General features: G+C 43.6%; 1 protein-coding gene across 1 annotated transcript; it reads right to left on the bottom strand.

Moving 5' to 3' along the window:
- Positions 1-17,075: 17,075 nt before the first annotated feature.
- On the bottom strand, positions 17,076-73,934 carry LOC147425261 (putative RNA helicase SDE3). The gene is made up of 5 exons (XM_086499474.1): positions 73,695-73,934; positions 27,434-28,782; positions 26,961-27,119; positions 25,371-26,849; positions 17,076-17,662 (listed from the first exon to the last, which is right to left on the bottom strand). The coding sequence occupies exons 2-5, from the start codon at positions 28,763-28,765 to the stop codon at positions 17,453-17,455; spliced, it is 3,180 nt and encodes a 1,059-aa protein (XP_086355600.1). The 5' UTR covers positions 28,766-28,782; positions 73,695-73,934; the 3' UTR covers positions 17,076-17,452.
- Between the last annotated feature and the right edge of the window lie 45,302 nt (positions 73,935-119,236).

Genomic DNA, 119,236 nt, shown 5'->3' with positions numbered 1-119,236 from the left:
TTGGCTATGGAATGCAAAATCCAACCAAGAGCCATGCTTCAATGCTTAAGCTTTCCATCTTCTTCATCTTCATTACTATGCTATTATGCTATGTTAAGAAAGAAGAGTGATGATAAGTGAGGAAATATTTCTTTCTCCTCTGGAATGTTTCTTTATCCTCTTCCCTACCCTCATTCCCTGCTAGCTCTCTCCACCTTCGAAGGTGTTTGAGACCTTGGGACTGAGGCTTGGGGAAGTTAATGCTTTTTGAAAAGTTTATGTTAAGCTCGTGATGCATGAAGCTTTCCATCTTCATAGCATCACCAAGGTCACAAGGAACACAAAGATTATATGGTAACAAAGTCTCTCTTGATAGGAGAATCTATAATACAAACGCCTTTTGGAGGGAGGACCGGCTCCAAGTAAATCTTGTCCTCATCTATTGTCATGTTCTCTAATACTCTCTCTCTTGCAAAAGTATTGTTCATGCCAAGTTAATTACGTACTATGTTTATGTGCTACCATCAATTAAGTTCACCCTCCATATTCTCAAAGTAATCTCACAAAAATGCTCACTCTAATTCTCTTAATTCCGCTATTCTCAAAGTTCATAGGCCATTTCCATTACATTGGTATCAGAGAATTTGGTTTCTCTTTTCTTGCTTAAGAAGAGAGGTCCTTAAGTAGCCTATTAATGGTTGATTTTGTTAATTATATTAGGGTAAGTGGGAGTAGGATCTATTATCGGTTTTTTTGAGCCCACTATGTGGGATATGGTGCACACCTCGGGAGTTTTGGTATTAATAACAGAGTCTTCTTAGACTTGCCTACAGCTTTACCATTATTGATCCATAAGAAGTCCGAAAGAAGCTATCCCTCGGCAACTTCGCTATGTTAGACCCACTCCACTACTCTCTATAATTAACCAATTCGAGCCGTGGGTGTAGATACTTAAGTGCCTATTTTCAAAGGCCAAGAGGAGTAACAACTAAGGTTTTAAATTGCCAAAGTATACACTAAGTAAACACATAAGTTTAATTAACATAGCTGATAATAACCAAGAGAGTAGAATGAACATTGACAGCTTTGTTTTTGCACATAAAGGTGCTAATTATGATGCCCTCATGTTTGTTAATTATCTTGTTACCAGGTTGCAACAAGCTATGGGCAACCCCACTTTGCAAGCCAAAGTTACTCAACAACTTCATGCTTATGGGATTTCCTTTCCTCTCTAAGAGGAGAAATAGCTTAGGAGGCCTCTTGATGAGACTCCCAAAAGAAGACTCTCTCCCATACAAGAGGAGGAATCCAAAGATCAAGAAAGTAATGAATCCCTAAGTTCCTCCAAAGATGTGGCTCCACGAAGAAGGCGGACTAAACGATCGCCAACTCCTCCCAAGAGGAAATGGTTAACCCATAGTCCTTCTCCTCATCACTCCAAAAGGGAAGAGAGTAAACAAAAGAAGAAAAAGGCAAGAAAGAGGTCACCCTTTTCTCCTTCTTCTTCACCTTCCTCCTCTACCGATGAAAGCTATGGCTATTCTCCTAGAGAATACAAGAGGGGAGGACATCGCAAATCTTACCCTGCATGGCAAAGGTCACAAAGCTAAGAAGTTCAAAGAGGGAGAAAAAAGTATCTCTTTTCTCACCTATGATGGCACCTTTGGTGCTACCGACAAAGTATTGGCCTTCATCCAACAATTTGATGCGGCCTTTGGAGACGAGGGCTTTACGGATTCCTCCAAGCTATGCCATGTAGCTATGCACTTCCAAAAATCGGCTCGTCAATGGTGGGGCTAGCCTTTGTGGCAACGGCGAAGCTCCAAAGTCATGGAAAACTCTCCAAGTTTCCATCATGAAGCCATTCCTTGCAAGCGATGCAAAGGACAAAGTGCTCACCGAATGGCGGAGTTTGAGGCTTCTCTCTCATGAGTCTCTTCACAAATATGTGGACAAGTTTTGGGATTTACATATCAAGGCTACTGTCTTTCAAAAAATAGACTTTGCCGAGCAAAAGTAATAATTTTGTGTGGGATTACCTAAAGAGATGGCCGAGTATGTCAACTCTCAACGGCCTAGTTCTATCAACGAAGTAATCCACCATACCATGGTTGCTTCATGCATCAATTTCCAACAGGGGGCTAGACAGAATGTCAAGCCCATGGAAAATAAAGAAAAAAGTGATGCAAAGGGAAAAATTAATGCCCAAAATTCTTCCCAAGGCCATTCCAACAACAACAACAACAATCGGTCCAAGGAGAAAGGAGTTTACAAAGGTAAAAATAAATTGTCTCCTGAAGAGCTTGAAACTTTTTGCAAGGATCACAAATGTTTTAAGTGTGGGGAGCAAGGACATGGTTATCGTTCTTGCCCCAAAAGAAATGCTCGCAATGAGACTCCTAGAGCTTCCACTATCGAAGCTCTAAAAGAGGATTCTCATTGCAAAGGATCACCTCTCTCCTATGCTTGGAGAAAGGTAAGGGAGCATGATGCCTTCATCTTGTTTGACGATGGCTCTACTCACAACTTCATATCAACGGAGTTGGCCACCAAGTTGGGCATTCAAGCTTTTGAGATGGAAGATATTGTAACGGTTGACACATCTTTTAAGGGACAACAAGCTTCCATTACTCCCTTGATTGGGAAGTTGAGGCTTCATGTCCAAAGCTATGTCGACAAAGAAGACTTTTTCATCTCCCCTCTCCAACATGAGGATGCTATCCTAGCGACGCCATGGTTTGATTGCATGGCTACCAACATGAAGTTCCGTGAAAGGAGAATCAAATTCACCTACAGGGGGAAGAACCTGTATATATATGCTAATGAGTCTGGTCGTATTATACCACTTGTAAATCCACCAGCTTTTGATAAGTGAATGAAAAGCTTGATTTTTGCGTACATGATTTTTGTCAAAGAATCCACTAATGACGCTAATGGTTTATCAAGTGAAAATGGTAGGAATCAAGAAGAGTTAGACTTGTCTAACTTTCTAAAAGGATTCCAAGATGTGTTCATCGATGATTTCCCTAATGGACTTACCTCCAAAATGAGGGGATGATTACCATCGAATTGAGTTCCTATCAGGAAGCTCACCGCCTAACAAACCTCCTTATCAAGTTACCCAAGCTCAAAAAGAGGAGAGTATGAGGCAAGTACAAGAATTGGTAGACAAAGGGATGGTGAAGCCTAGCTCCTCTCCCTTTTGTTCTCCAGTCCTTTAGTGCAAAAGAAAGATGGTACATACCGCATGTGTGTGGACTATCGCGCACTAAACCATATCACTATCAAAAACGGATTTCCCATACCTCGGATAGAAGATCTATTTGATAAGCTACAAGGCTCTACCTACTTCAGTAGGATTGACTTTAAAAGTGGCTATCATCAAATAAGGATAGTGGAGGAAGATATCCTAAAGACCGCATTTCGTACAACATTTGGTCTTTATGAATATCTAGTCATGCCTTTTGGCTTGACCAATGCACCTGCCACATTTTGGTTTGATGTAGAAAATATTTAGACCCTACTGCAAGTTCACTGGAGTGTTCTTTGATGATATCATCATCTACTCCAAGTCCTTGGAGGAACACAAGCAACATCTCCAAGTGATTTTTCAAGCATTGAGGAAGAACAAGCTTTTTCTCAACCAAAAGAAAAACAATTTTTTCCTTCAAGAGATTCAATTCTTAGGTCATATGATCTCTCAAGATGGTATTTGTATGGATCCATCGAAGTTAGGGGTAATAAAAGCATGGCCTAATCCAAGGAATCTACATGAGCTAAGAAGCTTTATTGTATGTGTGCATACTATAAAAGCTTCATAGCAAAATTTTCTCAAAACGCAGGACCGTTACATGACTTAACAAAGAAGAACGTTAAGTATTCATGGATTGCTAAGGAGAAAAAATCTTTTGACAAGCTCAAAGAGAAGCTTACCTCTCAACCAGTCCTCATGCTTCCGGATCTCTCAAAGCCATTTGAGGTCCAATGTGATGCTTGTGGTGATTGCCTTGGAGCAGTCTTGCTTCAAGAAGGGCATGCCATAGCATATGAGAGCCGAAGGCTCAATACGGATGAGCAGGTCTTAGGCATTTATGAGAAAGAGCTTTTAGTTGTTCTACATGCCCTAGACACATGGAAGCACTATTTATTGAGGACTCCATTCATTTTATGAACAGACCATTAAAGTCTCAAGTACTTCATGACGCAAACAAAGCTTTCCGACAAACAAATGAGGTGGGCAAATTTTCTTTCACAATTTAATTTCCACATTGCTCACATTGCTGGGAAGCACAATCAAGTAGCTGATGCACTTTCACGACGACCAAAAGTTAATGTTGTGTCTATAGCAACTCTCAATGATCTATCTTCTATGATAGATGAGTATGCTAATGACCCTTACTTTAAAGAAATAATGTCAGCCCTTGCTTTGGGGAAGAAAGAGGAACCATTCACCTTGCAGGATGGTTATCTTCTCCATGGCAATAGGCTATGTGTTACCCACTCCCTTCGTGAGAAAGTCATGTATGAATCCCATGCTCCTCCCTATGCGGGTCATAGAGGCATTCGACCCACTCTTCGAGGAGTAGAGACATACTTTTATTGGCCTACCATGAAAGTGGACATACAAGAGTATGTTTCAAAATGTGTGGTATGCCAAAAGACCAAGTATGATAGAGGAAAGCAACCTGGATTAGTCCAGCCATTGCCAATCCTTAATTCACCATGGGAGAGTATATCCATGGATTTTATCTTTGAATTACCCAAGTCTATCCATGGGAATACGGGAATATGGACAATAGTCGACAGGTTTAGCAAGCAAGCACACTTTATCCCTTTCAAGAAAATTATTAAGGCACACCAAATGGAAACTCTCTTCATATACCATATTTTCAAACACCGTGGATTTCCAACATCCATCGTGTTAGATAGAGATCCTAGAATGACCAGTAATTCCTAGAAAGGTCTCTTCAAAAATCTAGGTACAAGATTGAATTTCTCTTCGGCCTATCACCACCAAACAATGGCCAAAGTGAGATAGCCAATCTTATGATTCTTGATCTATTTAAGACCTATGTTACAGAAGTAGATCAACGCTCACAATGGAAAAATTACTTACCTCTTGTAGAGTATACATATAATAATACTATCCATACTTCTACGAGAAAAGCACCTTTTAAAATCATAGAGGACTCAGGAAAGACCTAAAAGTCCCTTGCTACTTAAAGTACATGGGAAGATCTTCGTTGTCGATGAGTATAGCCTTGACCTACAAGCATCTTTTCAAAAGATTAAGGAGGCTATATCCATCTCTCAACTAAGGGAAAAAGTTGCTGCTGATAAGCACAGAAGGGCCTTAACGTTCAAAGAAAATGATTGGGTCTTACTTAAATTCCTAAGGCTCGATTGAGGCAAACGACGGGCAAAAATCCTATGGGCCATCAAAAGTATTATGCTAAACCAGCAAAAAGATACTATGGTCCTTTTCAAATTTTGAAGCCAATCAATGAGGTGGCTTATCAACTCAAGGTTCCTAACCATTGGCTCATACACAATGCTTTTCATGTGAGCCTACTTAAGCCCTGCAAAGAAGAGCATCCAAATGAACCAATTAATGAAGACCCTCCCGAAATCGAAGACCAAGAAGAGGTGCTACAACCCGAAGCTATCCTTCGGCATGAAGACAAGGTACTACGACATGGTAAGATTATTCAACGATATCTTATTAAGTTCAAAAATTATCCTTTTGAAGATGCTAGATGGATGCAAGGAATCCAGCTTAAGGATAGTATGAACCTTGTCAATTCTTACAATGCTACATTAGAGTAAGCAAATGTACATGTTTCTTTTAAATGATCAATGTTTTTGTCTTATAAGACTAATTCTCTCTTTATTGTGCACAAATTTAAGTAGTATGCATACTAAGAATCATGTTTGTGATGACGACGTCTCTCAAACACTATGTAGAATTTGTCACTCTACTTGGGAGGTTGAAATGGACTAAAGAGCAGACATGCTTGCGGCAGCTATGTCCCCCAAGCACCAAATGGATTAGTCATCCATCTTGGAATGATGTCGTAGGGTAAAAGGGGATCCTCTACCCGCTAAGACAAATTGACTAATGACTATGATTTTATCTCTTTTACCTCATAGTCGAGGACGACTATGATTTCAAGAGAGAGGTAATGTCATAAAATTTAATATCTAACCAACCCAAGTGATTTTCTCATATTAAACTGATCATTTAATGTGGGATAATAAACGGGAACAAGGGTTAGAATATAGACATGTGCTTACGGATCTATCTCAACACGAGGCCAATGGTAAAGGGGTCCAAATGAGAGATAATTTGTCAAAGAGAAATGCTACCTAATGGAGCTTAAAGACCGTAGGGTTAGCTTCATTAAGGACCTCCAAAACTTAGTGTTCAAAAGTCCTTTGACCTTAGGCAAGCTAGGGCTGACCTTGAGGTGGGAATCCTACCCAAGCATGAGGTGCTTGTTGGCTTGCTATGTTTTAGTGGAAACTATACCCAAAAGCTTGAGGTGTTTCTCACATGCTTAAATGATTAAAGTTATTAAAGTATTCAATTCAAAGATAACTCTCAAGAGACATGACCGTGCCATGCTTGATTGAATAAGTCCTTGAAGTATTCCATTCAACCATATGACTTAATAAGTATAAAAGACACATGTTCAAATGATCCTCCACATGTGGCCCTCATGATGTGTTTGAATGTTATTGGATAGGTTTTAAAGGGGTCCAATAATAATTTAGATACATAAAAATAAATAATTAAGTTCTTTCTCTCAAAGAGGAAAAAGAGGACACATGTCCAAAGGAAATAATAAAATAATACGAGAGAGAGAGAGAGAGAGGTGTGGACAAGGCATGAGAGGGGGATGATACTCTCCCACACACACACACACACACACACACACACACACTTTCATTGTGTGGAGTGAAAAATGCAAGAGCTCCATCTCCTTCTCCGAGTTTGTTGAGAAGTGGAGAGCCTACACCAACACTCTTGGCTATGGAATGCAAAATCCAACCAAGAGCCATGCTTCAATGCTTAAGCTTGCCATCTTCTTCATCTTCATTACTATGTTATTATGCTATGCCAAGCAAGAAAAGTGATGATAAGTGAGGAACTATTTCTTTCTCCTATGGAATGTTTCTTTATCCTCTTCCCTACCCTCATTCCCCGCTAGCTATCTCCACCTTTGAAGGTGTTTGAGGCCTTGGGACTGAGGCTTGGGATAGTTAATGCTTTTTGCAAAGTTTATGTTAAGCTCGTGCTGCGTGATCTTTCCATCTTCATAGTATCACCAAGGTCACAAGGAACACAAAGATTGTATTGTAATAAAGTCTCTCTTGATGGGAGAATCTATAGTACAAACGCCTTTTGGAGGGGGGACCGGCTCCAAGTAAATCCGGTCCTCATCTATTGTCATGTTCTCTAATACTCTCTCTCTTGCAAAAGTATTGTTCATACCAAGTTAATTACGTACTATGTTTATGTTGCTACCATCAATTAAGTTCACCCTACATATTCTCAAAGTAACCTCACAAAAATGATCACTCTAATTATCTTAATTCCGCTATTCTCAAAGTTCATAGGCCATTTCCATTACATGTGTGTCATAGAAAACAACCAATTCGGAGTGTGAAAAATCATCTAAATGTTGTGTCAATAGTTTTCCTTTGGGATAAGACCATGAAAGATATATAATCCCCTCACGTACCAAAAGATACCTTCCAATGCATAGACCCTTGGCTATGCTTTTAAATTCTCTCACATGTAACATCCGGCCTTAAAGTGCATAATAAATCATGAAACCAATAGCATGCTCATAGAGAGTGACATCAAAGTAGTCTCCACCCAGATGAAGACTAAGCCTCAAACCTATTTCCAAAGTAGAGGTATGGAGGAAGCTTTGGAGGGAGCTTTTTATGGAAGTGGACCGGTTGGCAAATTTTTGAAAAAGCTCTCTCCATGAACTTTGTGTTGGATTTCCTATTCTTATGAAAAAAGCTCCCTCTGCCAAATGCGGATTAATGTCGGAGTCCATCACCCAAAATTGTGTTGCCATATCAACAGACACCGTTATAGCGTATGTGCACTTCTAAGAATGTCCTTGCACACAAGAAATAGTACATGTGAATACAAGTGTATAAGTTGTACACGCAAGAGCATTATATCACTCGTGATTCTAAAAAATAAGCAATAGATTTTTTGCCCTCGATTAGAACAAAATTAAAATATGAGCATCAAAGTAAATGTTATTGGATAGAACTTCTCTACTGCATCATTTGGTTCATTGTGTTTAGCCAAAGACAATGCATGTGTGCATGATTCAATTATTAAAGGATGCGATGTATGTGAACTCTTTGCCTTCATCATTAAGACCAATAGCATGTAAGTTTAACTATAGGTCAAACGCATGAAAGAGCAGCAATCCAATGGTGGGTAGCGTGCAAAGGAAGGCTTTGTAATCATGCTCAGGTAAATGAAAACCAGTACGCATCTTTTCATGGAATTTGGAAAAATGTTGTAGCACGTCACCCAAAATTCAGCCATCACATCATCAGACATTGCTATAGAGTGGTAGACAAATCACGATGTGAGAGTTGGGAACCTACAAGTGATAAGCTTGACTACCAAGGAAGGACAACCATAGTGACTGCAAGTTCATGAAAACAATTGCAAAAAAAGGGCAAATCCACTTAATCACAATATAAAAAAAATCCTATATAACGGACAAGGTTACAAGAATAGAAAAAAACCAGTTATTTACAAGATCAGACTAATTGAGAATGAGAATATCTATTTGTTCAAAAGAATGTTAAAAGCGATTGATCGTTAACAATGCTTTTCAAAAAAGTTCATTGTACACAATGTGAGGCGCTATTTAAAATATCTACTCTAAGCCATGGGCCAGTGGATCTAACTTCACAATGTTTGGATGCGGCTCCAAAAGAGATGATGCCTTTAGGGCACGCTCCACCTCATCTGCATGTCTCTTGTCTTGTTCCTGCATCTCTCTCAGCCAATGGGCTTGCATTTCCAAAACAATACGTAGTTTGGTGGAGAACTCCTCATTGCTCTCAAATATTTTCATCATACGGCCCATCTGGCTCCCCAACAAAGCCAATGCTCCACGGTCTCCTCAGTACTAAATGACAACGTCATTCTCATTTGTATGGTGAGAGACCGATTGCCAAATAAACCAATGCCCACTTTCCATACCCCTTGCACAACAAATAGATGTCAAAGCATGCAGAAAAACTTTATCTAGAGATAGTGATCGTCGAAGTGTACCTCGCATAGGTGTACCATCCTCCTCTTTTGTCCAATCATCCTCCTGTAATGAATCAAACCAGGCGTCATCCAATGGTATGTCCATGGCCTCTGATGCCTAAGTGTTCTCTTTCTTCATTGGGGACATCAACAATGCACACACAATTATATTTTCTATCTTGCTTTGATCTGCCAAAAAGAAATGGAGTTATTATCTATTTTCTCTATATCTCTTTCTCTCAATTGTTATCTCTCCCGCTAACCCCTGCTCTCTCTTCCTCCATCTTCAATCCCACTCCCTCTCTCTTTTCATTTTCCTTTATAAGTCTCTCTTCTTCTCTCTCTCAACGATTTCACTACCATCCCCTCTCTCTATATCTATCTCTCTCCCACAACTCTCTCCTCTTTCTTTCTCTCTCACCACCATCCCCTCTCTCTCTCTCTCCCCACAAAGAGTAGAGGATTGGAGAGAGCTTTTAGATTGAAGATTCAATTGGATTGTGAAATAACAATGAAAGCTCCCTCCAAAAAGCTCTCTCCTACGAGCGCATGGAAAGATTTTTCCTTGCAAATGCAACTTCAGTAAAAGGATTATAAAAGCTCCCTTGAAATCTCCCTCCAAAAGCTCTCTCCATTCCCATCCCCCTATATCAATGGATTGCAATCTTCAATTCTACATCTATGCAATAATGTCTAAATGTACTATGTGACACAGTACAATTCCTCATGCAAATCACCATAAAAGACATAGTTTGTATGTCCAAACAATGACATTCCAACCATTATGAGCTATCAATGCACAAATGCTGGAATGGCAGTGACTAGTGGGAGCAAAAGTCTCATCAAAACTCATGCCCTTCTCTTGAGCATACCCTTTTCCACAAGTCTAACCTTAGAGAAATAAACACAACCATCCATCGGCTTTTGTTTTATCTTGAAAACTCACTTAGTGCCAATGGATTTTTGCCAAGAGTCAAATCATAAAATGACCATGTGCCATTCTTCCCAAATAGCATCCTACTAAGATTGCATTATAGCCAATGAGTTTTTTGAATTTTGTGCTGCATCAAATGACAGGTTCTTCGTCATCTCACATACTAGACATATCCAAAACATAATAGTCTAACGTAGAAGAGGCATGTTGAGAACCTGAACAAGTATGACTTGACAAAGCTATGCCCAGTTTACTTTCACGCAAGGTTTGCACCATTCGTTTTGTCAGATGCCTAGCTACTCATGTTTAGCCTATCCTCATCAATCACACCTTCTAAATATGCATCCGAAATGGATGATCTACAATGTCATTTGAAACTTGCATAAGGTGCACATGTGCCTCATTAGGACTTACATTCATAATCCCACCACTAAACATAAGCAACAATTTATCATATACATTCTATGAGCTCATATATGTCTCCTTAGTACATGCTGACAAGGGTTGATGTAAAGCATCTTCCACGAAAACAACATCTTCACTAGTCAAGATACACTTTGTTTGTAGATGATACAAATTTTAATCATTGTTTTCTATACTGTAGCCAACAAAAATACATTTTAGAGCCTTATCATCCATTCCTTGCATTGTTGCTCAGGCAACAAAGCATAAGTCAGGCAAAGAAACACAAGTAAGTGACCAATAGATGGGTTCTTTCCATGTCAAACCTCATATGGAGTGATCGTTTGCAATGCCTTAGTGAGACACATGTTTAGTACATATGTAGTGCACATGATAGCCTAAAGAAAAAACCTATGTAGCATAGCTTGAGTTTTAGCCATACATCGTGCCATCTCCATAAGTGAACTATTTTTTCTCTTCACAATACCATTTTGATGCAAGGTTCACATCACTATACATTGGAGTTTTATCCCATTACTCGAAAAAACCGCAAACAATTTTTTAGACATATACTTCCCCCTTGATTAGAACAAAGGGTACCCACATTACAACGATATACATTTTTAGCCATAACCAAAAATTGCTAGAAGCACATAAACACATGAATTTTTCTGAAGCAGGAGCACCCATGCATATTGGAGTAATCATCAATAAAATTCACAAAGTACAAGTGATTCCTAAAAGATGGAGTATGCATTGGATCGCAAACGTCAATATGGACAAGCTCCAAGACAAGTAGCCCAAACAAAACCATCCTTAGGAAAATCAAAATGCTACATGTATCAATGGTGCCTTCACATACATGCTACATGTATCAATGGTGCCTCAAGAAACCATTGAAAATGCTTCCTCAAATGTAGATTTGACAATTGTTGTGTAAGATGTAAAATAGGCTCTTAGTACACAATGTTAGTATGATCCATATGTTCATGATGTATGTATTAGAGAATCAATGGATCATGTCTAGAACTTTGATAGTGGTGTTATTAGTCTCATTATGTCTCATTGTGATTTATTTGCTTGTCTTGAGATTGTCCGTGATCGGAATACTCTCATATGTGCCCATAATACCTCTTATCTAGTTAAGGCGGGTGGAAAGATTGTGCCTACTAGTGCATGTGGTAACTTTTTTTTTTTAATTTTTTGATGCTTTTTCATGTACTAAGTATCAAGAACCTTTTGTCTATATATGCACTTGCAAATCTTGGTCTTCTAATCAAATTTGTGGATGACATATGTAGTGGGCATGGTCTCAGTTTTAATGAAACTATTGTGGGATCTGGCACTTTGTTTCATGGGTTGCCTAAGCTCAATGGTGACAAGAAATGCAAAAAAGAATCAGCATGAAGTTGGGGGGCCCTGTTGCTCCTAATTGATTGGTTTCTTCAAATTCTTGGCCTTTAATTTGCTTGATGATCCGTTCTCTTTGTTGGAATTTTTTTGTGGATAAATTTATCAAACAAATTGACAAGTATAAGATAAAAAGTCTTGCCCTTGATCTTAGTCATAGGATTCTCTTTGACTTTGTTCACATGTTTTGTTCATTTTTCCTCGTATCTTCTTTGTCGCCTTGATTTGTTGTTTGAGAAGTCAAAGAATTTCTTACCTTTGAGCTACATATGGTATACAACCTCTTATTCACTTACCCTTTCATCTTTGGCATCTTCTTGAGGTTCTATGGTTTTGAGATAATCGTAGCAGCAAAGCTCCTTTTGGGGGCGATAGGTCTCAAATACAGACTTTGTTTCTAATCCATAAACCTTGTATTTGCTTCCATTTTTTCTTCTTAATGGTTTGATGATACAAAATAACATGATGTCATATCCTTTCTCACCATAGAACTTGGTCAGAGTCATCCCATTGACCCTAACATCCATCGTTGTTAAAAATCATGACCACTCCAATGGTTCAAACTGATGATCTTAGAATGGCTTTGGTAAGTAGGATTCATGTCTCTCTGTAAAGCACAATCTCCATTTTGTAGGTTTCTACACTCTAAAGCTCTTTTGACTATATTCAAGCATGTACCTCTAAATGAGCCATGGTTATTGAAGCAAAACCTTTCTCAGGTGCTAATAAAAAACCTGTATAACTAGATCATGTAGATACAATTGAGCAATTGTTTCCATATGGCATAATTAGAGGTGATAATAACCTCAATCTCGGACCATTTTAAGTCATTGCATGAATGACCATCCACCAATAATGACGTCATAATTGCTCATTTTGCCAAAGTCAACTATGGCAAAAGTGTGCTCATATCCAATGCCACGAGAGGTGACAATTACTAGCTCGAAGAATCCTATGGATCTTTCCACATAACCATCTTCTAGTTGGAGTTTCATCCAAGACCTTGTCTTGTGTAGAGCATACTTTTCCCATTTCTCACACAAGTTCCTTGGTTGCAATGGCTAATCTTGCTCTATTGTCAAATATAGCTAAGTTGTTGACTCCATGGTATTCTATAGGCAGAGTGATAAATGCATCTGCTCCTTCACAGGACTCTTGATTCCTACATCCAAGATGTTATCCATATATTTAATCCTTTCTCCCTTTGGACACTCTCTCCACTAATAATCACCTCCATGACCATAACATGGTCCTTAGGTTGTGCGGCTTGATTTTTTCTCAGTGGTGGATATTTTCTTTTTTTGTTTACAATGAACATCAAGGTGTGTTGATTCCTCCAACATTATTATCCTCGATGTTGGCTTGTGCATACTGCATCATGGTCATCCTTATGGCAATAGTTACTTGGGCCTTCCTCATAGCTCATATGGTCACTAGGTGCTCTGTAGGCATAGCTTGATTCCTCATAATAGGGACCCACCATTTCTAAGGCTTGACTCTTAGGAATCTCCACAAGTCGGATATATCTCACACAAGTACATTGTTGTCTCCTAGTAGGGGTGATTATTTTCTTTATACTCATTGAGGTTTTATGCTCTTGGCACAACTTGAAAGTGCTGCAAATTTTGTTTTGAAAGTGCTTTAAGGGGTTTCAATGTAACCATGAAAGTCTTTCACAAGTGAACCCCAAAATGCTTAAGGTACTTGTTGGTTCCTTGACATGCTTCAGGTTCCCTCTAATGTGTGTTTTAAAAGGACTGAAGAAGTGCCTTGAAGTGCATAAAAATTACCTAAAGTGCTTCAATGTTCTTTTAGGTGCTTCGAAAGTGCCTTTTAAGTACATGAGTTTCCATTAAAGTGCTTCGAAGGTGCTTTTAGATGCTTTGAAAGTACTTGAAGGGCTTTTAGTTGCTTTGTAATCTTAAATATACATAATTTGTGCTTTTGAGAGCACATTCAACAGTGTCTCACTTGCAAATGTTGCACTAGATGCCGTGCATAGAGAATTACCATGTTGACTAGTGCAAACATGGCATCTACAAAGTGCACGAGTATTCATAATGTCCACATCTTCCCTAAGCATTTTATTGATGGCTTTAAGAGTGACATATAATCCCTTCCAAGAGCAAAGCACTATTAAAATCACTAAAAACAAGCTTACCCTAGGGACAGAATTACTAATGGCAGTTTTGCACAAGTTATACATAGCAAAACGTATTGTGGTGCTTTAGCTTGCGTGCAAAATATGGCTTGAGACCTTCAAAACTTCTAAGGGATATCTTCATATCACGATGTGCGTTCAGAACCTTCTATAAACCATCTATGACCAAACAACATCTATAGGTATTCTATAACAGCAGAGCGAGTGCCCTTTACACATGTCAAAAACTGCGAGATGAAGGCTAAAGTCCAAATCGCCTTTGTGCACGATGAAGAGGGAGAGACAAAGAGAGAGAGAGAGGCCGTCGAAGGCGGCCGACCGTACTAGTAGTTACAAAGGGTCATGCCGTCACATGAGTAAAGATCTATTAGAACCCATAGGCAATACTTTCACAGTGAAAAAGTGCCTTTGAAGCTCTCAAATCACTATGAAAGCTTTGTCAAGCATAAACAACTACTCCAAAAATTGTTTAAAGAACTTTGAAGCACCTCAAACAACTTAAAACCCTTTAAAGAAATGTGGGGTATCCCAAAGCACTTTGAAGTACCTTAGAGAAATTGAAACCACTTTGATGCACCTTCAAAGATTTAAAACTACTTTGAAGCGCAATTACAAGCAATCTTCAACACTATCTATAAACTTTAAAGCACTTTAATTTTTTAATGCTATTGAAGAAACTTTGAAAGTACCTACGAGCTTTGCAAAGTACTTAAAAGTAGTTTTAAACACTATGGAGCACCTTACAGCACTTTGAAAGCAAATAGAAAGTATGTTTAAGCACTTTCAAAGTGTCTTAAAGCCTCCCAAAAAATATCCCAAGGCAGTTTTATTTTGCAACAAAATTCTAAGTAATAAAGTAGTAAAAATTATAAGCAATAAAGGAATAGAGTAGAATCGTAAAAAGGTAGAAGTAGCTAAGGGACAACTTAAAAGTACCTTATTCGGGACAACAAACCCATTTTTAAGTGCTTTAGAGTGTGAAGTGAGTGCTTGATATAGGGAGGAAAGAGATTGAGAAAAGAACAAGATTTTGATTCAAGTAAGGACTCTAAAGTAGGCCAAGAATGCATAATTGAGAACCTTAGACCTTTATCAAAAGACTAAAAGTGGAGAACCTAGAAATCCCTTAATAAAAAAGTGTGAAATAGGCAAGGTACAAATGTAATCCAAAGCCTGCATTGCATACATGAGGCAAATTGAGAAGATGCGCTCGATGCAACAAGAAAGCACTCCATCCTATCCTCTCTTGACACATCTTTTTTCGAGGGGAGACACACAACTCACTTGTCCAAAAATAAAACGCAATATCCTTTGATTTCACTCATGACGCTACTCAATTGATTTTTTTGATGATGAAAAACATTCAAGGGAAGTAGACCATTCTCAACTTCATGATGTAGCTAAGAACTAGAGCAATGACTTTCCCTCAATGCATTGGAAATATTTCCATTGCTCAAATGCTTCGTTCACCCATAGAAGTTGTGTAAAGGCATGCCATAACAATTGCCCATTTTATTTTATTGTTGAAATGTGGCATCTTCACCTCGAAAATTAAAGTGTTAGAGAAAAGTACTCTCCCCCACCTCTCTCTAATGGAGGTTGCAACACTAAGAATTTTGGATGATGAAGCAGCTGCCTTTTTGTCTCTGATTGCAAACTTAAGGAAAGCCCTATGTATCTTTGTGCAAGGAATTTGTTGTTGCTCTATATATTTTTTTAATGTTGTCATGTATCAAGGTCACCATCCCCTCTCCTTCGTGCCATCCTGTTTGCCATGGTATTTTGGAATGAGAGGATCTGAAACACAACTAAGAGAGGAGGAACGTATAGCGATGATTATACAATTGCATAATAGGAAGCAACAAGCACATGCTTGGAGCACAAAAATAAGTATGCGCGGTGGGCGAGAAGCAATAGCCATGGGAGAGAGAAAGAGAGAGAGGGGTTGTTAAGAGGGGGGGGCGGGGTTTGGGGGGGGGGGGGGGGGGGGGGGGTTGTCGCATAGGGAGCTCAAGAGTCTAAAAGAACAATAGACGTGGGAGGGTTGTTCCCACTAACTTGTTTTCAATGCATACTAAATATTATTTATTACCTTGAGACACACAAAATACCTTAGCGAGTTGTGCTCCATTGCCAAAATGAAGTCCTATTTTTGCTTTGAATCCTTTCAACCTCTACATTTTTGCATATGACGCACACAATTGCCCACACCTTTTTGCATACAATGCACACAAATACCCATACCTTGGGCCTTCCATTGATTGAGAGCTTGATTAGGCTGTTTCTAGGCATATGGCCATGTAGGGTCTTACTTTCAAAATATGGTAAGTGGGGCTTAGTCAGAACTTATTGACAATGGCAACTTGTTTATGTTAGGTTTAGACAGCCGGTTGCAAGATCTTGGACAACATTTAGCCTAAACATTCTTTGGCCCTTTGTGGACATTGAAACTAAGCTTCATAAGAGTTGAACACGCATTACATCGGACTCTTACCCAAAAAGGGGCTACCAACCAATAATAGGTACAGATGGGATTTCTCTCTCTCTCTCTCTCTCTCTCTTCGCAGCCACGCCCATGTAATCAGTGTTTCCAAAGAACATTTTTCCAAACAAATAGAAAAAATTGGGCTTTTGAGATTTACTGGTTTTTCTCTAAAATTTTGCAAGTTTTTTTGGAAATTACAACTAAACTAGGGAACACTTTACAGTCTATCTAAATTGTAAATTTTTATTTTACAGAAAGCAAAACCTAGCAGGTGCATTGTAACTGTTTACAGGTTTTCTGTGAACACTGCGGGTAATGTGTGATTATATAAATCAGTATACTGTGATGAAAGTCATCACGAGACAATTAGATGTTGAACAAAGAGACCAAAGGGACCACAGCATGCCAAGAAGCCTAGTCATCCTTAGTAATAAGGCCCGCATGCTCTATGATGCTGGAACCACAACCAAGAAGGCTGTTTTCTTGAAAAATACATTTCTAGCAAATAGAGCATGTATGGAATATTACCTTCACAGTTAAAGATGGGGGTCAAGCCCAGTTACAAGGCTCCCCACATCTGCAAGTCAGGGCCTCAAGGACCCCATTGCTATTTTCACTGATGCTTCATTTATGCTCCATACAACTTTATTATCAGTGAGACCGCAAAAAAAATGAAGGAAAGTAGCCACCACATTGTCTATGGCAATTAGCCTGATGGGCTCCTGGCTGTAATCATAACACGGACCGTATATATATACTTACAACAAAATGGGGTACCTGCTAGGAAGTGGGATCGGGCCAGGCAGTTTCAAAAGCTGAGGCATTAGGCTCTGCCCCCTCTTCATTACCTGTGTTTTGAGTGGCAACAAAAAGTAGATCCACACAATCATTCAACTCCTTGGCTTCCATCTTGTGTTCCATGGGCGGAGTACATCCTATGTATGAGTTGTTGGTGACACAGTAACTTAAGAGCTCGCCCCATTGGCGGTCCTATCAGAACAATGCCAAACAATTACTTGCCAGCAAGTGGATCACTTAGCACTCGATTCATTCAAGAGTGAATTCAATTTTCATACCATCTACTTCACGAAATCATAAAAGGTCAATTAACAAACTCTACACACTACTAGCAAAACAGGAAATGACAGGGACTTCAAGTCCTTAAGTCCAAAACTTATTTGGAAATATGGAGAAGAGGATAGTTGCCTGCATGTCACAATAGTGTATGTATTCTAACCTTAGACATTACTTAAGAACAGGTCAAAAGAGCACGAGACAAAGCCCACAACACAAAGAAAAAGAACAGCAAAACAAGAAGCCGGAAGATACAAAAACAAACCAAGAAAGGGCCTCTTTGAATTTGAACTATAAACAAAAAGCAATGAACGATAGATGCAGCCACACAGAGGTCTGCACAAACAGCAATAAGTATAAGGGACAAGGATTGGCACACCCGCACACGCAAAAATAGTGAACAGGACAGCCATTGGCAACCTTGCAGGGGGAATGGAGTATGACGAGAACATGTAGAGGGCAGTGGAATGCAAGACAATATCGTGGTGAAGCAGGACCATCACTCTCTCTCTCTAGAGTATGACGAGAACATTTAGAGAGCAGTGGAACGCAAGACAGTATCGTGGTGAAGCAGGACCATTTTCTAGAGTCATGAGATACGAGGATCAGAGATGTCTCGGATTGTTCCTGCTAGAGCTGCGCAGACTTAGGGAGAGCTTGCTGAGGACATCAGGGGAAAGACAGCCTCAAAGATGAATCACAGAGTTCTTTACACCAGCCAAGGGAGAGCCAGAGGAGCAGTCATCATAGCAGATCTCAGAGCCCACCCACACTAGAGGTACATTGCTTGACAGAGCCACTGAGCTAGGCAAATCCAGACGCCCGCGTATCACAAACTGCTGACGTGTCAAAGCCTATGAAGAATTGAACCAGCTTATAGATGCCGGCCGAGGGGCCTAAACCCTAAAAAGGACAAGTAACATAAGAAGAAGTCCTACCAACATATGGGGACCCTGTCCGATGGGGCCCCAAGTGACATAAAAGGAAAATAAAGGAGGACCCACACACACACACACACAAGAAATTGTGCAAACTGATGACGTGGCAGATTTTCGAAAATTGTGCTGGCATGATGACATGGCAAGCTGTATGGATTTCCGTGTTTTGTGCTAATTGCTGACATGGCAGCTGTATGGAATTCCGGATTTTACGCTAGCAGCTTTTTGGCTTTGCTTTTGGACCAAATGCTTTTGAGTTTGAAGGCTTTTTACTGTAAACTGCTTTTGGGGCCTAGGGCCTTTAAATATGAGGTTAGGGCTCATTCTCTAGCATGCTTCTTGGAGAAGGTGCAAAGTCTAGAGTACCAGCTTGTACTGTGTTGATGCAAGATAAAGAAATACCGAAAGGGGCGCCAAGGTTTGGGGCCAATACTCTCTGGGGTGGAATTCCGCCACTCCGTGTCGCGTGTCGTCTCTCTCTCTCTCTCTCAGTTCAGTTGTAATTGAAGCGCTAAAAGTCTTTCAGTCTGTTCTTTTCTATTGGCACGTGGTGCCTGTCTTGTGACACTGCGACCTCGGGGGGTCTCCCTACCATCCACAAAGGCTGCAGCAGAAGATACAAATCACTCTAGCTCGACATGCAAGACGCCCAACCAGAGTACTAACCATGGAGGAGGTTGATGAGATTCGACAGCGACCAATGAGAGACAAACCCCCCCCCCCCCCCCCCCCCCCATATCTCGTCTCAATTCCAAATCAGCTTCAGATTCATTTCCTTTTTCTTTAGTGTTTTAGTGTTAGTTCTTTGTAATTTCCGTACTCAGCCAAAATATCAGATTCACCAATTGTAACTTTTTGGTCTCATAGGTCATTTTGGCCTTTCGAAGACGTTAATATAACATTTCATTTCATCTCTCTCTCTCTCTCTCTCTCTCTCTCTCTCTCTCTCTCTCTCTCTCTCTCTCTCTCTACAAGGATCCGAAGTGTCTCGGATTGTTCCTGCTAGAGCTGCGCAGACTTAGGGAGAGCTTGCTGAGGACATCAGGGAAAGACAATCTCAGAGACAAATCACAGAGTTCTTTACACCAGACAGAGGAGAGCCAACGGAGCAGTCATTACAGCAGATCTCAGAGCCTACTCATACTAGAAGTACACTGCTTGACCGAGCCACTGAGCTTGGCAGATCCAGACGTCCACGACCTCGAGGGGTCTCCCACTATCGACAAAGGCTGCAATAGAAGGTACAGATCACTCTAGCTCGACATGCAAGACGCCCAACCAAAGTTCTGACCATGGAGGAAGTCGATGAGATCCGACAGCGACCGATGAGAGATTTCATATGAACCCACAAACCCCCTTCCCCCCCCCCCCCCCCCAAAAAAAAAAAGGGTTTTAGTATCTTAGTGTTAGTTCTTTGTAACTTTGTAATTTCCATACTCAGACATGGTATCAGATTCACCAATTGTAACTTTTAGTCTCATAGGTCATTTTGGCCTCTTGAAGACGTTAATATAACATTTCATTTCATTTCATCTCTCTCTCTCTCTCTCTCTCTCTCTCTCTCTCTCTCTCTCTCTCTCTCTCTCTCTCAAAATCTTATACTCAAATGTTCAACTCAACGACACGGTTTCAAGATAATGTACAAAATATGCAGAGGGGTGATCCCAAATACCATAAAATATACAATCAAATGCAAAGGCTTCTTGGTTTCGTCTTACATACATAATCAAATAGACAATTCGAAGACTAAATGAATCACACATGTTGAAGGAATTTCAACCGTAACACTATATATCATGGTAAACAATCTATATACATGTCATATAAAGTCAATCAGCAGTGTACTGTGAGCCTGCCAGCATCCAAAAAGACAAATTAGTTGACTTTATTTCCCTTCTAAGCAATCTGTGACAATGAAGTGGAGTGGCTCCGCTCATACAGCAGGCACTACACCAGATTCAAGCAGGTGATTCAACCTGCACTTTTGGAATGTTTGCAGCTACACAAAAAGCCTCAAGGTAAAGCTCTAGTATCTGAGGAGTATCTGTCAATTCCTCCTCTTCCGTCCCCTTTGCATCAAGAGCAAAATACTTGACCAAATACTTGCGGAACAACTTACCCTACACTTTCCTTGTGTACTAGAACCTGCTCAAGTATAAGAATCTCCTCGGTTTCTTATGCCTCTAGTTGTTCCTAAGACTCCCTGTCCTTTGACATGGAACCCATTGTGAATCTTTTAAGTTTCTAGCAACTTCAATCTGAAGGATATATCATTGAACTTTTTTAAAATTTGGAAGGGCCTATAGTATTGCATACTTAACTTTGGAAAAAGCCTCTCCTTGCCCGTCTCCTTTCTAAGGCGTGCCTTCTCAAACTAAGAAGCACCCAATCATCTTCCTTCAACTGCAAGTCACACCAATGCTTGTTTGCCACCTTCTTATGCCATTCTTGAGACATTTGCAAAGCCTCCTTAACCCTTGGCACAGGCAATCTCTAGATATTGTACAAAATGATCTACCTAAAATATTTTGTCCTTGATGCACAAAAAAGACAGAACCTTCTTGCCGCCCTCAACAATCTCAAGTGGTGCCTTTAGCGTTGAAGCTTAATCAGTGTTGTAAGAAAACTCCACTAATGGCAATTTTTTCTCCCACTGAGACTTATTTTCAAAGATGTAGTACTTCAATAGGTAATCTCTCATTGGCCATCGATCTGTGGATGAAACACAAAGCGAAGTACCCACGTTCTCAGACACTGATCTCCAGAACAAACGCGTGAATTTGGAATCTCTATTTAAAACAATAGATGTAGGCATCCCATGTAACCAAAAAATATGAAAGATAAACAGCTTTGACAAATGATCGGCCTTCACTCTGTTCTTTATTGGTACAAAGTGAGCTTGCTTGCTGAATTTGTCCACTATAGTCCAAATACCATCATGCCCACTAGAAGATCAAAGATGAAATCAATAGCTATACTCTCCCATGGTTGATCTGGAATAGGTAAGGCTCTAGGAGTCTTGTCACTTTGTGCCCATCATACTTTACTTTTTGACACACTATACAAGTGCGCACAAACTCATCCAGTCCTTGAGCTAAGGTCAGTAGACGCAATGCTCAACACCCGTAAGTATCGCTTCGATGCCCCGATGTCCAACTCATAAATCTGTGCAACATGCTGCATCTTTGACAACGTTTGACTCTCATAAGCTACTACATGGCCCTCTTGCATTTAGACCGCATCTAAAAGCGGTTTCACAAGCATCAAAAGTAAACCTCCAAAGATATATGCAAATCAGGTAGAATCAACACTAGCCCGTTAACTTCTCTGAAAGGGTGGTGGTAATGCGTGTGCTAGTCTCCACCCAACCGTGCTATCTTATAGCCTCCCCCTAGCGTGTACACTGTCCGGCTGTGCCGGTGGCCTTGCCCGTAGGACCCATGTCCTTACATTACCCCCCCTTGGAGAATCATTTTCGTCCTCGAAAACGAACATAGGAAAACGTTTCTTAAGTGGAGAGACATTCTCCCATGTAGAACCTTCTTCAAGTCTATCTAGCCATTTTACCAACACCTGTCGTCTGACATGATGTCTGGTGCGAAGCTCGTGAGGGCCAAAATCTTTTCGGGCTCATGAGAGATGCTTGGCGGTTCGATAAGGTCAACTAACACACCTGTGTCAATGACATTATCATTTTGTCCTAGCTGTTTTCGTAAACGGCTAACATGAAAAACAGGATGAACTCGTGAGTGCTCTGGAAGAGCTAACTTATAGACAACTTGACCTATACATTTAAGAATGGTAAACGGTCCACAATAGCGTGGTGAAAGTTTAGCAACTTTTCCCGTCTTCAGACTTTCTGAATGCTCCGGAACTTTGAGAAAAACCTTGTCTCCTTCTTCGAAGGTAGCATATCGATCTTGAGCTTGCTTAACATTTTGTCGAGCAACTCAAAGCATGTCAAAATGGTCTTGGAGAAAATCCTTCGCTTGTTGTATCTTCTACTTAGCCAACCCCACCGTAACGGGTGATCTAGGTTGAAATCCATACAAAAGCATAAATGGACTAAACCCTTTAGTCACATGCTTTGAACTATTATAAGCAAATTCCAATATAGGTAAGTAGTCTTCCCAAGTGGTTTGCTTCTTGCTAACGTACGCTCGTAGCATATCCTCTAGCACTTGATTAACTCTTTCTGTTTGACCATCCGTTTCTGAATGATCAGCAATACTTAGATTAAGTTTAGTTTCCAACTTTTGGAACACAGCTCTCCAGAAGTGATTATCAAACTTTCGATCTCTGTCACTAATGATACTAGCTGGAAGACTGTAGAGTTTATATATATGCTCTACAAATAGCTGTGCTAATTCCGATGTCTTAATCGTAGTCTTAGTGGGAATGAATCGACCCATCTTTGTGAGATGGTCTACAATTACCTAAATGGCATCATGGCCACGATTTGTAGTAGGTAGTCCTACTACAAAATCCATAGAGATACTCTCCCACTTACCTTGTGGAATGTCTAAAGGATGTAAAAGGCCACCTACCTTGAGGCGCTCTACCTTATTAACTTGGCACTGTTGGCAATTTAGTATATACTTTTGAACATCATGATGTAAGCCCGGCTAATAAAATTGTCGTCGAACTAAGGCATACGTCTTACGAATACCTGGATGACTAGCACTTCGACTATCGTGACATCAAATAAGATTTGGCGCCTAGTATCTGAGTCCTTTGGCACACATGCTCTACATTTGTGGAGTAAGTAGCCATCGTCAATGGAAAAATTCTTCCATCGCTTAAGCTCTTCCTAAGTAGGGGTGGAGCTCTGTGTGTTGGAGTTTTTATCCGCGCGTGCAGAGACATGTTGATCTGGCTGTTCAGAGACATGTGAGTGTGAGGGATCCCTTTTTAAAACTGCACGCCACACTTTAGCATATGATTGATATTGTGCACACTTGCCATGTAATGACTCTAAAAATCCACTCTTTATTTCCGTGAAAGCAAGTGAATTAATCTGAGGCATCCGACTTAGTGCATCCGCTACTACATTATATCGCCCCTTGCGATATCGTAGCTTACAATCATAATCTTGAAGGATTTCGACCCATCTAGCTTTATAGCCCTTCAAGTCCGTTTAAGTAGTAAACCATTTGATACTCTCATGGTCAAAAACTACTCCAAACTCGGCACCATATAAATTGTGCTAGTCTCCACCCAACCGTGCTATCTTATAGCCTCCCCCTAGCGTACACATTGTCCGGCCATGCCAGTGGCCTTGCCCGTAGGACCCATGTCCTTACATTCTCCTTGTGCTGCTTAAATGCCGCAATCTATGAAAGTCCCCAAGTGAATTGTACCCCATTGTGAGTCTGGGTATGCAACGGTGAAGCAATCTTTGCAAACTGTCAGGTGGTTCCTGCAAACTGTTATATGAACCACCTGTAATAAGAGCACAAACCCAAGAAAGTCCCCAAATCATGAATAGCCTCAACTTGCTATCGATCATTGCTAGCACCCTTGGATGAAACAAATGTGTCCCAAGCAATATATCTTTAATAAAAAGACCTCACTTTTCTTCCCGTTGATCATGATTCTGTGTTCTCTCAATGCTTTGAACACTTGAGTAAAATGCCCTCGATGTTCTTCTTCAGATTGGGAGAAAACTATCATATCATCAAAGATGTGCCCACATATTGTCTATGCTCTCAAAAGATCCTATCCATCATCCAATCAAACATTGCAAGAGTATTTGAGAGGCCAAACGGCATCATCAAAAACTCGTACAATCCAAGGATGTCCTGAATGCAGTCTTGTATACATCTGCATGAGAGATCCTGATCTAATGATAGCCACTATTAACATCGATCTTACTGAAACAAGTAGAACCTTGCAATCTATCAAGTATATCATCGATTTTAGGTATTAGAAACCTATTCTTGAAGGTGATCTTATTTAGAGCTCTATAATCTATACACATCCTCCATGATCCATCTTTCTTCTGCAAAAGCAGCACTAGGGAACAAAAGGGTGAAAGACTACCATAAGTTCTTTGACTTGGCTCAAGATCTCTTCATGCTGCGCTCTGCTCACTCTGTACGGTGGTCGATTTGGAGGGGTATTCCCTGGAATCAACTCTATACTGTGATCCTCTGGCCATTTAAGTGGTAAACTCTCTAAGAAACAGTCAGCAAGAGTTGGAGAAAACTCTTGACACTATGCCTCTAGGTCTAGTAAAGGTATCTCTACCATCCCGCCTTGTAGCAACACAAGACAACTCAGCCCAAATGGAACTACTCTTGGAAGGTGTCTGAGAAAGAGGCGAAAGTTGGAACCATTCTGCAATGTATCAGTTTGCACGGCCTCAAATCAGATAGCAAAGTCCAAAAGTCACGTGCTTGGCAGCACCGTTATCAATGATCCAGTCACACTCCAAGACCATAGGGATCTGAACTTGGGATATGTCCCCCGATGGGATAGCAGCACACTAAACAGAGTAAGCTGAGGTTGAAGCTGCAACAAAAATCCGCCCAAAGCTCTCTCTGTGCGTTTCAAATGGTCTCCACAACAGCTTGAAAGCTTGTAAAATGCAGCCAAATGCTCGAGCACAACAATGGTCAGCATAGAACATATCCTCAACAAGGCTTCTTTCTTTTGTGCATCAAACATTTGGGAGCACAACATACCTGAAAAAGCACATATGGATTGCCAACGACAATAAGCAGAGCTTTAGCTCGAGTGACAGCTACATTGAACCTCTTTGGATTATCCAGAAATCCAATCTGATGTAGCTGATCTGACTGAATGAATTCCTGGCTTGATCGTACAGTTGAGATAATTATTACTTTTCTCTCCTGGCCTTGAAACTGCTCGACACTGCCTGTCTTAATACCTGTTATGTTCTTCAGAGCAAGTGCAACCTTGATCTTTTTGACCTGCTGGTTGTAAGGCGAAATTATACCAATGTCATTATCACTGAGACGATTTCTCCTGCACTCTTTCAGCTTCACCACTAAATCAACCACTTTACTTGCTTCCTGTGCATTAAACCACGATGGACTTTTTCCTTCTCTTTCATCTTTCCCTTCAATTCCCACAAACAGAACAGGAAAGTTCTTGTTTGGGAGCTCTTCCCAACCGCAAAGCGAGTTGCAGATCTCTTGAGGTGCAGAGGCAATGAGTTCTCCATCATAGAAAAGCCGAGAAGGTAAATCAAGAATTGCTGGATGAGAGCGATAATTCCGTACCAGCTTGGTGACAACTGCTCTATTGAATTCACCCACATTACCTCTTTCTGAAGAGCGGCTATAGAGAGGTCGACTTGATAAACGTTCCAGCAAGGAGACGCCGAGCCCAAACTTTTTTGCAATCAGAGATCTTATGATCGGCCCCAATTGTTGATGATCCCCTGCAAGAACAACCACTGTATTCTCTGTGACAAAATTTGCCAAAGCTACCAGTGCCTCCGGCTCCAGACCTTGACCGCATTCATCAAGAAAGATGTGACTGAAGTGACCTGGTTCAAGACCTTGAGCTTCAAGCATTGCAGCACTAAAATAAGTGGACACAACCACCTTATATTTCGAAAGTTTCTCCATAGAAGGGCAACAGAAGAAAGAGCCATCACTATAACAATAAGGCCAAAGCTCAGGAGCCACATCATCCAAAGGCCGAGAATATGCATTAATGCGAAGCATATCCATAACTTGAATATGACCTCGAAGACGCTCTAGCAAAACATCCGCTGCAGCATTTGATGGAGCGCAGGCCAGAACCTTGGAATTGGTCTTGAGCTTGAGAGCTTGTAAAATACCCTCTACAATAGTCACTGTTTTCCCTGTTCCAGGGGGCCCATAAACAAGGTAAGGTGGTCCGCCTGCTTTCTTGAGAATTTCCATGACAGATTGCTTCTGTTCTTCATTCAACAGGCGATTGACAGGTACAAAGTTCTTTCCATGGCCGTTAATGGCAGGAGGGATAAAAACAGGAAACAAGAAATTTCTGTCCAGATTCTTTGACGCACAAATAGCTTGAAGACACCTCCGTATTGTTATGCGAGAATACGAGAATCTCACATCGTACTGTTGATTGGCAATAAATTTTTTGTGAAAAGATGCATGGAACTTCAGTAACACCAATTCAGCCCGAACTTCATACACATAACCCTATTCAGCACACCAAAAACACACAGGTCTGAGCCAGAACCTCAGAAAATATGATAATGCAAAATATTAAGCGCAAAAAACTGTCCTTTGCAAGCAAGAGAAGAAATTGACCTGATATTTCTTGTCCGATTCAACAGGTCTTGCAAGGATTGAATCCCTGTATATCACAGATGGTCGTCTCTCCAGTAACCCCGGCACTCTTAGTGCTAACAAACCCGGCTTATCAAGCGACATCGTCACATTTTTCAAGTCATATGCACAAATGTCTGCCTGCAAGGAACCAGTTTGATTTTGTTAAAAAACCAGAGTGCAGGAAGCCAACATGAGTGCAGGCAAGACTAGCCTCTTTCACTTTCAATTGTGGCAAAAGTGATTCCAGTGACCCTAAAATAATTTCAGTGATCCTTATCAGCCACTTGTTGCTACAAATAGGTCTTAAACTTTAGAGATGCCTGCCATCGATGTACTGGGTGATCAAACAGTATGCGCATGATTAGATGTTGCTATAAGTTGGTCTAAAAATTTAGAGATGCCTTCCATTGATCCCTTCTGTGACCATACAGCATGCATTTAATAATTCTTACCTTCCACTGAAGCTCCTCTGCACAAATCAACGCCGAAAAATACTCGCAGTATGACTCAAATGAAAGCTCCTGCAGAAAAATTGGCAGCATACGCTCTTTCATAAGAGAGCTTTCAATGTCACGAGGTATTGGATATGCACCCAATGGCTTTGCAAAATGAGGACGAGGAGGAGGTGGACCAGAGACTAGCCTCCCACGAGTTTGAAATTTTTTCCCAGTGCCCCGCGAGTAAGGTTCTGACACAGAAAGTGCCCTTGCAATATCATCCTCGGCCAGTAAATTGACATATCTCAAAACCTTATGCCTGCCAAGGTCAAACAAGAGAACTGCTTTATGGTATCCCACTACTGTTGCCGTGCAGGCAAGCTGGAAAGCAAGAGTAGAACCAGGCAATAGACTATATGGGCCGTGAAGTGACGAACTTGAAGAATTTATCAGAGGTTGCTCAGTAGGAGTTTGCACTGCATCAGAATGTAGTGTCAAATAAAAGGAATCTTTTGGCTTTGCATAAAGTAGTCTCACACTTTCTAAATTCACCAGCCTTTTGCCATTATTTGAAACAGAGATCACACCCACCTCTGTCTGGCCCAGATCTACTGTTTTCAGGTGTTCTGGGCTTAAAAAGGGCTGCGACACAGTTATCTCTCCTTCCTCTATGCCTTGGCGGGCAATCCAGAACAGGAAACTGTTCCTTTGCCTGGCACCTTGTCTCCTGACCTTAGCCTGATCACTATTTGAAGATTCATGCTGTACATTGTGTACATATGAGAAGTCAGCAACATTTGTCTTCTTAACTTCATTCAGTTTTTCAGTTGGTACTGAAGTTTTTACCACAAATTTGTACCCATCCTCTAATCCACCAATATGATCCCTTTGTCTGCTGGTATGCTTTTTTTTTGTGCTATACTTTTTGCTCTCTTTGGAGGCATCAAGATTTGAAATATTACCAGAGCAATCACCAGGTTTCCTTGGTTTATTAGATCTATTCTCTAGCAAATTCCTCAGTACTGCATATTGACGAGGTGCTTCATTTGGATGTTGAGCAGTCGAGGGCACCCAGTTTACCTCATTATGGTTGGTTGATAAACTAGCCACATTCTGTGCTTCCTCAAAAATTAATGGATTTTTATTCGATGCCACACATGTAGCTTGAAGGCCACTATTTCCGTGCCAAACAATTTCCTCTTCTGGATCCACAAATTCAATTTCAGTACATCTATTGTGCTTCGCAGATCCTGAAACATCACCAGTATTGCCATGGGCTGAAGTTTCTACAGGCCTATAAACCTGCTTACTTTTTTTCCCATTGATTTTTTTCGGGTAGTTCGTCATCACCTACTTTCAGTTACCTGTAGAGCGAGAATATCAAAGTCTTTCATTTCATTTCATCTCTCTCTCTCTCTCTCTCTCTCTCTCTCAACATGGGAGCATGATGTGCAACGAATTCTTGGATTTGACAAATACGATGTGCATTTTTTGATGTGGGCCAAAAATGCAAAGCAACGAAGAGGCCAAGGAGGCGTAGCATGTATGACCAAAAAGGGTTTGAAAGATGTTTCCATTGTCACAGAAGATAAGTATAAACGCTACTTATGGTTGAAAATCAGCCCACCAAATGGTCAAGTCATGTTTGTAGCCGGTTGCTACATTCCTCACTATGACTCCAACTTTTATGCTTGCTTGAATATGGATAGAGATCAGCCCTTTGTTGAACTAGAGGAAGACATTGCTCATTACAAGGATCAAGGTGAAGTCATTGTTTTTGGAGACATGAATGCTCGCACAAATATGCTACAACACGACACACAACAAGTAGACATGCCGCATATCTCAAGAAGAATGGATGACTCATACATGTATAATCGAAGTTCTAATGATACAAAAGAAGTGGATCACTATGGAAAGTCACTTCTACATATGTGCAATAGTACCAGAATGCTCATTGCAAATGGTGTATCTCTATGGCAAGGCACCAATGACTTTACATGTAGAAAGCACAACGGTGCTAGCGTGATTGACTATATGTTGTTCTCGGAAGCCACTCTAGAATGCATACAAAGCTTTACACTGGGTGAATGGAATCCGGAATCGGATCATAGGATGTTATGTATTGACCTCAAGTGTGGTAAACGGCCCGAGCATGTAGCCTCCAATCATGATGTGAATCATTTGTACCTACGTCTAGACTTCAAACGAGCACTTATATATACTGATATGGTGGACCAAATGTTAAGCATGATAGAGCATCAAGAGAGCCCAACATTAGAATGCAAATGGAAAGTTTTCAAAGAAGTAATTTTCTCTTGTGCGAAGGAATGCTTTTCGGTGAAACACATGTCTTGCAAAAGGTCTAAGAAGGGTAGCACCAAGAAGAAATGGTTTGACATGGAATGTAGTCAAGCCCGAAAACACTTGCTAAGATTGGATGCAATCAAAGACAAGGAAGTTTACTTGGAATGTTCACACACATACAAAGCACTTGTTCAAAAGAAAAGAAAGTGGGAAGTCGAAAAACAACTTCTTTTAGCACAAGAGAAAGCACATGCATGTGGCAAGTTTTGGCAAAATCTAAAAGGCAAGCGCGTTGAGAGCTTTGGTGACTTGACTCTTGAGGATATGTATATGCATTGTAAGAATCTCTATGAGCAACCCAATGTTGATAAGATGGAGTGTTGTAGCTCCCTTCCGTATATGTCTCCCTTCTTTACCATTGAAGATGTATGCCGCGCGCTTGAGAAACTTGCTACTCGTAAGGCAAGTGACCTTCAAGGTATCAAGGCTGAAATGATTAAATGGACAAGCAAGAAAACACGATATTGGATATGCGATATGTTTAACCTTGCACTTCAGTATGGCATGCCTCATGATTGGAGTGCAAATTGGATCAAACCTTTGCACAAAGGAGGAGATGTAAACAATGTGAACAACTATCGCACTATAATGGTTGGTTCTTTAATGGCAAAGTTATTTGGATGTATCATGGAGATGAAGATAAGTGAATGGGCTGAAAAGAATGGCAAATGTGCACTTGGCCAAGCAGGTTTTCGAAAGCATCATAGCACTATTGATCACCTTGTCACTCTTCGAGTTCTTATGGAAGCGTCTCGATTGAAAGGAAAAAAGTTGTATTGTTGCTTTGTGGATTTCAAGAAAGCTTTTGACATGGTACCGCGAGGAAATCTTTGGAGACGTATGCAAAGCCTTCAAGTGCCGAGAGAATTTATGCATGCAGTCTTTCGCATCTACCAAAAAGTGATATGTCGATTACATATGGGAGATGGAATTTCAGAATTTTTTGCAAGCACTATTGGTGTCAAACAAGGATGCCCACTTTCCCCAACCCTCTTTGGGCTACTCATTGATGAATTGGAATGCATGGTTCTTGACTTTATGCAGCAAGAAGGCATAGAAGAGGTTAAGATTGGAAATGCGGTGATCATGCTTTTGCTTTATGCCGATGATGTAGTGCTCTTGGCACATACCTTAGAAGATGCACAAAAGCTTATGAGTGTCTTGGAACGCTTTTGCCTACGTAGCGGGCTGATCGTGAATGGATCCAAAACCAAGGTTATGCTTGTAAAGACCCTCAATGATGAAAATCCATGCATTGTATATAACAATGAGAAACTTGAAGTGGTAGATCACTTCAAGTACCTTGGCCTTGAGGTTCCATCCAATCATAAATGGAAGGATTGTGCAATGCGTCGCTTGGAAGCCGGAAAGAGGGCCTATTATGCATTTGAGAACATGTGCAATGCAGGAGAGATCAAGTGTTGGGCTCTCAAAAAGTACCTCTTTGACACATTGGTGACACCAGTGCTTCTTTATGGAGTGGAGGTGTGGGGTGGAAGCATCGGGAAGTCTACTTGGAAAGAGTTTGAGAATGTCCAAAAGCGTTTTCTCACCAACTTTCTCCAAGTCAAGACACAAACACCCTACATGCTCTTACTTCTTGAGTCCGGATTGCTTCTCATTGAGGTCTTGGGCATGCAAAGGGTTGTGGAGTACATGCGTAAGACACAACGTAGCCCTTTGCATCGACTTCCTAGAATCGCATATGAAGCAAGTCAAATGGTTCAAAAGACATGCAAGAGCAAAATACTAAGTTCGGGGTGGATGCTTGATATCAAGAAATGGTTTGGAAGATGGGATGCATGTCACTTGGTCAAGGATGCGTCGATCGACTCCCAAGTTAATGAGGCCTTCTTACAACGCCAATGTATCACGGCTTGGGAGAAATCCGGAGGTTCTCGCTTCAACCATTACACCACACACGTTGCCCCAAACTACAAATCTCTCTTCTTCTCGGAACGAGGTAACCGAACCCATTCCTACATCCTTGAGCCCACCCCGTTGAGTGCGATCCGCACCATTGCCTCTATTCGTCTTAGCTCCCATTCTCTACGCTGCGAGACAGGACGTTGGGGCACTGGCGAGGAGTGTCATCGACTTTGCACCTTATGCCCTCGTCAAGTGCGAGAGAGTGAGTACCACACACTACTTGAGTGCTCAGCTTTTGACCACATTAGGTCCTCTTTTCCCCATATATTCAACCATGATCTCTCCATACATACCTTCCTCTCCCAATCACGATGTGGACTCTCTATTGCGACGCTCATTTCAGCCATTTTTGAGCATCGAGAGTCACTTATGAACTCCACTCACACCACGTGACATGTTCATTTGGTCCCATAGGTCATATTTGACCTCCCAGGACGATAATAGAACTATCTATCTATCTATCTCTATCTCTCTCTCTATATAACATCTCTCTCTCTCTCTCGCTCTCTCTCTCTCTCTCTCTCTCTCTCTCTCTCTCTCTCTCTCTCTCTCTCTCTCAGCATAGACAGATTGCCTCCCTTCTAGTACTCACTGGATGCACCCTCTCTAACTCTTACACAGTCCGAGATCACCAGGCTCATCCGCCAGGCCTTGACTCAGCTAGACACCAGGAGGACATGGATACAGCCAGCACAGGAGCTGGGCACGAAGATGGCTTTCTACAGAGAGCATCTCCTCCAGCTTACGGTTGATGGTTTTGTGACGAGGCCCAGATACATGGACATTCACTTGTCTCATGGGATGCGATGTGCTATCGGCCAGATAGGTACATCTTCACACTAGCTGCGGATCGAGACTAGGAGATACAGCGGAGTACCAGCAGAGGCCAGGACATGCCCCCTGTGTGACATCGAGCCTGAGACAGAGTTGCACTACACATGCCACTGCCCTGTCTACTACGAGATACGAGGCCGCTTCCATTGCTTGTTTAGAGAGGGCTTTGGATCATTCTCCAGAGTCATGCAGTACGAGGATCAGAGATGCTTGGGTTTGTTTTTGCTCGAGCTACGCAGACACAGAGAGAGCCTGATGAGAGGAGAGGCTAGCCAGTCCCAGAGACAGATCACAGATTTCTTTAGAGTTGCCACTGGACACCCGGAGGAGTTACTACCACAACAGAGCTCATCGTCTCACACCGGAGGCACACTGATCGACCGAGCGACTGAGCTGGGAAGATCCAGACGCCCACGATTGCGGAGGACTACACAGCATCGGCGAAGGCTACATCAGAGGATTCCGATCACTTTGGCTCGACATGCACGACGCCCGGTCAGACTACTGACCATGGAGGAGATTGATGAGATCCCCCAGCGACCAATGCTGGATCTCTTGTGATCTAGCTATCCCAGCTAGCTACTTAGTTCACACCTAGTAGTTTAGGATTCCATAGTATTTTAGTCTGACATTTGTCATTTCATTTTTGTCATTGTTGTCATCTTGTTACTCTGACTCTGACCTTGTATCAGATCCACCACATTGTAACTTTCTGGTCTCATAGGTCACTTTGGCCTTTTGAAGACGTTAATATAACATTTCATTTCATTTCTCTCTCTCTCTCTCTCTCTCTCTCTCTCTCTCTCTCTCTCTCTCTCTCTCTCTCTCTCTCTCTCTCTCTCTCTCTCTCTCTCTCTCTCTCTCAGCCTCTCTCTCTCTCTCTCTCAGCTCGCTGCCGCTACCTTCGCCCCTTCCCTTGCGCTGGTTCCTGCAGCCCCTCTCCCTCGCCATTGCTCCCTCTCTCTCTTTCTTGCTGCCCTGCGTGTCCGCGCGCTGCCCACCCCCAGCTGTAGCAGTTCGCGGCACAGCCGCTGCTGCAGCCCCTGCCGCCCCTGCCGCTGCTGCCATTCGCTGCCGACTCCCCCTGTTGCGTCGCTCCCGCCATTGCCCCCGCCTGCTGTTGCCGCCTGCTGCTGAACTGCCCCCCCCCCCCAGCCTCCCCCTCACGCAGCCCCTCCTCTCTCCCGATCACATAGCCATCTCTCTCTCTCTCTCTCTCTCTCTCTCTCTCTCTCTCTCTCACACACACACACACACACACACACACACACGGATACATACCCACACACACACTACACACATACACGCATACATACACGTACTCCCCTTCTCCCCTCTTCTTCACAATATGAAGAGAGGGTAGCTCCGAATACAGCTATGTCTTCCCCCATCATCAAGTCGCCGAAATCGACAATGAAGACAACCTTCATGCTCACGAACAAGAGGCTTGCACAATTGGAGAAGGACATGAAAGAATGGTGGATGGAGAGAGAGATATGGAGGGAGGAGAAAGCCACCTTCATCAAGCTATGGAACGAAGAAAAAGAGGACATGAGAGCGGAAATCCAAAACCTCAAAGAGGAGAAGGAGAGAAGGGCACGGGAGAACGAGAAGGAGAGGGAGAGATGGAGGAAAGAGCAAGAAGAGATGAAGGCACAAATCGACCTCCTTCATGCTTCCATCACATCCCTCACCCCCGAGGAAGGAGAGATTAAAGAGGAGGCTAAGGAAGCCCTCAAGGAGGAGATCACCAAAGCCCTCACCGCAAGCATTGAGGACAAATTAGAAGCCACCAAAGAAGGATGGGTCGAAGTGGTCAAAAAGAATATCAAGAAGGTAGCAAGAGAGGAAGCCCAAAAAGATGAGGTACTCATCGTACACACAACCATCGAGGAGGAGAAAATGCGACAAGCTCGCCGTCTCAATGTGCGAGTGACCGGCATCAAAGAAGAAGAAGGGTCCACACCCGAGAGCGATGGGAAAGCCTTATGCAAGAAAGTGGGATACAAGGAAGAAGAGATCCCTTTCTCCAAAGTTTGGAGAGCCGGCAAAGATCCAAAGAAGAGAGCTCTCATCCTCCAATTCGCCTCCGAGGAGTCTCGAACTTCTTTCCTCCGAAAGAGGGTCATCTTGAGAGGGCTAGAAGGCCCCCCGATTTATCTTGATGATGACCTCACAAAGATGCAACAAGATCACCGCCGCACGTGCATGCCTAGAGTCCACCAGGCCCGCAAAGAAGGGAAGAAGGCAGTATATCGAGATGGTAGGGTTATCATTGATGGCAAGACCATCGCATAGGGACTCGCGGCCTGTGGGACACACGAGGAGATTCATGTCACGGTTTGGAATTGCAATGGAGACCTATGGACACACCCAGAGAGACTTGAGGAGGTGATGAGAGGTCGAGACATCATTCTACTTACAGAGACACACGAGAGCCCAGAGAGAGGGTTACCACGGATACATGGTTTCCAATGGGAGTCTCTACATCGGGGATGTATGCGCCAGCACACCACTCGCGGTTCAGGAGGAGTGGCTATACTTTTTAGACAGGGGCTTCACAGCAGACTACAGATTGTTGCCCGGGACCCACAGGCCCGATACATGTGGATTCGCCTCGAGCTCTCACGAGACAGGATCGTCTACATTGCCCTTTGCTACTTTGCTCCCACAGGCTCCAGATTCGCCCCTATTGAGCAGGAGTCACCATACGCATGCCTCACGGAGGAGATTATGGAGTACTCCACACTGGGTGAAGTCTTCCTTATGGGAGACTTCAATGCTCGTACGCGCAGTGAGCAGTGTGAGACATATGACCACGAGGACCCAGAGGCACTACACACTCTAGATGAGGAGGCCACTATGAGAGATACAGCAGACAGAGCTCCAGTCACAGCCTACGGACGACACCTACTTCGACTTGGCTCCCAGCACCGTCTCGTTATTTATAACGGAATGGCCCAGTGGCCCACCTCAGGGGGCCTGACTTGTATGCCACATGGAGTTACAGAGGGAGGGGGGAGTACAGTCGACTATATTCTGGGACCCAGGGAGGCTACACACCTTATCACATCCTTCACCATTCCACCCATACCCATCGGAGCCGACCACACATACCTCTCTTTCTCCATCACCGGAGATACCATCCCACATAGCTCCACAGCACACACTCCACACACCACCATCCATTTCACACATGAGCTAGCCTCTCTTTACTCAGCCGAGGTCGAGCATGGCCTATGCCTCCTCCACCCATCCACACCACTCTCAGTTCTCACATCACATATCTCTTCCGTTCTCCACACTTCAGCTATTAGCTCTTTTCCACACACCACCCACACAGGACGCACTCCCCCCCCCGGGACTATGCCTCAGAACCGCTGGTATGATGATGAGTGCAGAGAGTTATACCGACGCCTCCGTGCACGGCGAGCCTTAGGAGAGATCACAGAGAGAGAGGCCAGACGAGATATGAAGACGCTGACACGCCAAAAGCGGCGAGCATTCGAAGAGGCACAGGAGCTTGAGCTATACCGCCTATTCATGAGCATAGATAGCGCGACGGCATGGCGCACCCTGCGCGAGCCACGTCCGACCACAGCTATTGAGGATCCACAGATATGGCATGATTATGCAGAGCGCCTCTATGAGGTGCCAGGGCAGCCTCCTATCCCACAGCCACATGAGCCACGCCCCACATGCTCCTCCTTCTTTACAGCAGAGATGGTAGAGAGGGCCATACGCCGCATGCAGCACAGACGATCAGCTGACCACACTGGATTACAGAGTGAGCACATCATTTATGCGGCCTCCACTATAGCCCCGTTGATTGCACATGTCTTCAACCGGGCTATAGGGGAGGGCTTCCCAGAGGAGTGGACACAGCACACCATAGTGCCTATCCACAAATCTGGCGACACCCTGGACCCAGGGAACTACAGGACTATCATGATTGGCCACACGATGGCCAAGCTATATGGAGCAGTACTTGAGGCACAGCTTAGCTGCTACGCAGAGACCGAGGGCTTACGAGCTCCAGGCCAGGCAGGTTTCAGACGAGCTTTCTCCACCACTGACCACATCTTCGTTCTGCGCTGCCTCATTGATGGGGCAAAGGCGCGGAAGAAGAGGCTTTACTGCTGCTTTGTGGATTTCCGCAAGGCCTTTGACACAGTCCCACGCGAGAGACTCTTCCAGCGCCTTCACAGCATTGGGGTACCGACAGAGATGATTTGGGCCATATATACTCTCTACGAGAGGGTGACGGGTCGAGTTCGTTGCCCAGGCGGCTTTTCAGAGACCATTGCTAGCACCATTGGTGTTAAGCAAGGATGCCCACTCTCCCCGACACTCTTTGGGCTCTACATCGACGAGATCTCCGATTACATACTACGAGCAGGGGGAGAGGGGAGCGACTTGGCAGGTACTCCGGTCCACATCATGTTATATGCTGATGATATTGTGTTGATTTCAGAGTCACCCGAGGGCTTGCAACGCCACCTTGAGGCCTTGGACGAATTCAGCACACACAAGGGGTTGACTGTGAACCTTGGCAAAACCAAGGTCATGATCTTTCACACATCCAGTGCAGTGAGGAGCGCTGCCACCTTCACAGCAGCAGGAGGACAGGTTGATGTAGTCACCTCCTATGTCTATCTTGGCATCACATTCACCAGCCTACCAGGACCCTTCACTATGAGGCAGGCTGCTGCTAACAGGCTCACCCGAGGATATGCAGCTCTGACCATGCTAGAGCGGAGATGCCACCAGGCACACTTTCAGGAGCCCCGCACGAAGGGCTGGCTTTTTGACACCTTAGTCACCCCGGCCCTGATGTACTCGGCGGCAGTATGGGCACCAGGATTGACAGATGACCAGTGGACACAGCTTGAGAGGCCACAGGTATGTATGATCTCACGCTTGCTCCGCAGCAAGAAGACAGTGCCACATGACATTATTAGAGCCGAGCTCGCCACACCACCTATGGTTGTAGAGGCATTATTCCAGACAGTCTGCTTCATCCAGAGGATGAGAGAGCTACCTCCTGACAGACTTACTCGTAGAGCATTCGAGGCAGCTATACAACTATCAGAGAGTGGGCATGCGAGAGCTTGGTACTCACAGGTCAGAGCATGGTTTGAGGGACACGGTCTTGACATGGAGAGCCTACCACCATTCCAGTACGACCCCCACTCACCATCTGTTCACCTCTCTCGCAGTGAGAGAAACTTGGTATTGAGACAGGATCTGTGGCAGCTATACACTAGGAGAGTCTGGGAGTCACCTGGCTTGGGACGAGGATGTCAGATTACAGAGACCAGTTTCTCACCATATTGTCTGGGGGGTTCATACAGAGACCACGCTATATGGACACATATATGCCACATAGCTCACGGGTGGCGATTGGTCAGCTGAGAGTGGCTTCACACAGGTTAGAGATTGAGATCGGGAGACACACTGGTGTTCCCAGGGAGGAGCGAGTCTGCAGAGCCTGCACAGAGGAGGTGGAGAGTGAGGAGCACTTTGTATGTAGATGCAGAGCATACACGGAGATCAGAGGCAGGTATGAGGCCTTATTCAGAGGACAGCCCACTCTCCGAGAGATCATGGACTCTCGAGATCAGAGACAGCTCGGACGTTTCTTACTAGAGATACAGAGCCATCGGGACACACTACTACAGCCACGCACAGCTACACAGACAGAGGGGAGACAATCGCAGCTCACAGACTTCTTTCAGAGGATTGCCACCCCTACCTCATCAGATACTCAGAGAGGAGTGACACTCCCACAGGCGGAGGTGAACCGAGCTAGACGACGACCACGAGTCCCAGGCTACAGGGGCATGAGCTCCCACCACCGACAGATCGAGGAGATCCGAGCCCGGGAGCGCCGTGCCACTGAGGAGCGAGTAGCTCAGATGAGGGCCGACCCGACAGCTTTCATCCGGGTAGCCTTGACACCAGCCCCGCCCATGTACCACATCTTACATCCCCCCATTTGTACAGGATGGAGCTAGAGAGCTTGATGCATTCTCATGATTGTACTACCTTGAGCATATAGACATGCATATACCCCTAGAGATAGAGCCCCATCCCTCCTCAGATACTCCATTACCTACATTCAGTTCAGTTTTGTATCAGTTTTGTTTCATTTGTCTTTCCGATAGACGGATGACATACACGCCATGTACATTTGATTTGTCTCATAGGCCGATTTCGGCCTGACATAGACGTTAAAAATCTTTCTTTCTTTTCTTTCTTTCTCTCTCTCTCTCTCTCTCTCTCTCTCTCTCTCTCTCTCTCTCTGAGCTTGCAGAGGTGCGATCGCAGAACGTCCTCGAAGAGGGAGAGCTTCAACCCTCAGTAATTGAAGAGCTTAACACGATCAAAGAACAAATGCGGGCCATCAAAGAAGGTGGGGAGCAACAAAAAGAAATGACGACCTCGTGGGTAGATGTCATCACAAAGACCCAACAAAAAGCAGAAAAGGCCGAAAAATGGATCGAGATTGTCAAGAAAGGGAAAGGCAAGGAAATAACTCCCACCCCCACACCAACCATCATCAACTTGACACTAGAAGAGGAGCAAAGGAGACGTGTGCGGGCCTTACACGTAAGGGTATGTGGCCTCAGAGACCAAGATAATGTGGAGAAAGAGGTGAAAGAACTCATGACTCTGACAGGGGTCAACGAACAGACGCATACGAGGGCCTGGAGAGTGGGCACAAAGAAAAGCGGAAGCAACGGAGAAACCTCGAAGGAAAGGGCACTCATTCTCCGCTTCCCATCCATGGAAGCGAAGAAGGATTTCCTGAAGAAGAGACCGACTCTAAAGAAGACTACTCTAAAGAAGACTGGCATCTTTCTTGGAGATGACCTCACCCTCTCGCAGATTGCTCATATGCAAGAAGTAATGCCGGAAATTAGAGCAGCAAGGGAAAAGGAGAAGATTGCTTTTTACAGAGATGGAAAGGTGGTGCTATTGGAGCGACGTCCCGCATGACGGTGCGAGACCCATGGGACCACACTAAAGATGGCAACCTAGAATTGTAATAGTTCACTTCGTCTTGATGTAGGGGCCTTTGAGGATAGCTTCACAGGGAGAGACATCATCTTCTACTCGGAGACGCATCAAGCCCCTGGGCAATCCATGCCACACGTGAGTGGATATAGATGGGAGACAGCCTGCAGGCAAGAGACCAAATCGGAGCATCGAGGACGAGGCTCAAGGGGAGTGGCAATTTTATTTAGGGAGGAGTTGCAACCATTGTTATATATAGCACGCAGGGATGAGCATGCTAGGTACATGTGGGTGAGGCTCAGGGCAGAGACGGGCAGATACCTCTACATTGCTATCTGTTACTTTCCTCCTAGTACGTCAGTATATGCATAGGGGACAATCTCCCTTGCTATTTTGGATAATGACATATGGGAGTTTTCCCAAGGATGGTGACATTATCATACTAGGGGATTTCAATGCTAGGACTGCCAACCACCAGAGAATATTTTATGATACTTCCGAAGAGATGCTCAGGGAGCTAGACGTCACAGAGATGGGTCTATCCAGACTATCACAAGATGAGGAATACACTGAGTACGGTAGATACTTGATAGATATGGGAACCGCACACAGATTGCCCATTATGAACGGCCTACAAAGATTTTTGACAGCTCGAGGTTTTACTTGCTTTCCACACCGACATGGTGCAAGCACAGTGGATTATGTTATTGCCCAGCCAGGTCTCATCCCATTCTTTCAGGATTTCATGGTGGGCACTAGGCCAGTTGGAGTAGCAGTTGATCATGCTATCGTGTCTTTCACCCTGACCTTTCAGTTCAGCACAGCTCCATTAGGTGGGGTCCCCATACACACTTGGTACACCTTCATGAGGGAGACGGATTCTGTATATATCGATGAGATATACAGGCAGCTATGCACCCAGGAGCCGGGACGGCCACTAGATGAACTCACTCAGATTTTGACAAAGACGCTCCATGATGCAGCATCAAAGGCATACCCCCACAGTCCCACACGGAGACGATCTGGGAACATGCCCCAGAATAGTTGGTATGATGAGGAGTGCAAAGAGACGAGGATCAAACTACAGATGGAAGTGCTCACGGGTATTACCACACATCGACAGTCACGGATTATCCTTCGCCGCCTAGTGCGACAAAAGAAAAGGGCCTATCTATTTCAGCTATAGCGGGATCTATATCAGCTATTTATAAGTCAGGACTCAGGGGAAGCATGGAGGCTATTCCACGAGCATTCGCCACCACCCGCGGTCACCTCCACTGAGACATGGGGGGAATATGCCACATCTCTCTACACGGCATCAGGGCAACCACCTCTGCCGGACCCACTAGAGACATGCCCAGAGACATGTTCTTTCTTTACTGCCGAGAGGGTAAGGAAAGCCATTGACAGGATGAAGACAAGGAGAGCGCATGATCATGATGTCTGGTAGCAGAGCACTTCATCCATGCCAGGGATATGCTTGCAGAGCTCCTGGCTATGATGTTTAATCGAGCCATGTATGAAGGCTTCCCGAGACCTGGAGTATGTCTACGATTGTGCCTATTTTCAGGTCAGGAGATCCCACGATTCCCGCGAATTATCGCACCATCATGGTTGGCCACACATTAGCTAGGTTGTATGCATCCGTCCTTGAGCAAGAGCTGAGTAGATGGGCAGAGTGAGAGGGAATAAGAGCACCAGGGCAAGCAGGTTTCAGGAGAGGTCTCTCCACTCTTGACCAGATTCTAACACTCAGAGCTATTATTGAGGAGGGTAGACACCATGGCAAGAGAATCTATTGTAGCTTTGTGGATTTCCGCAAAGCTTTTGACACAGTGTCGAGAGCCAGACTTATACACAGACTACAGGACATGGGTGTGCCTATAGAGCTGATATGGGGTATTCTGGCTCTATACAGGACAGTGATGGGACGGGTATGCACCACTGAGGGAATGTCTGACATGGTCCACTCCACTATTTTAGTAAAGCAGGGATGCCCACTATCCTCAACTCTTTTTGGGATGTATGTGGATGAGTTTTCAGACTATGTGGAGCGGCAAGGAGACAGGGGGGCTCAGCTAGCAGGGACATGGATTCCGTTGTTACTATATGTTGATGATATTGTGTTGATTTCAGACTCCCCAGAGGGGATGCAGCGTCATTTGGATGCTCTGCATACATTTGCTCGTGACAGTGGATTATCGGTAAATCTGGGAAAAACCAAGGTTATGGTGTTCAACACCACACCACAGTGGGTCAGGAGGTCGGCACCCACATTTATGTATGGCCATGAGACTGTGGAGTACACAGATGCATATACCTATCTTGGGGTAGTATTTAGTGGACCGGTGTGTTCACTAAGGAGAGCATCAGAGACTAGACTGACGAGAGCATATGCAGCTTTGGGAGGACTGGAGAGGATGTGTTCGCAGGTTCAGTTTCAAGAACCGCGAACAAAGCTATGGCTCTTTGACACTCTAGTGACTCCAGCTATGCTCTATGGAGTTCAAGTTTGGGGACCCTTAGTAGACCGCCATGGGAGATCTGGTAACACAGATGGATGGAGATGTATGGAGAGGCCTCTGGTCTCTATGATCGCTCGGATGATTCGGGCTAAGGCCTCAGTACCACATGAGATTATCCGAGCCGAGCTAGCCGCCCCCCCCCCCTCGTGGTGGAGGCACTGACGAGATCAGTTTCCTTTATGCACGGTTTATGGGATCTCCCCAGAGACAGATACGCTCAGCTTGCCCTGGAGTCATCCTCGACAACTAGCTCTACAAGGCGATACAGCATGTTGGTATGGACAGATGGCATCATGGTTCCAGTCGCATGGTCTCAATATGGATAGATTACCTCCGCTTCAATACTCCTTGGATGCACCCTCCTTGTCTCTCACACGGACAGAGATCACCAGGCTCATACGTCAGGATCTGATTCAGCTAAATACTAGGAGCACATGGATATAGCCGACACAAGAGTTGGACACGAAGATGGCCTTCTACAGAGAGCATCTTCTCCAACTCACGGAGGACGGCTTTGTGACTAGGCCACCATACATGGATACACACTTATCTCATGGGATAAGATGCGCTATTGGACAGATACGCACATCCTCACATCAGCTCCAGATCGAGACTGGACGATTCCGAGGGGTGCCGGCAGGAGCTAGGATATGTCACCTATGTAGCTTAGAGCTAGAGACAGAACTGCACTACACATGCCACTGCCCGGCATACTATGAGATGCGCGGACGCTTCCACTGCTTGTTCAAAGAAGGGTTCGGACCTTTTTCTAGAGTCATGAGATACAAGGATCAGAAGTGTCTCGGATTGTTCCTGCTAGAGCTTAACAGACTTAGGGAGAGCTTGCTGAGGACATTAAGGGAAAGACAATCTCAGAGACGAATCACAGAGTTCTTTACACCAGACAGAGGAGAGCAAACGGAGCAGTCATTATAGCCTACTCATACTAGAGGTACACTGCTTGACAGAGCCACTGAACTTGGCAGATCCAGACGTCCACGACCTCGAGGGGTCTCCCACTACCGACGAAGGTTGCAACAGAAGATACAGATCACTCTAGCTCGACATGCAAGACGCCCAACCAGAGTTCTGACCATGGAGGAGGTCGATGAGATCCGACAACGACCGATGAGAGATTTCATCTGAACCCACAAAACCCCCCTTCCCCCCCCCCCCCCCCCTCTTTTATTTCCTTTCTCCTTAGTGCCTTAATGTTTTAGTGTTAGTCCTCTGTAACTGGGTAACTTTGTAACTTGGTAATTTCCGTACTCAGACATGGTATCAAATTCACCAATTGTAACTTTTTGGTCTCATAGGTCATTTTGGCCTTTTTGAAGACGTTCATATAACATTTCATTTCATTTCATTTCTCTCTCTCTCTCTCTCTCTCTCTCTCTCTCTCTCTCTCTCTCTCTCTCTCTCTCTCTCTCTCTCTCTCTCTCTCTCTCTCTCATCATTGAGGAGGGTAGATCGCATGGGAGACGGATCTATTGCAGCTTTGTGGATTTCCGTAAAGCATTTGACACAGTGCCCAGAGCGAGATTGATGCGCAGATTACAGCCGATGGGAGTACCCACAGAGCTCATTTGGGGGGTCATGGCATTATACAGGTCAATAGTGGGGCATGTACGCACTCCAGAGGGTCTATCCACACCGGTTTACTCCACTGTTGGGGTGAAGCAGGGCTGCCCGCTCTCTCCTACTCTATTTGGTATGTATGTAGATGAGGTTTCTCACTACATTGAGAGAGATGGTGATAGAGGTGCACAGCTGGCGGGGACATGGATTCCACTACTGTTATATGTTGATGATATTGTTTTGCGCCCTCTCTGACTCTTACACAGTCCGATATCACCAGGCTCATTCGTCAGGACTTGACCCAGCTAGACACCAAGAGGACATGGATACAGCCAATACAGGAGCTAGGCACGAAGATGGCTTTCTACAGAGAGCATCTCCTCCAGCTTACGGAGGATGGTTTTGTGACGAGGCCCAGATACATGGACACTCACCTGTCTCATGGGGTGCGATGTGCTATTGGCCAGATACGCACATCTTCACACCAGCTGCGGATCGAGACTGGGAGATACAGCGGAGTACCAGCAGAGGCCAGGACATGCCCCTTGTGTGACATCGAGCCTGAGACAGAGTTGCACTACACATGCCACTGCCCCGTCTACTACGAGATACGAGGCCGCTTCCATTGCTTGTTCAGAGAGGGCTTTGGACCATTCTCTAGAGTCATGCGGTACGAGGATCAAAGATGCCTGGGTTTGTTTTTGCTCGAGCTGCGCAGGCACAGAGAGAGCGTGATGAGAGGAAAGATTAGCCAGTCTCAGACACAGATCACAGACTTCTTCAGAGCTGCCACTGGACACCCGGAGGAGTTACTACCACAGCAGAGCTCGTCGCTTTACACCAGAGGCATACTGATTGAACGAGCGACTGAGCTGGGGAATTCCAGACACCCACGACTGCGGAGGACTACACAACATCGACAGAGGCTGCATCAGTGGATCCAGGTCACTTTAGCTCAACATGCACAACGCCCGGTCAGACTACTGACCATGGAGGAGATTGATGAGATCCGTCAGCGACCGATGCTGGATCTCCTATGATCTACCTATCCCAGCTAGCTGTTTTAGCTGCTTAGTCCACGCCCAGCAGTCTAGGATTCCATAATATTTTATTTTGTCATTTTGTCATTGTGTCTTTTTGTCATTTTGTTATCTTGTTACTTTGACTTTGTATCAGATCCACCACATTGAAACTTTCTGGTCTCATAGGTCACTTTGGCCTTTTGAAGACGTTAATATAACATTTCATTTCATTTCATTTTCATTTTCATCTCTCTCTCTCTCTCTCTCTCTCTCTCTCTCTCTCTCTCTCTCTCTCTCTCTCTCTCTCTCTCTCTCTCTCTCTCTCTCTCTGCCCCCCTGTTAGGTGCAACGGAATGATTGTTTGCACTTTGCTCAAGATGAGTGCTCCGAACTGTGCTCAAGGTTCCTTTTAGTTCTTATGGGAGGGAGAGCCTTCCGTTCTTAATGGAAAGTGCTATGATCACAAACAAAGTGAATGGACAATGTGCGTGCAAGTGTATGAGACTGAGAGAAGGAGAGAAAAGAGATACGACACCCGAGAGGTTGTAAAACCCTCCTCCGAAGGTCCCACTCTCGTCGGCAAGAGTGGTCTACTTTTTTATTGCACAAAGTGGTACAATGCATATGCAATGGACTGATGCAACTTGGACTATGCCGATGACGACGACGACTTGATGACTGAAATCTGAGATCTTCTAACTCCTGAATTTCGGGACTGTTTCGGTGGCTGAAAATGACTGTTTTGGCTGCGTTTTTATGGGCTGAAATTTGGGGAAACTTCTGCATCCAATCCGAGCTGATTCTACTGCTGTCCCATAGGCTGAAAAACGCTGCCTCTTTGACGCGGCTAGGGCTGAAAAACACTAACGCTGAGCTACCTGTGTCATTAGCAAAAACGCTGGGATTGTTGGACTCCAAAACACTGATGCTTGCTGAGCAGAAACGCCAAGGGCTGATTTGGAAAACGCTAGCTAATTGGGATTTGATGGCGATGAGAGGGATCTGCAATCGCTAGGTGTTGCTAGTGAGGATGTGTAACAAACTTGGACACTCCAAGTCAAGAATCAACCGCAACAGCACCAAATAACCACTTCAAAACAATTCACAGATCACAATAGATTTGCACTGGCCCGGCGGAGTTCCGTGCCTAGAGATATTGGCCCCAAAGACTGGCGCCCCTTTCGGTATTTCTTTTTGTATTAATCAATCATCAAAGTACAAGAGAGCGGTTAGGGTTTCACTCTCAGACTCTGCGTCCAGATGCTCTGAGAAGTGAGGCCCTCACCACTAATTTAAAGGTTACAAGGGATGCCCAAAAGCAGAGCCCCAAAAGCTTTTAAAATCAAAAGCATCAGTTCTCTCTCTCTCTTAGAGAGTCTTTTCTCTTTTTTTTTTTTTTTTAAAAAGCAAAAGCAAAATTCGCGTCGCTCATCATTTTCCAAAAAAAATAAATAAATAAATAAATAAATTTTAATAATCCGCCTCCGCGATTTCCGGAATTTAGGGTTTTTGGCAAAAATTAGGGTTTGCAGGAATTTTAGGGTTTCTGCTGTCCGCCATGTCATCACTTTGTGACATACCCCCCTCTTGAAAGCATTGTAATCGACCGCGATTACGCCTGCAAAACCGACAAAAGCCATAAACCGTCTTAGCAGACACTGACTGTTAGTACCTACGTACTAGGAACACACATCTAGCACATGTACAAAATCGACAGTCACATCACACGACATCACAGGACATCACCAGACATCACAGGACATCACATGGCATTCAACATTCATTCGGATCTTAGACCATGATTTATCGGCAATGTAGCTAGCAATCACATCTAGGTCCAATCGGGACCTCATCGATGTCCGATTGACTAACCCCTATTGCAACCATGTCTATTCGAGATCAATTAGACCAAAATGCTGCAGTCATTTCGGCTATCAGTTCCTGCACTCACAAGAAGTCAAGAACAAATCAGTATCATAATCAGGAATTCCATTTCATAAAGTCATCCAGCAGAATACTGTCAGCTCTCAGTATCCCTGAAGCTCAAAGAGACATCAGTGACTTTAGTATCAAAATCGAGGCATCTGTTGACAAAGGAGTGGAGCGACTCCCCTCTTGTGCATCCCACTGCACCAGATCTTCGGCCAAGCTGAGTTTCTGGGTTCCGTTTGGAGTAGACTATGCTAAACCAAAACATCGAGGTAAAGTTTCACAATCCGAGGAGTATCTGCTAGGTCCTCCTCCTCCATCCACTTCGCATCAAATGCAGGAAAGTTCTTGAACTTAACCAAGAACCGCCTTCGGACTTTACCTTTCTTCGTATCATTATGTGCCAAAATCTGTTCAGGAACAAGGATCTCCTCGTTTTCTTCCACTTCGGGTTGCTCATCAGGCTCCCCATCATCAGGCACATCACCCTTAACAGGGTTCAAGAGACTCACATGCAATGCATTATGAATCCTCCAAGTATCTGGTAGGTCCAATCGGAAGGAGACATCATTTATCTTGTCAGTAATCTGGAAAGGTCCGTAGTATCACATACTAAGCTTTGGAAAAAGCCTCTCCTTTCCCTTTTTTTTTCTTAGGCGTGCCTTCTCAAAAGTAAGAGCACCCAATCATCCTCCTTCAGTTTCCAGTCGCGACGATGGCGATCCGCTGCCTTTTTCTGTCGTTCTTGAGACTTCTGTAAAGTCTCGTGAACCTTGGCAAAAGCCGTATCCAAATCTCGCGAATATTCATCCGCTTCAAATTTCTAATCTTTCGTGCTCAGGAAGGATGGAACCTTCGCAGCAGTTTCAACAATCTCTCATGGCGTCTTCCCCGTCGAAGAGTGTATCGTGTTATTGTAGGCAAATTCCACCAAAGGTAAGTTCTTTTCCCATTGAGTCTTCTGATGCGAGATACAAGACTTCAATAAATCTAAAATCACTGAATTGGCAATCTCAGATTGCCCGTCAGTCTGCAAGTGGAACGATGACGAGAACTGCAACCGCGTGCCAATGTTCTCCCAAATTGCCTTCCAAAACAAACTCATAAATCTGGGGTCTCTGTCGGAGACAATCGTCTCAGGCGTGCCATGTAATCGGAAAATCATCGTGATCATTCTGTATTCTCGGGAGATCAAAAAAAATGAAATCCATTTCAATACTTTCCCAGGGGCGGGTGGGTATGGGTAAAGGCTGTAACAATCCTTGTGCTTTATGCCTGTCAAACTTGACCTTCTGGCATACCAAGCAACTGCGCACAAACTCTTCCACATCCTTCTTCAATCTCCGCCAAAAGAAATCTCTCTCTACCCCTTTCATGGTGGTAGCAATGCCGCGGTGACCCGTAAAAGGTGGACAGTGGCAATCAGTCATAACCTTTTCCCTCAACGGCTGTGTAACGCACAACATAGTCTTTTTCATCAAGTAGCCTTCCCGAAGGGTGTATCCAGCTACTGTCTCCCCATCCCGTATCCGTGTGAAAATATCTGCAAAACCTGTATCTGTGGCATATTGATCGACCATATCCTCGAAGCTCCTATGATGTAACGCGGAAATAGCCAGAACCAACGATTTCCGAGACAAAGCATCTGCCACCACATTCTTCTGTCCCTGCACATGGACAATCTGGAAGTGGAACTGTGACAAGATGTTCACCCACCGCATCTGCTTTTCCGAAAGCTGCTTCTGTGACAAGAAGTAGCGCAAACTCTGATGGTTTGTAAAGACAGTAAAATCCGCTCCGAGTAGGTAATGCCGCCACTGAGTAAGAGCATGGATAACCGCCAAAAGCTCTTTCTCATAAATCTGTGCTGTCATCTCCGGCCTAGAGAACAAACGGCTCTCGTAAGCTATGACATGGCCTTCTTGCATCAAGACCGCACCCAGACTACGACCACAAGCATCACAATATACTTCGAATGACTTCTGCAAGTCCGGCAAAGTCAAAATAGGTCCCGTAGTCAATTTCTCTTTCAATGTCCGAAAGGCAGTCACCTCTGTGGGTCCCCACGAAAAAGGTACTCCTTTCTGTGTCAAGGTATGCAAAGGGGAAGCAACCTCTGCAAACTTTCGTATGAACCGCCTGTAGTACGAACACAGTCCCAAGAAGCTTCTAACTTCATGGACATTCCTCAAATCGGGCCAATCACGGATAGTCTCTATCTTGGCCGGGTTCATTTGCACTCCTGCTGTTGACACAATGTGTCCCAAAAAATGTATCTCTGGTAGGAAAAATTCACTTTTCTTAGCATTAATCACTAATGTGTGATCTCGTAATGCCTGAAAGACTTGAAGCAGATGATCTCTGTGTTCTGCCTCATTCTTGGAGAAAAGAATGATGTCGTCAAAGAAAGTGCCAACAAATAGCCTGTACTCTCGAAAAATCCTATCCATCATCCGGTTAAATGTCGCAAGAGCATTGGTTAAGCCAAAAGGCATCACCAAAAACTCAAATAACCCAAAAGTCGTCCGAAAAGCTGTCTTGTAGACATCTCCTGGCGCTATCCTGATCTGATGATATCCACTCTTCAAGTCAATCCTGCTAAAGCACGAGGATCCCTGTAACCTGTCGAGTATATCATCGATCCTAGGAATCGAAAATCTGTTCTTGATGGTGATTTCGTTGAGAGTGCTATAATCGATGCACATTCTCCAAGATCCGTCTTTCTTCAAAACCAACAACACTGGAGAGCAATACGGTGAAGTACTAGGCTGGACAAGACCCTTTTCCAAGAGGTCTTTCACTGAGTTCATAATCTTTTCATTCTGTACTCGGCTCACACGATAAGGTGGCCAATTCGGTGGCGTGCTTCCAGATATCAGATCAATGGTATGATCTTCAGGCCCTCTCAAAAACAATCGGCATGAGCGTGGAGAAAAAAATCTTGGCGTTCTTTTCTTCAGGTCAAAACATATTCAACCTTTATCCATCGTTCAGTTCTCCCAAAAGAATGAGTAAGAAAACTGAAGTTCATCAAGTACAATCTCTAAGCCCTTCATTTATCAAAGTCGCTTTCTCGGCCCGGTAGTCAACCACGGCGTAGTTCTTGTGGTACCAAGGGATCCCAAGTAGAACGTCACTCGCGTGCCCTGAACACCCCTGTCATTGCAAACAAAGTTTGCCAATGCTCGGTGTAATGGCAACATCCCATCCGGGTGCCAGTCGAACTACCTCCGCCTGTGGCGTCAGTCTGTCGGGCATAGTTCCAAATCGAGCCGCCAATTCCAAGTGAAAAGAACTTGGCCTTGGCTCCTTCAAAAGAGCTTCCTGATCCTTCACTTTGCCCCGAAAGCGGCAAAGTTTGTACTTTCATTCATTAGATTCGGTGCAGGTCCCACGCCATGTGGTACCAGTTCTACTTTTCTATCTGCCTTTTCTGCCACATTCCTCAGCTGCTCTCGAACTCTCAGACCTGTCGTCGTCTTTATCATTCTGTTCTTTCTGTGCCTTATCAGGGCACTTTGCGGAAATATGTCCATGTTTCCCGCATCCAAAGCACTTCCCCTCTCTGATGAAGCGAGCTCTCTCCTCAGGAGTAAGCTTGGGTCGTGCATCCTTTTTTTTTTCTCTGGGTTGCTCTTTTTCATTCTACTTTCATTCCCAGAAGTCTGTTTGGCTCGTTGTGTCATGGCCTCATCTGTGGGGTAGGTCAGACTGCCAGAGTGAATGGCAAAGCCCCGATTCGCATGACTCATCAACTCCTGAATAGAAGCTGACTTCTGTTCCAAGCAGTGATCTCGGATCTCTGTAGGTAGACCCAAGGTAAACTGCTCAATCTGTTCTCTGAATGAGATCTTCTTGAATGAAGAGGCGGGTAGAAAAGAGCTCCAGAATCTTTCACAATAAGAATTCACTGTATCGCTCTTGGTCATCCGGAGATGGTTCCAAGCAGCTCGTATATATCTCGCTCAAACTCTTGAGTCAACCAAGAAGAAATAAAAAGCCTCTTGAATTTCAGCCATGTAACTGGCACAGTCTTGCTTAATAGAAGCGTGGACCACCAAGTACGAGCATTCCCCTCAGAGTAAGAGGCAGCTCTCCGAATCTTGGAGTGCTCTGAATAGCGTCCTCCCGCGAAAGCGATGTCAAACTGCTGTATAAGAGACAAAGCCTTCGAAGCATCTGAGTATCCTGAAAAGTATCAAACTTGATCGAGTGGCCACCTTCCTTAAACTCTCGGACTTTCTTGCTGTTATCTTCGAGAAAGTCATACTGGTTGGCTTTGTAAAAATTCTTCTTGTTCGCATAAAACTTTCCGTCATCGGAATCTGAGCTGTCTGTAGACGAGTCCTCAGTAGAACTGTCAGTCTCTGGGCGAGATGTAGCCTTCTTTGCCTTTTTCTTGCCCGTTCCGAAGCTTTGTGTCTTGCTTCGCTTTTTGCTTTTTTTCTGTCTTCTTCGCTCTAATCCGAGGAGCTAGAAGAACTGTCAGAAGAAGAAGAAGAAGAACTGGGTACTCCTTCAAATCGAACACGCTTCTTCCGTTTCTTTGCTTTGTCGAATGTCGACTGACGACCCAAATATCCCGGGAAGTCAGTACCTTTGTTCTGCTTTTTGCCGTGCTTTTTGCCTTTCTTTTGCACGTCGAAAAGCTGAGCAATCCGTGCATCAACCACGTTCTCCAGTTCCTTCTCCGTATATTTCTTGGAGGTAGAAGGTTTCTTGAGAGCGGGTTTCGGGAGTGGTGTTGTGGTTCTCTGCCACTCCATCTGTACCTCTTTCAAAGAGGTCTGGTTCATATATTTTACCATCTTCGGGTCCTTGGCAAAATTGAGCATCATCTTTGTTGCATCGCCAATCAATTGACGACGCTCCATCTCTGTTTGCTCCGCCTGAGTAGGCCGAGGCGGGCCATACTCTCTGTCTGAATCTTCGTTGTGATCCCAGCCCGCATCTCCAGATGCAGAGGGAGTCGACTGATCATTGCCTGAAGCCATAGGTGCCGCGGAAAAAAAAAAATTCGGGGATCGGATTTCCCGTAGAAGAGAAATCGGCCGTGCTCTGATACCACTGTAACAAACTTGGACACTCCAAGTCAAGAATCAACCGCGACAGCACCAAATAACCACTTCAAAACAATTCACAGATCACAATAGATTTGCACTGGCCCGGCGGAGTTCCGTGCCTAGAGATATTGGCCCCAAAGACTGGCGCCCCTTTCGGTATTTCTTTTTGTATTAATCAATCATCAAAGTACAAGAGAGCGGTTAGGGTTTCACTCTCAGACTCTGCGTCCAGATGCTCTGAGAAGTGAGGCCCTCACCACTAATTTAAAGGTTACAAGGGATGCCCAAAAGCAGAGCCCCAAAAGCTTTTAAAATCAAAAGCATCAGTTCTCTCTCTCTCTTAGAGAGTCTTTTCTCTTTTTTTTTTTTTTAAAAAAAGCAAAAGCAAAATTCGCGTCGCTCATCATTTTCCAAAATAAAAAATAAAAAATTTTAATAATCCGCCTCCGCGATTTCCGGAATTTAGGGTTTTTGGCAAAAATTAGGGTTTGCAGGAATTTTAGGGTTTCTGGCAGAAATTAGGGTTTCTGCTGTCCGCCACGTCATCACTTTGTGACAGGATGATGATCCAGGCAATGCTGAAAATGTCAGATCTTGGAGGGTCACTGCTGGAACCAAAAACGCTAGCCAATGGAGAAGGGTTTGGGGGGGGGGGGGGGGTCTGTTGAGAAGTTGCCTGTTGAGTGGGAAACTCTTGCTGCCTCTTCTGTCAATTACTACTAACTTGGGTTTGCTTATATATTAACTTAGCAAAATTGCCCTACCTACTTTTGTTGGAAAGTCACTTAAAAATAATAAGTGAAAATACCAAAAATAGGGAAAATAGGCTAAATGCATTGGAAAATTCCCCTGACTGAATCTGATAGATTTTGAAGGGAATACTGATGATCATGCTGTGTGCAACCAGAGGATATGCATCTACACTCAGTGACTGGGCAAGCACGGTCTACGAATAGACTCACAAAAGTGCCAGATCACTTCTAATCTAGACTGACTCGATTGACTGAACCCTGTTATGCTGTAGCTTGTCCATGGACACATAGGGTTGGGATGTGTCATGTGACATCCCCTCCTTTTCAAAGTGAGGTACTGGTACCGAACTGTATGGCGTCGAGGGAGATCGCCAATAGCATCCGGAATCCTGGAAGGGACTCTTCGCCGGCCCACTCTGATGTGTGGGTCGTGCGGTACTTGAACTTCATAAAGGTCTGCAACACTTGCTTCTTTGGGCCACGCCGAAAGCGACACAAAGTCTTCTGAGTCTCCTTCAATGCTTCCACTTCTTCTATGGACGTAGGTCCACCTTCTTCAAGAATCTCCGAGGCTGAAAATTCCTGAAACCACTTCCAACACAAAAACATGAACATACCCATTCCATGTAAAGTGAGTGGAAAAAATATTGTCTTCCTCAAAGACTGTGCATGCAATGTAGATGAACCAATAGACGGACTGCTAAACCGTTCACCACACATACGCAAACAATGAGATCGAATCTTTCTCTTATGATCTAGAGCAATCAACTGTGGCAATTCACAACGGAAATGCCCATGCTTGGTGCTTATACTTCCATGTGCTCGTTCTACGAATGTGTCATGCCAAGGAAGAGACATGGAATGCGACTTCCTTACATCCATACTTTTCAGCTTTTCATGAGAAATCCGCATACATTCGTGCTCATCCATGAGTGAAACGTGCTCAACGTACAATATGTCATGTCTATTAAAAGGGATCACAGAAAGACGCTGACTAAAATACAGGAAACGATCATGAATGAAACATTCGAACAATGCGTGCGTATCAATCATGCGAACACACAATACTTCCTGTGAGGGTGCTTTGGACCTAGGCTCGAGAGCCAAGATCGTTTCGTCTTGAGGGGGTTCTTTGGACCTAGGCTCGAGAGCTAAGATCAATCCTTCATGATTGATCGAATCTGCAATGAGGTTAGCTTCGCTACAAAAAGCATCAACTAACTCATCATCTGTTAGGCGCAGCAGAATGATTGTTTGCGCTTTGCTCAAGATGAGTGCTTGAACTGTGCTCAAGGGTTAATTTTAGTTCTTATGGAAGGGAGAGCCTTCCGTTCTTAATGGAAAGTGCTATGATCACAACAAAACTGAATGGACACTGTGAGTGCTAGTGTATGAGACTGAGAGATAGAGAGAGAAGAGAGATACGACACGAGACGTTGTAAAACCCTCCTCCGAAAGACCGACTCTCGTCGACGAGAGTGGTCTACTTTTGATTGCACAAAGCGGTACAATGCGTATGCAATGGACTGATGCAACTTGGGACTATGCCGATGACGACGACGGTGATGACGACGATGACTTTAGGGCTGAAATCTATGATCTTCTATTTGCTGAATTTCGGGGCTGTTTCGGTGGCTGAAAATGACTGTTTTGGTTGTGTTTTTATGGCTAAAAATGGGGGTCACATGACATCATCCTTGAGAACAAGCACGTCATCTTCATGGAGCTCATCATGCTTGTGAGAAATCACATCTTGATCATGCAAATCATCATGCTTGTCATTGGCATCCAAATCATCATGCTTAGCAATATCATTCAAATCATCATGCTTATCTTTGTCATCCAAATCATCATGCTTATCTTTCAAATCATCATACAAATCATTGTCATGCAATTCATCATCATGCTTCACACAATCATGCAAATCCTGTGTGTCATTCTTTGGAGAAGAAGAGACTGAGAGAGTCTCCTTTCCCCAAATCTCTTGCATCTGTGCCTGAACTTGAGAATGGAGTCGCAAGAACTCTTTGTTTTGTCGGTCGCTCTGTTCTTGTAGTGCTTTGTTCTCACGATCAAATTCTGCTTGTCTTGCTTTGGCTTCCAAACGTGCTTGCTCGCTCTCACGCGCTATGGCTGCCATTCTTTCTTCGTACCAGCGCTCTACGGCTACCACGTCTTCTTCGTAGGCTTTTCTTTCTGCTTCTCTTTCTTGGTCCAACTCCTCCATAGGAGTTAGTGCAATCTTTGTCGTAGATGGGGAAGGGTCAAAAAAACCTCCTGGTGGGGAAAATTCTTCTTCGCCTTGTGGGGGAGCAGGAGAGAGAGCCCACTTGCTATTCTATGCAATGAGAGTGAAGGAGAAGAGGAGAGTGGCGCAGAAGAAGCACACGCAGGGAAAAACGTGAGAGAGAGAGAGAACGCTCGTAGAAAAACTGGGAGAAGTCACGATCTTTCTTTTGGGCTTGACCTTTGAGTATATGAGTAAGTGACTAGGGGGCCATTCACACTTGGGCCCCCTCACTTATAAGTCTTTTAACTTATAAGTTAATAAGTACAAGGCACTTAGGCCTTTATTCCCTAACAACCTCCCACCTAAAGGCAATGTACCTTGGGAGATCAAAGAATCAACTAACTATAATACATCAGCTGATCATGCACTTACTCATCCAACACCCATCATCTGTCGGCAATATGCAAACCGCTCTGCTGGAAGACTCTTGGTCAAAAGATCTGCAGGATTGTCATCTGTGTGCACCTTGACAAGTGTAATGCTCTTGTCATCAAGCACACTCCTGATAAAATGATACTTCACCTCTATGTGCTTTGTCTTGGCATGAAAAACAGGATTCCTTGCAAGCATAATAGCACTCTGACTATCACAGTGTAGCACAGGAACCGGTGACTTAATGCCAAGCTCTTCTACCAAACGCATGAGCCACAAAGCTTCTTTGCATGCCTCAGTGGCAGCCACATACTCAGCCTCAGTGGTAGACAAAGCAACACATTTTTGCAGTCTAGAAATCCAAGAAACTGCACCTCCTGTGAATGTAAACACATATCCAGAGGTAGACTTCCTGCAATCTGGATGTCCAGCAAAATCTGCATCTGTAAAGCCATGCACAGCTGTCTCACTCTTCCCAAAACAAATGCACAAGTCTTTAGTGCCTTTCAAGTATCTCAAGATACACTTCACTGCTTCCCAATGCTTTTTGCCAGGATTGCTCATGTACTTGCTTACCACTCCCACCACAAATGCAATGTCCGGACGTGTAGCAACCATAGCATACATCAAACTGCCAACGGCTGATGCATAAGGAATCTTGGCCATTTCAGCCCGCATATCATCTGTGTTTGGGCAGTCATGTGCAGTCAGTTTTACATATGGAGGCAGCGGAGTACCAAGTGCCTTTCCCCCATCCATATGAAAACGATGTAGCACTTTATTAACATAATCTCGTTGAGATAGATACAGACGCCTGTTGGGTCTATCTCGAGAGATACGCATGCCCAAAATATGATTAGCACCACCAAGATCCTTCATGTCAAAGCGATTCTTTAAGCTTTGCTGTAATGCATCCAACTCCGTGACATTTTTACCCGCAATAAGCATGTCATCAACATACAAAATCAGCAATAGAAGAGATCCATCACTTGCCGTTTTGATATACAAACAGTGATCAGAATTACTTCTTTTGTATCCTTGAGACCTCATGAATGTATCAAACTTGTGATACCATGCACGGGGAGACTGTTTCAAACCATACAAGCTCTTCAAGAGTCTACATACTTTCTTCTCTTACCCCTTTGACACAAAACCTTCTGGCTGCATCATATAGATCATCTCAAGCAAATCGCCATGCAAAAACGCTGTTTTGACATCCATTTGCTTTAACTCCATATCTTCAGAAGCAACCAGGCCTAAAACAAGACGTAATGTGGCAAGCTTTACAACAGGAGAAAAAATCTCATCAAAATCAACACCATGCTTTTGCTTGTACCCTTTAGCAACCAAACGTGCCTTGTACTTAGAAGAAGCATCAGATGTGACCTTGGTCTTGTAAACCCATTTACATGGCAGAGCCTTATGCCCTTTAGGCAAATCAACCAAGTCCCATGTATGGTTTTTCTCCAAAGACTGCATTTCCGAAACCATTGCTTTGAACCATTTCTTACTGTCTTCCCGTTGCATAGCCTCTTTATAGCAAGACGGCTCACCACAATCAGTAAGCATGACATAGTCCAAAGACGGTTCATATCTATCGGGGGCCTTGTCACCCGAGTAGACCTACGCACCCAATGATCCATAACAGGTGGATTTTCAGCCTGTAAACCATCAAAAACAGCAGACTGTTCAGCCGGTTGCATCGCAACAACGGGCGGTCTAGGAGCATCAACCTGTTCCCCTACCTGTGATGCATCAATGGCAACTTGTTGGGGCTGATTTTCAGCAGCTAATGGCTGATTTTCAGCACCATTTTCAGCATGTAAAGGCTGCTGAACATTGGGCCTTCTTGGCTGTCCATATGTAACATCTTCACGAAAAACAACCCGGCGCACTTCCTCGACCTTTGTGGGCTGTTTGTGCATGCAATTCTCATTGAAGATGACATCATTGCTGCGTATGATTTTCCGTAATGCGGGATCCCATAATCTATACCCCATTTCACCATCCTCACCATATCCTAGGAAAATGCATTTATGAGACTTTGGTTCTAGTTTGGTGCGCAGTTTACTCCGGATGTGAACATAGGCCTCACAACCAAACACTCTTAAATGTGCATATGAGGGTGGCTTGCCAGACCACACCTCCTCAGGCACCTTTCCACCCAAAGCCTTGCTCGGTGAGCGATTAATCAAGTGAATAGCTGTTTGCACAGCTTCTGCCCAAAAACCATGAGGTAATGCAGCATGTGACAGCATACTCCGAACTTTCTCTTGGATAGTCCGGTTCAACCTCTCTGCAACTCCATTCTGAGAGGGATTAAAAGGAGCCGTGAGCTCTCTTTTAATACCTTTAGTAGCACAAAAGTCAATAAATGCTTTTGATACATACTCCCCCCCATTGTCTGAGCGCAAAGACCTAAGCTTCTTGTCAGTTTGATTCTCAACAAACGCAAGAAACTTCTTGAAAGTATCCAAAACATCGCTTTTAGCACGTATTGGATACACCCACACCTTACGTGTAGCATCATCGATAAATGAGACAAAATATTTCTTTCCCCCTAAGGACAACTGTGGCATTTCACATACATCGGAATGCACTAAGTCTAACCTGTCAGACTTCAAAGAAAAAGACCTTTTGTGCGGTGTTTGACTGTGCTTACCATAAATACAGTGCTCACAATGAGAAAAATCAGCATACCTCAAACACGGCAAATAACCACAACGAGACAGAGTTTCCATTCCTCTTTTACTCATGTGTCCCAACCGGCCATGCCACAAAGAAACACTTGGCTGCTCGGTTACGGCGACAACATGGTCACGCACACTAGATACATGCAAAGGATACAAAGTGTCCGATTTACAACCCTTGGCTACAATCCGGGCCCCTTTACAAATTTTCCACTTGCTATCACCAAAAGTGGTGTGATAGCCTGCATCATCTAGCTGCCCTGTACTAATCAAACTCTTCTTGAGTTGTGGCACATGGCGCACTTTGTGCAAAACAAAAGTCATACCATCAGCAAAGGAAAACTGGACACTGCCAATACCTGCAATGTCACATGCATAGTTGTCTCCCAAATAAACAGTGCCCTGCACCTCACCTGAGTACTGTGTAAACCAATCCCTATGAGGTGTTACATGAAAGGAGGCACCTGAATCAAGAATCCAAGTATGCATGTCCACATCAGAACCCATAGCAAGGGTATGTGCATCCACAGAAGAGGCATTGAGTACATCAGTGCTGCTGTCACTGTCACAACTACTAGCAACATTGATTTCCTCAATCAACACAGTGCTCTTCTTGGCATTTCCCTTGTCCTTTGCATCAGTTTCAGCACCCTTGTTCTTCTCTTTCTTCCACTCATAGCATTCCCGTTTATAATGCCCTTTCTTTCCACAATGATCACACACAACATCTTTCCTACGAGATTTGCTGCGTTCCCTGTCCTTACTGTCAGATTTCTCCCTCTGTTGAGACCTGCCTCTCAAGTGCAATGCATTAGAAGACCCACCTGTGGTGTTCTTCCTGTTCATCTCTTCCATCAAGAGAGAACTCTCTACATCTGCATACTTAAGTGACGCACTTGAGTTACTAAGAGCTGTCCGGAATACATCCCAACTCTCGGGCAATGTGCATAGCAGAAAAGTAGCTTTGAACTCCTCATCAATCGTGAATTTCAGCTCTGTCAGTTGGCTGAAAATAGAATTGAATTCATTGAGATGCACTGACATGTGCGTGCCCTCCTTCATGCGGAGATCCATAAGCTTCTTAAGCCAATACACTTTACTGGCAGCACTCTGCTGTGCATACAACTCGTCTAAACGCTTCCACATGCCCCATGCTGTCTACTCATTCTCTACGTTGAAGAGTAAATTGTCAGACACCGAAAGCATGATCGTGGAGCGAGCCAACTCGTCCACTTCTTCCCATTCTTCAACCTCCATATCAACCGGTTTCACACCCTGTAACTTAATAGGTTTCGCCTGTTTCTTCTGCAACATCACATTATAACATTGCTTCTTCCATATAGCAAAGTTATGGGAACCTTCAAGCTTGCGAATGTGCAACAAATTGCCACTTTCACTGCTAGAAGCCATTCTGAGTGATTGCAAACACTGAAACCCTGTTTTGCCGACCTAAACACGCCCAAATGTGCGCAATCGGGCAAAAAACAGCTTGCTGTTATAGAAAAACAGCGAGCAAATTTCACGCGAAATCATCCCAAAACGGCGTACATTCACTGCCAAACCTTTACCAAAGGTTTCCACAAGGTGTATACATCATTTGCTTGCTGAAATTCCCTGTTTTAGGGCAAAAATCAGATCTGTAAACACCTGTTTTGCTGAATTTTCAGAACCTCGTTGGTGGAAACACCTGTAAGATTGACCTGTGAGACTTGCCCTAATGAAATTGCATCAAATTGACCCCGAAATTGGTCAATTTCAGCAGAAATAGGCTGCTGTTCGCCAGTTTTTGAAACCCTAATTTTGGGAAAACTGTCACCGGAGGTCGATTCTACACGGTGAGAGGATCCCTTCGCGACAGAGTTGATCGAAAACGGTTGAATATCCTTCCCGCAGCGAGCAAGAACAGAATTCTGATCTGTGTTGCGAAAATGGCTCTCTTGGAAACCCTAAAGCTCTGATACCATGTGTGGGGGAGCAGGAGAGAGAGCCCACTTGCTATTCTATGCAATGAGAGTGAAGGAGAAGAGGAGAGTGGCGCAGAAGAAGCACACGCAGGGAAAAATGTGAGAGAGAGAGAGAACGCTCGTAGAAAAACTGGGAGAAGTCACGATCTTTCTTTTGGGCTTGACCTTTGAGTATATGAGTAAGTGACTAGGGGGCCATTCACACTTGGGCCCCCTCACTTATAAGTCTTTTAACTTATAAGTTAATAAGTACAAGGCACTTAGGCCTTTATTCCCTAACACGCCTCTCTCATGCTCATCACCTCCAAGCGAAGTATCCATTCCGCTTCGAGTGATGACCATTCTGAAGTCCTGGGTTCTTGTGGTCTTGGGTTCTTAAGTTCACGAGGAACTTGGGTTCTTGGGGGTCTTGGTTCTTGGGGTTCTTGAGTTCTTGAGGGTTTCTTTCGCTTGCACTCTGTGTTTGAGAAGGATCTTCTCTTCACCCGAGTTCTACTCCTTTCTACGGGCGCACCCCTTGGCGGCCTTGTGCTCACACCAAGGTTGCTTTTTCCCACCTCACGTCGATTGGCCGGCCGCTAAGTGAATGGTCCGCTCTCAATGAGTGAAAAGAGACACATGGGGAGGCTGGACAAGCCCTTCTTTCTTGGGATTCCTGTCACTCTTCAACACAACACGATTAGGAATCAACACGCCCAAGCGAACTTGGGTTCGTGCGACCTCAACAAGCAAAAAAAAATTATTGTGGTTCTTTCCTTGAGTGATACAGAACACTGCCAAAGCTCTGATACCAATGTTAGGTGCAGCGGAATGATTGTTTGCGCTTTGCTCAAGATGAGTGCTCCGAACTGTGCTCAAGGTTCCTTTTAGTTCTTATGGGAGGGAGAGCCTTCCGTTCTTAATGGAAAGTGCTATGATCACAAACAAAGTGAATGGACAATGTGCGTGCAAGTGTATGAGACTGAGAGAAGGAGAGAAAAGAGATACGACACCCGAGAGGTTGTAAAACCCTCCTCCGAAGGCCCCACTCTCGTAGGCAAGAGTGGTCTAATTTTTGATTGCAAAAAGTGGTACAATGCGTATGCAATGGACTGATGCAACTTGGACTATGCCGATGACGACGACGGTCATGACAACGACGACTTGATGGCTGAAATCTGAGATCTTTTAACTGCTGAATTTCGGGACTGTTTCGGTAGCTGAAAATGACTTTTGGCTGCGTTTTTATGGGCTGAAATTGGGGAAACTTCTGCATCCAATCCAGGCTGATTCTACTATTGTCCCATAGGCTGAAAAACGCTGCCTCTCTGACGCGGCTAGGGCTAAAAAACACTAACGCCGGGCTGCTTGTGTCATTAGCAAAAACGTTGGGATTGTTGGACTCCAAAACGCTGATGCTTGCTGAGAAAAAACACCAATAGGCTGATTTGGAAAACGCTAGCTAGTTGGGATTTGATGGCGATGAGAGTGATCTGCAGTCGCTAGGTGTTGCTGGTGAGGATGATGATCCAGGCAATGCTGAAAACGCTAGATCTTGGAGGGTCATTGCTGGGACCAAAAACGCTAGCCAATGGAGAAGGTAGCGCCAAGGTTTGGGGGGGGGGGGGGGGGGGGGGGGTTTCTACAGATCGGCTGAGAAGTTGCCTGTTGTGCGGGAAGCTCCTGCTGCCTCTTCTGCAAATTATTGCTAACTTGGGTTTGCTTATATATTAACTTAGCAAAATTACCCTACCTACTTTTGTTGGAAAGTTACTTAAAAATAATAAGTGAAAATACCAAAAATAAGGAAAATAGGCTAAATGCACTCGAAAATTCCCCTGACTGAATATGATGGATTCTGAAGGGAATACTGATGATCATGTTGTGTGCAACCAGAGGATATGCATCTACACTCAGTGACTGGGCATGCACGGTCTACGAATAGACTCACAAAAGTGCCAGATCACTTCTAATCTAGACTGACTGAACCCTGTTATGCTGTAGCTTGTCCATGGACACATAGGGTTGGGATGTGTCACGTGACATCCCCTCCTTTTCAAAGTGAGGTACTCGTACCGAACTGTATGGCGCCGAGGGAGATCGCCAATAGCATCCGGAATCCTGGAAGGGACTCTTCGCCGGCCCACTCTGATGTGTGGGTCGTGCGGTACTTTAACTTCATAAAAGTCTGCAACGCTTGCTTCTTTGGGCCGTGCCGAAAGCGACACAAGTCTTCTGAGTCTCCTTCAATGCTTCCACTTCTTCCATGGACGTAGGTCCACCTTCTTCAAGAATCTCCGAGGTTGAAAATTCCTGAAACCACTTCCAACACAAAAACATGAACATACCCATTCCATGTAAAGTTAGTGGAAAAAATATTGTCTTCCTCAAAGACTTGTGTATGCAATGTAGATGAACCAATAGACGGAGTGCTAAACCGTTCACCACATATACGCAAACAATGAGATCGAATCTTTCTCTTATGATCTAGAGCAATCAATTGTGGCAATTCACAACGGAAATGCCCATGCTTGGTGCTTATACTTTCATGTGCTCGTTCTACGAATGTTTCATGCCAAGGAAGAGACATGGAATGCGACTTCCTTACATCCATACTTTTCAGCTTTTCATGAGAAATGCGCATACATTTGTGCTCATCCATGAGTGAAACGTGCTCAACGTACAATATATCATGCCTAATAAAAGGGATCACAGAAAGACGCTGACTAAAATACAAGAAACGATCACGAATGAAACATTCGAACAATGCGTGTATATCAATCATGCGAGCACACAATACTTCTTGTGAGGGTGCTTTGAACCTAGGCTTGAGAGCCAAGATCGCTTCATCTTGAGGGGGTTCTTAGACCTAGGCTCGAGAGCCAAGATCAATCCGTCGTGATTAATTGAATCTGCAACGAGGTTAGCTTCGCTAGAAAAAGCATCAACTAACTCATCATCCTTGTGAACAATCACGTCATCTTCATGCAACTCATCATGCTTGTGAGAAATCACATCTTGATCATGCAAATCATCATGCTTGTCATTGGCATCCAAATCATCATGCTTAGCAATATCATTCAAATCATCATACAAATCATTGTCATGCAATTCATCATCATGCTTCACACAATCATGCAAATCCTGTGTGTCATGCTTTGGAGAAGAAGAGACTGAGAGAGTCTCCTTTCCCCAAATCTCTTGCATTTGTGCCTGAACTTGAGAATAGAGTCGCAAGAACTCTTTGTTTTGTCGGTCGCTCTGTTCTTGTAGTGCTTTGTTCTCACGATCAAATTCTGCTTGTCTTGCTTTGGCTTCCAAACGTGCTTGCTCGCTCTCACGCGCTATGGCTGTCATTCTTTCTTGGTACCGGCGCTCTACGGCTACCATGTCTTCTTCGTAGGCTTTTCTTTCTGCTTCTCTTTCTTGATCCAACTCCTCCATAGGAGTTAGTGCAATCTTTGTCGTAGATGGGGAAGGGTCAAAAAAACCTCCTGGTGGGGAAAATTCTTCTTCGCCTCTCTCATGCTCATCACCTCCAAGCGAAGTATCCATTCCGCTTCGAGTGATGACCATTCTGAAGTCCTGGGTTCTTGTGGTCTTGGGTTCTTAAGTTCACGAGGAACTTGGGTTCTTGGGGGTCTTGGTTCTTGGGGTTCTTGAGTTCTTGAGGGTTTCTTTCGCTTGCAATCTGTGTTTGAGAAGGATCTTCTCTTCACCCGAGTTCTACTCCTTTCTGCGGGCGCACCCCTTGGCGGCCTTGTGCTCACACCAAGGTTGCTTTTTCCCAGCTCACGTCGATTGGCCGGCCGCTAAGTGCACGGTCCGCTCTCAATGAGTGAAAAGAGACACATGGGGAGGCTGGACAAGCCCTTCTTTCTTGGGATTCCTGTCACTCTTCAACACAACACGATTAGGAATCGGCACACCCAAGCGAGCTTGGGTTCGTGCAACCTCGACAAGCAAAAAAAAAATATTGTGGTTCTTTCCTTGAGTGATACAGAACACTGCCAAAGCTCTGATACCAATGTTAGGTGCAGCGGAATGATTGTTTGCGCTTTGCTCAAGATGAGTGCTCCGAACTGTGCTCAAGGTTCCTTTTAGTTCTTATGGAAGGGAGAGCCTTCCGTTCTTAATGGAAAGTGCTATGATCACAAACAAAGTGAATGGACAATGTATGAGACTGAGAGAAGGAGAGAAAAAAGATACGACACCCGACAAGTTGTAAAACCCTCCTCCGAAGGCCCCACTCTCATCGGCGAGAGTGGTCTACTTTTTGATTGCAAAAAGTGGTACAATGCGTATGCAATGGACTGATGCAACTTGGACTATGCCGATGACGACGACGGTCATGACGACGACGACTTGATGGCTGAAATCTGAGATCTTCTAACTGCTGAATTTCGGGACTGTTTCGGTGGCTGAAAATGACTGTTTTGGCTGCGTTTTTATGGGCTGAAATTGGGGAAACTTCTGCATCCAATCGGGGCTGATTCTACTGCTGTCCCATAGGCTGAAAAACGCTGCCTCTCTGACGCGGCTAGGGCTGAAAAACACTAACCCTGGGCTGCCTGTGTCACTAGCAAAACCGCTGGGATTGTTGGACTCCAAAACGCTGATGCTTGCTGAGCAAAAACGCTAGCTAATTGGGATTTGATGGCGATGAGAGGGATCTGCAGTCGCTAGGTGTTGCTGGTGAGGATGACGATCCAGGCAATGCTGAAAACGCCAGATCTTGGAGGGTCACGACTCACTGCTGGAACCAAAAATGCTAGCCAATGGAGAAGGTAGCACCAAGGTTGGGGGGGGGGGGGGGGGGGGGGGGGGGGGGGGGGGGGGGTGGTTTCTGCGGTTCTGCTGAGAAGTTGCTTGTTGAGCGGGAAGCTCCTGCTGCCTCTTCTGCCAATTACTGCTAACTTGGGTTTGCTTATATATTAACTTATCAAAATAGCCCTACCTACTTTTGTTGGAAAGTTACTTAAAAATAATAAGTGAAAATACCAAAAATAGGGAAAATAGGCTAAATGCACTCGAAAATTCCCTTGACTGAATCTGATGGATTCTGAAGGGAATACTGATGATCATGCTGTGTGCAACTAGAGGATATGCATCTACACTCAGTGACTGGGCATGCACGGTCTACGAATAGACTCACAAAAGTGCCAGATCACTTCTAATCTAGACTAACTGTACCGACTGAACCCTGTTATGCTGTAGCTAGTCCACAAACACATAGGGTTGGGATGTGTCACGTGACACTCCCCCAAAAAACCACCAAGCACCACATACTAGAGCCATAATATGGCACGTGATGGAGCTCGATAGATTGATGCATCTCATGATTGTATTTCCCTAAGCATATAGATCTTACACCTTTTCCACCCTTAGAGATAGAGCTCCACACACCCCCCCCAACACCCCTTCAAATACCTTGTATTGGACATCCATGGATCACTACCCCTTAGAACTTAGAAGTAAGCAGTTTCCTGTCAGTAGCATTGTCACATTTTATTTTGTACCTTTGCCCTTTTGCCGATACATAGATGATACCCTATCATGTACATTGTTTTGTCTCATGGGCCGATTTCGGCCTCTAATAGACATCAAAAATCTCTGTGTGCGTGTGCGCGTGCGCGCGCGCTCGTGCACGCTCTCTTTCTAAAAAAAAGGGGCTGATTTCTATTGCTCGGAAAATCCCTCACAACGCCGCCGCTTCTGAGGGCAAGTACATTATTGATTACAAAGCAAGCCCAAAGGCAACAATCTGGAAACTGTAAAACCAGATACAACTAGCCACGTGGCAAACTGTAGAAAATGGAAAGCCAAGGTAAAAAAACCTTTCCTACAAAGTTAAAAGTACCCTCACAAGCTAAGAGGAGAGAGGATGTCCGAGTTCTACAAGTCCTGGGGCAAAGTGCAGGACCGAGAAGCGCTCATCTTCTTTGACACTGGAGCCAAGGCCAACTTTATTTTGACAAAGATCGCAGCTCGATTGGGGATAAAGTCTCAAGATATGGGGCCATAGATGGGTGCAATTCTGGCAGCACAAGGGCATGAAGTCATCTTAACGCCCGTCTTTGGGAAGTTGCGACTACATTGTCAAGGCACGAGGACTTCGACATCATGCCTTTGGAAGGCTGCAATGTTCTTTTAGGGATGTCATGGCACACTCACAACAAAGTTGTCATAGACTATGGGGCGGAGAAAATCCATTTGAAAAATAGGAAGGGTCTCTCTATTTTTCAGTTTCGTTCAGTTTCCCTCACATGTGTTGCTGTAGATCTTCGACTTGGACTGTCCAAGTCTATTACAATGGTATCAGAGCTCAGGCGATTCTTCTTCTACGAAAGATCCGATGCCTTTTTTTGCAGCAAAAATGGATTTCGACAGCGAATCTGGCAAGGAGGAGACAGTTATCCCTACTCTCTCGAGTGAGGAAAGGACATCGAGAAGATGGAAGCGCGACGGTTGAGGTTGACATCTGTGCCAATTGCCAAGGACCCATAGTATGCAAAATTTCTGAAGAATCATCCACTTAATGAGATTCATTCAAGATGGCAGGCGGCCATTCACTCACCTCTCAAGTCGGCCATGAGCAGAAACCTAAGCCGAGTGCAGACAACCGACGACTATACTCGTAAGATGAGCTTGATAGTGCCGTGGAGCAGCGGGTCAACCAAGTTATGAAGCCTTCGAATGGCTCTCGAAAGAAAAGCCGCGGAGCCCAGCTACTTAGGTTGGAAATCCACATTCAAAGAGTTATCCGATCCAAGAAGCATGTACGCTTTGAGGATGCCCCCAATCCATCTTTGTCTTCAGATAGCTTGGAGAGTTTTTCTTCCTCTGACTCCAGCGAGGAGGAGAAGCACCGGAAGCGCAAAAGGACTCAAAAGAGCAAGAAGAGCAAGAACGAGAGGGACAGACGATCCAGATCACAGAAAGGATCTCGAAAGCACGGGAAGCATTTTGACAAATTCTAACGAGGATACCTCGTCCTTCAACATTTCAGATTCGGATAAGTCAATGTTTGGAACAAGGCATAGACGAGGCTACAAACTAAGTCACTTTGACCATCTTCAACAGAAGGGGTGGAAAGACCAAGAAGTTAAAAGAGGGTGGGCAAGCACTTAAATTCGACACTTTTACAAGATATAAGGACACCCACAAAGCTCTTGCCTTCGTCCAACAGTTCGACGTTGTTTTCTCAAGAGGGTGCTTTTCCGAACATTCTATAGTATGGCGAGCGTCTTCCTATCTTGATGACTATTGCCAATGCTTTTGCAATACTTTCTACTAGATTCATCCTTCAAGAATATCAACTTTAAGCAGCAAATTGAGCGGTTTTGTTGTGGTTTGCCCAAGGAGATCCGGCGATACTGTTTACAAAAGAAGATGGGACTCCATTCAACCACTTAATGGTCATGATTTGGAATGCAAGCCAGTACACTAACGTACCCAACGGATAGGCCAGTGTCTGCAAACCAACCAAATGGCAGCAAGGAGGGGGGGAAGAAGCGGAAGAAGAAACCATCAGGCCCAAGATTTTTAGCCGAGCAACGAGCTGAATGCTACGGAATCCCCTGGTACCATAAGAAGGGCGTTGTCGTCGATTACAAGGCCTGGAAGACGACATTGAAGAATGAGAAGAGTAGAGATATTATTCTTGATGTAAAATTGAAGGGCGAATCCGTCCCACTTATATCGGCTTTGGCCATTTCAAAATTGATGAAATCGAGTCTTTTTGTTTACTCAATCTACTTGAATGAGTTAAATGACAATAAAACGTCAAATATATCCGACCTGGAGAAGGAATGACAAGACTTTTTGCAAGCTCAAGCCGATTGTTTCTCTGAGGGTTTGCCTGGAGAGTTACTTCCTCAGCGACCATCTTCACACTATTGATTTGATTCGTGGCAACACGCCACCGAATCGGCCACCTTATAGAGTAAATAGAGCCCAGAATGAGAAAATTATGAACCAAGTGAAAGAGCTTCTGAAACAGCGTCTAATTTAGCCCAGCACGTCACCTTCTTGTTTGCTAGTATTGTTGGTACTAAAGAAAGAAAGATCAAGGAGAATGTGCATTGACTACAGAGCTCTCAACAAAATCACCATTAAGTACAGGTTTCCAATACCCAAGATCGATAAAATACTCGACACATTCACGGTAGTTCTCGTTCGACGTACGGAACGTTAAGTACGGCCCGTCGCATCCCGTCCCGTGCCGTACGTCTAGTACGTTCCATACGTTCAAAAATTCTAAGCCGTTTATGACCATTGGCGGTATTTTGACTGTTGACTAGTGAACGTTGTAGGCAGGTTTTGGAGCGCATTTTCACCACATTGGATCATATGCCACGAATTACAATGGACATGAAGGCTTGAAGCCCATCATCCATGTGAGATGATGTGACCTAGATTCTAATGACTCCCTCTCTCCCATGCTCTCCCTTTCTCATGCTCTAGAGTCTAGCCTCTTCCTATTTAAGCAATGCCTCTCCATCTTGTTCTCCAACACTTACAACTACAAGCTCTCAATGCTCCCATGTTCTAGCTCTCAAATGACAAGCTCTAGAGACTAGAGCATAGTTACATGGGACGGCGGGTCGGGGTCGGGGTTGGGAATGTGGACGGGACGGCAAAAGTCAAGAAACGGGGACGGGGGTCGAAACGGGAAAAAAAAAGAGAGTTTTTTTGACATTTTTTGACCTACACACAGAGAGCATCACTTTGACCACAAATTTACACTAAATAGACCAAAGAACACAAGTCATATAGGCGGAAATGTGCTAATAAGGCTTCCCTTTGCTCTCGCGGTGTCGCCGTGGCGGAGGGATCAACGGCAACAAAAAGGCCCCTCTTGGCCGCTTCCACGACCTCATACACCATGAGCTTCTCAAGAAGATCCAACCTCTTCTCGGGAGTTACTCGAGGGCAAAACTTCACCTCGTGACCGGATTCATGAAGAAGATGGGCTCGCACTTTGTTTGAACCACCCGTTCTCTTGTACGAGCATAGCTTGCATGTCCATGATCTTGCACCGCCACCTTTGCCACGCGTGCTAAAGTCGACTTCATACCACCACGACCATGTTTGCACGGCGGGCCTCCTTCGAGAAGAGCCGGCTTGAGAAGTGGAGTTGGCTTGAGATGACATGATGGTGGAGAGACTCAAGAGAGTAGAGCTTACAAGTTAGAGGAGTTAAGAGGAGCTAATAGCTTAGAAGTTAGAGGAGAGCTTGTGTGGAGAGAGAGTAGAGGAGAGCTTCAAAGTGGGTAGAAGAGGGAGAGAGTGGAGACTCAAGAGTAGAGTGTAGAGTGTAGAAGGCTTAAAAGCCTCTAGAAGGTAGACCGTAGACCGTACGGCGCATAGTCGTAGAGCTTGAGTAGAGAGGAGAGCTTGCGGGAATACGAGGCCCAAGGGGGCTTTTATAGCCTCCCAAGGGCCAACCCCCCTCCCCCCAAAATATGGTCGTTGACTGCAACTGGCCGTTTTAAACGGTCAGCTTTTTCAAAATTTGAATTTTTTAGCTCGCCTGAAAAATTCCATTCCCGACCGTTCCCTGTCGTCCCCGGTCCGACCGAAAAACCGTCCATCCCATGGCGTCCCCGGCCCAGTTTCGGGCGTCCCCCGGCCCTAGGGCCCGTTCCCCCCGTCCCCTGTAACTATGGACTAGAGTCTTGCCTCTCCATCTTCTCTCCCTTTCAAGCTCCCACTGAAGCTCTCGTAATTCACATCTCCATCTCTCTCCCACCCCACCCCACTTCCAAGATCCCTCTCTCTCTCTATATAATCTATTGATACTAGTAGCTTAGTGTATACTACATAATTGTAATTTGTACAGATGTCAAGTTTCTTTAAGTGTAAAGTTTAAACCCAAGGGCCTAGGCCTTAGACTTGAGAAATTTATTTTATTTTTTTTGCACGTACGTAACGTCATCGTACATCATAATGTTTTTAGTTCGTTTAGTACTGCACATCGTCATACGTGTACAGAACGTACGGGACCATACGAGACCACTATGGGACTCACACATTACACGGTTCTACATGCTTTAGCAAAATCAACCTGAAAAGTGGCTATAATCAGATCAAGATCGTTCTTGGAGATGTATACAAGACCGCGTTTAGGACGTTCTTGGATTGTATGAGTATTTGGTAATGCCTTTTGGTCTCATAAATGCTCCTGCAACGTTCAATAACATGATGGACATGAGTTTTAGAGATTGGTGGTTAATGGGAAAAAGAGCAAGTTTTCCTTGCCAGAAATACACTTTTTCGGACACATTGTCTCTTTTGAGGGTGTATAAATGGACGCGGTCAAGGTCGAGACTATGAGAGACTGGCCAGATTTGAAGAATGTACATGAAGTTTGCAGCTTTTTGGGCTTATGTTCGTACTACATGCGGTTCATTCGAAAGTTAAGGTTCCTTTTGCTTAAGGACCATCAATATTGAGACTCTAAAGGAAAAGTTGACAACTGGTCCGGTGTTGATTCTACCATATTAAAACAATTTGAAGTTTACTATGATGCCTGTGGACGCAGTCTGGGGGCGGTCTTGACTCTTAATACAAGAGGGCCATGTTGTAGCTTATGAGAGTAGAATGTTCTCACGAGCAACTAGAGCGGGTTGCACAAATTCACGAGGAGCTATTGGTAGTGACACGTGCTCTTACCCAGTGCGCCACCATTTTCTACTCGGAGCACATTTTACAGTGTTCACCTAAAACCAGAGTTTGAGATACTTCTTGTTCCATAAGCAACTCTCGCATAAGCATATGAGATAAGCAAACATTTTGTCGTAGTTTCATTATCAGATCGTCCATGTTAAGGGAAAGAAGAACCTCGTGGCAGACACATTTTCTCAAAAGCCACAGATATTGGCTATTTCGGCGATCCACCATCGGAATTTCAAGGATATGGTTGATTAGTACGCCAGACATCCAGATTTTGCAAACATCTTTGACCGGTTGCAAAGACGGAAGATAGTTGCAGGCTATGCTCTAGTTACGTAATGCGGAGAAAAATGTTATGTGTTACCCAAGGGTTGAAGAACAAGGTTTTGACAAAGTGCCATAGTCCACCTTTTGTTGGGCATTGCGGAGAACAATCTTATGTGTTACTCAAGGGTTAAAACAACAAGGTTTTGACAGAGTGCCATAGACCTTTTGTTGGGCACTGTTTTAAAATCTCCCAAAAGGCCCAAATGGTGCCTATTTTGAGAGCAAGTACATCACTGTTTATATAGCAGGGCCATAGGCGTCAAACGAAAAACATGTAAAACGAGATACAATTAGCGCTCTCTCTTGATCGAGCATATTGCTTGATCGGGCAATAAGAGTTGGGGCGGTCCCGTCGCCCACGAATGAGGGGACCCTCTCAACATCGACGCAGATTGCGACAGAGGATCACCATACTGGCGCGACATAGGAGCCGTCCCGACAGAGTGCTTACCTTGGAGGACATTGAACCTCTATAGCCTTTTGGATACTGATGTATATGTATATGATGCCTCTACTATCAGAGAGCTCCATTGTATCAGCTCACCCTTTGTATTCCCTTTGTATCAGCTTTCACTCCACCCCTACCCACTATTTTCTTTTCAATTCTTTGTACTTTTTGTACCGAGACCTGTATTAGATTTCCCACATGTAACCTTTTGGTATCATAGGTCATTTGGGCCTTTTGAAGACGTTAATATTACATTTCATTTTCATTTCATCTCTCTCTCTCTCTCTCTCTCTCTCTCTCTCTCTCTCTCTCTCTCTCTCTCTCTCTCTCTCTCTCTCTCTCTCTCTCTCTCTCTCTCTCAAAAGAGCTGATTTCTATAAGCCCCTCGAATCACCCAAATGGTGCCAATTCTGAAGACAAATACAAGATTGTTTACAAAACATGCCAGAGGGTGAGATACAAAAAACCATATACAACTAGCCACATGCGCAAACTGAATCCTGAAAATCCAAGGGGAAAACCTCTCCTAAGGAGAGCAAAAAGTGCCCAGGCAAGAGAGGCCACAAATTGTCTTTGACAATTAGGCACGCACATCAAAACTCACTCTGCAACTGCGTACCATACACCAAAACTACCAAAAAGCCAACCAGCAATGATGTGGAGTAAGGAACATCTGTAATGGCAGTAGCTCAATGTCGGACGTCCACCAACCGGCACCGTCTAAAAGCAAGGGCTCTAGAAAACCAAAAGGGAGGGAGGAGTCGATTACGAAACAACTAACAAAGGGGGCCGTAACAGGACCAGCAAAACTTGCAACAAGGAGATATCAGCCGGTTTAGAGGACAGTCCACCTGCTGAAGGTGGCTCCTGAAATCCAAAGCTTGGGCAGAGGGAGGAGTCGATTACGAAACAACTAACAAAGGGGGCCGTAACAGGACCAGCAAAACTTGCAACAAGGAGATATCAGCCGGTTTAGAGGACAGTCCACCTGCTGAAGGTGGCTCCTGAAATCCAAAGCTTGGGCAGACCTCCAAGAAGGCATTGAAGAAAACTAAGGGACCACAATGAAATCCTGTTGTAGAAAACCTAGCAGAGAGAGTAGAGCAGCAACCCAAATTCTCAACATCCCAAATCAGACAAACAAAAACAATCACAACACAAGCAGAAAAGAATACGAAACAAAACAGTAAAACAAAAACCAAAACCAAGAAAGCAAACTAAAAATCTCCCTCCCCACTCGTCAATAACCAGGCGGCCAAACCCCCAAAACAGAGGCGAAATTAAATCCGAAAACACGAAGGGGAAATTCCTTTTTTTTTTCTTTTTTTTTTCTTTTTTTTTGGGGTACAGTACGGATCCGTACCGTACTGTACGGACGTACGGATCCTACCTTGCCCCCCCCTTCTCTCTCTCTCTCTCTCTCTCTCTCTCTCTCTCTCTCTCTCTCTCTCTCTCTCTCTCTCTCAACAAATCTGCCTATCTACTTGAGAGATCTCTCTCTCTAAACATCTCTCTACTGATTCTAAGAAAGAGAACATCATTAACTCAAAGTCTCATTCACTACACAAGGTTAGCAGAGTAAAATTTGTGATTTGCATGATTACTAAATTCTATCTAGTCTCACAATTCCATTGCATCTGACATTGGTATCAAAAGTATTGTCTTTACACTAATCTTCTAGTCCCCCAAAAAACAATTCTCTCGTTTGAGTTGGTCCAAGCACATTGGGATGCATCATCTTTACGTCAAAGATAAACTCTCTGCAGAAGATATTAGCTTCCACTATGTGCAAACACAGGGCAACCTTGTTGATTTTTTCAACAAAGACTTGGCCTTGCGAAAACTTCAAGCTTTTTGCAAGGCTTGGTGCTTTGTGGATTGTTGGTCACATGCCATAGGCCTAGCACTTCCCTATACGTAAGTGCCATAGGTCAACTTATCACTTCAGAAGAGATTTGCAACCTTGCCATGGCAGAGATGTGTGTGAGCACACATAGGATCATTGACTTCCTTTTTCCTCACTAGGACTTTTTGTCTCTTGTGCATTGTATATAAGCCCTTCATTCAACGGCTTCCTCGGCTTTTGGATTAATGCTGTTGTGTGTTCTGGAGCCTCTCCTTCTCCACACTTGTGTACATTCCTGCAGCCCTAAATTTGATATCCCATGCTTAAAAATTAGTCGAAGTGTATACACAGGTAAGAACGTTGAAGGTTTGAATAACACAAGAACTAATTGGTTCACAAAAATCAATAGGAAAGTGAATGTCCCAAATTGGGGCTATCGGGCCTATCAATATGAAAGGGAATGCTTGCAAATGGAGCCCGAAGGACAGGTACATGCTTGTGTGGGCAAGCAACATGATAGTCACTTCAGATAGCAATGTGAGACCGTGATCCTTTAGCAGGCAGAGATGTGCTTCATCTTGAGATGGCATCTCTCTCTCTCTCTCTCTCTCTCTCTCTCTCTCTCTCTCTCTCTCTCTCTCATGAGGAGGACAAACAGACGTACCGGTACGGGGCTGGAGCTGCTCTATAGCGCAATGCACCTGACTTCGGAGGGAAGAAGACAACCTCCCTGCCTGTCGCTGGCGAAGCTATCTGCCTGCCATGGCTTTCTTGGACCGCTCCAGCCACCGTCCCACTGAATAGTCTCCTCACTGGCACCCCATTGCCATACACAGACTTCCAGAAGGGCCAAGATACCAATTGGCCCACTTCATGTAAAAGTATTTGCTCTCAACAGGCCAAGGTGAGGATGGCGCAAGGACTCACTTTAGGGGTAGGCTACTTCTATCCATTTTGGCTAGCTAAAATAAGATTAAGTCTCCTACTCTTGCAACTGACATACTGGTAGACTTTAAAAAAAATACCATTAATACTTTAAAGATGCCAGATTCCCTCAAGCCTGTGTATCCTCCTGTGCCTTCGGATGCACCTCTTGCCCCTTGTCCTCGCCATATTCCTCCTCTGCCTTCGGATGCATGCAACACCTCCCCCCGCCCTAGGTCTTCCTCCTCATCCACGGACAAACAGAGGGAGAACGCGCTGCCCTATACTATGCGCTCGAGAGAGTGGGGGTTGCCATAGGAGATAGGAGGGCTGCCCTCTTTATGAGCCGGCTAGGGCACTGCCCTATGTGTAGCGCAGGAAAGGAGAGAGAGAGACTTGTTTTCCTGTTGCGTAGCTGAGAGAGAAGGAGGGAATGTAGACGACCCCGCCTGCATCTATGCCAGATTTTACACCTTCATCATCATGGGGAAAAAAAAAACACACACACACACACACGTGGATTGGCATGCAACTAGGCGTCGGTTTACAACTCAGAGAAAGACAAGACAGAGAGATTCTCCGTCAACGTCATCCACTCAACCGCGCTGTTATTTTTTGACCAATTCAACTCGAATCTGTTTTCATTCTCATCTTCATTTCTTTTTTTTAAATCGTAGGCACATACTTGGCAATTCTATAAATCAATATGAGGAGTATAGACAGTGCCAACGCACTCCTTTATTTCTGATTGCACAGAGAGAGAGAGAGAGAGAGAGAGAGAGAGAGAGAGAGAGAGAGAGAGATTGAAGAGAAAAAATATATATATACCCTCGAAAATTTGAAGAGTGCTTCGTTGTACATAGGCTAAAATCCCCTTTGCATACACCCTCCCTTTCTACCAAAAAAGATGGTGCCAATAAAAAGCACCAACAAAATTTGTACACCTTTCTTACATGCTGATAAACCTTAGTGTTGAAACCTTAAAGGTAGTGGATTTCCTAGTATTAGACATGTGTCCCTCAAATGGTGGGTGTATAAAGGTAGGCACAAAACATCATTTCTTGAATAAGTAATGAAACTTGTAAGATCTACTCCAAGGTTCCATTTACTATTCTGAGTTTTATCATCACTGTGAGACGCAACTTTACTTTAACTATGCAAATTGTAGCATGCCTACATGATATTTGAAAGGTCGCATTGTGTTCGTACCTCAGTATTATTTATTTGGCTTATTATGTGTTGAAACGACTCGTGTAGACCTCTGTCTCAGAGTCTTACCAGTTTGTTTTGAAGTTGAGCCCATGCAGTTGTAATGGAAATTGATATATACCTATTTTCTGTAGCTGATAGGTGGAAAAGGCTTGTTTGAGCTAAGGCCTATGTGAACGGATATACATTTTATATACATTTTATTATTCAAGTGCTCTTTATGAGCTTTGGCCATTTATGTTCGGCCGGCCAATTTGTATTCATTTTGAGCATTCAAGAAATCTATATATAAATACGTGCAAGAGGAAAATACTCACTCTTGCATGGGGGGGAGATTGCACCCAGTGCTTGTGTACTTCTTCCCTCCTCTCCTCTCTTCTCTCTTGATGTGTCGGTGTAGCACTCCGCTCTAGGAGGTGCACCTGCATGCACTCTCTCACTCTATTTCACTCTATGTCTCTCTATGTTCGTGTATAGCATGGATTATACATTGTACGATTCGTCAAGTATGCGAAGTTCATTATGGCTTGCAATGTGCTATTTTGGGTATTTTGCAAGGCCACCTCACATCCGTTTGTAGCAGGAGCAAACATGTCTTTAAATATGTCCCACCTAGACTAGTATGCAACATTTGATCCATGGCTTTGTAAATTTCCTCCATCTGATCCCTCCACTTGATGAGCTATTGAATCGGTGCTACATATTCCTCAACGTCTATTGGCTCTGTTATCCCTAGATACAGCTCTAGGTAGATTTTGGGTAGAGCCTCAGGAGGTGGTGCTATAGCATATAGCAGTGTCGGGTTGTCCGGAACTTCTCTATACAGGTGTTCAGAGAACGCACTTGTTCTTTAGTCAGTTGATGCCATGCTCTTAGGATGGTTATGATTTTGATCAGGCAGGCTTCCCATACCCCTGAGTTGCCTGCCTCTGGTGGTATCTTAATATTCTGCAACTCTTTTTCAAACATTTTAATTATGGCTTGTATTTTGATCTCCTGAATGTCCCATTAGCAGTCCTCCATACATTCATACTTTGGCATGTCCCCCAGTAGCATCGCTACATGTATTGCTAGGCTCTACAAGCTGAATGTCATCCATTTGTGTCTTGGTTCCATTTCTTTTGTTAGCACCACCTTATGCGGATTTTCCAGTACCTAGATGCACGCTAGATGAGGTGGTACCCAACATCTATTTTTGTTGTATGGGCATTGACCAAGCCATTTGCTTAGGAAGCTCTTGATTATTTGTTTCAACTCCTTCAGCTTCTCTTCAAATGTGATGCCCTCTCTAGTGGATTGACGGATTTTAAAGTCCCTTTTAATACTCTACCTTTGCATCCTAACTTGCTTGGCGTCCATCTTTAGTGGAGGTTTGTGTTGACACACCCTGGGTCAACGCCTTTCAGTTTAGAGTGGTCTTAGGCAAACACATCCTTAAATTCCATAAACAATGTCGTGAGTGCTTTTTTGAATTGATATGGCAATTGTTATTGACTCTCACTGTTTTATTTTCTTCAGTCCCAATTCCCATTTCTTCCACCTCATCTCCAATCACTTTCTTGTTGGCTTCCTTTTGCATCGGTATGGTGTCTTCCTCCTCTTGCTTGAAGTGTGTCGGGAACCTTCCCTATTGATCTGCTGGCTTCATTTAGTGGTTTCCAGTTGGAATCTAACATGGCCACTAGGACAATACCACTAGCCTCCGTGGGAAGATGTTTCTTGGTCTCTGGCTCCTTGAAACACATGTAGATGGCGTTGAAACAGTGATCTTTTTATTACCCATTTGCATGGTCAACTCATGTGCTCCAATTGTGTATTGCTCGTGCTACTCTTAGCTAGGGCCTTCCTAGTAGCACGTCATATGAATCCACTACCTCCAATACCAAGAACGAAGCTTCAATCTTTCCCACCTTGATTGGTACATTTTCTACCATTCCTAAGGGATCTGAGATTGTTTGATATGTCATCCTCAGTTTGAATGGAGTTGGTTTGACTTTCATTCCAAAGTGCTTCCTAGCCTTTTTTGACATGATCTTTACCCCAGCTCCTCGCCAGAGTTTCTCTATCCACCAATTTCGAGTGTTTCTTGATCTTGCATTCTACCAGCACCATTGGGGCTTGGTGGTCGCGTATTTATGTCCTGTTAATTTCATAGGTTGACTTGAAGCCCTCCTTTTCCACTAATTACTCAACTACTGGTATTGCTTGAACAATCTTAGTCATCTCCAAGGAAAGTTTTGTAATTCTTTCACAAATATCTACCTTGTTTTTGAGTCTTTTGAGTTCCTCCTCGAAGACCTTTGTATTGGAATCGTTTGCTAGACGATTCATTAACTGAACTGCTAGTATCCTTCGAGCTGCTGGAGTCACCTGAATTGGTATCCTTTTTTTTTGCTTTTTTGCCCCTTTTTGCTCCAGTTTCGTAGCTCTTTGGACTAACTCTTCAAAAGTGTGCATAGAGTTGGTGATTTTTTACTTTGCCACCTATTTCAATGATGTCCCATTGAGGAACCAAGCCTAAGAGTCTTGTGTCCTAGTGATGAAGACAATTGTCTGGATAAATCTTTAATTTTCCTCATTGGTCTTCTCATCCTTGAAACATTGAACAAATTGTTGGGTTTCAAGCCTTGGTGATCAGTTGTCAAACCCGTGGGAACAAGCCTCATAAGGCATGCAGTTAAGAGAAGTAGTTGGCATAGCATGGGCACTTTATATTAAGCCTATTGTAAACAAAAAAACTACCAATTAACAAACATAGCGTGTAGCTTTTTTTCTCCCTCTGTGTTGAGTCTCTCTCTCTCTCTCTCTCTCTCTCTCTCTCTCTCTCTCTATCTCTCTCTCTCTCTCTCTCTCTCTCTCTCTCTCTCTCTCTCTCTCTCTCTCTCTCTCTCTCTCTCTCTCTCGTTTTACTGCACCTGCTCCTAACCATGGACTGCATCCGGTACCACCCACCATAGCCTAGCTCCCATCATCTGGTATCAGAGCCTGGGTGCTCTCTCGAAGCGATGTCATCAAGCCTGGCGGTAGGCGCTAGCAGACAGCGTTCTAAAACGCTGCATGAAACAAGACATCATCAGCATCCCTAGGCGGCAGTTCTACAGGCGCTCCAAGTTGTAGTTTGGTGAGGATATCAAAAGGCATGCTTAGACAGGCAAAGCTCAGGTAGTGTGGCTGGCAAACATAGCATATCAAAATGCTTCCTTGCGTGGACCTCTTGATGGCAAGCAACGGACAACCCCTGTCGACAAGTTAGCACAACGTTCCAAAACGCCGCCTAGCACAAGCAGCGGCATCACTAAACCTCCCAGGCGGGGGAAGCCTGTTACCATATACATGTGGTAGTGATGTGTGTGAACACACTAGGACCTCCGGGGCATTTTTTCCCTCTTTAGGAGGTTTTTTCCCCCGTGCATTGTATATACGTCCATCACTCTAGGGCTATCTATCTTTCCATTGCACACTAAGTAACACACTCTCTATTGTGTGCCTTGAGCTTCCTTCGTCTTCTCCAAGCTCTGTGTGTTTCTCTGCAACCGTAATTCCAACGATTGGTATCAGAGCAGGTCACGTCCTCCCGGGCTTAGTCGCCAACTGCTGCAGCACACGCCTGCTCACTTTCTCCGATTTCAGTGAGCTTAGGCGAGCGTTTGCAGGTTGACAAAAATTTTGGGAGATCTCGAAGAGTTAGGTCTGCTCAGAATTTTGATTTGGGCTCATTTCGGCCTCCGTTTCCACTACAGGCAGTACTGCACAGGCTATTTCGTCATTTTGTGCAGAATTTTTGTCAATGCCGTTTTCTGCATAACAGGTGCCTTATAGTCTTCTACGGTTTGTGCTATATAGCACAGGTTGTTCCCGCTCCGTTTCTCCTATTTTCGGGCAGTTTTCACATCAGGTGCAGCATTTACCATGGCTGACAACAACAACACAGATGTGTTCAAGATGTTTGCTGCTGAGGACAGGTTGGATGGGGACAACTACCCTATGTGGGCTTATATGATGCAACATGTTCTTGTGTCAAAGGGTGTCTGGAACATTGTGCAGGGCATTGATGTACGTCCTGGTTCTGAGGATGTAGGCGATGTTGAGGATGTTGCAGGTCTTGCTGCAAGGATTGCAACTGTTAGAGTTGTTTTGCCTACGACAGAACAAGCTCGTTGGGATGTTAAGGATGCGCAAGCTCATGCATTGATTGCGTTGTCTGTGAAGCGCACCATTGTTCCTCATATCCGTTCAGCAAAATCTGCAAAACAGGCTTGGGATATTTTAGCAGGTCTTTATGCAAGCCGCAATGAGGCTAAAATTGCTTTGCTGCGTAAAGAGCTGGAGTCGAAGATTATGCATGAGGAAGATGATATGGACACTTTCCTTGCTAGTGTCAAGGATATCAATGAGCAGCTTATTTCTGTAGGTGAAGTCATTTCAGACAGTTTCCTTGTGCAGACTGTTCTTGATGCCTTACCAGATTCCTACCAGACTTTTGCTAGTACTTGGAGACTGATGACCCAAGGAAATCCTGAAGTTGTCAAGTTTGATGCATTATGCACATTGCTGTTGCAAGAGTCACTTTCTAGAAAAAACAGGACTAGGCAGCGTGTAGTTGAACAGGCTTTTATTGCTTCTCAAAGAAAGGGTGGTAACAGTAATGCAGCCACTTCTTATGGTTCTGCTGCGAGTGGAAAAAATTATGTTCCTAATGCTTCTGTTGGCAGCAGTTCGTCTGGAAATCTGGTGATAAGGGCAAAAAGAAGATGCGTTGCCATTATTGTAAAGCAAATGATCACTTGATCAAGTCGTGTCCTAAGTTGAAGGCCAACGAGGCTAAGAAGAAAGAGGGTGGTTCCACTGCAGATGCTGGTTCCACTACAAATGCAGCCATTGTTGAGTCTTCTGTGAAAGGAGACTATGTTGCTGATGTTGATGAGGAATGGGCTTTTAGCGCAGAGTGCACTTACAATCCTGTTGTCCATGATGCATGCTTGTCAGTTGCTGCAGATTCACATGTGTGGTATTTCGACAGTGGTGCTACAAAGCACATTAGCTCACATCGTGAATTGTTTACCTCTCTCGATTCTGTCCCTCATGGGAATTCAGTCACTTGTGCCAACAACGCCTCTTATCCAGTTCACGGAGTTGGAAAGATTGTGCTCACTGCTGCTAATGGCAGTTCCTTCACACTTGTTGATGCACTTTATGTACCTGGGATCAAGAAGAATCTCTTGTCTGTATCCGCACTTGCTAGAATTGGACTTGTAGTCAAATTTGTGGATGACAGATGTACAGTTCATGATCTCAGTTTTGGTGATGAAATTGTTGCATCTGCCCTTTTGTGTTGTGGGCTGTATAAGCTCACTTTGTATGACAAGTGTGGACAAAATTTTGCAAATGCTGTTGCAGATTCAAGGGCGATTTCAGATGCAAAACTTTGGCATGCACGTTTTGGTCATCTGAATTTTGCCAGTTTGCTGCGTTTGCAGAAATCTGATATGGTTGCTTCTTTGCCACCTCTTGAAGCACCTGTCAAACATGTTTGTGAAGGCTGTATTTTGGGTAAGATGCAGCATTCTAAATTCCAAAGGATGGTTCAGTTCGGGCCACATGCAGGTTGCAGCTTGTGCATAGTGATGTTTGTGGGCCCATGCAAACTCCGTCCTTGGGCAATTATCTGTACTTCGTGACTTTTATTGATGATTACTCCAGGCATGCATGGGTATTTCCGCTTAAAGCGAAGTCCGAATTTTTTATGTGCTTCAAACAATTTCTGGCTATGGCTGAAAATGTCTCGAAATGTACTATGGGCACCCTCCGTTCCGATCGAGGGGGGGAGTATATGTCTCATGAATTTAATGCATTTCTGGCTAGTCGTGGGATAAAACACCAATGTACAGTGCCTTATACACCTCAGCAAAATGGTGTTGCTGAGAGGAAAGATAGGTCACTGACGGAAATGGCACGATTTATGGTCAAAAGTCAAGCTTTACCGCATTCTTTTTGGCTTGAGGCCATTATGTGTGCCACTTATGTACTTAACAGGTGTCCTATGAAAGCTTTGCAGTCTATTACTCCATATGAAGCATGGCATGATAGAAAGCCTTCTATTGAGCACATGCGTGTTTTTGGTTGTTTGGCATATGCTTTGGTGCCACAAGTGCAGCGCACAAAATTAGATGATAAGGCTGTCAAATGTATTTTTGTTGGTTATAGTGTTGAAAGCAAAGGTTACAGGTTGTATCATCCGCAAACAAAACGTATTCTGGTTTCACGGGATGTAGTGTTTGTGGAAGATTCTGTTCAGCCCTTGTTGTCATGTACTAGAGACAGTAATGTAAGCTCACAAGACATTTATGACACTTTGTTGCCTCTTTTCAGTGGTGGAAATACGAATGTAAGTTCCAATGAGGCAAATGTACAGCCTATGGGGGTTTCTGAAAATGTTTTAGATCAGCCTATTACTGATGCAGATGTACATGATGTACTTGATGAGGAAAGGGCTGAAAATGAGCAGGCTAGAGGTATGCCAAAATGGCTGGTGCACACTTTGCGTGACAGTAAATTGGATGCACCTTTGTCTAGTCGTACTCGTTCAAGCTCTCGCCATGCATCTTATGCATCAGATTGTTATGCTTTGGCTGTGTCTAGCTTACATGATGTTGAGGAGCCTCTGACTTTTCATAAAGCACAAAATTCAGAAAATTGGATGGCTGCCATGCAATCAGAATATGATGCACTTATAGAAAATGACACATGGACCTTATGTGATTTGCCTCCTGGCAAAAAGGCCATTGGTACGAAGTGGGTATACAAGTTGAAACACAAGCCGGATGGTGAGATCGATCGCCATAAGGCTCGACTTGTTGCAAAGGGTTATGCACAACAAAAAGGCATAGATTATGAAGAAACTTTTGCTCCCACTTGTCGTATGACTACTGTGCGTTTTCTATGTGCATTGGTAGCTCATTTTGGTTGGGATGTACATCAATCAGACATTGTTACTGCTTTCTTGAATGGTGACATATTTGAGGAGGTTTATGTAACGCAGCCTCGCGGTTTTGTCATAAAAGGACAAGAGGACAAAGTGTGCAAATGTAACAAGGCTTTGTATGGGTTGAAGCAATCTCCTCGTGCTTGGTATGAGAAAGCTGACACTCATTTGGTCAAACAAGGCTTTCGTAACAGTCCAACAGAAAGAACATTGTATGTAAAGCGTGAGGGTGAGGTATTTCTCATCGTGGTTCTTTAGGTTGATGATTTGCTGATCACTGGACCAAATGAGAGACATATTGCCGAATTTAAGGTTGATTTGAATGCTACTTTCAAGATGAAAGATTTGGGGTTGTTGCATCATTATTTGGGTATACAGTTTAAGCAGTGTGATGGTGGTATTGCCTTGTGTCAAAAAAGTTACATAGAGACATTGCTATGTAAATCTGGACTTGAGGATTGCAAACCTATTGCCACTCCCATGGAAACAGGTTTGAAGTTGAGTCTACATGATGCTGGCGATCCTGCTGATGTCACTCTTTACCAAACTGCTGTTGGCTGCCTCATTTATGTATGCAACACGAGGCCAGATATTCAGTTTGCAGTCTCACAGGTCAGCAGATTTATGCATAGCCCAGGGTCTAAGCATTGGCAGGCTATCAAGAGGATTTTCCGTTACCTTAATGGCACTTTACATCTTGGCTTGTTTTATCCCAAGGGGGGATCATTTCTGCCAGACTTACATGCTTTTTCGGACTCAGATTGGGCTGGTTGTTTTGACACGCGAGTGTCCACAAGTGGTTTTTGTTTCATGCTTGGCAGTTCATGTATATCATGGTTGAGCAAGAAGCAAGAGCAAGAAGCAACCTAATGTGGCCACTTCGAGTTGTGAGGCTGAGTACAGGGCAGTCTTCACAGCTACGGTTGAGTGTGTATGGCTTAGACGCCTTATGGCTTATTTGGGTGTTAGACAGGACACTGCCAACACTATCTACATTGACAGTCAGAGCACATTGGCAGTTGCGAGGAACCCATGTTTTCGCGCTCGCACAAAGCACATTGAGGTGCATTACCAGTACGTCAGGGAGAGGCTCTCAACAGGAGAGATCAGCTTGGCTTATGTGCCAACACAGGACAACCTTGCATATCTTTTCACAAAGGCATTGTCTTGTGAGAAGCTTGAAGCTTTCCGCAATTACTCCCCTTTGTGGACTGATCCTGTCCTGAGGGCATGGCACTTCCCTTTACCCATGTGCCAGCTCTCGTTCACCGCATCACTCCAGGGGGGATTTGTTACCATATACATGTGGTAGTGATGTGTGTGAACACACTAGGACCGCCAGGGCATTTTTTCCCTCTTTAGGAGGTTTTTTCCCCCGTGCATTGTATATACGCCCATCACTCTAGGGCTATCTATCTTTCCATTGCACACTAAGTAACACACTCTCTATTGTGTGCCTTGAGCTTCCTTCGTCTTCTCCAAGCTGTGTGTGTTTCTCTGCAACCCTAATTCCAACAAAGCCGAAAGCCCATCAACGAGTGGTTTTATGACCTTGCACTTTGCTAGCATATTGCAAATTGGCAGTTTTGAAACATTGTCTCGTAAACCTACAAAGGTGGTGAAACCCCACGGTGGTCCTGGAGGTTGCCTCTCAAAACGCCCTGTAGGTGCTCGCCTTCAACAAGCTTATCAAAACGCTGGTTTGGAGCAGTCCTTTCTACGTTATATCAAAAGGCTATAGTCTATAGTCCTCAACAAACAATAGCATACTGAAGCAATATTGTCGAGGGTTGTTCCACTTTGACAAACATCTCAAAATGCAACTACAAATCAATGTCTACCAAGGATGCTCGGACAAATTCTTATGACAAAGCAAAGTGGATCGGATGGAAAGCCAGTGTTGCTTCGAGCACTTGGTATATTAGCAACACAGCATACAAAAACTATTTTTCATGTTAAGTATCATAGTTTTGTTCATCAAAGTTTGTCTTTTGTCAACAAAAGCAGTCAAATCCTTCTTTTAGTTCATCAATTGTTAGGTATTGCCATGTCCCAAAATTTTGTACGGGTTATATAGACACTGCCACACATAAGTGGTAAGACCTCCCAATAATATATATGTTCTTAGCCTATTTTTCCCATCTCTCATGAGGTTATTGGGTACACCTTAAACCCAAGGTTTGAAAGTCAACCAAAAACTCCATTTGTTGGTAGCTAAATATTTGGCCTACACCCTATCTGTTCAAGGGGGGGTTTTCTATCATAGCAATAGGTTATGAATACACCTTGGTTGTGAGAGAACCTAAAACTCATGGTTGCCGAGTATACCACAAACTCGAGGTATCATGAGAGTGGACTGTCCAGTTCGGGCTTGAGGGGGGGATTGTTGGGTTTCAAGCCCTGGTGATTGGTTGTCAAACCCGTGGGAACAAGCCTCATAAGGCATGCAGTTCAGAGAAGTAGTTTGCATGGCATGGGCACTTTATATTAAGACTTTTGTAAACAAAAAAAACTACCAATTAACAAACGTATTGTGTAGCTTTTTTCTCCTTCTGTGTTGAGTCTCTCTCTCTCTCTCTCTCTCTCTCTCTCTCTCTCTCTCTCTCTCTCTCTCTCTCTCTCTCTCTCTCTCTCTCTCTCTCTCTCTCTCGTTGTTCTGCTGCACTTGCTCCTAGCCATGGACTGCATCCGGTACCACCCACCATAGCCTATCTCCCATCACAAATGCCTTGGACAATGATTTGAACATTGAAAGCTACTCTGGTGGGTAGTCGAAGTACCATGTTCGGGCTTCTCTCCTTAATGTTCGAGGGAAGCACACCCTCCAATCTTCTTTTGTTAATTATATGAGGACCACCCAACTCTCAAATTCTTGAAGGTGCTCATGGGTCTCTACCTTTTTCTCCTTTGAACTCATGCATTTTCAGCCAAAGATCCTTAGTCACTTACCTGACCGAATTTGCATCTGGTCTTGCTGGTTATATCGGGGTTGTGCTCCCCCGTTTTCATCAGTAGCCTCTGGTTCAGAATGGTCGTCTTGATCCAAGGTGACCCTATCTGCTTCTCATGTTTCCTCCGTTGCTTTTTCTTGGGTCTTCCTGGCCTCTTTTTTGAAAGGTGGGAGTATGTGCTTCTCCCATTTGCAAGCAGGGTAAAGATTATCAATTCTTTTATGCTTCCCTATATAGCCTTCAATGGTCCTCTACTTAAGCTAGCTAAATGAACTTGGAAAGAGTTTTTGAAACCAGTATGGAAGAACAACACTAAAGACGCAACACCCTGGCAGTGGGCAAAATGCGACATGGTTGCAAGACCTAGGGAGCAAGGCGGGCTTGGGATCCTGAACCCTAGCACCCACGCAGATGCTCAATGTACCAAGTTTGTGGTAGCCCTTGCTAAGCAAGACCAGGCTTGGGCTATTATGGCCAAGGATATGATGGTGGAAAACTCTAGAATATGCTTGCAAGGCAGCCAATGAAAAGGGCTTGAGATGCATGACGAGTTGTTGGCAATGGGCCATATTGAAACTTGGGGGTACGACATGCGAGCTTACTAAAAAATGCAACATATCAACAAAGACTTTGGAATGGGGAGAGATTTCAATGTCCTTCCACAACTCTATATCTCAATGGTCCCCTTGGCTTTCCAAAGCCGGAGGCATCCTTTTGACCCCATTCTCGAGGGAAGTTGCTAGAAATGTTAATAATAGAAGTATTAGATGTATAGGACAACTCTGGGATGACAACATAGTCTATTGGAAAGGAGTGGATCAGTAGCCTCCAAGTTTAGCCTCAATGGGTCAGAAAGATTGATGATCAGTAGAGGGCTAAAACGGCCTAATGGGTGGTATCTTCCAGACTATGAATCCAAGTTCGAGTGGAAAGCTTGGCACTGGCTTATGAAAAGAAATTTTTTAACACCACAAACTAAGGATGTATATCTCACCCTTATGACTTCTCAAGATTGGTTCTCCCTCTGCTTAACAGGCAATGGGCAAAAAATGGCCAAGGTCAAGGTGGGAGATGGTCGTGAAGAACCTATGGCGCCCTCAATGGCTTCTTGGGATGAAAGTTTTCTTATGGAAGGTGTTGTGGTGATCCATGCCTACTGTAAAGGTCCTTGCTAGGGGAATTGGTCCAGTCAGATGCTCGCAATGCAGAATGGCTTGTGAAGACCTCTCTCACCTTTTCAAGGAATGTCTGACTATCTGTGGTTTAGCAGACAAGATTTGCAAATGGGTTCAAAAGACCTAAAAAATAGTATTTTTCAAGAATAATCTATGATTGGGAGGGTAGGTGTTTAAGAGCCATACACTGCTCATTGCTACACAAATTGTCATAAAATCTAATATCTAACCAACCCAAATGATTTTCTCATATTAAACTAATCATTTAATGTGGGATAATAAACAGGAACAAGGGCTAGAATATAGACATGTGCTTACGGATCTATCTCAACACGGGGCCAATGGCAAAGGGGTCCAAATGAGAGATGTTCTGACAAAGAGCAAGGCTACCTAATGGAGCTTAAAAGACTTAGGGTTAGCTTCATTAAAGACCTCCAATGGTTAGTGAGCAAGGCTAGCTAATGGAGCTTAAAAGCCCTTAGGGTTAGCTTTATTAAAGACCTCCAATGGTTAGTGTTAAAAGTCCTTAGACCTTAGGCAAGCTAGGACTGAGCTTGAGGTGGGAACTGACCTAAGCTTGAGGTGCTTGTCGTGCTTGATGGTTAAGGTGCTTGAGGTGCTTGTCATGCTTGATGACTAAGGTGCTTTGAGAAGCTTCCCAATGCATGGGGGGTAAGGTGCTTGAGTCAAAAAGAGACCCTACAAAGGAGGGGGAAAGCCTCAAAGTTAGGGAAATCTTTGACTTACCCTCCGACTCACCCAAAAGGCACCCCCTTTCTCAAGGGGCACATGGACACATGTCAGACTCTCCCTATGCTTAGCCACATGGTGTGCTTGAATCCTATTGGCTGGGCTAAAGAGGGGTCCAATGAGCTTCTAGTTCAATTCAACAAATATCTAGATATTTTCAAGATCTCTCTCTCTAAGGGGTAAGGAGGACACTTGTCCAAAGACTACCCATGTACTTGAAATACATGGTGCATATGATTGACTAGGAGGAGAGGGTTCCAATGAGCGAAAGGGAGGGCTCGCCCAAAGCAAGCAAGGGGTATTCTTGGGGGGGTATACACCTCTCACACACTCATTTGTTTCATGAATTCTCAGTTGGTGAAAATAGAGGAACTCCACCTCCTTCTCCAAGATTGTTGAGAAGTTGAGTGCCTACACCAACACTCTTGGCTATGGAATGCAAATCCAACCAAGAGCCATGCTTCAATGCTTAAGCTTGCCATATTCTCCACCTTCATTACTATGTTATTATGTATGCTGGCAAGAAGAGTGATGATAAGTGAGGAACTATTTCTTTCTCCTGTGGAATGTTTCTTCTTCCTCTTCCCTACCCTCATTCCCGCTAGCTCTCTCCACCTTCGAAGGTGTTTGAGGCCTTGGGACCGAGGCTTGGGATAATTAATGCTTTCTACAAAGTTTATGTTATGCTCGTGATGCATGAAGCTTTCCATCTTCATTGCATCACCTAGATCACAAGGAACACAAAGATTGTATTGTACCAAGTCTCTCTTGATGGGAGAAACTATAATACAAATGCCTATTGGAGGGGGGCCGGATCTACATGAATCTGGTCCTCAACTGTTGTCATGTTCTCTAAAATCTATTTTGCAAAAGTATTGTTCATGCCAAGTTAACTAAGTACCATGCTTATGTTGCTACCATCAATTAAGTTCACTCGCTATGCTCACAAAGTAACCTCCCAAAAGTGCTTTATCTAATTTCCTAATTCCTTTACTCTCAAAGTTCATAGGCCATTTCCATTACATTGGTATCAGAGCATTTGGTTTCTCTTTTCTTGATTAAGAAGAGAGGTCCTTAAGTAGCCTATTAATGGTTGATTTTGTTAATTATATTAGGGTAAGTGGGACTAGGATCTATTGTCGGTTTTGTTGAGCCATCGGTTTTGTTGAGCCCACTATGTAGGATATGATGCAAACCTCGGGAGCTTTGGTCTTAATAATGGAGTCTTTTTAGACTTGTCTACGGCTTTACCATTATTGAGCCATAAGAAGTCTGAAAGGAGATATCCCTTAACAATTCTACTATGTTAGACCCACTCCACTACTCTCTATAAGTAACCAATTCGAGCCGTGGGTGTCGATACTTAAGTGCCTATTTTCAAAGGCTAAGAGGAGTAGCAACTAAGGTTTTGAATTGCCAAACATACACTAAGTAAACACATCAGTTTAATTATCATGACTGATAATAACCAAGAGAGTAGAATGAACATTGATAACTTTGATTTTGCACATGAAGCTGCTAATGATGACGCCCCCATGTTTGTTAATTATCTTGTTACTAGGTTGCAACAAGCTATGGGCAAACCTGCTTTGCAAGCCGAAATTACTCAAAAACTTCATGCTTATGGGATTTCCTTTCCTCTCTAAGAGGAGAGAGAGCTTAGGAGGCCTCTTGATGAGACCCCAAAAGAAGACTCTCTCCCATATGAGAGGAGGAATCCAAAGAACGCGAAAGTAGTGAATCCCTAAGTTCCTTCGAAGATGTGGCTCCATGAAGACGGTGGACTAAACGATTGCCAACTCCTCTTAAGAGGAAATGGTTAACCCATAGTCCTTCTCCTCGTCACTCCGAAAGGGGGAAGAGAGGAAACAAAGGAATAAAAGGGCAAGAAAGAGGTCACCCTCTTCTCCTTCTTCTTCACCTTCCTCCTCTTCCAACAAAAGCTATGGCTATTCTCTTAGAGAATACAAGAGGGGAGGACATCACATCTTACCTTGCATGGTGAAGGTCCCAAAAGCTCAAGAAGTTCAAAGAGGGAGGAAAGAGTATCTCTTTTCTCACCTATGATGGAACCTTTGGTGCTATCGACAAAGTACGGGCCTTCATCCAACAATTTGATGCAGCTTTTGGAGATGAGGGCTGAGTCCTCCAAGCTACGCCATGTAGCTATGCACTTCCAAAAATTGGCTCATCAATGGTGGGCTAGCATTCGTGGCAACGACAAAGCCCCAAAGACATGGAAAACTCTATGAGTTTCCATCATGAAGCAATTCCTTGCAAGCGATGCAAAGGACAAAAGGGAGGTAATAAAAGCAAGGCCTAATCCAAGGAATCTACATGAGCTAAGAAGCTTTATTGGTATGTGTGCATAAAATAGACGCTTCATAGCAAAATTCTAATCAAATAGCAAGACCATTACATGACTTAACAAAGAAGAACATTAAGTATTCATGGACTGCTAAGGAGCAAAATGATCTTGACAAACTCAAAGAGAAGCTTACCTCCCAAACATTCCTTATGCTTTCGGATCTCTCAAAGCCATTTGAGGTCCAATGTGATGCTTGTGGTGATTGCCTTGGAGCAGTCTTGCTTCAAAAAGGGCATGCCATAGCATATGAGAGCCGAAGGCTCAATACGGATGACTGGGCCTTGGGTATTTATGAGAAAGATATCTTAGCTGTTCTAGATGCCCTAGACACATGGAAACACTATCTATTGGGGAATCCATTTATTTTGCAAACTGACCACCAAAGTCTCAGGTAATTCATGACACAAACCAAGCTTTTTGACAAACAAATGAGGTGGGCAAATTTTAATTCGCAATTTAATTTTCATATTGCTCACATTGCGGGTAAGCACAATCAAGTGGGATGCACTTTCACGAAGACCAAAGTTAGTGCAGTGTCTATAGCAACTCACAATGATCTATCTTCTATGATAGATTAGTGTGCTACTAACCCTAACTTTAAAGACATCATGTCAGCCCTTGCTTTGGGGAAGAAAGAGGAACCATTCACCTTGCAGGATGGTATCTTCTCCATGGCAATAGGTTATGTGCTACCCACTCCCTTCGTGAGGAAGTCCTGTATGAATCCCATGCTCCTCCCTATGCGGGACATAGAGGCATTCAACCTACTTTGCGAGGAGTAGAGATGTACTTTTATTTGCCTACCATGAAAGTGGACATACAAGAGTATGTTTCAAAATGTGTGGTATGCCAAAAGACCAAGTGTGATAGAGGGAAGCAACCTGGATTACTCCAGCCATTGCCAATCCATAATTCACCATGGGAGAGTATATCCATGGATTTTATCTTTGGATTACCCAAGGCTATCCATGGAATTACAAGAATATGGAAATAGTCAACAGGTTTAGCAGGCAAGCACACTTTATTCTTGTCAAAAAGACTATTAAGGCACACCAAATGACAACTCTCTTTATATCCCAGATTTTCAAACACCATGGATTTCCAACATCCTTCGTGTCAGATAGAGATCTTAGAATGACCAGTAATTTCTTGAAAGGTCTCTTTGAAAATCTAGGTACAAGATTGAATTTCTCTTCGGCCTATCACCCACAAACGGCCAAAGTGAGATAACCAATCTTACGATTCTTGATCTACTAAAGACCTATGTCACATAAGTAGATCAACGCTCACAATGGAAAAAGTACTTAACTCTTGTAATGTAAGACCAGGGGAACTAGAACCTAGGAGTCCACCACCCAACCACCCACTATATAGCATGGCCCCTGGCCCTTTGCCCTAGTTGGACTCCCTTTCCACACTGCCTAGCCCGGCCTTGCCCTTGTCTAGTCTGGCCTTGCCGGTGTCCTGACATTACTCCCCCCTTAAGAGGAGTTTTCGTCCTCGAAAATAAAAGTGGGAAACTTCTTCTTAAGAACACTAACTTTTTCCCCAGTGGCATCCTTCATGGATCTAGCTGTTTGGTTGACCGGAACACGGTTCCGCTGGAGGTTCAATGAAACCAACTGTAACATCTTGATTTTCCACATTGTTGTCCATTTGCAACCAGCTTGTGTTACCGATTCCTATCCTATCATTGTGTGTAGACTCCATTTAAAACACACATGAGTATTCAAAATGAGTTATCACACAAAAGATGTACCCTAAAGAGCACCTCTTTTCACTTTCCATGAAAGTAACTTGCTAACATACTCATCAGCCAAGTTTAAGTCCTTGACTTGTTTTCCAATTTTAGCAGTAAACAACCCCACCATCACTAGTGTTCAAGGTTGAGAAATTTGACTTATACATGAAGAGACTACACCTAGTCGCAACCATGCTTTAACTTTATAAGCAAACTCCAAGTAGAGAAATACATGCTTACTGATTGGATCGCGTGGTGCTAACGTACGCACTTGCATATCCTTTTAGCACAAGATTACACTTTGTAATTTGCTTATCCCCTTGGATAACTGACAGTACTGAGGTGTTTTTCCCCCCACGATTGACAAACAATATTTCTAGATGGCTGGTAAACGGGGATCACAACATCGTACCACATTGCTGAGGAATCAACAATTGGATGAATAACCATCGTGGTTAATTTGAAAGATCTACAAGCACCCAAACCAAGCCATGACCTCTATTGGTGATTGGTAGACCAAAAAGTAAACTCATTGAAATACTGCACATAGAGTGCAAAAATGCTTCATAAGCCACAACTTGAGGAATATGCATGCCGTTCCAAATCAGACTTTGCTAAACACTAGGGCCCATAACACCTAGTGTGCATGCATCTAGCAAAAAATAGATCCGAACTTGTATGTCCATGGTAATCCCTTCCAATACTTAGGGCAAATGTGATGCGCCTAGCACACATTAAAAAGGAATGGGAATAGTGCTGAAAGGAACTAAATACTTTCAGTTGCAATCGCGTGCAAGCCTTGCTAAAACGTCTGAACCAGAATAGAAGGTGAAACATGGATCACTTCTAGGTACAAACAATGAAACTTTGTCATTAACAAATTAGAGCTTTGCTATATGTGTAAACAACCATCTGTAATGTTGTTTAGCAGTACTTGTTCATGAACAAGTCATTCTAAGTATCCAACAATTTTTGGCTATGAAATTGCTCTTGATACGTCATGCTGAAAATGGTCTAGAAAACAGATGTAACCAGCACCTAGGGACTTTGTCGTGACACATTTTTGAAATAATGGCGCCAGTGTCAGTCTAGAGACTCATATTCTCCACATGTGGAATATGTCTCATGTAAGAATGTGTAAAAAAGAACATCCTTCAAGTACAAGATGTACTTGTATGTGGAGGTAACTCTAAACGCTCCGCGACAAGAGTGAGAGGGATCCTCATTCATTGCTCCACACTGGCTAAACCGAACTCCTTGAGTCTCTAGACCATGTTGTATCCCATATGACAACATTTGCCAAATCGAATCCGACCAGTGGATTCATCATAGCATAATGTACAGTGGACACTACGGCCCAAAATACTTGTTTCGACATGCCCTTGGCATTGCCCTAGAGAATGAATTGTATGTTTAGTTACCCGTATTCAAATACAAAGGAACACGTCGTCCACTTGTGAAAAATGTAAGCAACATTGCACTAGAAACCCTGGGTGTTGCCTTCACAATCCAAACCCTTTGGAAAAAATTAACGAAGTCAAACCACTTGGTAAGACCTTTTTTAGAAATTGCTCAACGAGCAGGTGACGGTAACCAACCTAGTTAACTGGGTACAGAATGATGAGAATCAACTTGAAAAGTCAAAGTTTTCCGCTTTCGTGTGGTAGATTGCAGAATGCTCTCCTTGAAAGTATAACGGGAGTAGATCAACCTGTGATCCTCAATGCCTATGAGGTGATTTAGTAAGCACCCGTGGGGTCTTATCCCAAAACATTGCGTCCATAGACACTCATAGTGCTATAGAGAGAGAGGAGATCCACACCAGTGGAAAGCCTAGCTCTTATGGATAGCCATGCTGTCGCAACGGTATGTTGCTTCTAACATCCATGGTAGAAATCAGTTGAGTTGAGTTTATGGTTATCAAAACTCAACTCAAGTGTCACACTGAAACCATGTTGTGCAAAAATGACACCGAAACAACCGTAATGACAAGACTCTTGCTTGTCCATTAACGTCGTTGTGTACTACACTGGGTATGTCTATTCGGTCTTAAGAACAAGCACCCAAGGAATGTCAACAGTTGGGTTGTACCCAAGATCTGACAATGACTCGTAGCCAGGACTCGTAGCCAGCATGTGTGGCTCCTAGCCCTTATTAGTGTTCAATTGATTAAATGATGAAGAATGATGTAAAGGGCATCTTGCCCAATTTCTAGTGAGGCGGTCCGGGGCGGGCAACAAGAAGAGTGGCCTCTAGACACCCTTCAAGGCTCCCGTGCTGCTCAATGGGGCTGGGGCACAACACAACACAAACCAAAACAACAAACCCACCGCCAAATCCCAACTACACAAGGGGCACCACCTAGTTTAAGAGCGAACTAAGACGCAAAAGAGGAGAATCGTTAGAGCAACCCACAAACAAGCAAGGAATTTACACTAACCCTAACACCAATGGAATACTCTCACACACTAAAACACGAGAGAGAGAGAGAGAGAGAGAGAGAGAGAGAGAGAGAGAGATAGAGAGATAGATAGAGAGAGAGAGAGAGAGAGATAGTGCTCGGGCTGCTTTGAAACGTATCGGCAATGATCAAGCAAACACAACTATATATTTAAGAAAGAGAGAGAAAGGGGGAGGGGGTGCTTGTTGCATTAATACCTTCTTACAAATCTGTCATGACAAATCAAAGTGAGATTAGTACTTGTTCAACATAGCTTGCGTAAATTTCACCACAACACATCACAAGAAAAGCCACCCCAATCACTGTCTTAAGGCCAGGGGAGTCCTCTCCACCCTGTCGCCCTCTTACAGTATGTGGGATTTATGGCTAGATTGATGACAACACCAGAGACAAGCTATCAAGAACTTAACAAAAAAAAAAACACCAAGACACTTTCACATCATTGTTGTCCATTACTTCACGTTGGAAGGGAGACAAAGTATCCAAGCTTAGTCCAAATCCACCCTCCTTGATTCAGCGAATGTTGGGCTTACACTAGTAGGAGAAATGATAGATCTCCTACTCTCAATTGAATGATTACTCTCTCTCTTACAATGGCATAGATTTCCCTTGCTAATCCCCTATTACAACACATGCACATACATAAGACAATGAGCTTCCACTCAAGAGCTCCTTCTAGAGAGGTTGAGCTTGGCTTCTCAAGCTATAGCATAGTGCTCTTGCTTATGGCTTCCCCCCCTTTTATGCTAGCTACACCCTCCTTTTATAGCAATTTTGAAGGCTAGGGTTACTCCTCTAACCATGGTTGGGTTAGATTTTCAGCAATTTATCTAATTTCTTTTGCTTGGAATTATCAAGAAGTTGGTGGGGAAAGAGAGAGGAGAGAAATGGAGGTGATAGGACTTTTCATAGTGGGTTAGTGTTAGTAGAGTTAGTATTAATTTACAAATGGAATTGAATATTTACAATGGGAGTATCCATGTAGGATACAAATAAGGAAGAAAAACTCTTAAGAGGTAAGAAAAGGTGGATTTCTTACAAGGTTGATGCTCCAAGTGTCTTGAGTAGGGCCAATTTTGACGCTTGTTGACGGTCCACTAGCTTTGACGGTACATTTTTTCTCCACTCTTGACCTTCCTTGGGAGACAAGGTAATTGAAGCTGAGTAATCAACCACCATGATGCTGTCTTTTAAGAGAAGAGGCTGAATTTTGTGGTTTTTTGATAGATATGGGTAATTTGGAGGAGGAAAAATGAGACTAGGTGGTCAATTTTGGAATGGAATTGTGTGTGGGAGGTATGAGTTCACCATGGTTTCTCTTATTCTTCAAGGTTGAGGAGAAGGTGAGTAGTGTGCAGAGAGGAGTGGTGAGAGAGATGGGGATGATGAGTGGAGAAGTGTGTGTGAAAGAGGAAAATGATAAAGTGGAAGAGAGAGTGTGGCTGCATAGCATGGGAAAACTGGGGTCCACTAAAAAAATCATAGCTCACAGCTGGTAGCTCCAAAAATCATGAAAAAATTTGGGGTGATTATTCAGAGCGTGGGCTACATTTTCTCTTTTGACTACCGCTCCAAATTCGGAGTGGAGATAGGTGCCAAAATTCTCACCAAAAAGCCTGTTTTTTAGGCCTGCAAAAGTCTTTTAGTGGTCCCCTCCTTTGTTGAATTTGTACAATGCATCCAAGAGTGAGCCCCTCCTTTGTCATATTATAATACAAAGCATTCAAGTTGCCCTTGACCCATGCATGGAGGAGGATTATTGGTGAAATAAGAAATATATACATGGTGGGACTAGTGTATGGACTATTCATGGACTTTAGCTCAATGAGCACATGGTGTTAGAATAATGAGTAAAAATAATAATAAAAATATGGAGGAGTTATGGATATGGAAAGATATTGGAATCATATGATATGGTCCCTCCTTGAATTATTTTGGGTGAAAGAGGAAAATGTATGCAAGTAAATAATATAATAAAAGTAACCAATGAGTGGAAATCAATTTTTTGTTTTCACGAGGGTGAGGGTGAAAATGTGGGAGTGATTTGTATAAAGGAAAAATATGAGGTTAGAGTATGTACATATTGGCAAAAAAATAAAATTATGGTGTAAGAGGATGAAAGAAGGTGTACATAGGTTTAATAAAACACACACCTAAGTAGAAATATTTAAATAAAATACCAAAATAATTATAAAAAATCCCTATATTTAGGCCATATATACAATGAAATATTTACACACAAAGAGGCCATAATATACTTTTATTTTTTTTATTTTTTTTGGCTCACCTAGCCCAATGACTAGCTAGCTGAGGGTTTTTAAGAAGATATGGGAAAAGTCCCGTGACTCACGCACGCCTATGTACAGTGAAATGGTAGGGATAGCCACAGTGTTTGGGTGATTTTGGTAGGGTGAGGTAACTCACTGTGGCAATTACAAAGAGCCGAAAAAACGGCTATCACTAGCTGAGAGTTAGAGCACCTTGGCTCATGATGACTCCCAAACAAAACTTGTATCAAAAACTGCGTAGAAAGGTTTCATTATTCATGGAGGGAAGGAAGAAAGAGAGAGAGAAAATGCTGGGCTGAGGAACTTTCCTTATGTGACGACTTTGTATATGTTGTGCCCAATCTGTGTGCTTTGATTCATCTTATGCATGACTTGTAGCTTATCATATAAGGACGCAACAATCTGCTTGTATAACGCTCTCGTTAAGAGAGGGAAGAGAAAACATAAGCCACAGCTTGACCCTCTTACCATGTATGGGGTCGTGACTTTTAAAAAAAAGACTTAATATGGCACTTTGCCTGTGAAATAGGTCCTAGATTTATCCATTTAGTGGTAGTGTGTGTTGACAACAACCATAAATTTAAACCATGTAGAACTTAGTTTGTCTGTGACAGAGTGTCTGGTGTGATAGCGGAAGCGTAATCTCTGAAGCGGTGGAACTCATGCCACTTGGCTAGCATGCCGTGCATACAGATTGTTAAGCCCTTGGCGAGAGTGATGGCCTCCAACATGAGAGCCAAAACCATTAGTGCCGTGCACAGTCTAAACTGGTAGGGATTCTGTGAGGTGATATTCCCTATTTTGCCAGTTTTTTCAAACTTGTGTGCCACTGCTCGTGATTCCAAATCATTGGGCAGTACCTTGGCACAAGGGAGAACCCTTGCTTCAAATAAAATTGCCAAAGCACTTTGCTTTGCACAATGACAGTAATTGCCAAGTAAAGTGTAAACAAGGAAAACAAGAAAAACTTAAACTTGGCTAACCTAGTCGCTGGTGCTGCAACCAGTTGTCATGAAATTTGGAAGGAAAAACTCATTCCAAACCGGCTCATAGCCATATCTGCACAGACACCCTCGTATATCCTATAGACCCGTCTGGTACATAATGAAATAACCTGCAAACATATTACCTATTTCTGCGCCAATTTTGTATGCGCATAGCATAGGCCGATCATGGAAATCTTTGTCTTTGCATGATACTTTTCAGTAGACCCACTTTGGATGCTACCATGCCTTAGATCTACATATACTCTTCCTCATCGACAAATGTCCTGCTTGGCTTGATCTCGTACGCAAGCCTTGCTTGGATTTGGTTGTCGAACCAGTCCTTGGTCTTTGGACAACCAAAGTTTGCTAAACACAAACCTCCGCATGATCCAACCGTGCAAGGTTTTTATGCCCTCCTATTCAGGAGCAATTTGTCGTATTGGCCATAGTGCCTGCGTTTTCGAGCATCCGTGAACCTCGAACCATGGTTACTTTTGAGTCAAAGCTTTGCGCAAAATGTCACAAGCCATGCTTGTGTTTGGAGTGCGGATCATGCAATCATGCATAAGAATCATCCAAGACATGTCGTGCATGCTTGCTTGTGTCACGAAAAGCTGGCGCGACAAAAGCACCTTGTGCTTGCCGTCTCAGTAATCCTGCGAATCGACATGCTATGCTGCCAATATCTTGCATGTGGCATGACCATGCATGCCCAGCGTGTTGCAGCTCTAGCAATTGCTTGCATTGCATAATTGTAACTAATCAAATAAGAAAAGCGAACAAAATATGCATACCATGTCTGTGATTTTTGTGTAGATTGCCTCCTGAAACCGAGAAGCTTCCTTGCCACATGACTGTCATCATAATTCCTGATTGCATGTTATTGACAGCTTCGAAAGACGAGGTTAAGTCTATGGTCATGATGTCCTGACATCATGCCGATGGCCTTGCAAAACGGCGTTACCTGTCTAAGTCATGATGTATCTGACACGTTGTGGTCGTGCCCTCCTTGCTTTGAAACCCTACAGATTTTGCCCGCCGTGGTCGACCAGTAGGGATGGGCTCGTGGTACACTTTCCTCTCTGTGCCCTTGCAAAAGCAGTAAGATAGCCCGTGGGCCAACACCCCTAATTGGGTGGGGTTAAAATTTAGAGCAATTTGACTAAAAAAACATAAAAAAATAAACGTTTTTTTTTAAAAGAGCTTCCATGGCATGCTGCCACCACAGCGCAGGAGAAAATCGAACGCAGGGGGTCATGGGGTCCTCCCCGGGCCTTGCTTGCATATTGAAAAAGGCTTTTCATGGCCTGGCGCTCCCGTTTGGACCCAATGCCATGTGATTTTCTGCAGTCGTCGAAGGCGAACCTTGTGTGCAGGGGCTGGTGCCCGCGGTGCCCTCCTCTTTGGCTAAACCGCAAGCTTCTCTATCGTCCTCCATGCAAGCGGTTCTTCCTGCCATGCAAGCTTGCATGCAATCCTCTCGCACCCTCATGGGTTGGCCTTACCATCAGAAAACGCCCTCCTCCTTGGCGAAAGCCATGCTTTGCCATGCCGAGATCCACGAATGAGAGAGGGGGAGAGATTCCGAGGGGGAGAGAGAGAGAGAGAGAGAGAGAGAGAGAGAGAGAGAGAGAGAGAGAGAGAGAGAGAGAGAGAGAGAGAGAGAGAGAAAACCATGCTTAGAGGAAAAGAGAAATCCATGCACCATGGCTCCACCCTCCTCCTTCCTCTCCACCTAGCTCTGATACCAATGTAAGACCAGGGAACTAGAACCTAGGAATCCACCACCCAACCACCCACTATATAGCATGGCCCCTGGCCCTTTGCCCTAGTTGGACTCCCTTTCCACACTGCCTAGCCTGGCCTTGCCCTTGTCTAGTCCGGCCTTGCCGGTGTCCTGACATGTAGAGTATGCATACAATAGTATTGTCCATACTTCTACGAGAAAAACACCTTTTGAAATCATAGAGGGAAGACCTAAAAGTCCCTTGCTACTTAAAGTACATGGGAAGATCTTCACTATCGATGAGTATAGCCGTGACTTGCAAGAATCTTCTCAAAAGATTAAGGAGGCTAAATCCATCTCTCAACAAAGGAAAAAGATGCCTACTGATAAGCACAGAAGAGCCTTAAAATTCAAAGAAAATTATTGGGTCTTACTTAAGTTTCCCAAGGCTCGATTGAGGCAAACGAGGGGAAAAAATCCTATGGGCCATCAAAAATATTATGCTAAACTAGCAAAAAGATACTATGGTCCTTTTCAAAATTTGAAGTCGATTGATGAGGTGGCTTATCAACTCAAGTTGCCCAACCATTGGCTCATACACAATGCTTTTCATGTGAGCCTACTTAAGCCCTACCAAGGAGAGCCACCAAGTGAACCAATTATTGAAGACCCTCCCAAAATCAAAGACCAAGAAGAGGTGCTACAACCCGAAGCTATCCTTGGGCATGAAGACAAGGTACTACAACATGGTAAGATCATCCCACGATATCTTATTAAGTTCAAAAATTATTGTTGAAGATGATGAAATAGGAAACAGAAGGAAGACAGCAACTCAGAGTAGGAAGAAGATGGAGAAGGAGAAGACACAGAGCTTGTGTACGAGATCTCTGTAGTCTGTCTCTCTGTATTGGAATAATAATTGTGTACAAACTCAGAGCTACAAAGCTTATATGAAACCCTAAGAGATAAGGTGTCCTTTCACACTGGATGTCCAGGGGGAAAAACCCAGTGGGAGAAAAGTGCCCCTGGTGAAGCGCGTATACACACTAACACTACTACATGTCTACAAATCCCCCCTGTAGTGATAATGTGAATTCGTACAAGGTAGCAGATCATCATGTGTATGAGAGTAAGCCCAAAGCTTTTCGTAAAGCTTCAAACTTTTCTCGTGATAACGCCTTCGTAAATAGATCTGCAATGTTATCCTGTGTAGGACAGTAAGTTAGTGTGATCTCCCCTGCATGTAGCCTTTCCCTGACATAGTGGTAGTGAACCTCTATGTGCTTTTTTCTTGCATGAAATACTGGATTCCTTGCAACTGCCATAGCACTCTGACTGTCAGTGAAAATGGTAGTGGGTGCCTGTTGACACTCACAAAGATCTGCCAATAACCTGCGTATCCATACACAATCAACTGTTGCCGTGAAAGCTGCCCTGTACTCAGCTTCACAAGTTGATGTAGCCACTGTGGGTTGCTTCTTGCTTAGCCAAGATATACATGCATTTCCCAAGAAAAAACAATTTCCACTTGTGGAATGTCGTGTGTCAAAATCACCAGCCCAATCTGAATCGCTGTAACCAAGAAGCTGCATAGAACTGTGCTTTCCATACATATCCCCCCTTGGAAAGAACATGGCAAGATTAGGGGTACTTGAAAGGTAACGAAGTATGCGCTTCACAGCCTGCCAATGATGCATACCTGGGCTGTGCATAAATCTGCTTGCTTGTGAAACCCCAAATTGAATGTCTGGACGAGTGTTGCCTGCCAAATATATCAAGCAACCAACGGCTGCTGCATAAGTATGTACATCAAAAGGTTCTCCAGCATCATGCATGCTCAACTTTGATCCAGTTTCTACGGGTGTAGAGATTGGCTTACAATTTTGCATACCAAACTTGTCCAAAATGTTATGCAAATATTTTGCCTGCAACATATATATGCCATCTTCTGATTGCACAAACTGAATACCCAAGTAATAAACCAAGATCAGACATCTCAAAGGTTTTTCTCAAAGCATCTTTAAACGCTTCAATTTCATCTGCACTATTGCTTGTAAGAAGCATATCATCCACATAAAGTGTTAGCATAATGAGAACTCCATCTCTCTTTTTGACATACAAAGTACTTTCTGTTGGACTATTCTGAAATCCCTGGCCAATCAAATAAGTATGTATCTTCTCATACCATGCTCTTGGAGCCTGTTTGAGACCATACAAAGCTTTACGCAATCTACATACCTTTTGCTCTTGACCTTTTACAACAAAACCACTTGGTTGACTTACATAAACTTCTTCCTGCAAATCACCATTCAAAAAAACAGTTTTGATATCCAACTGATGCACTTTCCAACCATGATGAGCAGCAATTGTAACTAGTGATCTAACTGTGGACGCACGAGAAGTAGGAGCAAAGGTTTCATCATAATCTATGCCTTTCTGATGCGCATAGCCTTTTGCCACAAGCCTTGCTTTGTACCTGTCAACAGTACCATCTTGTTTCCTTTTTACCTTAAAAACCCACTTTGTACCAATAGGCTTTTTACCTGTAGGCAAGTCCACTAGATCCCATGTATGATTCTTATGAATAGAATCAATTTCTTGCTGCATAGCATCTTTCCACTGAACACACTCTAAAGCTTGATCAAATGAATCAGGCTCATCTGCCTCACAAAGAGTGCTAAAGAAAGCCAAATCTACTTGCTCTCTGCCAAAAATAGTACCAGCACGTGTTTTTCGTGGCAACGGTGCATCCAACTTGCTATCCTGCAAAGTTTTCTGAACCCATTTAAGCAAGGTTCTTTCTTCCCTGAGAACTTCTTGCTCTTCACGCACAATTTCCTCTACATCATGAGGTGTCACATGCTGATCAAAAGATTGATCAAGATTATCAACCTGTTGTGAATCTTGATTCTCCACAAAAGAAGGAAGCAAACCTTCAAATACATCATGTGTCTGCATATGAGGTACATCAAAAGCAACCATAGGTTGAGCAGTAGTTTCTGCAAAAATTACATCACGACTTTCAAAAATCTTGTTTGTAACAGGATTGTAAAGTCTATAACCTTTACTTCCACTACTGTACCCCACAAATATACATTTGATTGCCTTATCATCAAGCTTCCCACGTAACTGCTGAGGGATGTGAGCATAAGCAAGACAACCAAAAACACGAAGATAACTGACTGAAGGTTTTTGTCATACCAAGCTTCATATGCAGTAATGGTCTTCAAGGCACGAGTAGGACACCTGTTCAAAACATGTGCTGCACAAGCAACTGCCTCCATCCATAGCTTATGAGGCAAACTCTTAGCCTTGAGCATACATCTAGCTGTCTCCATTAAAGACATGTTCTTCCTTTCTGCAACACCATTCTGTTGTGGTGTGTATGGCATAGTGCATTGGTGTTTAATGCCTTTCTTTCCCAAAAAATCCTTAAATGCACCTGACATGTATTCACCTCCTCGATCGGTACGAAGAGTCTGTACTTTGCAACCTGTTTCATTTTCAACCATGGCGACATAATGTTGAAAAACTGCAAACACATCTGACTTTGCTTTGAGTGGATACACCCAACAAAACCTGGAAAAGTCATCAATGAAGGTCACAAAATAAAGGCTGTTTCCTATAGATGGCGTCCTCATAGGACCACATACATCACTGTGTACAAGGTGCAACTTTCGTGTCGCTCTAACTGAACCATCCTGCGAAAATGAAAATCTGTGCATCTTTCCAAGAACGCAACCTTCACATACATGTCTTGGTGGCATCTCCAATAAGGACAAATCATGCACCATATTATGACGTTGTAAAGTCATCAAACTGCCATAACCAACATGCCCAAATCTAGCATGCCACAACTCAGCATCCTGCATGGCCTGAGTCTTTGTTTCTGCAATACATACCTGAATCTGCTTTTCATAACGATCTAGGACAAATAGTCCATTTTCCAACGTACCTATAGTGATAAGAGAATAACCATTCTCTCGATCTCGTACAACACATCTGTCATCCTCAAAAATGACCCGAAGACCATTTTTTGCAAGAGAGGATACAGACAACAAATTCTTCTTGATCCCTGAAACATATAAGACATCTGGCAAGCATAAATCTGAACCATCTGAAATGGTAATCAAAATCTTACCAATGCCTTTGATTGGATAAGAAGCATTATTTGCACATGTCACCTTCTTTCCTGCTGGAGCTGCATCCAATGAACAAAACAAATCCTTCCTTGAAGTAATATGCCTGGATGCACCACTATCAAAGTACCAAATCATTTGTGTCTTGTCAACACTGTAAGCAGAAAAATCTGAACATACTACAAAAGCATAAGAATCCTGCACAAAGTTTGCAGACTCTTCTTTAGCTGTAGAAGAATCACCAGAAGCTGAAACAACCAAACTTGACTCTTTCTTCTTTTCTTTAGCAATTCTCTTTTTACACTCACTAATGTAGTGACCAGGTTTCTTGCAGTAGTGACATTTACCTTTCTTCTTGGACTTGTCGGAATCACCTTTAGACTTCTCTGAAGATTGTCCTGCACTAGACTTGGAGTGATGAGCACTCTCTTTACCCTTGTTTTTGTTCTGTACAACAAGAGCATGATCCATACCATCCACCTGTAAAGACTTGTTCTTACGTGATTGATCCTCCTGCAATAGCAAAGCCACTAACTCTTCAAAATGAAGAGGGTCAGGATTAGCTTGCAAAGACAAAGTCAAAGAAGTCTGAAAAGTCAAATAAGATGGTGGTAGTGAATTGAGTGTTTTGGAAACCAAGTCCTTCTCTGGAATCACTTCATCAATGCTAAGCAATTGCTCTTTAAGATCCCTGCTTTTTGTAAGATGCTCGACAATATCGTCACCTTCGTCCATCTGTATTTTGTCAAGTTGTTTCTTCAAAAACTCTATTCTGGCAGCGTTTCTTCCTCCAAACATAGCTTGCAGAGTGTTCCAAGCATCCTCAGAAGTTCTGCAAGATCTGATATGTGGTGTGATTGTCCTCTTTATGGTTAAGGCAATCACAGCCATAGCCTATGCATCTTTAGTATCCCATCTCTTTTGCTCTGGAGTGACTTGTGAGCGTCCTGCACCAACAGTTGCACCACGACCAGGCGTGGCAGGTGCAATGCTACCTGGACGAACTTCATCTCCAGATACATAATCCCACAATCCTTTACCAACCAAAACATTTTTGGCCATAAAAGACCAAAGAGAATAGTTGGTACCATCCAATTTGTCTTCGGATGTAAACGCACCAAAAATCTCTTTCTCCATAGATTGAGCCATACTGTAGATGCACACAAGAGAGCAAAAGAACCTCCAAGAGATTCACAAATCTCCTCTCCAATGCAAGCAAAACTCTACACAAAATCTCAGCACAAAGCTAAGACAAGCTGCTTCCCAAAAGAACTGTTTACCTGAAGAAAATCTGTCAAAAAGCACACCCTCTTGATCTAAACGCCTCCGAAAAGTAACTTCTGCTACGCTGCTCAGAACAAAATTCTGAGGGCTCGAACGGCTTCGAAAGGGGGGTAAAACCCTAGGTCGCCTGGTCAGAATACTCACGGAACGTCGAGGATGCTCCCACGAGCAAATTTTTTGAAAACTGCCTGAAAACTGCGATTGCGCGCGCGGACGCGAAAACGCAAGTAGAGGCTCTGGAAATCACCTTGCTCTGATACCAATTGTTGAAGATGATGAAACAGGAAACAAAAGGAAGACAGCAACTCAGAGTAGGAAGAAGATGGAGAAGGAGAAGACACAGAGCTTGTGTACGAGATCTCTGTAGTATGTCTCTCTGTATTGGAATAATAATTGTGTACAAACTCAGAGCTACAAATCTTATATGAAACCCTAAGAGATAAGGTGTCCTTTCACACCAGATGTCCAGGGGGAAAAACCCAGTGGGAGAAAAGTGCCCCTGGTGAAGCGCGTATACACACTAACACTACTACATGTCTACAATTATCCTTTTGAAGGTGCTACATGGATGCAAGGAATCTATCTTAACCTTGTCAATGCTCACAATGCTACATTAGAGTAAGCAAATGTACATGTTTCTTTTGAATAATCAGTGTTTTTTCTTATAAGACTAATTCTCTTTTTATTGTGCACATTTTAAGTACTATGCATACTAAGAATCAGGTTTGTGATGACAACGTCTCTAAAAACTTCAAGTAGAATTTGTCACTCTATTTAACCTTTGCTTTCAACACTGTAACCAACAAAAATACATTTGATAGCCTTATCATCTGTTGGAATTAGGGTTGCAGAGAAACGCACACAGCTTGGAGAAGATGAAGGAAGGTCAAGGCACACAATAGAGAGTGTGTTACTTAGTGTGTAATGGAAAGATAGATAGCCCTAGAGTGATTGGCGTATATACAATGCATGGGGGAAAAAACCTCCTAAAGAGGGAAAAAATGCCCCGACGGTCCTAGTGTGTTCACACACATCACTACCACATGTATATGGTAACAAATCCCACATGGAGTGATGCGGTGAATGAGAGCTGGCACATGAGTAAAGGGAAGTGCCATGCCCTGAGGACAAGATCCGTCCACAAAGGGGAGTAAGCCCAAAGCTTTGCAGAAAGCTTCAAGCTTCTCACGAGACAATGCCTTTGTGAAAAGATCTGCAAGGTTGTCCTGTGTTGGCACATAAGCCAAGCTGATCTCTCCTGCTGAGAGCCTCTCCCTGACGTAGTGGTAATGCACCTCAATGTGCTTTGTGCGAGCGCAAAAACATGGGTTCCTCGCAACTGCCAATGCGCTCTGACTGTCAATGTAGATAGTGTAGGCAGTGTCCTGTCTAACACCCAAATCAGCCATAAGGCGTCTAAGCCATACACACTCAACCGTAGCTGTGAATACTGCCCTGTACTCAGCCTCACAACTAGAAGTGGCCACAGTAGGTTGCTTCTTGCTCAACCATGATATACATGAACTGCCAAGCATGAAACAAAAACCACTTGTGGACACTCGCGTGTCAAAACAACCAGCCCAATTTGAGTCCGAAAAAGCATGTAAGTCTGGCGGCAATGATCCCCCCTTGGGATAAACAAGCCAAGATGTAAAGTGCCACTAAGGTAGCGGAAAATCCTCTTGACAGCTTGCCAATGCTTAGACCCTGGGCTATGCATAAATTTGCTCACCTGTGAGACTGCAAACTGAATATCGGGCCTCGTTTTGCATACATAAATGAGGCAGCCAACAGCAGTTTGGTAAAGAGTGACATCAGCAGGATCGCCAGCATCATGTAGACTCAACTTCAAACCTATTTCCATGGGAGTGGCAATAGGTTTGCAATCCTCAAGTCCAAAATTACATAGCAATGTCTCTATGTAACTTTTCTGACACAAGGCAATACCACCATCACACTGCTTAAACTGTATACCCAAGTAATGATGCAACAGTCCCAAATCTTTCATCTTGAAAGTAGCATTCAAATCAGCCATAATTTTAGCAATATGTCTCTCATTTGGTCCAGTGATCAGCAAATCATCAACATAAAGAACCACAATGAGAAGTACATCACCCTCACGCTTTACATACAATGTGCTTTCTGTTGTACTGTTACGAAAGCCTCGTTTAACCAAATGAGTGTCAGCTTTCTCATACCAAGCACGAGGAGATTGCTTTAACCCATACAAAGGCTTCTTACATCTGCACACTTTGTCCTCTTGTCCTTTTATGACAAAACCGCGAGGCTACGTTACATAAACTTCCTCAAATATGTCACCATTTAAGAAAACATTAACAATGTCTGATTGATGTACATCCCAACCAAAATGAACTGTCAATGCACATAGAAAATGTACAGTAGTCATACGACAAGTGGGAGCAAAAGTCTCTTCATAATCTATGCCTTTTTGCTGTGCATAACCTTTTGCAACAAGTCGATCCTTATGGCGATCGATCTCACCATCCGGCTTGCGATTCAACTTGTAAACCCACTTCGTACCAATGACCTTTTTGCGAGGAGGCGAAACACATAAAGTCCATGTGTCATTTTCTATAAGTGCATCATATTCTGATTGCATGGCAGCCATCCAATTTTTTGAATTCTGTGCTTCATCAAAAGACAGAGGCTCCTCAACATCATGTAAGCTAGACACAGCCAAAGCATAACAATCTGATGCATAAGATGCATGGCGAGAGCCTGAACGAGTACGACTAGACAAAGGTGCATCCAATTTACTGTCACGCAAAGTGTGCACCAGCCATTTTGGCATACCTCTAGCCTGCTCATTTTCAGCCCTTTCCTCATCAAGTACATCATGTACATCTGCATTAGTAACAGGCTGATCTAAAACATTTTCAAAAACCCCCATAGGCTGTACATTTGCCTCATTGGAACTTACATTCGTATTTCCACCACTCAAAAGAGGCAACAAAGTGTCATAAATGTCCTGTGAGCTTATATTATTGTCTCTAGTACATGACAACAAGGGCTGAACAAAATCTTCCATAAACACTACATCCCGAGAAACTAGAATACGTTTTGTTTGTGGATGATACAAACTGTAACCTTTGCTTTCAGCACTATAACCAACAAAAATACATTTGACAGCCTTATCATCCAATTTTTTGCGCTGCACTTGTGACACCAAAGCATATGCCAAACAGCCAAAAACACGCATGTGCTCAATAGAAGGCTTTCTATCATGCCATGATTCATATGGAGTACATAAGTGGCACACATGATGGTCTCAAGCCAAAAAGAATGCGGCAAAGCTTGACTTTTGACCATACATCGTGCCATTTCTGTCAGTGACCCGTTTTTCCTCTCAGCAACACCATTTTGCTGAGGTGTATAAGGCACTGTACATTGGTGTTTTATCCCACGACTAGCCAGAAATGCATTAAATTCATGAGACATATACTTCCCCCCTAAATCGGAACGGAGGGTGCCCATAGTACATTTCGAGACATTTTCAGCCATAGCCAGAAATTGTTTGAAGCACATAAAAACTTCGGACTTCGCTTTAAGGGAAAATACCCATGCATGCCTGGAGTAATCATCAATGAAAGTCACGAAGTACAGGTAATTGCCCAAGGACGGAGTTTGCATGGGCCCACAAACATCACTATGCACAAGCTGCAACCTGCATGTGGCCCGAACTGAACCATCCTTTGGAATTTAAAATGCTGCATCTTACCCAAAATACAGCCTTCACAAACATGTTTGACAGGTGCTTCAAGAGGTGGCAAAGAAGCAACCATATCAGATTTCTGCAAACGCCTGCAAACGCAGCAAACTGGCAAAATTCAGATGACCAAAACGTGCATGCCAAAGTTTTGCATCTGAAATCGCCCTTGAATCTGCTACAGCATTTGCAAAATTTTGTCCACACTTATCATACAAAGTGAGCTTATACAGCCCACCGCACAAAAGGCCAGATGCAACAATTTCATCACCAAAACTGAGATCATGAACTGTACATCTGTCATCCACAAATTTGACTACAAGTCCAATTCTAGCAAGTGCGGATACAGACAAGAGATTCTTCTTGATCCCAGGTACATAAAGTGCATCAACAAGTGTGAAGGAACTGCCATTAGCAGCAGTGAGCACAATCTTTCCAACTCCCTGAACTGGATAAGAGGCGGTGTTGGCACAAGTGACTGAATTCCCATGAAGGACAGACTCGAGAGAGGTAAACAATTCACGATGTGAGGTAATGTGCTTTGTAGCACCACTATCGAAATACCACACATGTGAATGTGCAGCAACTGACAAGCATGCATCATGGACAGCAGGATTGTAAGTGCACTCTCCGCTAAAAGCCCATTCTGCATCAACATCAGCAACATAGTCTCCTTTCACAGAAGACTCAACAATGGCTGCATTTGTAGTGGAACCAGCATTTGCAGTGGAACCACCCTCTTCCTTCTTAGCCTCTTTGGCCTTCAACTTAGGACACGACTTGATCAAGTGTCATTGGCTTTACAATAATGGCAACGCATCTTCTTTTTGCCCTTATCACCATAATTTCCATACGAATTGCTGCCAGCAGAAGCATTAGGAACAGAATTTTTGCCACTCGTAGAAGAACCATAAGAAGTGGATGCATTGCTGTTACCACCCTTTCTTTGAGAAGCAATAAAAGCCTGTTCAACTGCACGTTGTCTAGTCTTGTTTTTTCTGGAAAGTGACTCTTGCAACAACAATGTGCATAATGCATCAAACTTGACAACTTCTGGATTTCCTTGGGTCATAAGTCTCCAAGTACTAGCAAAAGTCTGGTAAGAATCTGGTAAGGCATCAAGAACAGTTTGCACAAGGGAACTGTCTGAAATAACTTCACCTGCAGAAATAAGTTGCTCATTGATATCCTTGACACTAGCAAGGAAAGTGTCCATATCATCTTCCTCATGCATAATCTTCGACTCCAGCTCTTTACGCAGCAAAGCAATTTTAGCCTCATTGCGGCTTGCATAAAGACCTGCTAGAATATCCCAAGCCTGTTTTGCGAATTTTGTGAATGGATGTGAGGAACAATGGTGCGCTTCACAGACAACGCTATCAATGCATGAGCCTGTGCATCCTTAACATCCCAAAGAGCTTGTTCTGCCGCAGGCAAAACAACTCTACCAGCTGCAATCCTTGCAGCAAGACCTGCAACATCCTCAACATCGCCTACATCCTCAGAACCAGGACGTACATTAATGCCCTGCACAATGTTCCAGACACCCTTTGACACAAGAACATGTTGCATCATATAAGCCCACATAGGGTAGTTGTCCCCATCCAACCTGTCCTCAGCAGCAAACATCTTGAACACATCTGTGTTGTTGTTGTCAGCCATAGTAAATGCTGCACCTGATGTGAAAACTGCCCGAAAATAGGAGAAACGGAGCGGGAACAACCTGTGCTATATAGCACAAACCGTAGAAGACTATAAGGCACCTGTTATGCAGAAAAGGGCATTGACAGAAATTCTGCACAAAATGACGAAATAGCTCACTTGCAAATGGGGAACGCTTGCAAAGCTCACTGAAATCGGAGAAAGTGAGCAGGCGTGTGCTGGAGCAGCTGGCGACTAAGCCCGGGAGGACGTGACCTGCTCTGATAGCAATTGTTGGAATTAGGGTTGCAGAGAAACGCACACAGCTTGGAGAAGACGAAGGAAGCTCAAGGCACACAATAGAGAGTGTGTTACTTAGTGTGTAATTGAAAGATAGATAGCCCTAGAGTGATGGGTGTATATACAATGCACGGGGGAAAAAACCTCCTAAAGAGGGAAAAAATGCCCCGGAGGTCCTAGTGTGTTCACACACATTAGTACCACATGTATATGGTAACATCATCCAATTTTTTGCGCTGTGCTTGTGGCACTCATAACCCAAATAGCCAAAAACACGCATGTGCTCAATGGATGGATTTTTGTAATGCCATGCTTCATATGGAGTCATAGACTGCAACACTTTTGTAGGACACTTGTTGAGTACATAAGTGGCACACATCACAACCTCGGGCCAAAACGAATGTGGTAAAACTTGACTCTTGACCATACATCGTGTCATTTCCATAAGAGACCTTTTTTTCCTCTCAGCAACACCATTTTGTTGAGGCGTATACGACACTATACATTGGTGTTTTATCCCACGATTAGCCAGAAATGCATTAAATTCATGAGACATATACTCCCCCCCTTGATCGGAACAGAGGGTGTCCATAGTACATTTTGATACATTTTCAACCATAGCAAGAAATTGCTTGAAGCACATAAACACTTCGGACTTAGCTTTTAACAGATATACCCATGCATGCCTGGAGTAGTCATTAATGAAAGTCACGACGTACAAGTAATTCCCAAGGACGGAGTTTGCATAGGCCCACAAACATCACTATGCACAAGTTGCAATCTGCATGTAGCAGGAACTGACCCATCCTTTGGAAACTTAGCACGTTGCATTTCACCCAAAATACAACCTTCACAAACATGTTTGAAATGTGCTTCAAGAGGCAACAAAGAAGCAACCATATCAAAATTTTGCAAACGCAACAAACTGGCAAAATTCAGATGCCCAAAACGTGCATGCCATAGTTTTGCATCTGAAATAGCCCTTGAATTTGCAATTGCATTTGTAAAATTTTGTCCACACTTGTCATGCAAAGTGAGCTTATACAGCCCAAGAAACAAAAGGCCAGATGCAACAATTTCATCACCAAAAGTGAGATCATGAACTGTACATCTTTCATCGACAAATTTGACTACAAGACCAAGTCTAACAAGTGCAATTATAGACAACAGGTTCTTTTTGATTCCAGGTACATACAATGCATCCACAAGTGTGAAAGAACTATCATTTGCAGCAGTAAGCACAATCTTTTCAACTCCTTGAACAAGATAAGAGGCATTGTTGGCACAAGTCACCGTATTCCCATGAGGGACATACTCAATAGAGGTAAACAAATCATGATGTGAGGTAATGTGCTTTGTAGCACCACTATCAAATACCACACATGTGAATTTGCAGCAACTGACATACATGCATCATGGACAATAGGATCATAAGTGTACTCTGCACTAACTGCCCATTCTGCATCATCAACATCACAATCTTCTTTGACAAAAGACTCTACAATTGTTACACTTGTATTGGACCCTATAGTGGATCCAACCTCTTTCTTCTTAGTCTCTTTTGCCTTCAATTTTGGACACTGCTTGATCAAGTGATCATCAGCTTTACAATAATGGCAACGCATCTTCTTTTTGCCCTTATCACCAAAATTGCCAGATGAAGTGCTGCCAGTAGAAGCATTAGGAACAGAAGTTTTGCCACTCGCAACAGAACCACAAGAAGTGGTTACATTGCTGTTCCCACCTTTTCTTTGAGCTGCAATAAAAGCCTATTCAACTGCACGCTGCCTAGTCGTGTTTTTTTTTGGAAAGTAACTCTTGCAACAGCAATGTGCATAATGCATCAAACTTGACAACTTCAGGATTTCCTTGGGTCATAAATCTCCAAGTACTAGCAAAAGTCTGGTAAGAATCTGGCAAAGCATCAAGAACAATCTGCACAAGTGAACTGTCAGAAATGACTTCTCCTGCAGAAATTAGTTGGTCATTAACATCCTTGACATCAGCAAGGAAAGTGCCCATTTCATCTTCCTCATGCATAATCTTCAATTCCAGCTCTTTACGCAGCAAAGAAATTTTAGCCTCATTGTGGCTTGCATAAAGACCTACTAGAATATCCCAAGCTTATTTTGCAAATTTTGCTGAACGGATGTGAGGAGTGATAGTGCGCTTCACAAAAAATGCAATCAATATATGAGCCTGTGCACCTCTTACATCCCAACAAGCTTGCTTAGCCGTAGGCAAAACCTGGAGCATCCTCAACATCGCTTGCATCCACAGTACCAAGACATATATCAATGCCCTCCACAATGTTCCAAACTCCCTTTGATACAAGTACATGTTGCATCATGTAAGCCCACATAGGGTAATTGTCCCCATCCAATATGTTCTCAACAACAAACATCTTGAACACATCCGTGTTGTTGTCAGCCATGGAAAATGCCTGCACCTAATGTGAAAACTGCCCGAAATGAGGAAAAATTGAGTGAGACCAGCACGTGCTATATAGCACAACCCGCAGTAGACTGTATGGAGACCTATTATGCAGTAATTGGCATTGACAAAAAAATTGCACAAAATGGTAAAATTTGCTGTGCAAACCTGGCTGTAGTGGAAACAGAGGTCGGCCCGAAATGAAATTTTGAGCAGACCAAGCTCTACAAGCTTACCCAATTTTTTTGTCGACCTGTTGACGTTCACCAAAGCTCGTTGAAATTTGAGAAAACGAGTAGGGGTGTTCTAGGGACGCTGGCGACTAAGCACGGGAGGACGTGACCTGCTCTGATACCAATTGTTGAAATTAGCATTGCAAGGAAAGGCACAGAGCTTGGAGAAGACGAAGGAAGCTCAAGGCACACAACAGAGAGTGTATTACTTAGTGTGCAATGGAAAGATAGATAGCCCTAGAGTGATGGCGTATATATAATGCACGGGGGAAAAAACCTCCTAAGGAGGGAAAAATGCCCCGGCGGTCCTAGTGTGTTCACACACATCACTACCACATGCAAATGGTAACATGACCAACTTTTTCCCGAGAAACCAACAGACTTTCATTTATCCCTCATCTGTTCTTTGTTGGGAGTCCAAGCCAAACAATTAGTGGTTGCTCAAATTTCTTTTAATATTTTTCGTGGGCTAATGCTAGATATCCTTAAAGAGCTCAAATCCGATGAACCAGGGACATATCTGACCACTTATGCCAACTATAAGGGTGTCAAAATTATCACTATTCTACTCAAGCCTTATATTGAAGATGACGATTCCCCTTCACTGAAAAGACCTAACTCTTTAACCACCCCCAATAACTCGTTCACATGTTTTTTAACCCCCAGTAATTCCTCCAATTAGAACAGAGGAAAGTCTCGTAGCTTTACTAGGGGAGGAGGAAGAAATACTCCCATCCGTCACCTCCTTGACTTATGATCATCTATATTGTGCAGGTTGCTTTTGGCCCTTGTGGAAGGATGCATCTTACAAAGAAGACCTCTGAGACCAAGGAGTTTATTTATTTACACCGTGTGTTCCAAAATGAACTTTTGAATCGAGTTCACCCCAAACCAATATTCTATGAGTGCTTTTACTTACTTTTTGGCAATCATGAAATACTTGATAATGTGCTTATTGGCTGGAGGTATTAGCAACCTATCAAGAGTCTTATTTATAGTAATGATTTTTTACGTCACAACACTGTCTCGGAATGTGCTTGTGATAAATATGAAACTTTTTGTAAAGATTTTGGCAAACATGTTTGTAATTGTGATCTTAATTTAATTAATGACACCACAATGCAAAAAATATTGGCTAAAGGGCTGAATCACATCCCTAATCTCCCAAAAAACCCATACCTTGCTCTATTAGCTTTACTTAGTTGCTGAATTGACCTTGTCAATACTCTCTGACTGGAGAAGACAGTCCTATTGGACTTGACTAAACTTGTTGAACAATATTTTTCAAAAAATCTCTTTCGTACCATGCAAATGGCTGTCCATTGAGAGTACTTGGATCACACCACATCTCGGAGTTGAATTTCAAAAATTTGCACATAATTGGTTTGTAGTAGGGCTTGATAAAATCTCCAATTGTCCTACTCTTATGTGAAAAAACTTGGCTTGGAAAGCGGCTCACTCTCAATTATCTAGGAGGGAATTCATAGTGCTAAACCATTCTCCTAATATGGTTACTAATAGGATCTCTAAGCATCTTTCTAATCTTGGGTATTCTCTTAAGACTATCAAGCTTCATGTGCTTTTTCCCACATATAAACATCATAAGCATAATTCAAATGGATATTGGATGCTTTGAATGGGATATTTACTGAAATTACTAAATATATCACGCTTTGCCTTGACCTTGTACTTTCAGAGTTTGAATCGATATGCGCAACTAAACAAAAAATCTGTTCAAACTTCCTCCAAATACACTGTAACCCCTTTTGGCTAGTTAAAAACTCTACTGAGGTCACTCTTAACTTCCCCAAACAAATATTCCATCTCTTCAGAACAGACATCACTCAATGCTTCCTCTAATTTCTTCTTAGCATGGGAAGACATCAAGCTTCTTATACACAAATTTTGCCTTAATGGATTCAAGAGAAGTGACGTAATCAACAATATCATTAAGACTATTTCTCGGAATGGCTGGTTTGGCTTGCAACTTAGACGCTCTAACCTCATCTCTCTAATTAGGTAGTAGGTCCATGCACAATGGGCCTACTACCGACCCATTGTATATGGATTCTGGGACAGGGCGGGTACACACACACACACACACACACACACACACACACACACACACACACACACACACACACACACACACACACACACACACACACACACACACACACTTAAGTACGGATTCAAAAGCCTCTTAAAATTTGTTACCATATACATGTGTTAGTGATGTGTGTGAACACACTAGGACCGCCGGAGCATTTTTTCCCTCTTTAGGAGGTTTTTTCCCCCGTGCATTGTATAATGCCCATCACTCTAGGGCTATCTATCTTTCCATTGCACACTAAGTAACACACACTCTATTATGTGCCTTGAGCTTCCATCCTCTTCTCCAAGCTGTGTGCGTTTCTCTGCAACCCTAATTCCAACAATTGGTATCAGAGCAGGTCACGTCCTCCCGGGCTTAGTCGCGGGCTTAGTCGCCAGCTGCTCCAGCACACGCCTGCTCACTTTCTCTGATTTCAGTGTGCTTTGGCAAGCGTTTGCAGGTTGCAAAATATTTTGGGCAAGCTTGTAGAGCTTGGTCTGCTTAGAATTTTGATTTGGGATCATTTCGGCCTCAGTTTCCACTACAGGTAGTCCTGCACAGGCTATTTCGTCATTTTGTGCAGAATTTCTGTCAGTGCCATTTTCTACATAACAGGTGCCTTATAGTCTTCTACAATTTGTGCTATATAGCACAGGTTGTTCCCGCTTCATTTCTCCTATTTTCAGGCAATTTTCACATCAGGTGCAGCATTTACCATGACTCACAACAACAACACAGATGTGTTCAAGATGTTTGCTGCTGAGGACAAGGAAAACTACTCTATGTGGGCTTATATGATGCAACATGTTTTTGTGTCAAAGGGTGTTTGGAACATTGTGCAGGCATTGATGTACGTCCTGGTTCTGAGGATGTAGGCGATGTTGAGGATGTTGCAGGTCTTGCTGCAAGGATTGCAGCTGTTAGAGTTGTTTTGCCTACGGCAAAACAAGCTTGTTGGGATGTTAAGGATGCACAGGCTTATGCATTGATTGCGTTGTCTATGAAGTGCACCATTGTTCCTCACATCCATTCAGCAAAATCTACAAAACAGGCTTGGGATATTCTAGCAGGTCTTTATGCAAGCCGCAATGAGGCTAAACTTGCTTTGCTGCGTAAAGAGCTGGAGTCAAAGATTATGCATGAGGAAGATGATATGGACACTTTCCTTGCTAGTGTCAAGGATATCAATGAGCAACTTATTTCTGCAGGTGAAGTTATTTCAGAAAGTTCCCTTGTGCAGACTGTTCTTGATGCCTTACCAAATTCTTACCAGACTTTTGCTAGTACTTGGAGACTTATGACCCAAGGAAATCCAGAAGTTGTCAAGTTTGATGCATTATGCACATTGCTGTTGCAAGAGTCACTTTCTAGAAAAATTAGGACTAGACAGCATCCAGTGGAACATGCTTTTATTGCTTCTTAAAGAAAGGGTGGTAACAGCAATGCAGCCACTTCTTATGGTTCTGCTGCGAGTGGCAAAAATTCTGTTCCTAATGCTTCTGTTGGCAGCAATTCATTTGGAAATTCTAGTGACAAGGGCAAAAAGAAGATGCGTTGCCATTATTGTAAAGCTAATGATCACTTGATCAAGTCTTGTCCTAAGTTGAACGCCAAAGTGGCTAAGAAGAAAGAGGGTGGTTCCACTACAAATGCTGGTTCCACTACAAATGCAGCCATTGTTGAGTATTCTGTGAAAGGAGACTGTAATGCTGATGTTGATGCAGAATGGGCTTTTAGCGTAGAGTGCACTTACAGTCCTGATGTCCATGATGCATGCTTGTCAGTTGCTGCAGATTTATGTGTGTGGTATTTCGATAGTGGTGCTACAAAGCACATTACCTGGCTTCAAAAAATTTCTGGCTATGGCTGAAAATGTCTCGAAATGTACTATGGGCACCCTCCGTTCCGATCGAGGGGGGGAATACCACCTGTCATGCACAGGCTTATGCATGCCTATTACTGATGCAGATGTACATGATGCACTTGATGAGGAAGGGCTGAAAATGAGCAGGCTAGAGGTATGCCAAAATGGCTGGTGTACACTTTGCCTGACAGTAAATTGGATGCACCTTTGTCTAGTCGTACTCGTTCAGGCTCTCGCCATGCATCTTATGCATCAGATTGTTATGCTTTGGCTGTGTCTAGCTTGCATGATGTTGAGGAAACTCTGTCTTTTGATGAAACACATAATTCAAAAAATTGGATGGCTGCCATGCAATCAGAATATGATGCACTCATAGAAAATGACACATGGACTTTATGTGATTTGCCTCCTGGCAAAAAGGCCATTGGTACGAAGTGGGTTTACAAGTTGAAACGCAAGCCGGATGGTGAGATTGATCACCATAAGGCTCGACTTGTTGCAAAAGGTTATGCACAACAAAAAGGCATAGATTATGAAGAGACTTTTGCTCCCACTTGTCGTATGACTACTGTACGTTTTCTATGTGCATTGGAAGCTCATTTTAGTTGGGATGTACATCAATCAGAAATTGTTACTGCTTTCTTGAATGTTGACATATTTGAGGAAGTTTATGTAACGCAGCCTCACGGTTTTGTCATAAAAGGACAAGAGGACAAAGTGTGCAAATGTAACAAGGCTTTGTATGGGTTGAAGCAATCTCCTCGTGCTTGGTATGAGAAAGCTGACGCTCATTTGGTTAAACGAGGCTTTCATAACAGTCCAACAGAAATCACATTGTATGTAAAGCATGAGGGTGATGTACTTCTCATTGTGGTTCTTTATGTTGATGATTTGCTGATCACTGGACCAAATGAGAGACCTATTGCTGAATTTAAGGCTGATTTGAATGCAACTTTCAAGATGAAAGATTTGGGGCTGTTGCATCATTACTTGGGTATACAGTTTAAGCAGTGTGATGGTGGTATTGCCTTGTGTCAGAAAAGTTACATAGAGACATTGCTATGTAAGTTTGGACTTGAGGATTGCAAACCTATTGCCACTCCCATGGAAACAGGTTTGAAGTTGAGTCTACATGATGCTGGCGATCCTGCTGATGTCACTCTTTACCAAACTGCTGTTGGCTGCCTCATTTATGTATGCAACACGAGCGGATATTCAGTTTGTAGTCTCATAGGTCAGTAGATTTATGCATAGCCCAGGGTATAAACATTGGCAGGCTGTCAAGAGGATTTTCTTATACCTTAGTGGCACTTTACATCTTGGCTTGTTTTATCCCAAGGGGGGATCAATGCCGCCAGACTTACATGCTTTTTTGGACTCAGATTGGGCTGGTTGTTTTGACGTGCGAGTGTCCACAAGTGTTTTTTGTTTCATGCTTGGGAGTTCATGTATATCATGGTTGAGCAAGAAGCAACCTACTGTGGCCACTTCGAGTTGTGAGGCTGAGTACAGGGCAGTCTTCACAGCTACGGTTGAGTGTGTATGGCTTAGACACCTTATGGCTGATTTGGGTGTTGGACAGGACACTGCCAACACTATCTACATTGACAGTCAGAGCGCATTGGTAGTTGTGAGGAACCCATGTTTTCGCGCTCGCACAAAGCACATTGAGGTGCATTACCACTACGTCAGGGAGAGGCTCTCAGTAGGAGAGATCAACTTGGCTTATGTGCCAACACAGGACAACCTTGCAGATCTTTTCACAGAGGCATTGTCTCGTGAGAAGCTTGAAGCTTTCTGCAAAGCTTTGGGCTTACTCCCCTTTGTGGACTGATCCTGTCCTCAGGGCATGGCACTTCCCTTTACTCATGTGCCAGCTCTCATTCACCGCATCACTCCATGGGGGATTTGTTACCATATACATGTGGTAGTGATGTGTGTGAACACACTAGGACCGCCGTGACATTTTTTCCCTCTTTAGGAGGTTTTTCCCCTCGTGCATTGTATATACGCCCATTACTCTAGGGCTATCTATCTTTCCATTGCACACTAAGTAACACACACTCTATTGTGTGCCTTGAGCTTCGTTCGTCTTCTCCAAGCTATGTGCATTTCTCTACAACCCTAATTCCACCAAAATTTTAAAACCTCCCTCTAAACATCAGATGACAATGATTTTTGTTTTTTCGACTCTACGTAGGATACACTACCTTAGTTGGTGGTTGCCTTTCGGGCTTAATCCTCAAACCACAACCCCCCCCCCCCCCCCCCCTTCATTAAAGCGTGATTCTTTTTCTCGCTAACCCATGCTTGGGCATTAGGCCGCGTTTACTTTGGCATCACTCCCCACTCTATGTTGCATTTACTCTAACATCACTCCCCAGACCTCGTGCACCTTTGCTCTCTATTTTTGTTCACTTTAGACACACCTAACCTAACAAAAACAATGACACTTCCCCCCCTCCCCCCCCACCCCACTATAGGATTAACCATGCGGCTGCCACTAGATAGCCTACTCCTTGTGATGATGACAGATGAAAGACAATTTGCCAAGATTGTGGCTCCTCAGAACATGTACCAAACTGGGTATTTCAAACCAGGCAAGGGTGACTCTATGCCCCTCACTTAGCCTTGGCTGTTGCATTTCCTGTGTGTGTATGTGAAAGAGAGTTTTTTGAGGGCTTGAAAGTTTGCTTACTGTGTGGCTATGGAGATGGTTGAACATAAGGAGGCTTCACAGGTTGGTACTAAGCTGGAAAGATTTGTTTCCTTACTACTGCATTCTTTACAGTATTTTGCACCGCCTTAAGTTTGTTAAGGTGTTCATACTCCTTAGTATAAATGCCAATCGGTGACTGGAAACTATGATCGCACGGTGTGGATTAATGGTGTCTTTTCAATGTACAAATTGACTAGACCTATAAAGTTT

The sequence above is a fragment of the Adiantum capillus-veneris genome, chromosome 25, assembly GCF_014529385.1.
Source record: "Adiantum capillus-veneris isolate H3 chromosome 25, ASM1452938v2, whole genome shotgun sequence".
Classification (NCBI taxonomy): domain Eukaryota; kingdom Viridiplantae; phylum Streptophyta; class Polypodiopsida; order Polypodiales; family Pteridaceae; genus Adiantum; species Adiantum capillus-veneris.
Note: the sequence above shows the minus strand (reverse complement) of the source record. Positions and strands in the feature narration are given on the sequence as shown.

Coding starts and splice junctions, on each gene's coding strand:
- LOC147425261 (XM_086499474.1), bottom strand. CDS start 28,765: ATGACGAACTACCCGAAAAAAATCAATGGGAAAAAAAGTAAGCAGGTT. Junction 27,120..27,433: donor CAGAGGAGCTTCAGTGGAAG/GTAAGAATTATT, acceptor GGTTCCTTGCAG/GCAGACATTTGTGCATATGA. Junction 17,663..25,370: donor ATCCATATGTGCTTTTTCAG/GTATGTTGTGCT, acceptor TTGTTCTGATAG/GACCGCCAATGGGGCGAGCT.